We start from the raw sequence: 134900 nt of genomic DNA, 5'->3' as shown, positions 1-134900 counted from the left end.
TGTCCCCCAGGTCCTGCAGGGGTGAGGAGGGTCCCTCTGGCTGTGTGCCAGAGCAGCAGCTGGGCACAGCCCTGGTGGCAGAGCTCTCCTGCTCTCTCATGGCAGAGCAGCAGCGAGCAGACACTTCTCCTCAGCAACACCCCAAAACAATGGCTGCATGCATTTCCTTCACTCACCTGGAAAATCTCATTCCCCTGCTAGACATCTGCCATAATGCAGTCCTGCCTGCACTGTCAGCCACACGTGGGGTTTTACAGCACTCTGAATACCAATTATTTCAGTAATCTCTGCCCCAAAGGATGCAATAAGGGAATTGGATCTAAACTGAGACCGAGTTTGGGGATTGCTACAGGTCTGGTTTTATCATAAACTGTTTGGTCAGTGTGCCACTTGGTCCTCAGTGCTCTGCTTTGGACTGACACACTCTGCAATCCTTTCACTCAAGGCCAGGTGCCTGGGACCAAGAAAACATCTGCCAAGGTCAGGGCTGCGAGCAGCAGCTCAGGTTTTGATCTGACTGCAGTGCTTGGGGAAGCCCCCAGAGCTGCAGCATGGTCCTGCCCACGCCTCATCAAAGGTGGGATGTTGGGATGTGCAGGGCTTGGAGCAGCCTGCTGACCAGCTGGGGGAGGAAAGGCGGATGGAGAGCTGCAGGAAGCTCTGGATTTCCTGGGTGGGAGCCTGGGTGGGAGCTCTCCGGGCCACCCCTGCTCCTCTGTGACCCCCTCACCTGGAGCCAAACACCAGCAGCACCCCTGGGAAGGGCAGGGAATAAAAGGGGACGGGAAATGGACGTGCCCAAGGCTGAGCTGTGGCCAGGCTGATGCAACCAGGTCAATTAAGCTGCTGCCACACAGCCCCACAGGGCACACTGAGTGCCAATTTTCTGCACTGCTGAAGAGGTAAAGAATGAAAGTGAGAGCCAACAGGAAGTCCCAGCTGAAAAGAAAGAGGCACTTGGGAGGTGGGAGCTGAAGGCCAGGCTGGGCTGGGGATGAGATGAGCGGGTGAGCACCACTGCTGCAGGAACCTCTGGGGCTGCAGCGGCTGGGGATGCTCTGCTGCCCCAAACCCCGGCGAGAGCAGGGTCTGGGGTGTCTGTCTGGGTCCGGGGGTGTCTGTCTATCTGGGTTCTGGGGTGTCTGTCTGGGTTCTGGGTCCTGGGGTGTCTGTCTGGGTCCGGGGGGTCTGTCTGGGTCCGGGGGTGTCTGTCTGGGTTCTGGGTCCTGGTGTGTCTGTCTGGTTCCTGGGGTGTCTGTCTGGGTCCTGGTGTGTCTGTCTGGGTTCTGGGGTGTTTGGCTGGGTCCTGGGGTGTCTGTCTGTCTGTCTGTCTGTCTGGGTCCTGGTGTGTTTGTCTGGGTTCTGGGGTGTCTGTCTGGGTCCTGGGGTGTCTGTTTGGGTTCTGGGTTCTGGGGTGTCTGTCTGGGTCCTGGGGTGTCTGTCTGGGTTCTGGTGTGTTTGTCTGGGTTCTGGGGTGTCTGTCTGGGTCCTGGGGTGTCTGTTTGGGTTCTGGGTTCTGGGGTGTCTGTCTGGGTCCTGGGGTGTCTGTCTGGGTTCTGGGGTGTCTGTCTGGGTTCTGGGGTGTGTGTCTGTCTGGGTTCTGGGTCCTGGTGTGTTTGTCTGGGTTCTGGGGTGTCTGTCTGTCTGGGTTCTGGGTTCTGGGGTGTCTGTCTGGGTCCGGGGTGTCTGTCTGGGTCCGGGGGGTCTGTCTGGGTCCGGGGGTGTCTGTCTGGGTCCTGGGGTGTCTGTCTGGGTCCTGGTGTGTCTGTCTGGGTTCTGGGTCCTGGGGTGTCTGTCTGGGTCCTGGGGTGTCTGTTTGGGTTCTGGGTCCTGGTGTGTCTGTCTGGGTTCTGGGTTCTGGGTCCTGGTGTGTCTGTCTGGGTCCTGGGGTGTCTGTCTGGGTTCTGGGGTGTCTGTTTGGGTTCTGGGTCCTGGTGTGTCTGTCTGGGTTCTGGGTTCTGGGTCCTGGTGTGTCTGTCTGGGTCCTGGGATGTCTGTCTGGGCCCTGGTGTGTCTGTCTGGGTCCTGGGATGTCTGTCTGGGTTCTGGGGTGTGTGTCTGTCTGGGTTCTGGGTTCTGGGGTGTCTGTCTGGGTTCTGGGGTGTCTGTCTGTTTGGGTTCTGGGTTCTGGGGTCTCTCTCTGGGTCCTGGGTTGGGCAGAGATGTCACCTCTAAGCGGGCACAAGAGCGAGGGGTGGCTGTCACCACGGACAGTGTTTCTCAGGTTATCCAGGACTGTGAGACGTGCGCTGCCATCAAGCAAGCCAAGCGGGTGAAGCCCCTCTAGTATGGGGGGCGTTGGTTCCTCGAGTTCTTCCTGAAATCCCCCCCAAAAAATCCAGAAATCCCCCATAAAATCGCTCCTGAATCCTCTTTTAAATCCCCCGGAAAATCCCCCAAATCTCCCCAAAAATCACTTTGAAATCCCCAAAAAACTGCCATAAATCACCCAAAAATCGCCCTTAAACCTCCTTTAAACCCCAAAAAAATCCCCCAAAATCCACAAAATGTCCCCCTTAAATTTCCTTTAAATCACCCCCAAAAATCCAAAATTCACCCAAAAATCTTCTTTGAATTCTAAATCCCCCCAAAAGCTCTCCCAAGTTCACCCGAAATCTTGGCTAAAATCCCTCTGGAATTCCAGGGAGACCCCTCCTCAAATTCCCAAAAAAGCCCAAAAATATCACAAAATGCCCCAAAAAATTCCAAAAAAAAGTAACCCAGAAAATCCCCAAAGTCTCCCAAAATAGCAGAAAAGAAAAAAAAAAAAAAAAAAAAGGAAAAAAAGAAAAAAAAAAAAAAAAGCCCCGCCTCACCATCCACGTGACAATCGATGACGTCACGCATCCCACCTCCCCGGCCGCGTGACCTGATGACGTCACGCCCCCGGGCAGTTTTGGGGCTTTTTTTGGGCGAATTTTTGGGGGATTTTGGGTCCATTGAGGCGGATTTTGGGCTTTTTTTCCACGGGAATTTTTCGGAGATTTTGGGGAGAATTTTGGGGCTTTCCCGGAGGAATTTTAGGGGGATTTGTGGCCGTTCTGGGGGCTCGGTGGGGGGATTTAGGGACATTTTTGGCGTGATTTTGGGGACATTTAAGGGGAATTTGGGACCATTTTTTGTGGGATTTTGGTGCCGTTTTTGGTGGAATTTTAGGGGGATTTGGGGAGGAATTTTAGGGCCATTTTTTGTCCATTTTTGGGGCATTTTCGAGTTGAATTTGAAACCCTTTTAGTGCTGATTTTTGGGCCATGTTGGGGCTGATTTTGGGGCTTTCTTTAGGAAATTTCAGGGCCATTTTGGGGGCATTTTGGGGAGAATTTGGTGGTTTTTCTGGAGAATTTTAGGGAGATTTGGCACTGCTGGCACGAACCCTTCGGGGTGAGGCTGGGGGATCGAACTGAGCGGCTTGAGCCGAGCTCCGTGCGCGAGTTGTGAGCTGTGCCCTGCCCGGAGGGACACTCGGGGACCAGGCTGAGGTTTGGGGTCAGGCAAACCGGGGGTGATGGCCTCAGGGCCCCAGGAAAGGGGGGACAGGGGGAACCTGCCCCAGTGGGAACAGGAGCTGGATGGGGACGAAGGAGAAGCTGCGAGGTGCTCACCAGAGCATCACAGTGCGGGCTGTGAGAGCCCCAGAGCAACACCTTGGAACCCTCACAGCTCCTCTGCTCCAAAATGTGTCCCCAGATAACGCTCCTGCTGTCCCCACTGCCCCGGGGCTGGCACCCTGTGCTCTGGGCGCTGCCACCTCCTGCCCTGCCACTCTGGGAGCTCTGAGACTCTGTCTGTGCCTGTCACATCTCACACGGGGCAAAGCGGCATCCCTGAACATCCCTGGGCATCTCTGGCCATCCCTGGGCATCCCTGGCCATCTCTGGGCATCCCTGGGCATCCCTGGGCATCCCTGGGCATCCCTGGGCATCCCTGAACATCCCTGGGCATCCCTGGGCATCCCTGGCCATCCCTGGACATCCCTGGGCATCCCTGGGCATCCCTGGACATCCGTGGGCATTCCTGGGCATCCCTGGGCATCCCTGAGCATCCCTGGGCATCCCTGGGCATCCCTGGGCATCCCTGAACATCCCTGGGCATCCCTGGGCATCCCTGAACATCCCTGGGCATCCCTGGGCATCCCTGAACATCCCTGGGCATTCCTTGGCATCCCTGGGCATCCCTGAGCATCCCTGGGCATCCCTGGCCATCTCTGGACATCCCTGAGCATCCCTGGACACTCCTTGACCTCCCTGGGCATCCCTGAGCATCCCTGGGCATCCCTGAGCATCCCTGGACATTCCTTGGCATCCCTGGGTATCCCTGGCCATCCCTGAGCATCCCTGGCCATCCCTGGCCATCCCTGGCATCATCCCACTGCTCCTAGTGCTCACTCCCAGCCTCGCACAGCTCAGGAGCGGTTCCCCATCACCGCAGCTCCCGCTCCCGCTGTAAGCGGAGAGGTTTCCTCCTCGGCAGGGCTCGGCTGCCAAATTCCAGTCGAGAGCACATTTTTACGGCATGACAGCAGTGGGGCCCCGGCAGGAGCCGGCACCAGGTCCGGGCTCACGGCGAGGCGCCGGTACCGGCCCGGACGGGTCCCGCAGCGCCCGCTGCTTCCCTCTCCCCTGCCTGCTCGCCAAATATCACAGAACCTCCTCCTTCCTTCCCCGGCTCCAGGGTGCAGACACCCGCCTGGCCCTCCCCGCCCGTCCGTCCCCTTCCTTCCTCCCCGCTCCTTTCCAGGCTGCCGCTCGCGCTGCGGCTTTCCAAGGAGCCCGGGACAGGTAGCGGGGAGTGACAGAGCTTGGGACGAGCCTGCAGCTGCCAAGGTAGGGAGGAGAAGGGAGCTGAGGGCTGGGACGCTCACCCAGAACGTGCCAGCATCAGGCAGGAGGGAGGAGGAGAGCAGGGACCGAGGGCTCCTGGGCTGCGCAGGGCGCAGAGCTGTCCCCAGCTCCAGCAGCCCCTGCACGGCAGGCCTGGAAGGCACCTTGGAGCAGCACAGCCCCTGCCCTTTGCCCTGCAGGGAGATCGATCCCACGGTGCTTTCCCCGGGCAGAGCAGGGCACCGGCACCGGCACCGGCACCGGCACCGGCACCGGCACCGGCACCGACACCGGCACCGGCACCGGCACCGGCACCTGCCGGGCGGGCCGCGCCTCGCTCCGGGCTCTGCTCCCGAGCGTGGAGCTGCCCGGGATGCGATCTGCTGCCAGGCCCGTGTTGTGGCTCTGTTTGGGTTGCTAAGGAGGAGCTGCCAGGGCCGGCCGGGCTGATGTGTGCTGGCACGCTGCCCCTCGGGAACGGGAGATGCCACCGGAGCTCCGGGCGAGCGCGGCTGCGGGCGGGCTCAGGGCAGCGCTGTCCCCCCGAGGCGCTGTGCTGAGCTGTGCCAGCTCCGGTGGGCAGAGCTGAGCTGTGCCAGCTCCGGTGGGCAGAGCTGAGCTGTGCCAGCTCCGGTGGGCAGAGCTGAGCTGTGCCAGGTACGCCTCGCAGCCTGCTGGTGCCAGCTCCGGGCGGGTTGGGAGCTGGTGGAGTTTAGAGGAGGCATTTAAACACCGTCCATGTGATGGAGCGGGCTCTCAGTCACAGTCCTGAAAACTCTGCAAACCTCTGTGTCCCAAACCTCTGCCCCGGGCAGCGCAAGGGCTTGGCTGCCGCTTTCCCAGGCACATGGAAATTTCCATGGAATTAGCGCAAGGACAATTTTTTCCATCTGTCCCCTTGCAGAGCAGAGTCCTGCCGGCCAGTCCAGGGCTCCGGGGGGTGCAGGGTGAGCCCAGTGCTGGAATCCCACCCTCCCGAGCTGAGCTCTGCCGGCACGGAGCAGGACCTCACAGCTGGGGCACATCTGGCTGCTCTGCTATGGGACTGGCACCAGCCCTGTGGGCACTGCCTGCTGTCACTGCACTGATTGTTGTGGTTGTGACACTCGGACAGCCGGAAAACAAAACCTCCCGTGCAGCTCTGCTCACCTCCAGACCCCCAGGTGGGACTGGGGGCTGCTCTGGGACTCCTAGGGGGCTGAACAGCACCCAGCACTGCTCTGAGGCTGTGGTCACAGATGGTGACACTGATCCTTGTCTTGTCCTGTGGGGCTGGGAAAAGCTTAATCAGTTGGTTTTTTTTTTTTTTTTTTTCTAGTTTGTCAGGTTGAGGGAACTCTGGGGAGTGTGGTGAAGGACGTCACCCTGTGCCCTCAGGGTTCTTGGGTTTGGAAACTGGTTTTCTCGGCTGGTGTGCTACATGATAGTAATTTAATTTTGGTGCTTTCCCCCTCCTGAGTTTCCCTGCAGTGTCTGCCCGGAAATCCAGCAGTTTCCCAGCAATCTGTGTGTGTTTACTCCTCACAGGGTGGGACCCTGCCAAAATTGCGGAGCGTGGAGCCACAGTGCTGGCATGTCACCCGCTGCCTGTCCCCGGCTCGCTTGGCATCCACGGGCCCTGCCCAGAGTTTTTAATGCTGGTTTCTGATGTGTGTGTGTGCTGGAACCTGGCTCCTGCTCAGGTTCACCCCTCCAGTTTAGGTTCCTGCTCCCACAGGGTGGATTTTCGTAGGAAATGCTGAATTCCTGCCGCTGGGGAGCGATCCTGGGCTCAGCAAAGCCTCGTGCAGAGCTCTGGGCTGAGCTGCTGAAGCCTGGACACAGCATCCTCCAGTGCAGGCAGGTCCTGGCAGCTCCGTACAGCACGCAGATGTGTGTGCCCCAGCTTTGCCCAGCCGGGCAGGGCAGCATTTCCAGACTTCCACCCAGAGGTGGCTGCAGGAAATTCCTTCTAAAGGCACAGGAATGAAAGGGCCAAGCCCTGGGAACTCTGCCCAGCCAGAGCCTGGCCCTGGGCACACTGCCTGCACAGAAGGATGCTGTGCAGGGACTGCACACCCAGTCCCAGAGCTCACTCCTGCCCCGTCCCACCAGCAGGGATGAGCAGAGCTTGTCCTCAGCTGTGAGGGAGGGGCAGACAGCCACACCTGGCACAGCCATTAATATGCAGAGTTTGGCCTTTATAATGCATGCAGGATACCAGAGCACTCCTGAACCCCTCCAAGGGCTGCATCTTGGGCCTGGGAACCCTAAAGTCATCTCCTCACCTTCTTCCCTTGCTGCCACCATCCATTGGAGCCTGGAGCTTCTGACTCCAGCCTGAGACCCGCTGGAACTCCCCTCTGGCACGGCCAGGGTCCCAGCAGTGTTCCCTGGAACTCCCCTCTGACATGGCCAGGGTCCCAGCAGTGTTCCCTGGAACTCCCCTCTGGCATGGCCAGGTTCCCAGGAGTGCCCAGCAGGGAAAGCAGAGGAGTCAGAGAAGGGCCCAGTGGGAGCTGCCAGGCTGTGGCAGGGGTTTGGAGCAGACCTGTCCCTGAGCCATGCTCAGGTTTGCAGCAGTCCTGTCCCCAGGCCATGCTCAGGTTTTCAGCAGTCCTGTCCCTGAGCCATGCTCAGGTTTTCAGCAGTCCTGTCCCTGAGCCATGCTCAGGTTTTCAGCAGTCCTGTCCCTGGGCCATGCTGGGTTTGGAGCAGTCCTGTCCCTGAGCCATGCTGGGTTTGGAGCAGACCTGTCCCTGGGCCATGCTCAGGTTTGCAGCAGTCCTGTCCCTGAGCCATGCTCAGGTTTGCAGCAGTCCTGTCCCCAGGCCATGCTGGGTTTGCAGCAGTCCTGTCCCTGGGCCATGCTGGGTTTGGAGCAGTCCTGTCCCTGAGCCATGCTCAGGTTTGGAGCAGTCCTGTCCCTGGGCCATGCTGGGTTTGGAGCAGTCCTGTCCCTGGGCCATGCTCAGGTTTGCAGCAGTCCTGTCCCTGAGCCATGCTCAGGTTTGCAGCAGTCCTGTCCCTGGGCCATGCTCAGGTTTGCAGCAGTCCTGTCCCTGAGCCATGCTCAGGTTTTCAGCAGTCCTGTCCCTGAGCCATGCTCAGGTTTGCAGCAGTCCTGTCCCTGAGCCATGCTCAGGTTTGCAGCAGTCCTGTCCCTGGGCCATGCTCAGGTTTGCAGCAGACCTGTCCCTGAGCCATACTCAGGTTTGGAGCAGTCCTGTCCCTGAGCCATGCTCAGGTTTTCAGCAGTCCTGTCCCTGGGCCATGCTCAGGTTTGCAGCAGTCCTGTCCCCAGGCCATGCTCAGGTTTTCAGCAGTCCTGTCCCTGGGCCATGCTGGGTTTGGAGCAGTCCTGTCCCTGGGCCATGCTCAGGTTTGCAGCAGTCCTGTCCCTGGGCCATGCTGGGTTTTCAGCAGTCCTGTCCCTGGGCCATGCTCAGGTTTTCAGCAGTCCTGTCCCCAGACCATGCTCAGAGCTGTCTCCTGACAGCTTTTCCTGCAGCCCCGTGCCCGTGGTGCAGTGCCAGGCTGCACATGCCAGGATTGATGTCCCCAGGGGTGCAGGGGGTGCCAGCAGTGCCCAGGCTGCTCAGTGGGGCTCAGGGCACTGCCCAGCCCCTGCCTGCCTCGCTGGCAGTGATTTTCTGGCCCCGTGCACAGGCAGGGCACTGTGCCCGTTGTCACCTGACCCAGCCCTGGTGACAGACCGCGGTGACCATGGTGGCCGCAGGCTCCGACTGCTCCCCTGGCACAGAGGTAACACTGGCCCCAGCAGGGGCAGGTCGGGGCTCTGGGGTGGTTCTGGGAGCCCCTGTGCCCACAGAGGGGTCCCCATGGGTGTGCACAGCCGAGGGCACGCTGGGCACGGCCGCAGGCACGAGAGCAGTTGAGCCTGGCCGGACATTTTTTCACCCAAGGAAAAGTTTGGTGGCTTTTTTGTGGGTTTTTTGTTTGTTTGTTTGTTTTTTAGGAAGGTGAGAGCTTTGAAGGGCATTGACACTTTTCTTGCCAAAAACCACTGCAACTCCAGCCAGAATATCCTGACTGAGAAAAAAAAAGAGATTAATATTCCAGTTTTCTGTTTCTCAAAAGTAAAAGGCCCAGATATTGTCAGAAATGGATATGTTCTCAGACACTTTAATTAAAAGAACTCTAACCAAGACGTTTCCTCAGCAGGGTCACCTCTGAGCTTTTAAAGTGTGACTTTAAATCTTCCTCCCGTGGAGGGGTCTGGCTGCTCCTGACATCAGGATCGGCTCTTTGGCTTCCCCTGCAAGGCACGGTTTGGGAGAGCCTGTTCTCAGGGGGGGAATTACACCAGCACTTTACCAGGGCTTCTCGGCAGAGATCAGTGCCCTAGACAGGGGGCTCAGACCCCAAATTCTCCTTGAATGTGCGGTATGAGGTGCAGTGACACCTGGTGAATGAGCAGGTTTAGTTTGGCGAGCAGAGAACATTTTCTTCATGGGAGAAGTTGTGCAGCTGAGGTGAAGCCGCGGTTTTTGGAGGGATTTCCCAGCCCGGCCGATGCGGCACCGGGGGCGCGGGGCAGCGCTGGGCTCACTCCGGGCTCGGCGGTTCCAGGGCGCTTTTCCCAGCCCGAGCGATCCCGCGGATCTCTCATTCCCACTGTCCCCGCACCGGGCACCCAAGCCCCGCATGTCCCCGGTGGGAGGGGCCGGGGGCTGCCCCCGCACCGGGCACCCAAAGCCCCCCCGGCCGGGCCGAGCCCCCGCCCCGCTCCCGCCCGCGGGGAGGGACGCGCCGGGACCGGGGAGCGGCGGCGGCGAGCGCGGCCATGGGGGCGGCGCAGAGCCGGGACCCCCGGGCCCCCCGAGCCCCGCGGGATCCCCGGGACCCCCGAGCCCCGCGGGACCCCCGGGACCCCCGAGCCCCGCGGGACCCCCGGGACACCCCAGCCCCGCGGGACGCCCGGGCCCCGCCGCGCCGGTGAGTGGGGAGCGGGGTGCGGGTCGCGCTCCTGGGGGGTCCGGGAGCCCTCGGTGGGACCGGCCCGGGCTCGCTGCGGTGAAGGGGGAAAGCGGAGAGTGGCATTTGGTTTGCGGGGAGAAAGTTCCTTCCCCTTTCCCCTTTCCCCTTCTTTCCCCTGTCCCCTTTCCTTCTCCCCACCCAGGGGTGCCGGAGCTCCCGTCGCTGCTGTCAGCGCCCGGAGCTCCCAGCTGCGCTCAGCCCGGAGGGAGCTGGGGTGCTCCGTCCCCCCGGATTGGGGTGTGGGGTGGGGGTCTGCAGCTGGGCTGGGAGAGCTGCTCCCCACAGCTGCTCGGGCACTGGGGTCTGAGGGATCTCACTGCGATCAGAAGGAAAAGAAGAAACATCTTATCTATAAATCAACCTACAGATTGTTGAGAACAGACGTATTTTCTCCAAGTGGGGACCCTGTAATGCTGTTTGTTTGCAAACAGTGGGCTCAGACAAGGAAAACAAATGCGTCCTACCCTTGTAATTCCTCTGTCCTGCCTTTATTTCCCTGCAGTCGTCTCCTATGTAGACATTAGAGGTGTTCCCAGGTGAAAATCCATCCCGGTGTTCCCTACGTGGCTGCAGCTGCTCCTTTCTGCCCCGTTGGACTCAGCTCTTTCTCCTTCCCACCTGTTTGCTCCACCTTGAGCAAACTTTGTTTTGTTCCTGCTGCCCTTTATCACCCTCCTGGTCGCCGTCCCTGTCCTGGCTGTTGTCCTCACTCTTTGCTGTCCCAGTTCCTGCTGGCCCCCCAGGTTATGGGTTAAGGTGCTGCCTGCATTTCCCAAAACGGCTGAGTCTGGAGTAAACTCAGGGATCTAAGGCCTGACAAACACCTGATAAAAGCATTCCTGCCACATAGCACAGATATTTTTAGCAAACGGAGCAAAGCAGTTGAAGGGGGAGTCAATAAGCGGCACAGTGAAGGCAGCTGCTCGTTCATCCGGCATCAGTGTGGAGATGGGGCTGGAGCCTGCTCCTTTTGAAATGAGCTTGCACCCACATGAGTGCAGCAGCGAGATTAAGCTGTGGTTGGCATTTTTAAAATGCAGGAATAGCAGAGCATTCATTATCCCATCGGTCCTTTTCAGTGCAACCACAAATGTCTGTATTTATCCATTTGCTGGCAGTCTGCTGGGGAAAGGCAGCTGGAGCCCGGGGCTGGCTGCTGGTGTCCAGGCTCGTGTGTGACACTTGTGTCCTTTATTTCTATTTCTGTAGAGATGTTTTGATGGAATGTGCAGCGATGGGAGCTGTCACACCCCAGGCCGTGCAGGGTCCCGGGGAGCTGAGCTGCTCGGCAGCCCTGTCCCACTCTGGGAACTGCTCTGTCCCACTCTGGGCACTGCTCTGTCCCACCCTGGGCACTGCTCTGTCCCACTCTGGGCACTGCTCTGTCCCACTCTGGGCAGCTCTGTCCCACCCTGGGCAGCTCTGTCCCACTCTGGGCACTGCTCTGTCCCACTCTGGGCAGCCCTGTCCCACTCTGGGCAGCTCTGTCCCACGCTGGGCAGCCCTGTCCCACTCTGGGCAGCTCTGTCCCACGCTGGGCACTGCTCTGTCCCACCCTGGGCAGCTCTGTCCCACTCTGGGCACTGCTCTGTCCCACTCTGGGCAGCTCTGTCCCACTCTGGGCACTGCTCTGTCCCACCCTGGGCAGCTCTGTCCCACCCTGGGCAGTCCTGTCCCACCCTGGGCAGCTCTGTCCCACCCTGGGCAGTCCTGTCCCACCCTGGGCAGCTCTGTCCCACGCTGGGCACTGCTCTGTCCCACTCCGGGCAGCTCTGTCCCACTCTGGGCACTGCTCTGTCCCACTCTGGGCACTGCTCTGTCCCACTCTGGGCACTGCTCTGTCCCACCCTGGGCAGCTCTGTCCCACTCCGGGCAGTCCTGTCCCACGCTGGGCAGTCCTGTCCCACGCTGGGCACTGCTCTGTCCCACTCTGGGCAGCTCTGTCCCACTCTGGGCAGCTCTGTCCCACCCTGGGCAGCTCTGTCCCACTCTGGGCACTGCTCTGTCCCACGCTGGGCAGTCCTGTCCCACGCTGGGCAGCTCTGTCCCACTCTGGGCACTGCTCTGTCCCACTCTGGGCAGCTCTGTCCCACGCTGGGCAGCCCTGTCCCACTCTGGGCAGCTCTGTCCCACTCTGGGCACTGCTCTGTCCCACTCTGGGCAGCCCTGTCCCACGCTGGGCAGCCCTGTCCCACCCTGGCAGCTCTGTCCCACTCTGGGCACTGCTCTGTCCCACTCTGGGCACTGCTCTGTCCCACTCTGGGCAGCTCTGTCCCACTCTGGGCAGCTCTGTCCCACCCTGGGCAGCCCTGTCCCACGCTGGGCAGCTCTGTCCCACCCTGGGCAGCTCTGTCCCACCCCGGGCACTGCTCTGTCCCACCCCGGGCAGCTCTGTCCCACCCTGGGCAGTCCTGTCCCACTCTGGACAGCTCTGTCCCACCCTGGGCACTGCTCTGTCCCACGCTGGGCAGTCCTGTCCCACCCTGGGCACTGCTCTGTCCCACCCTGGGCAGCCCTGTCCCACGCTGGGCACTGCTCTGGAGCTCCGGGGATGTGACAGCCTGGCTCCTGCTGTGCCTGAGCAGAGGGCAGAGCCCTGGGCTGGTTTTGTCTGCCTTGAATTCCAGGGCACTCAGCGCCGTTCTGCTCGGTCCGGGCTGTGCCCAGAGGTGTCCAGGCTGAAACAAACGGAACCCTGAGCTCCAGGGCAGCCACAGAGCCCCAGCCCTGCGCTCCCGAGGGCGGAGGGTTCAGAGCCCTCAGAAACCCATCCCGGGGAGGGAAACCCAGCCTGGGGAACTCTTGGAAACCCATCCTGGGAGCCCTGGGAAACCCATCCTGGGGAGCCCTGACAAACCCATCCTGGGAGCCCGGAGAGACCCATCCTGGGGAGCCCTGACAAACCCATCCTGGGGAGGGAAACCCAGCCTGGAGAGGGAAACCCATCCTGGGAGCCCTCAGAAACCCATCCTGGGGAACTCTTGGAAACCCATCCTGGGGAGCCCTGAGAGACCCATCCTGGGGAATCCTGACAAATCCATCCTATGGAATCCTGACAGACCCATCCTGGGGAATCCTGACAAACCCATCCTATGGAATCCTGACAAACCCATCCTGGGGAATCCTGAGAGACCCATCCTGGGGAATCCTGACAAACCCATCCTATGGAATCCTGACAGACCCATCCTATGGAATCCTGACAAACCCATCCTGGGGAATCCTGAGAGACCCATCCTGGGGAATCCTGAGAGACCCATCCTGGGGAATCCTGACAAACCCATCCTGGGGAATCCTGACAGACCCAACCTGGGGAATCCTGACAAATCCATCCTATGGAATCCTGACAAATCCATCCTGGGGAATCCTGACAAACCCATCCTATGGAATCCCGACAAACCCATCCTGCAGAGCCCTCGGAAACCCATCCTGCAGAGCCCTCTAGCGAGAGCAGCGCCCGCCTGAGATGCTCGGTGGGGCTGTCACCCCTAGGGGATGCTCTGGGATGCTCCAGATGCTGCCACACGCAGGGGATGCTGATCCCTGATGAACAGAACAGATTGGGAATAAAAGGCAGCGACAGAAAAACGCTCCTGAAACACCTCGGACCTTTCCTGGAGGAGATAAATGCTATGTGGATATAAAGTGCTTATTACAGGCTGCGGGGGAGATTTGCACAGCAGTGGAATATGGATTAATGTTTTTTCCCCTGTGTGATCTCTGGGTTGTTGCCACCATCCCCTGCTGTCCCTGTGTCCCATCCTGGCCCTGCCTGCAGGGGCTGGACCCAGGTCCTGGCAGGGAAGGGGAAGGCTCCAGTGCAGAGCAGCAGAGAGCAGGAGTGCAGGAGAGAAATGAAACCCCTCGGAGGATCTGAGGTAGAAATGTCATTTCTGAGCTAGAAATGTCAGCGCTGGCTGCTGTGCCGTGCCCAGAAAAGCTTCACAGCCAGAAATAGATGTTCTCCTGCTAATGAAAGGGCTGAGGAGGGGAATTCCAGGTGCACGCCTTCCTCTGGCCTGGGCACTGCACTTTGGGGTGGAATTTGGGGCTAAATTCGGGGGTTTGGGTGAAATTGGGGTGTCTCAGGTAGATTTTTGGGGTGAATCCCCAAATTCGGGGAGATTTTGGGGCCAAATCCTCGATTTTGGGTAAAACCGCCTCATCCCATGTGGATTTTTGGGGTGAAAAACCCAAAAAAACTTTTAAAAACCCGAAAAAAAATCCTAAAAATACCCTCAAGCCACAGATGTGGTTCCTGTTCTGCAGTGTTATTCTCTGTGCCCTGCCTGGGCACGGAGGTGCAGGGACACTGTGGAGTTGTGCACTCTGTGATTTTGGGGTCAGGCAGGAGGAATTTCATCCCCAGTGCGAAGGGAAGGCACATCTGGATGAGAGCTGGATGCAGCTGGCTTCCTGCAAGGATAAACAAGAAAAGCTAAGCAAGGCTTTGCTTCTTTTTGCAGCTTCTGTGACGACAGGGCTCTTCCATTTCCAAAATGTTTGGGGCTCTGTGCAGCAGGGGCCGCTGCTCTCCCCTCCTGGAAATCCAGGCAGTGAGTGAACCGTGGGTGGGGTTTCTGATCAGCCAGAAACATCCACGGGCTGTGCATCCCCTGTCCCTGGGCTGAGCACAGCGAGTCCTGTGCCAGCAGTGAGGGAGGTGACAGCGGTGCCAAGGACAGCCCGGCCAGCTGTGCCTGCGTGGGCAGCACCTCTGTCACGGTGTGCACCTCACTCACCTGCTGGCAGCGCTTTTGGACAGCTCAGCACCCTCCCTGCTCTGCAGAGATGTGTTTGCTGACTGTGCCGAGCGGCGTTTGGCAGGCAGAGCTCGGTGTGCTGACAAAGTCAGGTTATCTCCTCGGTGGGGATCTGCAGCCAGCGCTGGGTCAGGTGCCAAGCTGGAAAATGCCACTCGAGGCATTTTCTTAATTGCTCATCGGGAGCAGCGAGTGGAAGCAGCTCTGCCCCTGCACTGCTCTGGTGTCTTCCTGCCCCAGGGCCCTGCAGCCAGCGAGGTTCAGTCCTGCTGATGCTGCTCCTGCACTCGGCTCCCTCTGTCCCCTGTGCGGTTCCCGTGTCCCCTGTGCGGTTCCCGTGTCCCCTGTGAGATTCCTCTGTCCCCGGTGCGGTTCCTCTGTCCCCTGTGAGGTTCCTGTGTCCCCTGTGCGGTTCCTCTGTCCCCGGTGCGGTTCCTCTGTCCCCTGTGCGGTTTCTCTGTCCCCTGTGCGGCTCCTCTGTCCCCTGTGCGGTTCCTGTGTCCCCTGTGCTGTTCCTGTGTCCCCTGTGCGGTTCCTGTGTCCCCTCTGCGGTTCCTCTGTCCCCTGTGAGGTTCCTCTGTCCCCTGTGAGGTTCCTCTGTCCCCTGTGCGGTTTCTCTGTCCCCTGTGCGGTTTCTCTGTCCCCTGTGCAGTTCCTCTGTCCCTGTGCGGTTCCTCTGTCCCTGTGCATTTCTCTGTCCCCTCTGCGGTTCCTGTGTCCCCTCTGCGGTTCCTCTGTCCCCTGTGCGGTTCCTCTGTCCCCTGTGCGGTTCCTCTGTCCCCTGTGCTGTTCCCGTGTCCCCGGTGCGGTTCCCGTGTCCCCTGTGCGGTTCCTGTGTCCCCTGTGCGGTTCCTCTGTCCCTGTGCGGTTCCTCTGTCCCCTGTGAGGTTCCTCTGCCCCTGGTGCGGTTCCTCTGTCCCTGTAATATTTCTCTGTCCCCTGTGAGGTTCCTGTCTCCCTGGCAGGGCTCCTCAGCTGTTCACAGCGTGGCGATGCCGTCACTGCTGCTTGGGTTCAGTGGGAGGTGGGAAGGGGAAGCAGGAGCAGCAGGAGGAGGAGGAGGAGGATGAGGTCAGGCTGCTGCAGCGCGGCTCCCGCTGAGGATCTTATGTAAAATTCATCTGCAGAAATCAGCTTTGGAGCGCGGATGTGGGCTGTGCTCTGCTCACGGCAGCCATGGGCAACAGGATGTTGAGCTTCTGCTTTTGCTTCAGACTCAGGGCTTTTGGCTAAGCTTCAGTGGGAGTCACACAGTCCCCTCTTGCTCGGTGTGCTCTCCACGGCAGCAGGGCGGTGTGCTGGCCTTGTCCCCCAGGCCCTGGGGACGTGGGGGCCAGCACGGTGCAGGGGTGTTCCCTGGGGCCCGTGTGCTTCTCCTGCCACTGAGCTGTGGGGGGAACCGGCAGCTCCTCACCCAGGTTCACCCACAGAAATCTTTGGGGAAGTTTAGAACTATTGCGGAAGGGGGTAAGAGATTTTCTTTTCAAGAGGATGGGCAGTGAAAGCACTCAGGACTGACACAAATATCTGATAAGGACACCAAGAGAGGGAAGCTTGGGGAAAGGATCCCTGCAGGGAGATTTGAGATGCTCAGCGGTGAGGAATGAGCCCTTTGAAGCTTCCGACAGAGGCTGGTGTCAGAGGCAGCCAGACCAGATGGACGGGTCTGCTGTGGCCCAGGGGCCTCTCTGTCCGTGCAGAGGCATTCCCAGCTCCCAGAGCTGGCCGATGATTCACAGGGAAGCGCCGGGCTCAGCCTGCCACGGCAGCTCTCGGTGCGGCCAGCGAGGGCCAGCAGCTCTTCTGTGCAGCGGGCCGGGCTCGTCTCCCAGCAGGACAGCTGGGACATCCCTGGGACTGCTCCTGGCACTGGGATAAACCGGTCCGGGTTCCAGGGAGCTGCCCACTGCCCAGAGCCGGCAGTGCCCGGGACAGATCTGCTGCCAGAGCCCTGGACATTCCTCACGGGGCTGCCGGGTGTCAGTAACCTTATCCTCCTCTCTCTAGCAAGCGTGTGGGAGGGGATGAATTTGGGAGTGGGAGCCTTGTTAGGGGAAAAGTTCCTGAGGGAAAGCTCCTGAGGGAGGCCAGCAAGGTTGATTTCTATGGGAACTACTGGCTGTTATTTTTAAACAACAATAGTTTATTAAATAAATAAACTTGCTGCCACGGAAGGATATAGCATCAGCCAGGGCTGTTGAGGCCGGTATTTCCTTGGAAAAGGAAAGGACAGGTGTTTCCCTCCCCTCTGCCCCCGCGTTTGGCCCCTCAGCTCTGGGAAATCCCTTCCCTGGAAAAGGCTCCCCGAGGGGTGAGTGAGCCTTCCCGGGGGGACGGAGCCTTCCCAGGGGGACCGAGATTTCCTGGGATCAGTGAGCATTCCCGGGGGGACCGAGCCTTCCCGGGGAAACCGAGCCTTGCCAGGGGGATCGAGCCTTGCCGGGGGGACCGAGCCTTCCCGGGATCAGTGAACATTCCCGGGGGGACTGGGCCTTCCCGGGATCAGTGATGATTCCCGGGATCAGTGAGCATTCCCGGGGGGACCGAGCTTTCCCGGGATCAGTGAGGATTCCCGGGATCAGTGAGCATTCCCGGGAACCGCCGGTCCCCAGGGCAGCTCCCCGCCCGCCTGGGCTCTTCTCTGGCACGTCCAGAGTGGAAAGAATCTGTGTCCTGCCGGCTCTGTGACAGCACAGGTGCAACCAAATCACTGCGGGACAAACCGGGGGGATCTGGTTTCACTGTCCCCTCCCGTGGGGGCTCCTGTGGCGGGGGGGAAGGCAGGGCGCCGCGAGGGGTGGCAGCGATGTGCCCCGGCCCCGCCTTTGGGCAGAAATAGGGGAATTTGGGAGTTCGCACAGCGGAGAGCGGCGGCTGTCAGCTCCGGCCGGGAGGGGCGGCGAGCGGGGAGCCCCGCGGCCATCCCCGCATCCATCCCCGCGTCCATCCCCGTGTCCATCCCACATCTATCCCCGTGTCCATCCTGCATCCATCCCCGTGTCCATCCCGCGTCCATCCCGCATCCATCCCCGCATCCATCCCCGCATCCATCCCCGTGTCCATCCCCGTGTCCATCCCCGCGTCCATCCCCGTGTCCATCCCGCATTTATCTCGCATCCATCCCTGCGTCCATCCCCGCGTTCTTCCCCGTGTCCATCCCCGTGTCCATCCTCGTGTCCATCCCGCATCCATCCCCGCGTCCATCCCGCGCCCATCCCGCATCCATCCCCGTGTCCATCCCACATCCATCCCCTGTCCATCCCCCATCCATCCCCGTGTCCATCCCGCATCCATCCCACATCCATCCCGCATCCATCCCGCATCCATCCCGTGTCCATCCAGCATCCATCCCCGCGGCCGGGCTCGGGGGGGCTGGGGCCGGCCCCTCCCGGCGGGCGGTGCCGGGGGCGGGCGCTCCCCGCCGGCAGCGGCGGAGCGGGGGCGGCCCGGGCGGAGCGGGCGCGATGCGGGCGGCGGGGCCGCAGTGAGCGCGGCGGGGAGCGGCGGGGCCGAGCCGGGCCGAGCCGGGCCGGGCCGTGCCGATGGCGTTCAGCGCCTGGCAGATCCTCTCGCCGGTGCAGTGGGCCCGCTGGACCTGGTCGGCGGTGCGGGGCGGGGGCAGCCCCGAGGACGGGGACGGCGGCGCCGCTGCTGCCGAGGAGGATGATGAGGAGGACGACCGGGACCCGCGGGCGGGGGGCTCGGCCCTCGGCTTCAGGCAAGTCCCCTTCCCCTGGCCGCCCCCGTCCCCCCGCCGCTGCCGCCCCGCTCCGCTCCGCTCCGCTCGCTGCCTGCCGGGGATCCCGCACCGCTCGGGGCTGGGGCCGGGCGCTGCTCCGGAGGGTGCTGGGCAGCGCAGGGCCGGGCAGCCGGGCTGGCTGCCCGCGTGGGGGATGCTGCACGTCCTTGGAGGCCCGTGCTGCGTGCCCAGCTCGGGAGCGAGCAGGCAGAGCCTCCCGCAGGGCTGCGGCTGCACAGGGCGCTGCTCGCCGCGGTGTTTCACCTGCTCTCCCTTCTCCGTTTGCCAGCCTGTCCCGCTGGACAGCAGCGAGCAGCCGCTCGGATGCCCACGGCCAGCCCCGGGGCCTGGCTGGACGTGTAGGCGTTGTGGAGATTGCAGAGGTAGCCTTGAAAGCGGTAATTCCTCACTCTTTTCCCCCCCCTCGGCAGCTCGGACTCCACTGATAATTTTGAGACCCCTGAAGCAGAAACACCAACCTGCTCGCCACTCAAGGAGTTCTGCGAGCCACCAGGATCGTCTGAGCCCGGGACCCAAGGTAAAGAGTGGTGTGCACCTTCTGCTCTTGGTGCTCTGCTCCTTTGGCAGGGTGGGGTCAGCGAGTAAAATTCTCTGGCTTTGAGTAATGCCTGGCACACTTTCGGTGGTTAATGGCCTGGACAGTTCAAATGCCAGGGCTGGGCTGGGCGCTCCACAAAGAGCTGTGAGGGGTTGATGGAGAGGAACACGAAGATGCTGTTGAATTACTTTATCAGTTAAACGTTCCTCTGACCCCCAGCCTGGGGGCTGCCCTGACTGCTGCTGGGACCTTTCTCACGTGTCACTCACCCCTGCTCTTGCTCAGGAGTGGCAGGATGCCAGGTTTGTGTCCCCCAGGCTGGTCAGTGCTAGGGGTGTCGTTGCCCAGGCCATTTTTCCTTGGAGTTAGGTGCCAGATGTCCTCACCGTGTAACTGCTGCAAAAGCTCAGTGCTGCTGGACCCCATTTTTGGAGAAATTCCAGGGATCTGCTCTAAGTGCATGGGGTTTCCTCTGCTGGTGGGCCCTGCACTGTTCTGCAGGTTTATCCTGCTCCCCACTATCTCCATCCCCTCCTGTCCAGGGGTTTGTGCTGGTGTGTGTGGCTGATCTTAGTGTTTATCTGGTTTTTTGAGTGCTGGGAGGAAGCTTTGAAGCTCTGGCACTGCTGCCACAACCCACGCGAGGTTATGGGGCAGGGCAGGGAGGAGACCTGCCCTTCCATCGGGGCAGGGCAGGGTGGCTGGGCAGTTCCAGGGGGCTGTGAGCTCTGGGTTCCTGCAGGAGAGCAGGGCCCAAGGCACAGGGCAGTGTGTGGTGGGTCCTGAGCATTCCCTGCCCTCTCCTGCCCTCCCTGCTGCAGGTCCTGTGTGTGATGTGCAATGTTGTGCTTCCCTTGCACGCTCTGGGAACTTTTTGCAGGGCTGGTTTCAGAGCACATGGGCTCCATCCAGACCGTGGGAGAAGCCCAGGCAGTGCAGATCATGTCACAGACAGGGTGCTGTGGCTCTCCATCTCCTGTGGTGTTCTCTGCTGTTGGGGTGGGTCTGGGTGCTCACCCATCCCTGTGGAAAACTCTGTGATGGAGAGAGTGCTCTGCTCCTGCTTCCAGTAATCACAGCTCTTGGAATAATCCTTTTTAGAAGGGGTGAGAGACACATCTTTACTTTGGGCATAATGCCTGGGGAGTGGGGCAGGAAAAGGGGCTAGGAAAAGGCTTTCCCAGCAGGTAGGAGGATCATTTCTGGCCCAGCTTAGGGAAGTGCATTGCTTCAGACTCCAGGCTGTCACCGTTCCCGTGTGTGCCTGTGCCCCTTGTCCTGGGATGAGCAGCTCCTGCTCAGCAGCGAGGGAGTTGCTGCTCCTGCACACAAAGCTCTCAGTGTTCTGCAGACGAGGGCATGATCTCCAGCAAAAGCTGTTTTTCTGTGCTGGCTGGCAGGGAGTGGGATGTTGGAGCTGGCAGAGCCAAACTGCAGTGCCACCACACTTGGCTCCAGCCCTCCCCTGCCATGTCTCTGTGTCCTTTCAGTTTGTCTGGAATGGTGGAGAGGAAGGGTTGTGTGGCTGGGGGTGGGTTTGCAGTGTGCAGGATGGGTGCAGAGGCACTCTGGGCTGTCACACCCCTGTACCAATGTCATCCCTGTGTCAAGGCCTCATCTTTGCATCCGTGGGTCTGGCTGCAGCTGGAGCAGCAGTGGGATGGATTGTTTGGTATGCTGCATCACCTGTGCAGTGTCTGCTGCCCTGAGTCCCTGGGGAATTGCTGCTGGGCTGTGTGGGGGCAGTGCCAGAGCAGGGACAGCACCCCTGGCCCTGGGGACAGCAGCCCTGGCCCTGGGGACAGCGGGCAGCAGGCACTGTCTGCAGGCACTGTCTGCTGTGGAGCTGCAGTCTCATCCTGGGGTGCGGAATGACAGCAGCTCTGACTCCAGGCACAGCCAAGAGGTGACCTGGGTGTGTTAAACCCTGTCCTTGGGGACAAAACCTCAGCCCTGCAGGGGACTGCAGTGAGGATTTATGACCACTCAGGATCACTCAGTTTCCTCGTGCTGCCTCGGATGGTGGGATTAATTCTGCCCCATTCTTGCTCGAGTTATCTCCAGTCATCTGCCAGCAGGTATTTTGCACACGGAAATGAGCAGAAGCAGCAGATCTGGAGCCATCAGTGCTGGGAGCAGGCTGAGGCAGGACACGTGTTTTCCGGTGCGTTAGCAGCATCGTTTGCCGGGATGCTAATTCTTAACAGAATAGATTTAAAAATAGATCAACGGCTGTTAAACACCAGCGGAAAGCCAAAAGAGGAAAAGAGTCGTTGGTGGAGGACTGAGCTGGGTGTGTGGGGCAGATATCCTGTGAGAGTCACAGGAGCACTGCCCTGGGCTGAGGGGCTGCTCTGCTTGTGCTGGGCACGGGGGCCAGGCAGGGATTGGGATCGGGATTGGGATCGGGATTGGGATTGGGATCGGGATTGGGATCCCTGCTGCTGCTCCTGGCGCTGCCTGGGGGATGGAAGGGGCTCCGAGCTCTGCCTTGCAGCCCTGCCAAGAGCTCCTGCTTGGTTTGAGGGATGGCATGTTGGAAAGCTGTTTAAGTCGGTGTTTGTGTTTAATTTCAGCCCGAGAAGACAAGCAAAGCAATTACAATGCAGAGGCACAAAGTGTCTATTACTGTGGTGCCAGACTGTCCTGTCTGTTTTTCTTTAGAAAGTAAAAAATCCCTGTTTTCACTTTGTAGCTTCCCCTCCAGGTACTGAGCTGGATGTGGAGCAGGTTTGCAGCCTGAGCGGGTGTTCTGAGATCCTGCACGCCCTGTGCTGGCGCGTTTGGGACTGGCAGTGTCCCTTTTCCTGCTGGGACTGAGCTGTCCCCTCTGCAGGGCGCTGAGCCAGAGGTGGAACGGGGAGCTCGGGGTCACCTTTCCGGGATGCTGCAGTGCTTCACCTCACCTGTGCGATGCCTGCGGGAAGGGCTGGGCTGGGGCAGAGCTGCGTGTGGCCCGTGGCTACCAGCCCGCCTTCTCCTGGCGTGTTCTGCACAGATTTGGCCCAGGAGGAGGATTTGAGCAGGGAGGGGGCTGGGGCACAGCTGCAGAAGCGGCCACAGGCTGGTTTCCCTGGCAGGAGCCGAGTACGTGCGGAGCCAGCAGTGCTGCTCACAGCGTGACTGCCTGGGGCTGCAGGGCTGGGGGTGCTGGAGCAGCACAGGAGAGCTGCAGGGCTGGGGGTGCTGGAGCAGCACAGGGGAGCTGCAGGGCTGGGGATGCAGGAGCAGCACAGGGGAGCTGCAGGGCTGGGGATGCAGGAGCAGCACAGGGGAGCTGCAGGGCTGGGGATGCAGGAGCAGCACAGGAGAGCTGCAGGCAGCTGCAGGGCTGGGGATGCTGGAGCAGCACAGGGGAGCTGCAGGCAGCTGCAGGGCTGGGGGTGCTGGAGCAGCACAGGGGAGCTGCAGGGCTGGGGATGCTGGAGCAGCACAGGGAGAGCTGCAGGGCTGGGGATGCAGGAGCAGCACAGGGAGAGCTGCAGGGCTGGGGATGCAGGAGCAGCACAGGAGAGCTGCAGGGCTGGGGATGCAGGAGCAGCACAGGAGAGCTGCAGGCAGCTGCAGGGCTGGGGATGCAGGAGCAGCACAGGGGAGCTGCAGGGCTGGGGATGCTGGAGCAGCACAGGGGAGCTGCAGGGCTGGGGATGCAGGAGCAGCACAGGGGAGCTGCAGGGCTGGGGATGCTGGAGCAGCACAGGGGAGCTGCAGGGCTGGGGATGCAGGAGCAGCACAGGAGAGCTGCAGGCAGCTGCAGGGCTGGGGATGCAGGAGCAGCACAGGAGAGCTGCAGGCAGCTGCAGGGCTGGGGATGCAGGAGCAGCACAGGGGAGCTGCAGGGCTGGGGATGCAGGAGCAGCACAGGGGAGCTGCAGGGCTGGGGATGCAGGAGCAGCACAGGGGAGCTGCAGGGCTGGGGATGCAGGAGCAGCACAGGGGAGCTGCAGGGCTGGGGGTGCTGGAGCAGCACAGGGGAGCTGCAGGGCTGGGGATGCAGGAGCAGCACAGGGGAGCTGCAGGCAGCTGCAGGGCTGGGGATGCAGGAGCAGCACAGGGGAGCTGCAGGGCTGGGGATGCTGGAGCAGCACAGGGGAGCTGCAGGCAGCTGCAGGGCTGGGGAGGGCTCGGGGGCACAGCCAGGGCTGCAGGGCTTGGGGCAGAGAGCTCGGCTGTGTCTGTGCTCCCTCCAGGACACTGCTCTCTGTGTCCTGTGCCATTGTTCCTGCAGGAACGCTCCTGTCACGCTGCGTTGGAGGCAGAAGAAGTGCAGAGGGGGAGGAACTAGGGGAAACCCCCCGTGAGCTTGCAGGAGAGGCATTTCTGCTGCAAAAGAGCTCCAAAACCATGGGCGAGCACCTGAGCTGCCTGTCACCTGTGCCTCCTGCCTCCCAGTATAGCCCAGTACAGCCCAGTATAGCCCAGTATAGCCCAGTATATCCCAGTGTGTCCTTAGCTCTCAGACTGGCGGGGGGTTGGGCTCAGTAGCTGAGCACTCTTGCAGAAAATGAGGGAATCACAGAATTGGAGAACCTGGGTGGGTTGTTCTTCTGATTTTTGTGGGAAATGATTCTGAGCTGCGGCCACCGCTCCTTCCCTCCCCACCCTGTAGCCACCACAGCATGGAGAGGTGGTTTGTGTGCAGACTGCTTGTTATTCAAGAAGTAATTACTCATGGCTTGGGTTAGAAACCAGGATGGGCTCATGTCTGTGAGAACAGCGGCTGCCAAACCTTCCGCTGGGAACGCAGAATGCACTTAAACAGTGCTTTTGCCCTGACTTTGAAGTCTGTTCTTCTATTCAGGGCTGTCTCAGGAAGGCTTCAAACAGCTGAGCAACACAGCAAGTGTAATAAAGTTTTCTTTGGGGTCTGTTAAGGAGGTTTTCCTGGTTCCTAATGATGGGGAGGCCTGCCAGGCGCTGCCTCAGACTGTTTCCTGGCTGCACTCCAAGTACTCATCCACTGGATTTGTGTTTACTGATGCATTTTCTGGGGCATCAAGGCAACGTCTACTTGGAGGGAACTTTTTTTTTGCAGTCAGAGGAAGCATTTTTGCAGTCTCAGGGAGGACACAGACCCTCATGATTCATTTTCATGGCTTGTAGCATCCTGGGGATCAATTATGCTAACCACGAGCCATCAACTGAGTCAGGATTGTTGGCTCCACGTCCTGGATTAGTCCTGGGACCAGATCTTTGCCTGATTCCCTTTTCCTCTGCCAGCCTGTGACTCGCTCTGTGACCAGCACACATGACTCAGTTGCAGATGCCTGGTGATAGCAAAGACCTCTGCTGGGGATGGGGGTGTGTGGGAGCAGGGGGCTGGTGTCCCCCTGCTTGAGGTGACTCCCCTCTGCAGCTGTCACCTCTGCTCCAGGGCAGGGCTGGGCCAGGGACAGGCAGATTTCCCTGGCACAAGCTCTTCCTCACCCAGGCTGCTTTCCCAGCCAGGTTTTCAAACCAGTTTGGTCCTCGGGAGAGCACTGGTTCTGTTCTGCACAGCCTGGCTGGGCTGTGTCTCCCCAGGAGGGTTCCTATGAGGGCTGCAGGTGCCATGGGTTCCCTGATGGGTGCTGGGCGCCCCAGAATCCTGTTTGGCCTTCTCTCCAGTCTGCAATTGTCCCTGGCCGAGGTGCAGGAGGAGCAGCAGGTGTTTTCCTCTTGTGCCTTGGCACACCTGCCCCACCAGCCTGGCTCTGGGTGCTCAGAGGGTGCAGCTTGCAGGGTGCTCAGTAGATGAAGGATCTTCTCCATCCCCTGATTTCAAAGAAAAGATTAAAGAGTAAAAGGATTGAGGGGAAAGGATTGAAGTAATGGTGATTAAGTCATGGATCAGGATTTGTCATTAGAAGATGCTGGCAGCAGTGTGGAGAGCCTGGTGTGGCTGCAGCAGGGTTTGTGCAGGTGGAGAATCTGTCTTGGGCAGCTCCTCCTGCCTGGTGCATGTCCAGCTCTGCAGCCCCAGCAGAGCTGGGTCACTGTGTGACCCCCAGGTCCCTGTGCAGCCTGTTTCTGCTCCTGCACTGAGCACACCCTCCCATTCCCATTCCCCTTCCCCCTGCTTGTTCCCATTCCGTGGGGCTGTCTCGTGTCGTGTGTCCCTGAACTCCTGTCACTAATTTGAGCTCTGCCCGGGTCAGCAGCGGCTCCCTGTCCTCTGTCAGGGGAGCTGAGTTGTGAGTCAGTGGATCCCCCATAAAACCCAACCCTGGAGCAGCTGTGAGGAGGGAGCAGAAAGCCCTGTGGCAGGGAGGGCACTGCAGCTCAGGGTTTAACCATCAAAGCCCTGTGGCAGGGAGGGCACTGCAGCTCAGGGTTTAACCCTCTCCTCTTATCTTTCCAGAGCCAGGTGGCCGTGGTGACCTGCTGGTAGGGGAGCCCCACTGGGACAGCTCGCCAGGGAAGCACCCCAAAGATGAGGCTCAGCCAGAGACTGGAGCCCCCACAGCCAGTTTGGATGCTAAAGGGGAATCTGACCCCGAGCACTCGGCCCTGATGCAGCCCCTGGCCGGGCTGGGCTGTAGGGCTGAGCCCACCGTGGAGCCAGCCCCCGAGCCCCATGCAGGGGCCATGTCAGCAGGGGACACACAGGACACTGCCACGGGGCTGGTGGAGCTGGGTGCTGATGGCCTGGCCCAGGAACAGCTCGGGAAAGGGAAAACGCCTTCACCGGGGAGGAGAACAGCTGAAAACACAGAGGAGACCCAAGCGTCCTGCCAGCCTGACCCTGAGCAGCACGAGAGGAGTGTGAACCCCTTTGTGGCAGGGGCCTGCCAGCTGCAGAGCCTTCCCCAACACCTTCCCCATCCTGCTGAGCTGGGGGGGGACCCAGCTCTGGGGGCCCCAGGGCAGGTCCCAAAACCTGGGGCTGATTTTACAGAGGCTAGAGAGAGCGTGGAGGCCAAGCCAGCTTCACCCAGGAGGGGCAGCAGGATCCCAGCCAGCAAGCTGACACCGAAGAGACACAGAGAGTCCCCCAAGAAGGCAGCTGAGGATGTGGACAGGGGTCCCACGGAGCCTCGGGGCCCCTCCCAGCAGGGACCCCCGAGCTGGGACAGCCCTGGCCTCAGCTCCCGCAGTGGCAGCTCAGCCATGCAGAATTCACCAGTTCTCCCCAAGGGCTCTTACCAGTTTGACCCCGATAACTTTGACTCCATGGATCCATTCAAGCCCACCAAGACCCTTGCCAGCACCGACGCTGACTCCTGCTCCACTGCAGACAACAGCCTCAATGAAATCCTGGAGTCCCAGACACTGGAGATGCAGGAGGACGCCCTGAAGGGCAGAGACTCCCCCAGGAAGCCCAAGTCACGGCTGATAACGTGAGTGTGTGTGAGTGCCAGTGCGTGCAGAGCGGGGCTGCAGCCCCTGTGTTCTCCCTGCGGGCAGGCAGGGCTGCTGCTGCTGCTGGAGGTGGTGATGGTGGTGATAGTGGTGATGGTGATGATGATGGTGGTGATGATCATGGTGATGATCATGGTGATAGTGATGATGATAGCCATGGTGAAGATGATGGTGATGATGGTGATGATGATGGTAGTGGTGGGAGTTCTCCTGCCCTGGCGCCTCCTGAGCGAGCCCTCAGGTCCTGCTGGTGCCCCAGCTCTCTCTGCCTCTTGTCCCAGCTGTTGGCAGCTCCCCTGTGCCCGGCAGTGATGGCAGGGGAGGGACGGCTGTTCTGGCCAGTGCCACTGTCCTGAGTGCAGGCAGAGCAGGGAGGGCTGCTCTGGGACTCACTTGCAGTGTCACCCCTGTGAAACCCCTCGGGGGTCCGGTTGGTGGGTCAGGGTGTGGTGTCACAGGAAACCCGGAGTGGAGGCTGGAGCAGAGGTTTGCTGGACTCGTGCAGGGATGTGCAGGAGCTGGTGGATGCAGGAGTGGTTGGTCAAATGCAGCTGAGACATTTTCTGAGCTGCCACTGCTCTGTTTTATGTCAGAGAGAGAGAACAGGTTGGACAGGTAAACTCTCACTCTGCTGTCTGATTCTCCAGTGAGAAAATTAGATAGTGGGTTTTTACAGAGAAAGAGGAAACCTCACAGGCAAAATTCAGGCTGTGTTGGATGTTTTTGTCCAGGAAATACTTTACAGAGAGTAAATACACATTTTTTAAGAGCTGGTGTTCCCATGTGTGGCTGTGGGTGAGCAATGCAATGGGGAGGCAGCAGGAATCTCTGCTTGCTCTCTGTCACCTGTGGGAGCAGCACAGGGAGCAGGATGCTGCCCTGGCAGTGAGGGCTGTGTTTGGATCTCACCCCGCTGCTGTGGGTACCAAATTCAGGATCAGAGCATCCCGTGTGTTTGTGCCTCCCCAAAGGCCAGGCTAGGCAGCTCACCAGCTTCTCCAGAGCTCAGTCAGCACCCAGGTCTTTTCACACTCTTCTTCTCTCCATCTGTCTGTCTCTCTCCCTGTCTGTGCTTTGGTGCATCAGGACTACTGAGCAAGTGAAATTTCTCTGTTTTCTGTTGTAAGTACTCTCTCTGTACTCCTTTTCTTTCCTGTGCTGTTTTTGTCCTCTCTCTGGGTGTGTGCTGCCCCACTGGTCTCCATGGCATGCTGGCTCCTTCTGCCCTTTGACTTGTGCTCTCTGCTGTCCGGTTTGTGTCCCGCAGCCCTTGGCAGGGTCCCCAGGGTGGCCTGGCCTGGTGAGTGCCTGGGAGTGAGGGAGAGGAGAGCTGGGCTGGGCTGAGCTGGGCTGGGCTGAGCTGGGCTGGGCTGAGCTGAGCTGGGCTGAGCTGGGCTGGCTGGGCTGGGCTGAGCTGGGCTGAGCTGAGCTGGGCTGGGCTGAGCTGGGCTGGGCTGAGCTGGGCTGAGCTGGGCTGGGCTGAGCTGAGCTGGGCTGAGCTGAGCTGGGCTGAGCTGGGCTGGCTGGGCTGAGCTGGGCTGGCTGGGCTGGGCTGAGCTGGAGGCACACTCCTGTGCTTGCCCTCGCAGCATGCCGCCTGCAGCACCTGCTGATGGTGGACAAGTGCTCAGAACCTTCAGCTAACAGGGTAGCGGGTTTTTGTGCAGCCCAGAGCTGTCATCTTGGTGTTGGGGAGCTCAGACCAGCTGCCAGGTACGGGAGAGTCCTGGCACAGGAGAGGGTGAGGACATGACAAGTTGTTTGACATGAGGGAGGAGAGGAGAGCAGAGCGATTTTTCGGTGTGAGCGAGGCGAGGCGTGCATGGCAGCGTGCAGAGACAGCTCCGTGTCCGTGCTCGCTGTGCTCTGCTGTGCATGGATGGGATGGGATGGGATTTTGGGATGGGATGGGAATTTGGGATGGGATGGGATTTTGGGATGGGATGGGGCTGCAGGAGCAGTGGCTGGGCAGTCCCATAACCCTGGGAGCAGCTCGCTGCAGTCCTGCTCCAGCCTTGCCTGTGTCCCTGCGGTGGGCAGTGCTGTGTCTGGGGGCTGGGATCCCTCCCCAGCCCCTCAAGGGCTGTTCCAGCTCAGCAAGCATCTCCTGGTGGTCAGGAGAGCCTGGGAGAGCCCTGAGTGTGGAGTGTAAGGGATGAGATCAGGAGGAAGGCCGATGCTGTCCCACCCAGTGTCCCATTCCCGCTGGGACCGTGCCTGCTGCTGTCCCTGTGCTGGTGTGCAGGGTGTGGCTGTGCTGCAGTCCTGCACTGATGGCCTCTGGTGGGTCTTCAGGAACGTGGGATGAAGGTCCAGGGACAGCCTCCTCACTGGGGACCACCTGCAAGACCTGCTTGGGCTAAACTTGCCCCCTGAGTGGCCCTTCCCCTCGGGCCAGCGTTTGGGCAGAGTTTGTTGGAGGCTCAGCACCTTGTCCTGGGTCTGACTCACATGGGAGATGTGGATGCTGTGGAGCAGTCCCAAACCAACTTCCAGCTGCAGGGACAGGCTGTGGGACAGCCTGGACGTGGTTCTTCCTGCAGAAAGTCGACATGCACTGCCTGGAGCTCGGGTGCCTTGGCTGGACACGCAGGGCGAGGGCGCAGCGAGGGCGATCCTCCTTTGGCAGCTCCTTGGCACTGCCTCTCTCACCATCATCCTCTTGGGGCCCTTGCTCTGCTCCTTACCTCCCTCAGGAATAAACACCTCACACACAAACCCAACTGCTGTGTAGTCGTGTCTTTTGTTTGTCCCTTCTGTTCCTTCCAGAACTCGCTGTGCCTCGGTGTTCTCTGGTGAGTGGGGTCTGGCACGCTGCGGGTGCAACGCTGCTGCTGGGGCTGCCTCCCCTGCTTGGGCTGCCTGGCACGCACCCCTGCATTCCCTGCACTGCCCTGACACCCCCCTCAGTGCTGCTTCTCTCTCCTGCAGGAGCGGCTGCAAGGTGAAGCCTCCCGAGGCGCAGCCCCTGGTCCTGGATGTCAGTGCCCAGGTACGGGGGTCCCAGCCCCGGGGCCGTGGGGATGCTGGGGCGGTGCTGGGGAGAGCTGAGCTCAGGCTGGCACCTCCCCTGTGGGCAGCTCCTGGTGGGAGGGAGGGAGGGAGGAGGGCTGGTGGGGAGCAGCACAGCCGGTTTGGGGTACCCAGCAGCTCACCTGTGCCTGATCCCTGCGTGCTCTGACCCTGCAGGATGAAGGAGTGCTGATCTCAGAAATCCCAGACATCACAAGCCGGGATGGACGTGCTACTGATGAGGAGAAGTTGGCCTCCACCAGCTCCACACAGAAACCAGCTGGGCTGGAGAAGAAGGCTGAGCCAGAGGATGACCTGGAGTACTTTGAGTGCTCGAACGTCCCCGTGCCCGCAGGGAAGCACAGGCCAGAGGCAGGTGAGGAAATCCTGGCTGCCTTCAGCTCTGGGGAGCCTCTGCAGCCTCCAGCAGGGAGCTGGTGCTGCTGGGGCAGTGCAGCCTCAGCAGAGTTTATTCACACTGACAGGGCTAAAGGCTGCTGCAGGTTCTGATGGAACCTGCCACTGCTTTCCTGCACTATTTCCAGATGGAAAATGACGGTCCAGGCTGTGTTTATTTAGGCTTTGGGTACAGAGCAGTCTCCCTCCAGTGCTGCAGTGGGATGTGGCTCAGGCACGAGGTTCCCTGCCCTGGTGCTCAGTGCTGAGCAGAGCCATTCTGCACCCTGCAGAGCATCCTGGGCTGCAGCTCCCTGCTCAGAGCCTGTGCCTGGAGCAGAGCTGCCAGGCTGTGGTGTCCCAGCACCGGGGCTGTGGCTGATGGAGATCTCAGTAATGCCTGCAGAGATCCCAATTATTGCTCCTGGTGGAGTTCTGCTGTCACTTTCCCACGTAATTAGACTCTCTGACCAAGCCATTACAAAATAATTAAAAGCCAAGCAACATGACATTTAATCAATAGCCGAGTCCTAGGTGCAGGCAGGAGAGATCACCACGGGGGGGTCAGCCCTCCCCTCTGCAGGGACCCATTAATCATTCCTCCAGGCTGCCAGCTCCATGGAGAAAGGTCCTTTGTCCTCAGGGGAGGAAAGCCCACAGCCAGGGCAGAGGCTGGCAGGGTTTGTTTCGTGCTGCTGGTCCCAGGCAGGTGCTCAGGTCGGGGCTCTGCAGTTTTGGGTGGGAGCTGAGGGTGCAGTGGAGGCACTGGGTAAATGGGAAATCTGCTGTCACCAGTGTTCCATTAACTCCTTCCTCCCCAAGCTGAGCTCTCTAAATGCTCTGTTCTCTGCCTGCTTAGCACATGGATCATGCCTGCAGTGGTGTGAGTGCAGCCCATAGATCACCCCTCGTGTGAGGCAGCAGAGTGTCCCACAGGTCAGGGTGTCCCACAGGTCAGGGTGTCCCACAGGTCAAGGTGTCCTGGGGTGTCCCTCCCACAGGTCAGGGTGTCCTGGAGTGTCCCTTCCACAGGTCAGGGTGTCCCTCCTGCAGGTCAGGATATCCTGGGGTATCCTGCAGGTCAGAGTGTCCCACAGGTCAGGGTGTCCCTCCCACAGGTCAGGGTGTCCTGAGTGTCCCACAGGTCAGGCTGTCCCTCTCACAGGTCAGGGTGTCCTGGAGTGTCCCACAGGTCAGGCTGTCTCTCCCACAGGTCAGGGTGTCCTTGGTGCAGGTCAGGGTGTCCTGGGGTGTCCCTTCCACAGGTCAGGGTGTCCCACAGGTCAAGGTGTCCTGGGGTGTCCCTCCTGCAGGTCAGGGTGTCCCTCCCGCAGGTCAGGGTGTCCCTGATGCAGGTCAGGGTGTCCCTCCCGCAGGTCAGGGTGTCCCTCCTGCAGGTCAGGGTGTCCCACACCTTGCAGATGGGGACAGATGGTTTTTGTCTCCCCTCTGCTGCTCTGTTCCAGCATCCTGCAGTGCCCTGGGCACCGTCCTGTGCTGCCAGCCCTGGGGACACAGGCAGGGCTGAGCTGCCACCAGAGGGGAGTGTTGGCCTCCAGTGCCAGGCTGGAGCTGGCAGAGTGCCTGCTGTGGCACCTGGGGACGGGGTTTGATGGTCACCTCAGCAGTGCTGGGGACTGAGAGCTTTTCCAGCCAAAATGATTCCATGCAAGGGCAAGAGCCGGGGGCAAAGACGCCCTTGTGAGCTCAGGGGATGGAGAGGCTCAGAGGTGCCCTCCTGTGTCTCAGAAAATCTGCATGTGCTGTTTCCAAATCAATAAAAGCTTGTGTTTCATTGTCTTCAGGTTTTGAAAAGGAGATCTGCACGCAGATGGAGAAGGGAGGGCCTGGCATCTTCCCTGTGAGTGCCTCTCGCTTCTTCCTTTCTGAAACGAGTTTCTTGGGGAGGTAAAATTCCTGACAAGCCCACGCAGGGACTTGATAAAAATAGCAGAGATTTCCCAGCAGGCTGGAGGAGCCTGGCAGAGGCTGATCCCTCCTGGGTGGGCTGTGGGGAGGGAGGGGGACACAGAGCAGGAGCCGTGGGCTGCTCTGGAAAGGGGCTGCAGGACAGGGAGAGAGCAAGGGGACCCTGGGGAGGGGACCCTGGGGAGGGGACAAGCTGCTGGGCACGGGTTGTGTCTCATGTGGCTGGTCTGATGGCCCAAGGCATCCCCTGCCCTGGGGGAGCAGTAAAGCAGCCCTGGCTCTGCAGCCACACCGACCCTGGCAGCCCAGCAGCAGCTCCCCTGTGCTGGGGCACCCTGGCATGCCCCAGGAGCCCCAAAACCCCTGTGCTGTGGGGGCACCCTGGCATGCCCCAGGAGCCCCAAAACCCCTGTGCTGGGACACCCCTGGCATGCCCCAGGAGCCCCAAAACTCCTGTGCTGTGGGGGCACCCTTGGCATGCCCCAGGAGCTCCAAAACCCCTGGGACACCCTGGCATGCCCCAGGAGCCCCAAAACCCCTGTGCTGTGACGCCGTGGCGTGCCCCAGGAGCCCCAAAACCTCTCTGCCGTGGGGACACCCCGTGCCAGCTTTGCAGCCAAAGCTGCTTGAGTTGACAAGCTGATGACAATGGGATTAACAACATCAGCAAAACCAGCTGCTCTGAGAGGTTTAACTGTGCTGAGCCCCACAAGGACGTGGGGCAAAGGGAAGCTTTATTTTGGTGCCTGGGCAGCTCTGCAGGTACCTGCAGTGCTCAGGTGTGCACCTGCCCTGGGGGATGCTGTGTGAGGCCGCTGCCACAGCACACAGGGCTGAACCTCCCCAGGGCTGGGGTGCCCAAACCTGCCCTGGGGGAGCTCCCACCTCAGCCACTGCTGTGAGAGCCACGCAGGGCTCAGGGAGCTGGAGCTGAGCAGCAGCTGAAGCTCTGGGGAGGAGGGGAGGGGAGAAGTGCTCCAGTGCTCTCATTTCCACAGCGAGGGGAGCAGGCTGCCTCCTTCCTCCCAGCACTTCTCTGTTTGTGGGCTGGGAGCCGCTCTCAGCGATGCTGCCTGCTCTGGGTGATGGGAGGGGGAACAGGCAGTGCCAGCTCACCGGGCTGTGTCTGTGCTGCAGCTCTGCTGCACAGGAGCTGCGCTTTGGGAAGGGAAACGTGAACCATGCACAACCCCCCAGTGCCTGTAGACACCCAAAATGACAACAGGAGGTGCCAGGTCTCTGTTTCAGAGCTCTACTGGACACCTGGAGCACCAGGGAGGAGTGGGGCTGTGCCTTGGACCCCTGCTCTGCAGAGGGGTGAACTCTGCTTCCCCCACAGCTTCCTTGGGCATTTGGGTGGCCAGCAAGGCCCTGGAGATGTCCCTGCAGCTGCCAGCAGCGATTTGAGCACAGCAGCTGCAGAGCTGTCCTGCTGGAGACGGGCAGACCCTGCAGAGCAGCCCACCTGCTCAGAGTCAGCAGAGACCCTCTGGGCCGGGGATATTTTTAAACCAGCCATGGGATAAGGGAAGTTGGATGTGAGCACATCTCTGTTTCGGGATATTGGGGATTTCCCTGGGGCAGCTCATGTCCTGTTGCATGCTCAAGGGAAGGCTCAAGGGAAGGCTCAAACCCCACACAGGTGTCAGGTGCAGGCTCTGGGCTCTGTGTGTGCAGAAAGGGAAATTCAGGACGTGAGCAGATGCTGATAAAATAGGGGAGAGCATCCCAAACGGGAGGTGGGTGAAAACAACATCCCCCAACATCCCAGCTGGGTAATTCCCCCAGGACAACCCCGGGCTGTGCTCCATGGACAAGTGCCCCAGCGTGGGCAGGAGTGAGAGTCCCCTGGCTGGAATCTGCCTCAGCGAGTCCGAGAAGGCAGCGGTGCTCACGCTCATCAGGGAGGAGGTAACAGCCCTGTCCCTGTCCCTGTCCCTGTCCCTGTCCCTGAGCTTGGCCCTGTCCCCTGGGCTGGCCCTCCTCATCAGAGAGAGGTGACAGCCCTGTCCCTGTCCCTGAGCTTGGCCCTGTCCCCTGGGCTGCCCCTCCTCATCAGAGAGAGGTGACAGCCCTGTCCCTGTCCCTGTCCCTGTCCCTGTCCCTGTCCCTGGGGCTGGCCCTCCTCACCAGAAAGAGGTGACAGCCCTGTCCCTGTCCCTGTCCCTGGCCCTGTCCCTGTCCCTGTCCCCTGGGCTGTCCCTGTCCCTGGGGCTGGCCCTCCTCACCAGAAAGAGGTGACAGCCCTGTCCCTGTCCCTGGCCCTGTCCCTGTCCCTGTCCCCTGGGCTGTCCCTGTCCCTGGGGCTGGCCCTCGCTCCAGGGCACCTCTGCTCTGCCTGGGAGGGGGGATCAGATCCCTTCATGGGACAGGGAGGGGAAACCCCTCAGAGCACGTCCCAAGGGTCCCTTGTGTGTCTGTGCAACCCAGATAATCACCAAGGAGATCGAGGCCAACGAGTGGAAGAAGAAATACGAGGAGAGCCGGCAGGAAGTGCTGGAGATGAGGTAGGAGCTGTGGCCTGGCAGGAGGAGGCTGAGCAGGGTCTGAGGGGTGGCCCAGGCTGGGGTGTCTTGGCAGAGATGCTCTCTCAGTGCTGGTGCTGTGTCAAACCTTCCTTGGCTGCACAAATGAGATCCCATGAGCTGTGCCAGCCCCAGTGGCAGAGGCCACTGAAGCTGTGCAGCCCCAACATCTGGGGTGCAGCCCCAACATCTGGGGTGCAGCCCCCACATCTGGGCCCTGTGGCCGTGCTCCTGTGGGGCAGATTGCTGCCAGCACAGCTGGAGCTGCATGTCCCCACAATCAGTGGCCTCTCACCTGTTTTTTCTCTCTCCCTTCTAGGAAAATCGTGGCTGAGTATGAAAAGACCATTGCCCAGATGATAGGTGAGTGCTGTCACCTGGCCAGCTGTGCAGGGCAGGGAGCAGCTGCCACAGCTGTCCCCACTCAGTCACCTCGTCCCTGTTGTTTGTTCTCCATCCCAGAGGATGAGCAGAGGACAAACATGACGTCTCAGAAGAACCTGCAGCAGCTCACGATGGAAAAGGACCAGGCTCTGGCAGACCTGAACTCAGTGGAGAGGTCCCTGTCAGATCTGTTCAGGAGATATGAGAACCTGAAGGGCGTCCTGGAAGGATTTAAGAAGGTGCTTGCCTTGTTTTTCCCTGTCTCCCTGCAACTCTGGTCCCTGTGCAGTCACGCTCTGTGTTCTGTGCTGCTGAGCTGGGGCTCCAGCATAAAACAGGAGTTGTTTTTTTAAAAACCCTTTTTTCTTACACTCAGAGCAGTATCTATCATCCTGTCAGAGCGATCTCTTTGTGCCCAGTCCCAATGCAGATGGATGTTCTTTCTTTTCCAGAATGAAGAGGCTCTGAAGAAATGTGCTCAAGATTATCTAACCCGTGTCAAGCAGGAAGAGCAGCGGTATCAGGCCCTGAAAGTCCATGCAGAAGAAAAATTAGACAAGTAAGGACATGCATGAGATTGCTGGGTGCTTCAAGACCTTGTAGGGAAGCGGCTTCATTTACTTTCCAGAGGCTGGAAGGCAGGAGCTGAATGATGTGAAAAGCTGCATTTTACAACCTCGGGCTCAAGTGTCTCTAAGCAAGGCAGAGCAAATCCCTGAATGCATCCTCTGATCTCTGCTTATTTATTTTCTAATGGAGGATCTGAGATTCACGGTCTATTTATGGTCACTTACCGAGTTCCCATCTTCCAGAGTGCTCCTGTGTGTGGAGCTGTGCAGCCCTGGGGCTCAGCTGATGAGCAGGAGCTCACCAGCACATCTAACCCCGAGGGAAGTGGGTGGTGAACGGGTTCAGCCTGGCACTGAAAGAGCAGAGTTCTGTCCAGGGGCTCAGAGCAGCTGAATTAACCCAATTTCATCCCATTTCTGTATGGGCAAAGCCCTCTGTTGTACCCAGGGCGCAGAGCACAGCCTCAGGCTGTGCCCTGAGCTGGCCCTGCCTGCCCTGAGCTGGCCCCTGGCCCTGTTGGTGCCCCCAGAGCCAACGAGGAGATCGCCCAGGTGCGCACCAAGGCCAAGGCGGAGAGCGCGGCGCTGCACGCGGGGCTGCGCAAGGAGCAGATGAAGGTGGAGTCCCTGGAGAGAACCCTGCAGCAGAAGGTAACACACTGCCCCTGCCAGCAGCTCCTCCTGCTGCCCTCAGCATCCTGCTGGTGCCAGAGGTGTCCTCCAGATTTTTGGTGCAGAAGGGTTTTGTGGGTTTGGGTTATTTTTGCTTTATTGGGTTTTTTGGTGTGTTTTGTAGGGTTGGTTTGGATGTTTTGGGCAGAATGGGCATTGCTGGCTTACCTGTGCCTGTTTGCAGGGATGTGGGCTGGGGATGGGTTGCTGCAGCTCTCTGCAGGTCTGGCTGGGATAGGGAGGGGTGAGCTGCACACAGTGCCTGGGGGCACAGAGGAGCTGCTGCGGGGCCAGGTGCAGGAGCTGGCTGCTCTGTCCCACCCGTGCTTGATGGCAGATGGGCCCAGGTGTTAGCCCCCATTCTGCCACCACAGAGGTCTCCAAAATCTGCTTTTCTTCCAGAACCAGGAGATTGAGGAGCTGACCAAGATCTGCGACGAGCTGATAGCCAAGCTGGGGAAGTCAGACTGAGCCTGAGCGCCCCTCGCCCTGCACTCTGCACTTGGCTGCTTTTCCCGTGACGTTGAGCACCTTGCCTTACCCCGGAGTCCCTGCAGAAAGCTCTCGTGGCCAGCTCGGCTGCTGGAGCTTGGCTTCTGAGCAGAGCCCTCCCCTCCCTCTGCCTCCTGCTCCCAGAGCTCTGGGATCCCTGCACAGCCGGGGGATGCTGTGCTCAGCCTGCTCCCTGTGTCCCTCCCAGGGCCTGCCACACTGTCCCTCTGCCCCCTCTCAGCGGGGAGGTGACACCCTGGGCTCTGTCCCCGTGCTTGGGCTGGGTCTGGCTGTGTCCCCACCACTCTGTGTCAATTCTTGTCCTCACGTGCTCAGCAGAACAGCTCCAGCCTCGTGGTAGGTCCTGCCCTGGGACATGGTGATGGCAGGGGACCTCTGGCTCTTGGGAAGGGGAACTGGCACTGGAGTGTCTGGTTTGTGGGTGAAGCACAGCACAGCATCTCCCTGTCCCTGGCTGTGCCAGCCTCCGGGGAAGGGAGCTGACATCTCTGCATTCGTGCACTTTATGAGCATTTGTGGGCACTTGGGCTCTCTGCTCACTCCTTCCAGCCAGGCACGGTGCTGACCCCGGCCCCTGTTCCCCCCAGAACTGACACAGTCACATCAGCTCTGGGGGACCTGGTGTGGGCTCGTGCAAAGCCAGGGCCGGTGCTGTTCCCTCCCTGTGCCATGCTGAGATCAGGGCCCCATTTCAGAGGCTGCAGGAGGAAGGAAATGAACCCTGAGCTGCCTCGTGGGCTCTGCAGCAGCTGCAGTGGTGAAGGATTCTCTGCCTTGAATGGATAGGTGTGAAAAAGGGAAATATTTGCAGTTTGGACTGTTCCCTGCCCAGCCTGTTGAACACTTTCACAAACCTTTTTGCTGCTACCTTTTTGTAAGAGAATTGAGCTCTTTTCCTTCTATTTTCTAATTCCCTGTGTTGAGCATGCACAGCAAACACCTGTTTAAGCCAGAGCCATACACTTGATTATATTTTATTAGTTAAATAATATAGAGAGTTTATTCTAGACTTAAGCAAAGTGTCAGGAGGCTGCCCCAGCACACAGCTGCCCAGGTTATCCCAGGATCTCCACACCCCAGGTTATCCCAGTGACAGGCTGGTCATGGAAGCCAGTGACATCACTCATAGCAGTGCACCTGTTGCTTCTGCTGGATATTCACCCTTTGCTCAGTTGACAGAAAAGAAAAACCCTTTTTTCCCCTCTCTTTTTAACCCCCTTGACCTCCCCCAATGTCCCCCTCCTGGTGAAAAAGCTTCAATCTTATGATCAGCAAAGACAATTTCTGTTCCCCTTTGGGAGTCTGTGCAGGTGAAGCAAACCCCTGAGACCCAGAGATCTCTTGTGCAGTTGGCTTTTTCTCTTGAGGAAGCAGAGTGCAGCGTTGCACAGCCTCTCAGAGGTGGTGGCAGGCTGGTTCAGGGCTGGTTTCTGGTTTGGGGCACTGCCCTGCCCGCAGCACACCCACGGTGCTGAGGCTGGTGGTGCCCAGGTGTGGGAGGCAGGTGCCAGGTGGGGACTGTGGAGCTCTCCCTTTGTGCTCTGCTCAGGGCTGTGTTGCTTGTGCTGTCTTGGCTCCAGGTGAGGCAGCCTGACCTCAGTCTCTGCTTGGGGCATTGCCCTGGCCCTTGGAGCTGATGGATAATTGCAGAAGTTTGGGCACTTCCCCAGAGCCCTGAGCAGTCACTGCTGCCCCTTTTCCCCGTGGGCTGTCTGCAAAGCCTGGCTGCACTGTGATAACAGGGGCACAGCCCTGCACCCCTGCTGTCCCTGCTCCCGGTGTCACCGGTCCTGCTGTGCCACCTCTCACCCGGTCCTGCTGTGCCATCTCCCCTCACCTGTCCTGCCCTGTCACCTCCCCTCACCTGTCCTGCTGTGCCATCTCCCCTCACCTGTCCTGCCCTGTCACCTCCCCTCACTGGTCCTGCTGTGCCATCTCCCCTCACCTGTCCTGTGTCACCTCCCCTCACCTGTCCTGCCCTGTCACCTCCCCTCACCTGTCCTGCCCTGTCACCTCCCCTCACGCACCCCAGCCTGGGCAAAGACGATTCCTACGGAATGGTTTATGAACTCTGATATGGTTATAGTTACATATCTATAAATGCACAGTGGCTGTAGTTGTATCAAACAGAAGGCGTGTGTTTGCACCTCGTGTGCTGGTGCTGGTGTCCCTGTCACTGGACAGGAGTGGCAGCTCCCTGTCACAGCTGGCTGTGTTTGATGTCCTCCCTGACTTTAATGCCCTTTCTGCAGCAGCAGGCCCTGCCCCTGCTGCTGTGTTGCTGTTTGCAGTGTGTGTTTGCCAGCAGATCTGTCTGTAACCAAGTGCCAACCAGTAACCCCCAACTACTGATCCCTGTGCCTCCAGTGTGGCCAGGCAGGAATTCCTCTGCATTGACTCCTGCCCCTCTGCTTCCAGCCATGTGTGTGACTGCCATCGCCATCGGTTTTATATGTACCATAATGTCCCTTTTATATGTCAGGTAAATATTTGTAAGAGTTATACTCACACAAATGAGATTATTATAATGATTACTAATATATTTTTTCCATGTTTCATTGCCTGAGTAAAAACTGTGTTTATCACTCTTGAAAGCTTTCTTGGTGTTTGTGAGGTTGGTGAGGAGTTTTTGGAGAAGTTGGCTTTACCTTTCAGAATGAACTGTGTTCTACCTTGTCTTTATTAATGTGGTTTTCATGGCAGTTGGTTTCAAGTCAGTACAGTTATAATCTGTTCCTGAAATCTGCATTTCTGAGCTCTGAAGTTCAGACCTGGGATGACTTTTCTGGCCCCGTGACTCCCACCGCTCCCACCACACCGGGATGGTGCTGGGCCATGGTGGTGAGCTGAGGCAGCAGCAAGAGCTGAGGCAGCAGAGGGGTGTCAGGCAGGACAATCCTTGGCCTAATCCCTGCACTGACCCTGGCAGCCCTCTGTGAACTTGGGAAAATCCTTCTGGGAGTGTGGAGCCCTGGGGGGTGCAGAATGGTTCCACTGGGCTCCCAGCCCTGTCAGGGATTTCACTTGTTCTCGTGCACTTCTCTTTTGGTGGGTTGGAAAATCTGGAGGGGTTTTCTCCAACTTGGCTGCTACTCATGACGAGAAAGGGGTTTTTCTTTGGATGGAGCAGGTGGGCTTGATCAACATCTTTGAAAGCCACCACAAGGCTCCGTGCCCAGAGATGGTTTCCACAGCAGGACACGGAGCAGAGCCCAGCCTGTCCCCGCTGTGCCCCACTCCCATTGCCCAGCCCATGTCCTTGGGGAGCTGTGTCCTGTCCCCCCAGCTAAGATGGCATTATCCCAGCCCCCGATGCAGCCACCCAAGCAGATTAGCTGTAAGACCTTAAGACAAAACAGCAGCTACACACCCCGCGCTGCACACTGCTGAGAATGCCTGCCCTGAAGACCCTGCTGGCCCTGGCCATCGTCACGTCCCTGGCTGGAGAAAGTAAGTGTCCCTTGGCCCCCGGCAGCACAATTGGGTAAATCGCTGTAGCTGCTCCTGCTCCTGCTGCTGCCCCATCCCTGGCACTGCCTGTGGGCTGGCATGTGCCCACCGTGCCCACCGTGCCCACCGTGCCCACCGTGCCCCTGCCCTGTGCCCACCGTGCCCACCGCTCCCCTGCCCCGTGCTGCTCCCACCCCTGCAGGAAAAGGATCTTTTGGGGGGAAGGTGGCTTTCTCCTTTGAGTACCACCAAGAGAAGCCCCCTGTGCAGTGCCCAGCAGGGACCACAGAGTCGCCAGCTCTGGTGGAGGCTCCGGAGCCAAACCCTGCAGCCTCTCGTGGCTGGAGCTGTGTTTCCCTGCTAAAACTCGGTTCCTCCAAGGCATAACCACAAAAAGCCGCTGTAAAAGCTAGGGGCTGGATGCGCTGCTCACAGCAATGGCACGGAGTGGGGGCAGCTCTGGACAGCTTCAGGATCCCTGGACCAAGGCACGGTGAGCGTGGCTGTGGTTTTAGCTCAGGATGGAAGGCTGTCCCACGCTGTACAGCACAGCCCAGCAGCGGCAGCCGGGTCGCTGTGGGTTAAGGGAAGGCGCTTCCCGGCTTCTGAGCCCGTGAAATCCCGGGTTTCCCCATTCCCGGGTTTTCTCTCGCTGGGGTGAAGGTGGAAGCTCCGGGCAGGAGCCACGAGAGGGCTCTGCTCGTCAGCAAAGCGGGGACGAGCTTCGCTTCCAGCACCAGCGCTGGCTTATCCAGCCCCATCGAAATCACGGAATTCGCATTTCAGGCAGCAGCAGGATCTTCAGGTTTGGGTTTTTCTGGGGTGTGTGTGTGCTTGGAGGGGTCACACAGCTCTTGCACCTATCGGCTCTGACGCTCAGGAGAGAAGGGCCGGAGCCCCACCGGCTGTCGGGGCTCTGGGACAGTCACGGTCACTGTCACTGTCACTCCTCCTCCTCATCCTCACCCAGGTAAAGCACTGAAATGCTACAAATGCGTCGCATCCAACGAGAACGACTGCAACCAGCAGGGATCCCACAGCTGCCCGCAGTACGCCGACGCCTGCTCCACGATCACCGCACCCAGTGAGCGCCTCGGCCGGGGCTCCGGGGGCACTGGGGGCACTGGGGGAACTGGAGGCACTGGGGGCTCCGGGGGCACTGGAGGCACTGGGGGCTCTGGGGGCACTGGGGGAACTGGAGGCACTGGGGGCTCCGGGAGCTCTGGGGGCACTGGGGGCACTGGGGGCACTGGGGGCACTGGGGGCTCCGGGGGCTCCGGGGGCACTGGGGGCACTGGGCGCTCCGGGGGAAGGGGGGTAGGACCGTAGCGCCTTGGAGGGGACCGGAGGGCGAGGGGACCTGCCGGGGCGGAGCGGGAGGTGGTTTCTCCTCGTGAGAGATCCTTTTATTGGCCCCCGCACCGCGCTGTGCTGGGACTGAGGAGCTCCTTCTCCTCTGCCGGTGAATCCCCGGGTCCTGGGGGTGCCTGACCCCGTGTCGCGGGTCCCGGGGGTGCCTGACCCCCGTGTCCCCCTTTCCTTGCAGACAGCGTCATTAAATCCTGCTCCTACAAGTCCTTCTGTGACCAGGCGCGCCGCGGCGGCTCCGGCGGGGCCACCGTGCGCTGCTGCTTCGGCGACGAGTGCAACGGGCCGGCCCGGGGCTACCGGAACGGCGGCGGGAGCAGCCCGCCGGCCCTGGCCCTGCTGGCCACCGCGCTGGCCGGGACGCTGCTGCTGGGCTGGCTCTGAGGGCTCGCTCGGCGTGGCCGGGCCGGGGTAGCTGCTCTAGCCTAGGGACACGGGCGGGGGGCTCTGCCGGACCCATCGCCGCCGGTCCAATAAACGCTGCCGTTCAGAACCGCGCTCGCAGCCTCTCATTGCCGGGGAAACCAAAACCGCGGGAGAACGAATGGAGCGGGTTTGGCTTCTGGTGCCAAACCCCGCAGGGCTTTGCCAGGCAGAGCCCGGGACCCCAGCGCAGGTTCGCCCCCTCCCCTTTGGCCCAACAGAGACGCTTTGGGGCTGCTTTCTGCAGCCTGAGGCTCGGCTCAGAGCGGTTTCTGTGGCTGCGAAGGCGTGGGGGAGATCTGGGGCTGCAGGTGGACCCGCAGCTCAAAGCTCTGCTAGAAAGGCCCCCAAGAGTGGTCGGTAAGGCTTGGTTTTGTGAGGGAGAATGGTAAAACTGAGTAAACAGAGTGAGAACAGAAAGGGGAATGATGAAGGGAGTGAAGGATGGCTGGGACCATGAGAACTTGAGGATTTGACCGCAAGAACTGTAATGAGCAGCAAACAGCAGCCGTGTGCTGGAGTCTGCCCCAGTCAGCACATGAGGAAAAGGGGAACAGGAGCTGAAACCGAAAAGAGCAAGTTTGAACAGAAGAAAAGAAGAAATTCAGCACGTGCGGATCCCGCCGCGGCACTCGCAGCTGGAGGATGCTGCTGGAGCAGAGCACTCGGTGAGTGCTGGAGGGTGACGGGGTCAGAAGCGCTGCAGAACACGGACATGGTCGTGTGGAGGTTCACCAGCCTGGAGGGACGCCGGGCTGCTGCCGCCGGAGGGGAGCATCCGGAAAGCAGATTATTCCCTGTCTGCTGTGGATCCTGCTCCTTCCCCGGGCACACAAACGCTGTTCTCCTGCGGGGGGCTCTGGCTGCTGGCGAAATCCCCAAAGGTCCTGGGGCAGAGACGGATTTCCCGGGATTTCCCTCGTGCCCCTTCATCTGCTAATGGGGTGTCTCGGTGAGTTCAGGGGCCGTACCCCCACACAGGTTACAGCAGAAAAACGCGTTGGGAAATCCAGGAGAGCTGCCAGGCTCTGGGAATGAGGGGAGAGCAGCGCTGAGTCGCTGCCGTGTGACCCCGCACAGAGCCCAGCTCTCGGTAAAATCCCCCGTGGAACAGTTTAGTTTGCACGGGCAGGGACCGGGAGAGGGGGAGGCAGCGGTGGCGGGGCAGGGCTCCAGACCTCCGGGATGCCGGGAGCAGGCAGCCAGGCGTGGGAAGGAGCGGACGAGCGTGGGTCGGACACGGCTTCGGGTGTCCGTGAGCCATAACCCTGCGCACCCTCGGCAGCAGCAGCGCCGGGATCGGTTTCACCCGCGCCGGGAGAAAGTGCTCCGGGGCCAGATGGAGTTTCGGAGAGAACGTGGGGCTTCCCCTGGGCGGCACGGGGGAGGCAGCAGATGTCACCTGCTCCCAAATCCACCCTGAGCTCACTCCAGCAGCAGCTTTCCCAAGGGATGCCCTTGCAGGAGCCGCGACCCGAACCGGGCGGCTCATTTCCATCATCATCATCCTCAAGCACAGACTTTTGTGTCGGGTCTGGGGGGGTTCACCCAGAATGGGAGGGCCCCGAGCCTGGGACTGGGCAGCCCTGGGGGACGCAGAGGACCCGCATCAGGCTGGCCCTGGCCCCGCACCGGGCTCCCCTCCCCTGCAGCCCCCGCGGCGGCGGCCCGGGCCCGCGGCAGGTGCGCGGGACGGACACGCACGGACGGACGGACGGCGATGGGACGGAGGGACGGACACCGACCCCCCGCCCCGCGGAGCCGCCCCGCGCCCCGCACTCACATCCGGGGCCGGGTTTGCTAATGACAGACGTAATTAACCCGGAAAGAAGCGACGGCGGAGCCAGGGGCACACCCCCTCCGCCGCCCGCCCGCCCGTCCGTCCGTCCGTCCGTCTGTCCGTCCGTCCTCCTCCCAGCGCTGCCCGGCGTGCGCAGCGCCCGCAGCCCCGGCTCGGCCCGGCCCCCCCGCCATGAGCCCAGGGACAGCGCGGGGTAAGTGCGGGGGACACGGGGACACGGGGACACGCGGGCAGCGCTGCCTCTCGAGAGACCCCGCGGGCCGGGCTGCGAGCCCTCGCTGTCCCATCCCCATCCTCCCTTCCGTGCCGGCATCGTCCGAGCCCCACGGCTCCGGGGCCGGCGGGGAGGCGGCCCCAGAGCTGTTCCCGTCCCTGGCGGAGGCTCCGGTTCCTGCAGCTGCACCGGGGGCAGCGGGGCTGCAGCGGAGCCCCCGCCGTGCGAGCGGCTCCTGCCCGACGGCTCCTGCAGCCGAGAGCCGCGGACGGGGCAGCGGGGACAGCCAGGGGGGCTCTGCCGGAGCCGAGGGGTCCCCGTGGGAGCTCCGGAAATGCTGCAGGCACCGTCCTCCCCGAAAGTCTGGGGTTTTGGAGGCACGCGTGTGCGGGGATCAGGGTTTGCCGCTGTTCTGCGTGGTCTCCGACTCTCTGTGGCAGATGAAGAGCTGCACCCAGCTCCCCTCGACAGCTTGGTGGTTTCATTAATATCGGGAATTGGTAGGAGGGGGTCCCGGGGCGCTGCCTACCCCGTGTGTGTGTCTGTGGGTCGGGACAGAGGCGGCGGGGTGAGCTCGGAGCTGCTCTGCAGTGGCAGGTGAGAGGAAGCGGTGCTGCGGCTCGGCTCAGCCCTCCCGGCACGGGGGGGTCACGCTGCACCCCGGGGGCACCGGGACAGCTCGGGCGGGCGGCTGGCAGCGAGGAGGATGAGGAGGATGCTGTGGGTGCCCGCAGGTGCGATGGGCGCTGTGCAGGAGGTGCCGGAGATGCTCCCGGCAGCGCTGCCCTGATGCTCTGGTGCCCCATTGACTCGGGTTTTATTGCTGCAGTGCTCCTGGGCTGCTCTGGGACAGAGCAGGGCACAGGCAGCTGTGACCGTGCAGTGGCATCCTGAGGTGCTTCCTGGAAAGTCTGGCTGTGTGGCTGCACACGAGGCCTCTGAGCCACCCGCGGCTGCAGAGGGGACTTGGGTGCTGCCTGGACAGTGCCCTGCAGCTCCTGCCTCTCCCTGGGGAGCACTTCCCTTTAGGCAGGGGTGGTTTTGCTGTAAATCTTCTTCTGTAGCCCAATTGCTTGCCATGTCATTCACCGAGTCAGGAAAGGGGTGTCTCTTCTGGTGGGATATGGTGACTGAAAAAGTGGCAAGTGAGTTACTTCAGAGGTAGGAAAGAGTCCTGGAAGTCTCTGATATGCTTCACTAGAAAACTGAGAATTTCCTGGCCCTCCTGGATTTCCTGAGCAGGGTACCCCACATGTTAGCACAGCTGGAGATGCTACTTTTATAATTTTCTTATGGAAAAGTGCAGTTCTTGGTGGCTCCAAAGAGAGATCATTTATGTCCTGGGGGCAGTGGGATGTGAGGGACAGGAACCTGGCTGACTTGGTGCAGAGTGTGGGGCAATCCCAATCTCCTCTGCCCAGAGGTTTGTGCAGCCTGAGGTCGGTGTGCACAGAAGGGCTGAGCTGGTTTGTGATGAGCCTGTGGTAAGGAGGGATGGTGGTGCTGGGACATGGAGACTCCCAAGAGGTGTCCATGGGGCTGGGGCTCTTCTCTGTGCTGCCTGTGGCACACTCTGCCTCTTCCTCATCCACCTCCTAAGCAGAAATCTCTAGACCTCTGCTGTCAGCAGAAGGAAGGGTTTAAGAGGTTTTGTCTGAAGGTGTTGGCATGGTTGAAAGGACCTGGGGATTGGTTTCCATGTGCTTCCTCACCACCAAAATAACCTCACAAAAAAGCAGTGAGACATGAAACAGGAACCCTTGTGCCAGGGCACTGTCATGGTCTGAAAGAACCTCTCCCCTTGCAGCATGGTCCCCATGAGCCAAGCCCCGCCACCCATCTCTGAAATGTTGGTGATAAACTGAGATCCTGACAGCAGGTTGACTCCTTTTCTGCCTCCTCTACCTTTGCAGCTGCACCCCAGCTCTTGCACAACCCTGCCTCCCCGGGCCCCACTCCACTGCAGCTCAAAAATAGTATTTCCTCCTTTTCTGCATGAGTTCTTTTATTTGTGTAGCTCTGCTTCTGGCACCTGCGCGATCACCACTCTCCTGCCAGACAAACCACACGGCCTCACTCACATCCTTTGGGTAACGGCTGCTCTCATCCCTGCCCTGCTGCCCTGCGCCGTGCCATGGGGACAGGGCTGTGCTGGCTCTGGATGTGTCCTGCCCGCGGTGCTGTGCCTGCTCCCCGCGGGCTGGCAATGCTGACAGCGCTCCCAGGACACTCCTGGAGGGGACAGTGCTGTGGGGAGGGTGCCTGTGGCAGACCTGGGCACACAGCGTGGCCCTGCTGTGATGGGTCATTGTTTTCCCTGCTGACTCCACATCCCGGCTGCACGGATTTTCTGCTGGAGTTGCAGATTGTTCCCCGTTTCCTGGGAGTGTGCTCAGGCTCTCTCTAGCACGCTGCTCTGGGATTATTTTTCACCACAGTTCTCAGGGGTCTGGTGTCTCGTGTCAGATCCTTTGTGGCTACTTTGTCCTGTCTCCTGGGGCCTGGTGGCTCCTGGGGCTGGCAGGGGTGGGTTGCTGAGCTGTCCCTTCCACGTCCCTCTGGAGAGCTCGGCTCTGGCTGGGTGGCTGTGCTGGACTCCTGGAACACCTGGCTGGGATGGGATGGGCTGGGGGGCTGCAGGAGCAGCTCCTTGGGGCGCAGAGCACCCACCATGCCTGCCCCACCCCGCAGGGTGATGCCAGAAGGAGCCCGGCATGCCGTACCTGGATCGGCAGAACCGTATCTGCGGCTTCCTGGACATCGAGGAAAATGAGACCTGTGGCAAGTTCCTGCGGAGGTATTTCATCCTGGACACCCAGGCCAACCACCTGCTGTGGTACATGGACAATCCTCAGGTAGGCACAGGAGCCAGGTGTGTCTGTAAAGCTGTCAGGGAGGCTGTAGGCACAGCCCAGCCTCCCCGGAGCTGGGCTCCTCCAGTCTCCCCAGGTCCTGTCTGCTGTGTCAGAGAATCCCATGGCGTGGCCACAACCAGGCTCCAGCCCTGCTGGGACCTCTGTGCTCTCCAGGACTGTCCCAAGGAGCACAGCAGGGCTGAGGGGTGTGAGCTGAGCCAGGTGCAGCAGAGGGAAGTGGCTGAGCGTGGCAGCTGCAGCCTGACCCCAAGGGCACAAAGGACAGGCTGGATTGCCCCCGCCACCTTCTCCCTGTCATTTACCTCCCGCTGCTCATTCTGTGTGTTGCAGAACCTGGCCATTGGAGCAGGTGCTGTGGGATCCCTGCAGCTGACCTACATCTCCAAGGTAATGCTGGGGTGGGGCAGAGGGAAGCTGGGTGCTCCCTGTGTTCCCCTTGTCCCTGTGGCATTCCCGGGAGAGGCGATGGCTCCTCCTGGGAGCACCCCAGGCCAGCTCCTGCTCCTGCCTGAGCTCGTGACCTTCTCCTGGGATGAAGCCTGGGTGGGGCTGTGGGGAGCAGGGAGGGACCCAGGATGGGGTGCAAGGTTGGGGTGCAGGAGGAAGAGGAGCTGCTCTGCTGTGAGGAAGGGCACGGGGTGGCCAGGACTGAATGGGGACAGGAGCGTGGTGCTGGTGTGAGCTGGGCACAGAGCTGGCACTGAGCTGAGCATTGAACAGGAGCTGTCCCTGTGCTCAGAGGGCAGTGCCCTGGAGGATGAGACCTCCTGGAATCTCCACTGTGTGTCCTGAGGCTGTTACCATTCTCCTTGGGAGGGCAGGAGCAGGGCAAGGAGCAGCAAGGGTTGCAGGGCAGAGGCAGTGGAGCTGAGGCTGAGACTGGAGAGTGGAGCTGGCACCACTGGTCTCCTCCTGCAAGCGGCCCCTCAGCTGCCCTGGGGGACTGGGGGGCTTGTGGCTGCCACGCCAGGCACAGCTCAGCTTTATCCTGGAGCTGGATTTAGCATTGGACAGATCTTTCTGTTCCTGCTGAATCATGATTTATAAATTAAGCGCAGATGAAGCAATGCTGGGAGGCTGAGCCTTCCCCATTTTGGAAAGAGCCTCACAAATTATATAGGTTTTAGTTTAAATGGAAATTGCTGCAGGACAGCATTTGGTCACAAACTGCGGGGTTGGGTTCTGTCGGTGGCTGGAACTACCAACAGTAAATATACCAGAAAAATGGAGGTTTGCTTGAGAAAACATATTTAAAGCATTATGGACTGGCTTTGAAGGAGGAGGACTGTCAGAATAAATACTCCATGAATGCTGTTTGTGGAGCCTCAAGGAATATTATTCTTATATAAATGATTCCTACTCTTCAGGGAAAAACCACCACTATTTTCCCTCAATTCTCTTAATTGCTGATGAGAGTGACTGTGTTAATCCAGAAGAATGGATGTTTTCAGGTCCTTTGAAAGCTTTCTGCCCCTGCTGCAGCTCAGCCAGTGCCCGAGGGGATGCAGGGGATGGAAGTCCTGGCTGTGCTGACCTTCCCCTGGGACCCTCTGCTGCACTGGTCCGTGTTGTTGTGACACGGGCCAGCTCCCCTCAGCTGCCACAGCTGGGCTGTAGCTCAGTTCTCCTGATCAGTGGGGTCCTGCTCAGGGTCGTGTCTGGGGTGGCAGAGCCCAGCAGGGAGCAGGGTGGGTGGGTGGGAACTTGCAGCTCTTGTGCCCACCATGGCATGTGCTGTTATCTCTGATTTTTCCCTGATTTGCTCTGTCGCAGGTTAGCATTGCCACCCCCAAACAGAAGCCTAAAACTCCGTTCTGCTTTGGTGAGTGGGTGGGGTGGTGGGGGGCTCTGTGGGGACCCTGCCCCACAAATCCTGGCTGCTGCCAACTCTCCTTGTCCTTCCCTCCCCTGGCAGTTATCAACGCTCTGTCCCAGCGCTATTTCTTGCAAGCCAGTGACCAAAAGGACCTGCAGGACTGGGTGGAGGCGCTGAACAGGGCCAGTAAGATCACGGTAGGTTATTAATGCTCCTCTCAATTGTTCCTTCCACCGTCCCCAGGGATCCTTATGGCTGGTCCACATCCCCTCCTGCTCCAGGCACTCCTCCTCCTATTGCTCCTGGCCCAGCCACCTCCTCACTGTGGCTGTCAAAGGGTGCCTTCATTGTGCTTCAGTAACTAATTTATTCAGTTTTTATTCTCCCTGGAACGCCGGCTCCTGTGCTGAGGCCAGCGAGTGCCCCGCACTGTGAGCAGGCTGCATCCAGAGGGGCTCATCTGCCATCTCCAGCCTGTGCTGTGTGCTCACAGAGCCGTGAGCTGATGCTCACTGACCCAGCCCCAGCAGCGTCTGTGCTCTGCAGCTGCCCCAGGGATGAGCTGTGCTCCCAGCCTGGGGTGAACTCAGCTGGCAGCGCCTGCACCGGGGGCTCGGGAGCTCCAGGAGCTCCTGCCTGGATGTGGGGGTCCCTGAAAGGGCTGGGGGCTTCTGCTGAGCTGCACTGAGCAGTGGGGCCAGTGCACAACGTGAGCAGAGTTTTACTGGGTCATGCACTGATGCGTGTTGTTTATGGTATGTAAACTGAATGTAAGGAAAAATCATGTAAGCAGTTTGATTGGAGCCTATCCATGAGTTTTTTCTTTAAAATCCCTGGGGTGCCACGTTGTTGTCTCTGTGGGAAACTCATCTGCAAGAGCAGACCTAGCTTGTGTTCTTTCTTTCTCTGTAAATGCAGTAATTGTGACAACCTTTGCACTTGCAGCTGCCAGACTGCGCTGGCTTGTGCCTTCTCCTTCTGGGTCCAGCTGATATTGGCCACAGATTCACCTCCAGAGACTGGCAGAGCTGTGGCAGAGCCTGCCTGCCTGTGCTGGGTGTGCTGGCAGCAGTTTCCTGCAGGGTCGCTGCCTCTGGGCAGGCTGTGGGGCAGGGGGATCGTGCCAGGCTGGCAGAGGGGGAGCTGGGCTGGCAGCAGCGCGAGAGGCAGCTTGTGCTCCTGCAAGGAGCCGTGGTGATTTCCATGCCCTGATTCTGGGCAGCCCTTCCCGACTCTGGCTGTGTCCCAGCTGGACCGGCTCATCCAGCCCTTCAGGGAGGAGCTGTCCTGGGCTGGCTGGGAATCCCAGGGCTGAGGGATGGGGGAGATGCTGGGAAACCCAGGGCTGTGGGATGGGGGAGATGCTGTGAATCCCAGGGCTGAGGGATGGGGGAGATGCTGTGAATCCCAGGGCTGAGGGATGGGGGAGATGCTGTGAATCCCAGGGCTGTGGGGTGGGGGAGATGCTGTGAATCCCAGGGCTGAGGGATGGGGGAGATGCTGTGGATCCGAGGGATGGGGGAGATGCTGGGAAGCCCAGGGCTGTGGGATGGGGGAGATGCTGTGAATCCCAGGGCTGAGGGGTGGGGGAGATGCTGGGAATCCCAGGGCTGAGGGATGGGGGAGATGCTGTGAATCCCAGGGCTGAGGGATGGGGGAGATGCTGTGAATCCCAGGGCTGAGGGATGGGGGAGATGCTGGAAAACCCAGGGCTGTGGGATGGGGGAGATGCTGTGGAAGCCAGGGCTGTGGGATGGGGGAGATGCTGTGAATCCCAGGGCTGTGGGGTGGGGGAGATGCTGCCACTCTGCCCTGCTCTGTGGGGTTGGCTTTAGGGGAGCTGAAGTGCAGGGCTGGGAAGGGAAACTTTGGAATTCCCCTTTCTGTCCAGAGCCAGGTGGCAGAGGGAAGGAGCTGGGAAGGGAAGGGGAGGATGCCCGTGCTGGGATTTGTGGTGCTGCAGCCCAGCCTCTGCCCAGGGGTGTGGGGTGCTCACGGGGGACGTGGCCAGCGCTGGGGTCACGGCAGAGCCCGGCTGCCCCGCCTCGTTAGCCAGACCCTGCTGCTCATTAAGCCTGGCTGTAAGTGGAGCGGGGACAATTGAAAGAGCAAGTGTCCCACAAACTCACTGAGCTGCAGAGGGAAATCACAGCCTGTGAAGGGATGTTTAATCACTGAGCTGCTCTCATCTCTTCGGGTGTCTCCTGTCACCTGGGGGTTCCACACCCTCCCTAACTGAGGTGCTTGGTTTTTGAAGGGATGTTGCTGCATTAGACAGGATGGATGCCCAGAGCAGGTGTGGGGATGCCCAGCATGGTCACGCTGTGCCCCTCATCCCTTCCTGTCTCCCACAGGTGCCAAAGGGTGGCAGCGTCCCACCAGCCACTGAAATCACCAAGCCTCCAGTGGTGGCCCAGGCCCAGGACAGGAAGCCCCAGGTGGCTTACAAAACTGAGATCGTTGGTGGGGTGGTGGTCCACACACCCATCTCCATCAACCAGGTGAGCTGGGCTGCACTGTCAGTTCTGGAAGCAGAAATTTGCAGTTTGCAGCGTGCCTGCAAACCCTTCCCCTGCAGGTATAAAGGGCTGCTTGGGCACCCTCAACAACCCTGCTCTGCTCACTCTGAGGTGTGAGGAGGAGGTCATGAATCTGCTTGGTTTCCTGCCCGTGGCCATCCACCCACGTGTCCTGGGTGCAAACCCCCTCTTTAGGTACCAGGGCAAAGGAACCTGAGTCTGGTGCCCCACAGCAGCCACAGGGACTGTCCCAGGGCCCTGGCTGGCACTTGCTGTGGCTCTGTGTCCCCTTCCCTGGCACGCAGCTGGGTGTGCACGTGGCCATCAGCGTCTCCCACGTTTGGGCTCTTGTCCAGCTCTGGGTCTCACTTCAGCTCTTATCGGTGGCAGCACTAAAAATAGAGAATTAGATCATTGCAGCAGTTTCTGCTGGCAGATGTTTTTAACACTTCCCTGGCCACAGGGTTTGGCAGGATGCAGAGGTGTGCAGAGGGTTGTGTGGTGCAGAGGGGTTTTTTGGAGGTGGTGCATCAGCTGCCAGAATATTTCCGTGCTGTTGCAGTTTCCCCCGTGTGAAATGGCCATTCCCCTGCTGCAGCTTCCTGGGCGGGTCCGTGGTTTCCTGGCTGTGCCCCAGCCGGTGCTGCTCCACAACTGCAGTGGGGAGTCCCACGCTCTGGCTGCACCCCAGACCGGCCAGGAGCATCACCCCAGACCGGCCAGGAGCATCACCCCAGCTCCTGGGCATGGGACACTGCCAGGGGTGTCCCCACCTCTGGCTCTGGACACCACATCTGTAGTGCCTGGCACAGCTCTGGGTGTGGGTGGCATCCCCATGGGATGCAGGGGATTACCTTCAGCCCTCAGACTGCTCTTCTGCAGCCCTTCTGATTTCTTGTTTTTAACACATGGTTGCCAAAAGGGTGAATAAGTACCAGGGCAGCAGCCCAGAAAGCTGCACACAGTGAGAGAACATCAGCTCTGGGCTCTGGCTCGTTCCCTGCCCTGCTCAGCCTTTCACACACTTCACTCGGGGCTTGTGTCAGGGGCTGTTCCCTGCAGCAGGGATGGCATGTCCTGCAGCTGGGACGGGATTTCCTGCAGCAGGGATGCCCTGGGTGCTCACACTGGCTCTGTTCTCCCGCCCGCAGGACGCTGGGGAGGGCAGTGAGGTGGCTGCACACCCTCTGCTGCGGCGCTCGCAGAGCTACATCCCCCCCTCGGCCACCAAGCCACCTGCAGGGCCCCCCGTGCTCAAGAGCGGCTTCTGTGTCAAGCAGGGCAACGTGGTGAGTGCAGGGATGTGGTGAGTGAGTGCAGGGATCATGGTGAGTGAGTGCAGGAATCATGGTGAGTGAGTGCAGGGATGTGGTGAGTGCAGGAATCATGGTGAGTGAGTGCAGGAATCATGGTGAGTGAGTGCAGGGATGTGGTGAGTGCAGGAATCATGGTGAGTGAGTGCAGGATTATGGTGAGTGAGTGCAGGAATCATGGTGAGTGAGTGCAGGGATGTGGTGAGTGCAGGGATCGTGGTGAGTGAGTGCAGGATTATCGTGAGTGAGTGGAGGGATCGTGGTGAGTGCAGGATCATGGTGAGTGCAGGAATCGTGGTGAGTGAGTGCAGGGATGTGGTGAGTGCAGGATCATGGTCAGTGCAGGATCATGGTGAGTGAGTGCAGGATTATTGTGAGTGAGTGCAGAATCATGGTGAGTGTAGGGATGTGGTGAGTGCAGGGATCGTGGTCAGTGCAGGATCATGGTGAGTGAGTGCAGGAATTGTGGTCAGTGCAGGGATGTGGTGAGTGGAGGGATCATGGTGAGTGCAGGAATTGTGGTGAGTGAGTGCAGGATTATTGTGAGTGAGTGCAGAATCATGGTGAGTGTAGGGATGTGGTGAGTGCAGGATCATGGTGAGTGCAGGAATCGTGGTGAGTGAGTGCAGGAATCATGGTGATTGAGTGCAGGGATCGTGGTGAGTGAGTGCAGGGATCGTGGTGAGTGAGTGCAGGGATCGTGGTGAGTGAGTGCAGGATCATGGTGAGTGAGTGCAGGGATCATGGTGAGTGCAGGGATGTGGTGAGTGCAGGATCATGGTCAGTGCAGGATCATGGTGAGTGAGTGCAGGGATCATGGTGAGTGCAGGATCATGGTGAGTGCAGGGATTGTGGTGAGTCAGTGCAGGATCACGGTGAGTGCACCACTGTGGGGGTGCTCTGGATGCAGCACCTGGACAGAGAGCATCGGGGCTGAGCACTGAGCAATCTCCTCCTCCTTTGCAGAGGAAGAGCTGGAAGCGGCGGTTCTTCGTCCTGGATGAGTTTTCCATCAGTTACTACAAGTGTGAGCAGGTGAGCAGCTCCCCCAGGACCTGAGCACTGCTGCTGTGCTGCACAGGGGCCTCGGGGGAGGCACATCCCAGTCCTGGGGCCACCAAGCCCACCACTGTCTCCTGTCCCTCTGCAGGACAAGGAGCCTCTGCGTTCCATTCTCCTGAAGGATGTTTGCAAGACCCACGAGTGCCTGGTCAAGTCTGGGTAATGCTCCTACCCGTGTTTCCCTGCCCTGCCTGGCTCGGGCCAGAGCTGCCAGCAGGAGCTTGGGCTGCTCCAGCTGCTCGTGGGAAGTGGCTCTCGAGGTGTTTGCCTCAAACTAGCCCAGGCGGCTGCAGAGTCTCGGGAACAAGTTATTGCAGCAAACACTGATAAAATCAGAGTAACCTAAAGACTTGCAATGAAAAATAACCTAGGAAAACAAACCTCTTCAGCTAAAGTAAAAGTATAATGTTTTAATGTGTTTCTGAACAGTTTATTCCTAATAAGTAACAGCAAGCTGATATTTAACATGAGCAGGGAATGCAGTGGATTGTGGTGGGGAGGGCAGGGGTTTGCTGGCTGATGGTAGAGCTGGGGTTTGCTGGCTGAAGTTCTCTGGGGATCTGGACCCTTCTCAGAATCCCAATGAGATCCAAGGTTTGCCTCCGATACATTCCTCCCCAGCACGCTCCAGAGATGATGATAAATTCGGGTTTTTCTGTCCTCGATGGCTGCTGGGATGTGACTGTCTCTTCCTCACTGTTTCTAGTGACCTCCTGATGCGAGACAACCTCTTTGAAATCATAACGAGCTCCAGGACCTTCTACATCCAGGTGAGCAGCTGAGGCCAGGATCGTTTTTGGGGCAGAAGGGTCAGCCCTTGAGAAGAGGACTGTTCCCCAGAGCCCTTCAGCAGTGGACACGAGCAGAGCGGCTGTCACACCTGGGTGTGAGGCAGAGCTGGGGGGATTCTTCTCCCTTGGGATGGTTTGGGATAGGGGCTGTTTGTGGGAGCAGGAGGAGGCAGAGTGAGCCTGGGGGATGCCAGGACAGCTGAGGCTCAGCGTGGCTGCCGTGTTTGCAGGCAGACAGCCCCGAGGACATGCACAGCTGGATCCGGGCCATCACCGGGGCCGTGCAGGCCCTGAAAACGCGCCCCAGGGTAGGTCACGAACTTTCAGTGTCACATTTAGTGTCGAGTGGAGATGATGCCCATGCACAAGACGTGTGTTCAGTGCATTATCTGCCCTGTCCTTGCAGGAGATGTCCTTTGTGCGATGCAGCTCCGTGGCCAGGCCCGGGGCCTCCTCGGTCCCTTCGCAGCCGCGGCCGCCGGCGGAGGAGCGGCGAGCCTTGGGCAAGGCGCCCTCCACGTCCTCCTGGCAGCCCTGGACGCCGGTGCCGCGGGCCGAGGGGCAGCGGGCGGCGCTGGGGGAGCTGCCAGCCCCGCTCGGGGACCCGCCGGCAGTGCCCGCGGAGCGCCAGGGCCGCGCCGTGCCAGGGCCGCGCCTGCGGCACCGCTCCGAGCCCCAGCAGCTCAAGGAGAAGCCCTTCGCCTTCGACCTGGACGATGAAAGCATCCGCACCTCGGACGTGTGACCGGGCACCGAGCCACCCCCGGCCCCGCCGGCCGCCTCCCAGCCTGCCGGGGTGCCTGGGGGTGGTTTGGGGTGCGAGGGGTCCCTTCCCTGCAGCACAGCCCTTCCCTGCGCTGCAGGATCCGTCTGGAGCCAGAGCTGCTGCCCTGCCCTGCAGGGAGCGGGTCCCTGCCTGCTCCTGCCCAGGCCTGGCCCCCGTGGTTCCGTGTCCTGGGAGCTGCTCACGGTGCAGGGCAGGAGGTGCTGGGGACCTGGCTGAGAGTCTTCTGCAATTGCACCCTTTCCCCACAGGTCTGGAGGAAGAGGCAGGAGGTCTTGGAGGGATGAGAGGGACTGTGGCCTTTCTTGTGTTTGGAAAATGTTTCTGTCCCCTTTGATGCTGCTCAGATTCCCCGGGGCAGAGCTGGGAGACACCAGCCTGCAGCTGCCCACTCAGGGGACTCACTGCAGCTTCCCCTTACAGTGACTTATTCCCTCCTGCCCACACAAGGGTGTATCAGCAATCTGCTGGGTTTTAATTATGTTTTTTTTTTATACCTGTGGCTCCTGTTGAACCCCAGCCTGGGGGGGTGCTCAGCCCCTCCAAAGGCTTTTGGTACCTCCTGAGCATGAGCCAGGGCAGGCAGTGGCAGTGACTCCCAGGTGGGAGCATCCTCAGGTGTGCTGTTGGTTGGTTTTGCAATGCACGCACAGACAGCCGTGCCAGGTGGGGAAGGGCCTTTAGTAAAAAGCAAAGAGCACCTGATGGAACTGGGCAGACTTGTCCGGCCAACTCCCCCGCTGCTGCCCGAGATGGAAACCAGCAGGAGTTTCTAGAGCAATGTGAATCGTCATTTCCATAACCAAATGAGCTCCTGTAGGTGTGATAAATAGTGTGTAGAAAATCCAGGTGTTCCCTGGCAGAGAGATCTCCTGATACCTTCACCCCACACGTGTGTGCAATCCCCGGGTGCCGAGCGAGACCTCGGCTTCCCTTGCTCTTCCCTGGCCGTGACTCGTCCTCCGCTCTGCCCAGCCCAGTGTGTTCCCCAGGAGCAGAACATCTGGTTTGTCCCAGCCCTTCTGGGGCCTCCAGCTGTTGACAGCTGTGCCTCAGCCTGAGCCTGAGCTTTGATTAGCCTGACCGACCTTAATGTGATTCCTTGTACCTTCCTGCACAGCAGAGGTACCTTCGTGCAGCTGGGGGAGCAGGAATGGGGTCCCCCAAGTTCAGGGGGAAGAGGGTCTCAAAGGGGATTGTGTGGAGGTGCTGGAGAGCACAGAGACCACGAAAATGAGTGGGAATCGTTGCAAACGGTACAGGACGAGTGTTAATGTTATTTAATTGTAGTTACCTAGATCCTGCTGTTGTTCCTTTTTCTGCTCCTTTTTGCTTTATTTGCACTAGAGTTTGAAACTTTCATTGTTTTAGGCTGACTTGCTGTTTGGCTCCTAACACTGTTTTGGAATGTTTTAGTAGTTTGGTAAGCCCATCCATCAGAGTCAGACTGTTCAGTAACAGCGTTCTGATCTCAGTTTTGAGAGCAGGGAATGCAGAGGGGTGATGGTTCTTGTGTGCAAGGCCTTGGAACCACAGACTCCCGAGTATTCCTGGTGGATAATTGCACAGTTTCCTCAGGCCTGGGAAGGTAAAGCAGAGGCTTGTTGCACAATTAAGTTTAATTATCCGGGAGCAGAAACTACCAGTGGCTCCAGCACAATTGCAACATTGCTCTTGCTCGTTCCCACCCTCCTGCATCCCCAGGACAGCAGGAAGGCTGAAGGTGAGGTTCAAACAAGTGAGGAGCTCAGCTCCAGAGCCGTCCATAGCCCAGGTGGGGCTGGCAGGGAGGGATTTCCCTCCCGTTCCAAAGGGCTGGGTGGATGCAGCCAGACCTTGCTGGAGCTTTGGGGTTATTTTAAAGCAAACTGGTTTCCCCTCACCCCTCTCACTCCTGGCTCAGGTGTGGGATGGACACGTCCCCCCAGCTGCTCCCTCCTGAAGCGTGTGCTGTGGGGCTGTGCTGGGTTTGGGGTGCCTTGTGGGGGCAGAGTGGTGGGACAGAGGGGTTTGCTGTTCCCACAGGGTTCCAGATGTTTCTGGAAGTGCTGGCTGGGGATTTCAAGTGCTCTTAGGGCTGGGCCCTCGCGTGGGCAGTGCTCTGTGGCTCCTGGGGTGGGAGCTGCCTGCCTCCCTCCTTCTGCCTGTAAATGCTGCAATGCCCTTTCCCCCTGTGTTTTTAAATAAAGAAGGAAATCCCAATTACTTTTTCTGCACTGTGTGCTTTGGGGTTGAACGCTGTCCCCAGCAGCGTGGGGGACACAGAGCAGCAGTTGGGGAGGTCCCAGTGGGTGCTCCCCATGCTCACCATGCTGCTGCCATGCACAGGGGAGGCGTTTTGGGTGGGGGGACCAGTGCAAGGTGAGGGCAGGGACATCACAACTCTTTCTGGCCCAAGGTCCCAGATGTTCCCTGGGGAGGAGGGAAGCTGCTGGACCAAGGTCCTGCTGGGAGCTGGCACTGGGGGCTGGGGACACAGGAGCTGTTAATGACAGCACATGGGATTTCTTTTCTTTTTTTCTTTCTGGGTCACTGCAGAATTTTTTCCCCTCCATGGACTTTGCAGCCCTGTTGTTCTGCTGAGGAATGGCATTTCCAGGACAAAGCTGCCCCCCGCCCCCCAGTCGAAGCTGCCAAACTGGGACCGTGTGTTTGCTGTTGTATCTCAAATGTGACTGGACATTTGCATACACAGATTTTGTGTCTGGCTCTGGCTGGGACTTGTTGCAGCTTCCTTTTCCCATTTTATTCAGCTTGGTAAGTTTTTAACCTGCAGCTGCTGGGGCTTCCTCTTTCGGGTGTGAGGTTCTCGCACCCTTTGGGTGCTGCAGGTGTCCTGTGCTGGGGCTGGAGCCAGAGGGGTGCCTGGCACACAGACAGGAGCTGCCCCTTGGCAGCTCTGGCCTTTCCCAGCTCCCTGACTGCTCCCAGATCCCAGGTCGCCCATGACCCCAAGGCAACCAGGGCTCAGGACTCTGGATTAATGGGATGGCTGGGGGGCCTCAAGGCTAGACCACGACCCTATTGGCCTTCATCTCTGTGTGGCTGTGATTCTACTAATCCTCAAAGTACATGGAGTCAGCTTCTTCCAGATTTTATTATTTTTTTGTCTGACCCTCTGTGTCTGCAAGCTCTGATTTCTTAAGCTGCTGCTATTTGCAGTGGGAAGCCAGATTATTTTAAACAAGCAAAATATACACTTGACACCTTTGTGTCCAAGGTTGGTAGAGAGCCATTGTCAAGAGTAACAGCTGTGCACCCTGAGTTACAGTTCTGTAAGTCCAGGTTGTGCCAGGCAGAGCCTGAGCTGGTGCTGGCAGCGAGCAGAGGCACCAGGGGCTGCAGCTGGGGCCAGCCCTGCCCCTCCTCAGTACACGGTGCACCAGTTGCTGCCATCACTGGGCATCAGCCCGCCGGTGATGAGCAGAATCAGATCCACAAACCACCAGATGCCCAGGCCCCCCAGGGTCAGCAGCTTCCCCACGGCCGTGCCGGTGTGGCCCAGGCAGAACCGATCCACGCCGAAGCAGCCCAGGAAGAAGGAGTAGAGCAGGGTGGTGATGAAGTAGTGTCCCGTGTACCTGCGAGAGAGGACGCGGCGGGGTCAGGGGGTGTCAGCGCTGCCCGCCGGACCAGCCCCGCTCCGGTCCGGTCCGGAGGGTGTGCGGGGGACAGGGACTCTCCTACTTGACGCAGGGCCGGCTGCCCCGCAGGAAGCTCCGCGGCTCGGCGCACTCGATGCCGTCCAGCGCCCGGCACTGCACACGCGTGTGATCCACCTCGCCGTGGGCCTGCCCGCCGAACTGCGCCGGGGGCAGCGCTCAGCGCTCGGCGGGGCCGGGGGGCGCCGCCGCTGGGGCCGCCCCCCGCCCCGCCCTCACCTTCACGCAGCCGTGGCCCAGCTCCTGCTGTGCCGTGGCGTTCCCGCCGTGGTCCACCGGCTCCTCGCACTCCACGAACTCATCGGGGCTGCGGGGAAGGAGCGGGCGGTGAGAACGGCCGGGCGGCCGCGCTCCCCCCGCGCCCCGGCCCGGCGCTCACAGGTAGGTGCACAGGACGAGCGGCGCCCGCGGATCGCTGTAAGCCCAGGCGGTGGCGGGCGGCCCCGGCGGCAGATCCCGGGGCTCGGTGTCGTTGTCCGGGAGGCCGCGGCCGTGCAGCAGCAGCAGGTTCCCGAGCAGGAGCGCGGCCTGCCCGCACAGCAGCGCGTACCCCACGGGCGGCGCCATGGCGGCACCGCCGCCCCGCTCGGCCTCGGGCCGCGCCGCGCGCAGCCAATGGGCGCCCGCCGCCGCCTCGGCCCCTCCGCGCGCAGCCAATGGGCGCCCGCCGCCGCGCCGCCCGCAGCCAATGGGCGCCCGCCGCCCTTCGCCGGTCAGAGCGAAGGAGGAAGACGCTGCGGAAGCGGCAGCGGAGGGCGCGGTGGGGGGGAGTGCGCGGCGGACCGGGAGCTGATTGGCTGTCGGGGACGGCTGGCGGCCAATCGGCGGAGGCGGGGCGGGGCGCTCGTGCAGCGCGCGAGCTCTGCGGGTGCGCCGCCCTCCGGGCGCTCGCCGGGCCCGAATCCCGGGGCCGAATCCCGGGGCCGAATCCCGGGGCCGAATCCCGGGGCCCAGCCGGGGCTCGGGAACCCTCCGGGGTTCGGGAACCCCTCCCTCTCCCGAAGAGCAGCCACCCTTAGCACCGGAGAAGGGCTCTCAAGGGTCTGTGTGGCCGGTAACAGGCAGGGGTCGGCTCAGCGGCCGCACCAGCGATTGATTCCGTCCCAGCTGCCCAGTTCCGTCCCAGTTCTGTGCGCGGCTCCCACCAGTGTCACCCCGCCCCGTAGGAATGGGAGGCAGCCTAGGGTCGGGTGCATTTGTGCTCTTTTCCACAGTAAATTGACTCCACTGAGCCGTTTTCCTTCGTGTCGATTTAACGGAGAATCGCTCCTGTCTCAGCCATGGGAGGGACAAAACGTCTGTGCTTGGATGTCAGGAAATCTCAGTGCAATGGGTTTTCTCACTGTGCTTTATTCTAGTTACAAAGTCCATGCTGGAGCCAGCGAACAGCTCTAATCCAGTGCTCTGTTCTGTGGCTTCAGACATTGCAGACCTCCAGGATTTATTGGTTGGTTTTACCTGGCTCTTCTCGCAGAGCAGCTCGCACTGTGCCTGCTGACGAGGGTGTCCAGTTGTGCTCCCCCTGGCCGAGCAGATGAGCAGGAATTAGGTTTGACCCGAGCCGTGTGCTCAGAGCTGTCCCAGCCGTGTGCTCAGAGCTGTCCCAGCAGTGCGTGTCCGGAGCCTTGAGGTGTGTTTGCCGTTCCTTGTGTCGCAGGGCTGCAGCACTGGTGCTGAGTGACCAAAGGGAGATGGATGTGGCTCTGTTTGAACCTGGGAATGTCATGCCCCTCAGGCAGGAACCCCAGGATGATTCACGTTTGTGCGTTATTACATACAGTGCACAGAGGTGTGCAGTGCGGTTTTTTGGCAGCTAAGGCCAAGCAGAGCCGTGCTGGCCGCAGTCCGTGCTCACACCAGCTCCCTTTGCGGGCCTTAACTTCGGGACCGCAGCGCTTCTGGGACCTGGGAGTGTTTAGTCCGAAAAAAAGCACTGGAAAGGTTGAGGCTCTTCCCATCCCCGTCCGGGCCGTGCCCAGGTCCATGATGATGCCGGGCCGTGTCGGGCCATGCCCGGTGCCGTGCGGGCGGTCGGGCCCGGTCCGTGTCCGGTGCCGCTGCCCCTGTCCGTGCCCGGTGCCGGTGCCGTGCGGGCGGTCGGGCCCCGGCAGTGCCCGGTGCTGGTGTCCCGGTCCGTGCCCGGTGCCGGTGCCGTGCGGGCGGTCGGGCCCGGGCAGTGCTCGGTGCCGGTGCCCCGGTCCGGGCCCGGTGCCGGTGCCGTGCGGGCAGTCGGGCCCGGGCAGTGCCCGGTGCCGCTGCCCCGGTCCGTGCTCGGTGCCGCTGCCCCGGTCCGTGCCCGGTGCCGGTGCCGTGCGGGCGGTCGGGCCCCGGCAGTGCTGGTGACCCGGTCCGTGCCCGGTGCCGGTGCCGTGCGGGCGGTCGGGCCCGGGCAGTGCTCGGTGCCGCTGTCCCGTCCGTGCCCGGTGCCGGTGCCGTGCGGGCGGTCGGGCCCGGCGGGCGGGCGGGCGGGCGGATGGCGGCTCCGCCCCGGGGCGGCGCAGCGCAGGCCCCGGCCCGGCTCCATAAGGCCGCGGGGCCGCCGGCCGGACCCAGCGCCCCACGGCAGGGGCGACGTGGGCAGGGGGTGTCATGGCCCGGGCCTGGAGCTGCCTCTGTCGCCTCCTCCTCTTCCTCATCTTCCTCCTGCCGCCGCCGGCCGCGCCCGGGCAGCCCGCGGGTGAGTGCGCGGGGCCGGGCCGGGCCTGCCGCCCGCACCCCCTCCGCCCCGTTCCCTTTCCCGGACAGCGCCGCTCTCCCTTCCCCGTCCCCTCCGGAGGGTCGGGCCCCCCTTGTCAGCGCTCCCCGGGGCCGTCCGGGGGGCTCTGTCAGCCACTGCCCCTCCCTCGCAGGGTGGCCGTGGGGCAGAGCCCCCGTGGCTCGGCCGGAGCGGGGCCGGGCCCGCTGGCCCCGTGTGCCCCGCGGGGGTCCCGGGGGCCGCCGGTGCCAGCAGGAGAGGCCGAGGGTGCAGCACCACCTGTGCCCTGGCCAGCACCGTCAGTGCCCGCGGGCTCCCGGCCAGGGCGGCTGCGGGGGCCCCGCTCTGCCCCACGGGGCTCCGGACACGGAGCGGGTCCGGGCAGTGTCCCCCCCCCCGGGGTGCCGGGCAGTGTCCCCCCCCCGGGGTCCCGGGCAGTGTCCCCCCCCCGGGGTCCCGGGCAGTGTCCCCCCCCCGGGGTGCCGGGCAGTGTCCCCCCCCCCCCGGGGTGCCGGGCAGTGTCCCCCCCCCCCGGGGTGCCGGGCAGTGTCCCCCCCCCCCGGGGTGCCGGGCAGTGTCCCCCCCCCCCGGGGTGCCGGGCAGTGTCCCCCCCCCCCCGGGGTCCCGGGCAGTGTCCCCCCCCCCCGGGTCCCGGGCAGTGTCCCCCCCGGGGTCCCTACAGTGTCCCCCTCGGGTCCCGGCAGTGTCCCCCCGGTCCCGGGCTCAGGTGTCCCGCGAGCCCCGGCTCTGTGCTCCTCCATCCTCCCGTGCCCTAACCCTAACCGGGGCCCGGCCGGATTCAGGACACAAATCAAAGCCCCTGGAGGAGGAGCAGGGCTGCCTGGGCAGTGCAGGTGTCCTTGGCCATCGAGGAGCTCGGCTGTGGGGCAGAACCGCACAGGTTGCTGTCCCCAGGGAGGGCAGCGCCCTGTGCCAGCGTTCTGCGGGGCTTTTAAGGAGCTGGTCCCGTGCTGTCCTTAGGGACTGTTGGTGAATTGAGATGGTTCTGTTCACGGGCTCTTACAGTGCTGATTCAAGGCTGTACATGACAGGCAGAAATGTCTCCTCTGTCATTGTTACCCCTCCTGAAGGGACACGTGTACTGTGTGAAACTTCTGTGTTTGTCATTAGTGCATTTTTTTGTAGTCAGGTCTTCCAATAGAGGAATATACAGCTTGATACTGGTGCTTCGTGCTGAGGACAGTGCTTATGTGGTGTGAGGATCCTGTCCTGGAATCTCTTCCCTCTCTTGGCACCTTTGCTGGAGGGTGTGTGAGCTGTTGAGGTGAACGCTCTGAGAGGTGGCTGGTGATGGAGGAGGCACAGGACACTGGGAACTGCCTGACTGCAGGCTGAGGAGTGATGTCTGAAATTCTGCATCTCTGAGATACCAGGTGCCTGTGCTTCCAGTGAGGTGCTTGGTGTTCTGAGGAATAAGATTTTAGTACCTGCCTGTAGGAAAGGAACGCTGGGGCCAGTTCCTGTGGTGGATGGTAGTGTTCCTCCCTGCCTTTGGAACTCCCTGTCCCAGCTATTAATACCAAACCTGCCATGAAATACAGTGAACCTCCCTTGCCTGAGGTGTGAGCATGAAGGAGAGGGTAGAAACCTCCAATCCTGGGTTATAATGTGAGTGCTTTTGGCACACACAGGGATGTAAAGCAGAAATGGAGTGTTACCAGAAACTATTATTTGAAAATTCCTGAATGACCATAACCACATAGTGATGTGTAGTCTTAAGTGATCCGTGTGTGTGGCTTTTCCTCTTCTGTTTGTGTTCAGAGGAGCCTTCAAGATTTGACTGTATGAATTAAAAAAAATTCACAGGCAGCAACTGTTCTTCCTACTCCATTTCTTTCTTGATACTTGGTGTCATTCACACACCAGGATGCTCCAGCCAGGCTTGGCCACAATTCTCAAAGTGTCTAAATGCTTGGGTTTAAATTTCTGGGGAGATTGGATGTTTGGTTAAGATAATTCTTTTGTTCATATCACAGAAAACACAGCCCTGCCTCACCCATATTGCAACAAATCTGGGACCATCATTCAGCAAAGAGTGGGTGTGTGGTTATTTCCTCCATGTGAAAAGGAAAGAGAGGAAAGATATTTCAGTGTAGTGCTTTGCTTTTGGAAAAAGGAAGTTTGAACCATGACTTTAGAGCTTCTGCACGTCTTGATCATTATTATTTCCCAAGCTAAAATTAAAAAAATAATGTAAGAATGTGCATTTCACAGTTCCCTTTGGTGGCCAAATGCAAAGGCAGCGATGTCCCCAAAGAGGAGGTTCCCACGGGCTCAGCTGGGAAAGCAGAGCTGACGCTCACAGCTGGTGGGATGGGCAGGAAGTGAGGGGGCTCAGCTGCTCGGCTCCTGGCCCTGGGCACGCTGTCCTGGCTGCAGGGGAGGGACTGCAGTGACCACAGGAGGCTGCACCTTGCTGCAGAGGAGAGCCTGGCTTCACCCTGCTGCTCCTTGTGACACACCAGGGGACACGTGTGACTGTCCTGTCTGTGGAACAAGGGGAGCTGTTGTCTTGCAGACAAACTAGGCTTTAGGAAGGGCAGGAGGAATGGGGAGAGTCTAGACAGGAAACACTTACAGCATAGGTCTGGATTTCAGCAAGGGGTGTAAGAATTTTCTAGGAAATATTTCTGTGGAAGAGCTCCGTAACCTGATCAACGTCCAGCATCCCCTAGGAAATACCAAAATAGACTTCATGAACTCTCTGGCCAGGTTTAATGTTATACAAATATTCCAGGTGAGCAGTGCATACAGATAATGTGCTTCTCTTGCCATGGTAGTTGGTCATCTCTTCCTGCCTTCTGAGAGGCCCTGGCACAGCAGGAGAGGGAGAGATGGAAAGAAAAATCCCAAGGAGTGATGCCCATAGAAGAACAGCTGACCAGATGTTCCCAGGTGTTTTGAAGATGAAGCACCACTGAGGCACTCTTTAATCTTTGAGGTGTGGGAGGAGCTGGAACTGCTGGCTCCACAGAAAACATTCCTACATTTAGAAGAAGACTTGTTATCTTTGTGTTTTATACAAACCTCTAAACATTCATAAGTGGACTTGGATAATATTTGCATAGTGAAAGTGAAGGAGGTTTTTGCTTGCAGTAGTCCAAACAGTAAATCCTACTTCAGCTGTGATCTTAGTGCACCAAAAAAATGCTTTTCCTGGTGTGTCATTGCCTGGAGAAATCCAGCAGTGGTTCTGTTGCTTTGAAGGACATACATAAGTAAGCCAGGTCGTGGAAGTTTCTCCTCAGGCACTGCTTGGCAAACTCCTGTATGATTCTGAAAATAGGATGTGGAGAATGCAGACTGAGCTGGCAGCTGGTTCCTCCCAGTCAGGCTCCATACAGACTGGGGTAGCAATCCCAGAGATCTGAGCACAAGAGAAGTATCTGTCATAAATAAATGGCTTTGAAAGGATGGTGCAGAGTGTTCTGCTGAGGTGGAAGGTGAACTGTCTGTACAGGTATGAGAGGGTGGAAAATGGGGAGCAGAAGCATGTTGGCAGGAAAGGAAATGAGTGTCAGAGTGGCTAAAATGACAGGTGAATGAGACATGTGCTGTTTTGAAGGTGAGATTAACCTGTGGAGATCCATACACACACACAGCACATGCCTTGGGGTGTGAGGCCTCACTGGGCTGCTGTGCGCTCCCTGTCTTGGTGATTTTTTGGGATAGGTGTATCTGACTGGAGAGTGGGGCCAGAACAGCCTGCTGTGGACAGGCAGAGCTGTAAGGAAATACTGAACATTGATGCTCCTGAGTTGCAGGAGAGGAGAGGCAAGTGTGACAGCACGCTGGAGCTGTAAAGGCTTGGAGCTAGAGAGAATGGAGTGGGTGGTTGCCCTGCTCTGGGGTCAGAGTGCAGCTGGAAGCACCATGAGCTGGTCCATGGAGATCAGGGATGCTTGGAGGAGATGCTGGTTGGAGCTGGCCCTGCCTGGGCCCTGGGGGCTGGATGGCTGGGTAATGCTTTTGGCACCTCTGGTGACAATCCCCTGCAAAAGTGTGGAATGCCTCGTGCAGCTGACCTCAGCTATTAATTGTAATCAATTGATGATAGCCACAGTGAATGAGTTTTGGTATTGGCTGCTGACCTGCTCACATGCTCATGAGCTGGTTTTATGAAATTAGCTTGTTCTGTGGTATAACAGGCCACAGTCTGAACTTTCCTCTTTTTAATTTTTTTTTCTTCCTCTGAAGAGCATATCTCTGACCTTCCGTTACAGGCTTGGGAAGGAGTCACAGCTCAGGAAGGATGGTGATTGAGGGGAAGTGTGAGTGTGGGTGGGTGTAGCTGTGTGCTGAGATTCTGTCACTGAGCCAGTGACCCACGGGCATGCCAGGGTCTGGCAGGACAGGGGATGCAGTCTGAGCTGTGCTGAGTACAGATCTTACCTGTCAGGCACCCCTGAACTCTTACCTGAGCCCCCAGAGCATCCTCGTGGCTGTGATGTGTTCTGTGGCTCTCAAGCTCCCACATGCCATGGAGCATGCATGGAATTCCTGCCGTGGATTTGGGGTGGGGAGGGGAAGATGATTCACATCTTCCTAGCTGTCTCCAGTGCTTGGTAATTAATGGCAGCCTTTAATGAGATGAGATAAGTGTGGTCATGGATGGGGTTGTGTTTTTGTGATCGGAAGCAGAATCTCAGCCCGGACATGGGTCATGAGTGTGTCACGTTCTGAGAGTGACGTGGTGCAGCCCCAGGAGCTGCCAGTGGCAGAAAGCCCCTGAGGATTAGAACTCCTGCACCTTGCTGAAAAACATATTCCAAACTGTACCTGGCCTTTGTAGGAGGGAGATGTGTGAGCAGGGCTGGCTTTCTGCTGGGCTGCATTGTCCCTTGGGTTGGATTTTTGTTGGATTGCTCTGTGCCCTCTGCGGGGGCTGCTGGTGGTGTGTGAAATGCTGCACAGGGCAGAAAGTGGGGACACAACTGCCAGAGCATTCAGGAATGGGAAATTGGCCTCTTTCAGCACTGTTGCTCTAAGAGGATCCTCTTGGAGTTGTACTCTTCCCAGAAATCCCTCCCAGTTCTGCTTCATGTGATGATTCACCGATTTGTTTTCTGCTTCCAGGCTTCTCTGGGGCAAACGTGTCGTGCTGCGAGCAGTGCCAGGGCTGGCTGTGTCCTCTGTTTGTGGAACCTGTGCCTCGAGAGCTCCAGAGCCTGGCCAGTGTCCCCTCCTGCCTGTGCCTGGGGATGAGTGCGCTGGGCAGGGAGCAGGGGCAGAGCAGGGACCTGCAGGAGCTCGGGGCTGGGCACGAGCGTGTGCTTGGAAAGGACAAATGCAGACCAGGGATTGCTGCAGTGTGTGCTTTTGGTGGCTCGTTCCAGGGAAGGAAGCAGCCCTTCCCTCCCTTGTTTTCAGGCCATTGACACTGTTCTGTAGCTGGTCAATGTAAGGGGCTGTGTTCAGGAACTTTATCTCTGCCTTGCTCATACCTTTTGCCTACAAACATTTTAATAATGAAAGTTCTGCTGCAGTATGTGCCCTGTGGGATTTCCTGAGGAGCAGTGGGGCTGTGCCTGTGCTCGGGTGACAGAAATGTCCTGCTCCTGTGACAGCCCAGGACATCTGAGGGCTCCTCCAAGGGCACTGTGCTGGGATGGAAGCTGGAAGTGACTGAGGGCTTGTTCCTTGGGGACAGTGCTGGGAAGGGACTTGCTTTTCCTTTGGAAGTGCTGACCCAAGGTGGTGCTGATGTGTGTCAGCTCGCCAGGGATGGGCAGAGGAGGAGGAAATGTCTGAAGGAGCCTCAGTGTCACTGCAGCCTGGTGCTTTTGGGGAGCCCCTGGCATCTAAAACCTGTCTGGGGCCTCATTTTCCAAAGGGTGGAGCAGGCCTCTCGTGGAGGCTTTGAGCTCACAGTGCTGTCCTGAAACTCAGAAGCCAAAGGCCCTTTGGAGATGGAGTGTGAGTTTGGGGGTGCTCAGAGGGGCTGGTTTTAACTGGAGGCAGCATCTCAGTCCCACTTGGAGAGGTTTTGGAGGACCTTGGGCACCAAGCACTTGCTCACCTGCCCCAGATGTGTGGTGATTTCTGGAGACAGACAGTGAGGATAGCTGTTCCCTTCCCCCTGCCTTTGCTGGGAAACTCAGGCTCTGTGATGAGCTCATTGATTGCCTTGCCAGGAAAGCTGGATACAGGATATTGCCTGTGATCTGGGCTGGGCAGCCTCTGCCTCCTGGGTGAGCAGCTCAGCCGGGCACCAGCAGATGCCACCACTGATGGGAAGAGTCATTTTCATGCACAATTTATTGTTGTTTACATAGTTAATATAGAACAGTTGCAAAAGCTGATAAAGAGAACTTGGACTGTGGACTTGTTTGGTTCAGGGGATGTGCCTGATGTTGCTTATGCAAATACTGCATGAAGGGATCTGTGATGGCTGCTTTGTTGCAGGGATTTGTCTCACCTCAGTTGTTTGATGAGGCCCTCGAGGCTCTCTAATGAGCAGTAGCAGCAGCCTCAGGCCAGGAGTGTGGCTTTGCTGTGCAGGCTGAGGGGCTGAGCTGTGCCATGGGGAGCACAGGAGCTGCTGGAGCTCTCGGGGAGGCTGCACGGGGCAGTTGTGCAGCTCTGCACACAGAACACTTGGTTTGACACTGGGCATCCTTGAGGGAGTCCTGGCTGTGCTGACCTGCTTTAAATGCTGATTGCTGCTGATGGAGAGGGTGGTGTATGAGATGGACACTGCTAAGACAGTGTTTGGAATGTGAAGATTTCAGTTTGAAATTGGTGTCTTCTCTGCTGTTTGGTTTTGTTTTCTCTGCCCCCTTGCAAGGCAATCCAAACGTGCTCTGAGGTTTGCTCTGTGCTCTTCTGTGTGTGGAACAGCACAGTGTTTTCTTCCTTGTGCCTCATCCTCTTGTTTGCACTGTTCCCTTAGCCAGTGCTTCTGTTCTTTCCAGGTTTCCAGGAGATTTCCCTGCTCACTTCCTACGAAATTGTAACTCCACAGAGACTGGGAAGGGAACGACGAGAGGCTTCCAACAGCTCCTCAGTGCAGGTACTGGGCACTCTCAGACATCAGTGTAGTGTCTGCTTCAAATCAAGTCCACCCAAAACTGACCTGAAATGCCCCTGGGATGCTGCTGGGTTCACTTGGCAGCAGGGCAGTGTCTGTCCTTGCAGAGAACATCACCTCTGTCACTGCTGGCAGCTGAGGTGCCCAAGAACCTCCCTCCTCCAGGGGTCACGAGCTGCTGCAGTGGATTTTTGATCAGGGTGTAAAACTTGCATCATGTTCAGTAAAAAAACCTCTGCTGTCCTTGTCTGCCTCTGACTTGCAACTTTTCTGTGGAAGTATTACAAGGAAAGAATAACAAAACCACAGTTCTATTTTGAAACCATTTCCTTCATGTGATTTTTCCCCAGTCACACAGGAAGGGATGCTAGGTTCTGGAACAGGGACAATTGTGAAATAAATTTCAGGCTCATCCACCTTTATCGATTTCAAAGACTGTTTTTATTCATTAACTTGAGTAAAATGCACCTTTCTTTATATTCAGGACAAGGTGTCATATGCTGTTGAGATTGAGGGGAAAGAATACACCATTCATCTAGAAAAGAACAAGTAAGTGATGAATTCCTTTAAATGATGAAATTATTCAAACTGTTGTGTCCAGGTGACAAGCTGGCAGGTAGCACACCAGTTTTTTATGCTGGGGTTCTGTGGGAAGTGCAGGTACATCCCAGCTCTGCAAAACGGGAAGAGATTGAGCCCAGAGATGTTTTTCAATTCCTGCAGCCCTGGGGAACCCCTTCAGGGCAGGAAGCTGCAGATTACTCCAAGGAGACCCAGGGAACCTATGACTCTTTCTATTCACAGCTAAAAATAAACAAGCTGAAGTGTATTTCAAGTAAATATTTTCACTTTTGTCTGGGTCTTGTTTATTGCTTTAGTTCTGTGTTTTTTCCCATCTCAGTAGCACAAGGACACTAATAAATGAGGAAACTGATTTTCTCTCCAGGGTCTGAGCACTGACACCTCACAGCTGATGCAGATGCTGTCTGCCTGCAGCTTTGGGGCCACTTGCAGCACCAGCACAAGGGCATTTACCAGGTCACTGTGCTCCAAAGTGCCCTTGTGATGGAGACACAACCGTGCAAGCCCTGGGGGAGCCTCAGGAATGTGGGAATTGGGCTGCAGCTCATCAGTGGAATGGCCAGCATGGGGCAGCAGCCTTGGCCATGGGAGACTTTCCCACTGCACTTCCTCCTTAAACTGAGGAGGAGGAGGCATGTGCAGCAGACTGAGGGCTAGAACTTTTTCCTGCTTGGAGACAGGCTTTTAGCACAATTTAATGGATTTTGCTCTCTAGGGTGAGGTAGTTTGATTTCATTATCAGTTCTACCATTCTGGTCTCTCGAAGTTTTGCTGTGAAAATATACAATTTCTTTGTTAATTTTAGAGGGTTTTTCCTTTTTAATGTTCCCTTATGTAATTGCAATTTATTTATTTGTCACTTTTAGGGCTGTCTTCCTGCTTTGCTCCAATGTCACAGTCATTTAATGAAATTACCCTTATTCCTTCTCCCCTTTCATTGCAGAGAACTGCTGCCCAAAGATTTCACAGTTTATACCTATGACAAGGAGGGGAAGTTGCAATTGCAATATCCAGATGTCCAGGTAGGATTTCCTTCTATTCATCCCTCTCTGAGGCTGAGTGGAACAGAACACCTGGGGATTACCGAAGGACAGTTGTATTTTCTGCTGGGCCACCTTCAGTACCCACTGCCCTCTTGCTGGAGAGAATCCTTAATTTGGGATGAGGATTTAGCCTGTCAAGACCTGAATTTTGTGATGTGGAAATGGGGACCAACAGCTTCTGTTAGTCCTGATGGAGGGAACTGCTGGGAGGGAAGGATGGGGTCAGGTCTGAAGGACCTTTGGGAGGGTTGTAGTCTGTACAGTGTTGGAGTTATTCCACAGAAAGCAGCCCTGTTTGCAGCCCTGCTCTGTACAAGCAGCTGCCTTACATGTTGCCCTTGGAAAGTGGAGCTAAAAGCATTTGTGTGATGCAAAATGCATGAGAGCTTTTCTGATGGCTTCACTCTGAGGGATCAGTGTTGTTCCTTGTAAAGGGAAGTGTTAGTCATTCATGATTCATGGGATCTTGTTCCTCTGAATAGAGCACCTGAGTCAAATGACTGTTTGCTTCCTAGTTAAAAGGGATTGGTTAGAGGAGAAATGCTTTTTCAGCATTAGGTCACAGAAGTCATGCTGCCCTGAACAATTAGCACCAGCCCTCTGTGCTTTCTGCATTCCTTGCTGAGAAACAGGTGACAGAGCCTGTGTTATAACCTGTGTTATAACCTGTGTTATAACCTGTGTTATAACCTGTGTTATAACCTGTGTTATACCTGTGTTATACCTTTGTTATAGACCCTGTATCCATGGCTAGGAATGCCCTTGCCAGAGCCAGTGGAGTGTGTTTGCCCCCCTTGTGCAGTTCCAGAGGATGTGCAGAGCACACAGTGGAGTTCTCCCCTCTGCCAGGGCTGCTCAGGGCTGGGCTGTGCAGCTCCAGCTGGCCTGGACAGCAGGGGTTGTCCCTCCTCCTCCTCAGAGGTGACAGACAAGCCAGGACTTCCTGCCAGAAGACTGAAGAGTAATTTGGCCCAAATCTGGAGGGAGGGGCTGGCCTTGAAATATTTGAGGCAGGGTGGAGGACAGAACAGGAGAGGGGTAGCCTAGGTCAAGTTAAGAAATCCAGCTGTGGTGAATTTAATTTAATACATTTTGTGTTCTTGAGCTGTAACCACTGCTGCTCAGTGGCAGATCAGAGATAGCCCTGGGTGTGCAGGCATGGCTGATGTGTGTGTAATGCACCCTTGTTTTCCTGTGCAGGATCACTGCCATTATCAGGGGGTCGTGGAGGGGAGCCTGGATTCCCTGGTGGCTGTCAGCACCTGCTCGGGGCTCAGGTAGCACAGCTCCTCCTTTGTCCTGTCACGTTGTGGCTGCTGAACCCAAACCCTTCTGCAGGTTTTGTCTGGGAGTCCCTGCACTGAGCTGCCCTGGTGCTCCTGTCCTGTGCCATCTTTTATTCAAGGAGTTCAGATATTTGAAGGACCATCAAATAAGTTATTAATGCAGTTTGTTACCAGAGGGCAGTCAGTTGGTTTCAACACCTATTTGGCTTATTTTTAACTTGCACAGATGGTCATGACAAGTGTACCTATTGCAGAAATGGAATGTTGAGCACCAGTCTCCAAATATCACAGAATTGGCCCTAAACCTTATGCACCTCAAATTCAGTGGAATTATTTTCTACTTTGGGCTAATGGCCATGTGTTCTGTGCCAGTGTTTTTTTTGCAGGGCCATGCCAGGCACCAGAGTGGCAATAGTGTTTTTGAACTAAAGCATTTCTGCTTAAAGCTGTGATGTGATTCCTGGGGCACTGCAGAGCCTTGCAGAGGTTTAATTTAGTGCACTTGTAAGGCCCTGCTCAGTGAAAGGCTGAAAGGTGAAGTGTGCTGGCTCACAAGAGCTGAGGTGTAGGAATTACTGTTCCTTTGCTGAGCTGTAGAAATTCTGGGTAGCTCAGTGCTGGATTTCTCACACACTGCCATGTTTCAGGGGCTTGGTGACAATAGGGAATGTCACCTATGGGATTGAGCCCATGGATCCCTCTTCTGGCTCTGAACACATTTTATACCGACTGGATAACGTGAAGAGAGAACCCTCAGAGTGTGCAGTGAGTGCTGAAGGCCAGGACAGGGAACCTGCTGAGGGAGATCTCCATCCCAGTATGACCCAGCTGCTGCGGGTAAGTCCTGCCCAGGCCCACATGAGGGCTTTTCAGAGTTCATTTAAGAGTGTGGAAGCAGCTTATCAGATTTCCTGGGACTTAGCACATAGCTAAAGGTTTTTAATTTGGGGGGTTTCTGCACTGCTGGACAACTCAATTTCTTCCCCAAAGCAGCCACAGTCTCCTCCTGCTTCTGCACAGGCAGTGAGAGTGGGGCATTTATAATATTAGAATATTCCTGGGCTTTTTGGAGGGACTTTTAAGGGCAGGAACGTGACCCTCATGGAGAGACTTGTTAACCAAGTACTGCATCAGGAGCCAGGAGAGTTTTGTTATGTTTATTCCATCCTCCTCACCATCACAGTAGCAGTTTGGTGTTGAAGTCCCCCTTGTCCTTCAAGGACTGCCTGTGCAGGAACAAGATTGAAATGAAAGCAGGAGAATTAAAATTTTGTTTCACTTCAAGATCATTGGCATTTGCTTGCAGAATCTTGCTGCCCCTTTATGGAAGTGTGTGCTGACTTTCCAAAGCAACCTGTGCCTTGCTTTTGAAACAAGGGAAGTCTTTGTGCAGCTGAGTTTTAGTGCAGAGCAGACAGAGGCTGTCATTGCATTGGATTACTCTGCTTGGGTTTGGCACCGTGTGCTTTGGGTGTGTCTCCAACCACTGGTGGTATCAAGTGAAATATGACAATGTCATGATGGGTTTTTTTGTTTACACTTGAATTAATAAATCTGAAGTTGTCTAAAACATCTTTTTTTTTTTTTGTCCCCAGAGAAAGAGGGCAGTCCTGCACCAGACAAGATATGTGGAACTGTTCATAGTTGTGGACAAAGAAAAGGTGGGAGTTGTGCAGCTTTGCATTTTCCTTCTCCTCAGGAGAGGGCTTGGAAAGCCCTCAGGCTTCATTACTCCCAAATGGGTTGTTGAAAAATACTTGACAATTTACCCAGAAGAGGAGTCAGCCATCAGACAGGGAGAGGTTCTGTTAGCAAGGAAAGCACGTGGTAAAAAGCTGCCTTTGCTGTTGTCTTTGGAGTATTGAGCTGCTGAGCAGTAGCAGTGAAGATGTTGCTGTCTTGGTTGGCATCTTGGAGATTTGGAGCCAGGCAAAAATGTTCTGTTCCTTTTTCTTACTGTTTCTCTGTGTCTTCTCTTCATGAGACTAAGTTTCTTTGTCTTGCAGTTTGAAGATTTTGGGAAGAGTGAAACAGAAGTAAGAGAACATATGGTGCAGCTGGCAAACTTCCTTGACAGTGTGAGTAGGAGGGGTGCTGTGTGCTCAGCCCTGCTGCCTTTTGTGAGCATCCACCTTGGGGTCTGTTCTGTCACCACTCTGGGAATGCAGCCCCATGGAAGCTTTTCCACCTCTGAATTAATCTGCACTCATTCACCTTGAGAATTAGTTTAGGAAACTCTTCCAACCTATGCTACATCCAGTGAGTGACAGGACAAATTGCAATTATTGTAATTCGTGTGTCTGTGTAAAGGTCAGAGAAAAAGCATGTCTGTAGCTCCACTATTTCACATGATATTTGTCAGAACTGAGACTTCTTTTTATTTCTGTTGGGTATTGTCTTAAAATGCAGCCAGTGTGGCATTTAGCATTGATCCTGTAGCTAATGAAGGTCTAAATCACAGAGAAAATGCATCTGGTGGTTCCAGCTGTGAAAAAAAAATCGAACCCAGAAAAGATGGAGACTTGCAATAAGATCTGAATATTGACAGATATTTCTGCTGCTTCTCCTGCCCAGATGTACGTTATGCTGAACATCCGCATCGTGCTGGTTGGGCTGGAGATCTGGAAGCACGAGAACCTCATCAGCACGGACGGGGGGGCCGGGGACGTGCTGGCCAACTTCGTGCAGTGGCGAGAGAAGAACCTGGTTCTGCGGCGGAGACACGACAGCGCCCAGCTCGTCCTGTGAGCTCAGCTCCTTCCTCTTGAACCCAGAGCTCAGCTCGTCCTGTGAGCTCAGCTCCTTCTCCTTGTCCCCAGAGCTCACCTTGTCCTGTGAGCTCAGCTCCTTCCTCTTGAACCCAGAGCTCAGCTTGTCCTGTGAGCTCAGCTCCTTCCCCTTGTCCTGTGAGCTCAGCTCCTTCCCCTTGTCCCCAGAGCTCAGCTTGTCCTGTGAGCTCAGCTCCTTCCCCTTGTCCTGTGAGCTCAGCTTGTCCCCAGAGCTCAGCTCCTTCCCCTTGTCCCCAGAGCTCACCTTGTCCTGTGAGCTCAGCTCCTTCCCCTTGAACCCAGAGCTCAGCTCGTCCTGTGAGCTCAGCTCCTTCCCCTTGTCCCCAGAGCTCACCTTGTCCTGTGAGCTCAGCTCCTTCCCCTTGTCCCCAGAGCTCACCTTGTCCTGTGAGCACAGCTCCTTCCCCTTGTCCCCAGAGCTCAGCTCCTTCCCCTTGTCCCCAGAGCTCACCTTGTCCTGTGAGCTCAGCTCCTTCCCCTTGTCCCCAGAGCTCACCTTGTCCTGTGAGCTCAGCTCCTTCCTCTTGAACCCAGAGCTCAGCTCCTTTCCCCTTGTCCCCAGAGCTCACCTTGTCCTGTGAGCACAGCTCCTTTCCCTTTTCCCCAGAGCTCAGCTCCTTCCCCTTGTCCCCAGAGCTCAGCTTGTCCTGTGAGCTCAGCTCCCTCCCCTTGTCCCCAGAGCTCAGCTTGTCCTGTGAGCACAGCTCCTTCCCCTTGTCCCCAGAGCTCAGCTCGTCCTGTGAGCTCAGCTTGTCCTGTGAGCTCAGCTCCTTCCCCTTGTCCCCAGAGCTCAGCTCCTTCCCCTTGTCCCCAGAGCTCACCTTGTCCCCAGAGCTCAGCTCCCTCCCCTTGTCCCCAGAGGTCACGCTGCTCATTCTGCTCAGCTGCAGTGCCTGGGCTCTTCATTTGCACAGGGGTGATGTGGAAGAGGCTGACTTCCTCTGTAAACACTGCTCTTAAATGAACAGGGTAAAGGAATCTTGAGCAGACAGCTTTAGTGGTGCCCCTCGTGCTTGCAGTCAGTAGCAGTGCTGCTGTGGCAGCTTTGGAAAGCTGGAGCAGCAGGATTTGTGCCCCACAGGCAGGAGTGGTGTGCTGACAGGGGCTCTGTGTGTCTGCACAGACAGGTGATGGCCTTTCCTTTCTCTTCATCACTGCAGGAAGAAGGGTTTTGGTGGCACAGCTGGAATGGCCTATGTGGGAACAGTGTGCTCCAAGAGCCATGCAGGAGGCATTAACGTGGTGAGATTTCTTCAGTGATCTCTGGATGTGATTGAGGTCAGAGTTTGCACTCTGAAAGTCTTCCTGGAAGCACAGAGTCTTTCATAACAAAGCTGAAGTGGCTTAGTGGGGCTCTTGTGTTATCCCCAACAATTTCTGACACTTCCAGGATATCTGGATCACAACTTCTCTGTAGTCTTCTGCTCAGTGTGCATACTCATGCTAAAGGATTTCTCAGAGGATTTCTGTGTTGTTTTAAGCATCTCTACCTCGAAAGTCTGTGGGAGTTCTGGGTGTTCTCAGATGTGTCCTGTGCTGTCTGACCTGCAGCTGTGACCTCCCTGAGCAGTGCAGGTTCACTGTGTGTTTTACATGGAACTGCAGAGCCTTAATGAACCAAGCTGCTGCTCTCAGATAACTGGCAATCCCAGAAATCTGGTTTCTTTGGACCAGTGACAGAAGTGCTGGAATTTGCACATTTCAAGAGAGTTGGGCTGGTGTGGAGAGCTCTGGTTTTTGTGTTAATGTTGCAGTTGCTCTGGAAGGTGCAGGCTGTTGGGTAGTGTCCCAGAGAGGTTTTTCTGAGGGCTCTTACTGCTGAGAAAATTCCATGCACTTGGTTGGAAATCCAGCACCGTTGGTTTGAGAATCTGATAATGCAAAGACAATGCCAAAGAGTTTCTTTGCACATCAGTAAACATTGACTCTGTCAGTATTAGCTCTGTGCTGACTGCCTTCTGTCTCACTCCTGTGCAGTTTGGAAGGATCAGCATCCAGATGTTTGCATCCATCATGGCTCACGAGCTGGGCCATAACCTGGGGATGAACCACGATGATGAACGGGTCTGTCACTGTGGGGCAAGCAGCTGCATCATGAGCTCTGGAGCATCGTGAGTATCTGACCAAGGGAAGGCAAAGAGGGCTCAAAATGCCCCATCCCTGTGCTTTGTTTTTATGGATTACTTCTGCCTTCAAACTCCCCTTGCAGAGTCCTGTTGTGCTTGTAATGGGGAGAGCAAACATCCCCCTTGTTTCTGCAAACACAGGGGATGCTGGCTTGGCTTAGTGTGGAGCTCAGCTCATTTTCTCCATTGCAGGGGATCGAGGAACTTCAGCAGCTGCAGCGCAGAGGACTTTGAGAAGCTGACCCTGAACAAAGGGGGGAGCTGCCTGCTGAACGTGCCCAGGCCGGACGAGACGTACAGCGTGCCCTACTGCGGGAACAGGCTGGTGGACGCTGGCGAGGAGTGTGACTGTGGCTCACCAAAGGTCTGTGGCTGTGCCTTCCCAGGAGTGCCAGGGCATTTTGTGCCCTTGGCTCTGTTTGTGGCAGTGGGGGACATTGACAGCCCTTGTGTCCTCAGGAGTGCGAGAGCGACCCGTGCTGCGAGCCAGGAACGTGCAGGCTGCGGTCTGGTGCTGAATGTGCTTATGGTGACTGCTGCAAAAACTGCCAGGTAGGAGACTGGTGGTGGGAGGAACTGGAGAAAAGGAGAGTGCATCTGTGAGAGGCAGCTGTCCTGTGTGTCCACGAGGGCTCCAGATCAGTCCCTTGTTTGGGGCATGGCGTGGGTCAGGAGCAGTGCCCATCCCTGCTGGGAACCTCTGTTTCCTGATGCAGTTTTCCCTCCCCTCAGCTCCTTCCTGGAGGCACCGAGTGCCGAGCGAGCACCAACGAGTGTGACCTGCCAGAGTACTGCAACGGCAGCTCGCAGTTCTGCCAGCCAGACTTCACGGTGCAGAACGGGCACCCGTGCCACAGCCAGCAGGCGTACTGCTACAACGGCGTGTGCCAGTACTACGATGCTCAGTGCCAGGATATCTTCGGCTCCAGTAAGGAACTGCTGCAGTCTGTCTAAGAGATGTGACTAAAGAATACGTTAAGTTTATTTAAAATATATTTATTTGCTCTGTAACAAAGGCCAGCTGGCTTTGGCAGAGGATTTGTGGCAATGCCATGTGTCCTTCCTGTGGTACACTTAGTTCTGTGCTGGGGATTCCAGTAATAATTTTGTTACACCTGTCATTTCTGGTACAGGGGGGTTTCTGCTCCATAGGGCTGTAAAAAGAATATCTAATGCTAGGATTGATCTAGGTTAAGTAACTGTTTTGTAACCTCTTTAGTGTTTGATGGAGTGTAGCAGGGCAGTTGCTCTGGCTACAGGAGCTCTGTGTGAGCTGTTTCTGTGCCTGGGTAACGTGGCTCCTCTCTCTGGGGATGGGCTGTTGTTTGCAGAAGCCAAAGCAGCCCCCGACATTTGCTTTGCTGAAGTGAATTCCAAGGGGGACAGATTTGGCAACTGTGGTTTCCATGGCCATGACTACAAGAAATGTTCCAGCTGGTGAGTTGAGCCTGGTGCACTGAGAAGTTCTGAAATACACGGCTGGGAATCAATCCGTATTTGGGTGCTGTAGTGTCAGTTTGGGATGTTGTGCAAGGGGAGGGATGCAGGGCTGTGGTGAGGAGGGTGTTCCACATCTCCTGTCAAGGATTGTGCTTTTCCTAAGTGTTCACATATGGAAGCAAATCATCACGTTTTCCTTAATGCAGAGATTCCAACAGCTTACAGAAGGAAGGGATACACTACTCTTGCAGCACTGGAATGAAGCCTAGTTCAGTTTTATTTGTCAAGTTGCCTCAATTTTGTTTTCAAGTAGCATCTTCCAGTAGAAAGGAAAGATCACATCAAACACATGGTGGTTTTGTTCTCAGAATAAATCCAAGTGTCACTACAGTGTGCCTGTGTTGCTGTTGTAGGAATGCCATGTGTGGGAAGCTGCAGTGTGAAAATGTGAAAGCCATGCCTGTGTTTGGAATCAAGCCTGCTATTATCCAGACTCCCATCCGAGGCACCACGTGCTGGGGGGTGGATTTCCAGCTGGGCTCTGATGTCCCGGATCCAGGCATGGTGAACGAAGGCACCAAGTGTGGTAATGGAAAGGTAATTAAAAATATAAAAATCATGTCCTAATGTAATAATTTGGGGTATTCATGGGAATAAAATTTTCAGCTGCATTGTTTCATGGATAGTTATGACCATTATTTTTTTATGCCTTAGTTGATGTAAAGCTAAATGAGTCCATTGATTCCCCCACTGCCCAGTGCTGCACTGAGTGTGCATCAAACATTTAATGAGCCTCTCATTTGTAGGTGAAGCGAAAGAAATTGAGGTTGTTGAGAGCCAGAATCTTTGCTCTGTCAATGAGCAGGAAGAGCCAGGCCCACACAAATGCCTTGAGGACAACTTTCAATTAAAATCCAACTAAACCAGAGAGTGCAGAAGCTTAGTCCTAGCAGAGGAATGTGCATTCCACATGTCCTTACTGGGCACAATTTAATTGCTGTTCCTTTACATTCAGACTGGAGACAAAAGGCTCCAGTGCCAGCTCAGCCCCATGCTGAGAGGCCTTTTGTGGAGCAGAGTATCTGCAGAGTGTGGAATTATCAGTGAGAGTGTGTGAAGCTTTGTGGCAGCAAGCACAGCTTGTGGCTGTGGAGCCCTGAGCTGGGAGCAGGGATCTGGGCAGGCAAGGGGGCACTGAAATGCCACCATCCCTCATCTGTGTGCATCTCTGTCCCCAGATCTGCAGGCACTTCCAGTGTGTGAGTGCCTCTGTCCTGAACTACGACTGTGACGTGGAGAAGCAGTGCCACGGCCATGGGGTAAGCAGGGAGGAGAGGCAGCAAGTTTCAAAATGGTGACTAGTAACGTTATTTTTCTGTTTTGTCAAACTGTAAAACTCTCTATAAAATGTCTCTTGCCTAGAGAACCTGTAGCAGTGTGAAAAAAGTCTTTGACAAAACTCTGCCAGACAAGAATTCCCAGTTCCAGTATTGCTAATGAAATTTGACTCTGCATCTCACAAAAAAAAAAAAACAAACCACCAAGCAAAAGCCATGGTGTGTAAGCTGCTGGGATAGCTAATCCTTGGAAGCTCTTCCTGAGCAGTGCTGTGTGTGCTCAGTCATGTGAGATCTTGGGATGCCTGGCCAAGGCCTGTTTGGAATTGGCTGGGGAGTTCCTGGGTGAAACTCTCCAGGCTGAGCAAGGGGCAGAACAGGTCGTGGCTGCTGCACGTGGATTTAAATGCACAGAAATGGAAGTTACTGAGTACTTGTGCTTTGGAATACAGGTGTGCAACAACAACAGGAACTGCCACTGTGAAGCAGGCTGGGCCCCCCCGTTCTGTGAGTCCAAAGGCTACGGGGGCAGCGTGGACAGTGGCCCTCCCTACAATGGCAAGTGGCTGTGAGGGCTGGGCTGGGCTGGGCTGGGCTGGGCTGGGCTGGCTGCTCCAGAGCAGCCCTGTGCTGCTGAGCTTTGGTGGATGGCTCTGCACTGGGGTTCACTGCAAAGGTTTTCTGCTCAAGGTGTTGCCCTTCACTCTCAGGATGCTGGGGTCAGGATCTGTAAGGATCTGGACTGGTTTAGTTCAGGTGGTTTCTGCCACCTTGGAACAAAAATCCCTTTTGGGCTTCTCTGTATCCAGGCTGGGAAGGGAAGCATGTATCCTGCAGAAGCAGCAGCAAACTGCCAGAGCTTGCTTTGCTCACTGAGGGTTTGAAGGTGAAATAGAAGCCAGAGCTAAGCTCTGATTTGGACAAGAACTTACGCTATGTCCATGTGGAGTACATAAAGATGGGATCGGTGTAACTTCTGTGGGCTGCAAGAACGATTTTCAAGACTGTTTTTCATAAGCTGGTGTGGGTTTGGGAAAGCTATAAGCACTGTGATGCAGTAACAGGCTGGAGAAACCACTGGAGCTCAGGCAGATCCCTCAAATCATCAGACAGAAAAAGGGAAAGGCTGTTTTAGTACAGCCTGCACGGGAGGAATTGCTGCATATAAAAATGTCAAGATTAAGAACCCAAGTTCTTTGTCTGCAGCAAACAGTGACTGGAGAAGAGGCAGATTTAACATCAGACCACAAAGCAGCAGCTCTGTTTTCCTCTCTTGTAAGATCTTTAGTAATGAAACAATACAGTCATGAAAAACGAGATTGATCTCCTAATTTAATGTGCTGCAGCCCAGGGTATCAGCTCTAAAAGATAAACAGAAAGGACATGGGCATGTATCTTACTGGATTCCTTTGGGCTTTTTCTGTGAAAAATGGCAGACAGTACAGAGCCATTCCTACCAAATCCTCACTGCTATTGAGAGTCAGGGGGTGGTGGCACCATGTCAGAGTCACTTTTCTGTGCTCTTGTCCCCTCAGACAAGGACACCTCCCTGCGCAATGGGCTTCTCGTGTTCTTCTTCCTGGTGCTGCCCCTGCTCGTGGCTGCTGCCCTGGCCTTTGCCAAGAGGGACAGGCTGAAGAGAGGCTGCAGGAGGCTGATGTCCCGCTGCCACTCGTGAGTGCCCCCTCCTTCCTGCCCTCCCTGCCCCGAGAGTCCCTGGCTGTTGGTGCCAGGCCAGTGCCAAAGTGTGCAGCCACGTCCAGCCCCAGGATGTCAGGGGAAGGCACGTGCAGCTTGCCTCCAGCAATGACAGGACAGAGAAATTCATCCCAAATCAAGAGAGCAGAGAGTTTCCTCTTTATGTTATGTTTGTTCGTGTACATTGGTGATAGGGGTTTGTATTTGTGGGTTCCATCTTTTTATAGAGGGGCAAAGGGAAGCTACCAGTCTTGAACAGAAGAAGGGTTATTGTTTATTAGATTTGTGGTAAATATTACCTTTCTCACACTGATACCTGCTAAGGTAGTGTAAATCCAGCTGCCAGGTCACAGTGCCTGGGTCCATGGCCTGCCCAGTCTCTGTGTCTGGCTGTGTGCTCACTGTCCATCCCCATCCCCTTTCAGGTCCCTTCAGTCACCTCCTCCTCGAACAGACACCGAAGCCAGGGACTGCCAGCAGAGAGGCTTCTCCCGTGGCATGCCTTATGCTCCAAGACCTGTACCCATGGTAGGAATCATGCTTTCCTTCACTCTGTTTCTGCTTCTTCATTTCTGGGAATTGTGTTTCTCCTTGATGAGAAGCAGAGAGAATGTTTGTTTCCTGAGGGTTGTGTGGGGGGCTCCTCAGCTCCCCAGTCTAAGCATTGTCCAGGCTGTGCTCAGTTTAGCTGCTTTGCTGCTCCCTTTGCTCATGACAGAGCACCCACCCCAGGTGAGAGCCCCTCTCCTTGTCAGAGTAGTTGTTCTCTGAAAGCCACAGCCAGCCAGAGCACACTCCCAGAGCAAACCAAGGGCTGTGATCAGCCTTCCTGGGCTTTTCAAAATCCAGCAGTTCCCAGGCTGCTGTTGCTTCTTCCTGCTGAGTTCCCAGAGGAAAGAGCAACCCTGACATTGCCAGGCTGGTTTGCAAGTGCTCTTGAGCATCACTTTTATAGTGACACAAATACCTTAATCCCTGTGTGCAATTTGTCAACGTTTCCTTTATCTTCTCTTTGCAGGACATGCATCCAAACACCTTTCCTGTGCCAGCTTACCCAGTTAACCAGCACCCTCAGCAGGCTTTCCAGCAGCCCTACTACTCCCCAGCGCAGTACCCGGGGCAGCAGCCACAGAGGGTGCCCAGCAGGTCAGTGCGTCCCTGCAGGTGCCCCTGGCAGTGGCACTGGGGGGGATTTCTTCTCCTGGGAGCCCTGGGGTGTTCCATCAGGTGTTGTGTGCAAGCTGGGCTGACTTCTCACTGGGAGGTTTCTCCTTCACCTCACCCTGCAGGCAGAGCATTCATCTGCAGTGTCAGGGCTGTGTGGTGATGGACGAGCCCCAGAGCGCTGCTGTGGGGGCACGTTAGCCCAGCAGGTGGATGAAAGACCTGGTAAAATAGTCAGTTTAAAAGCAAATTACTCAAAAAACTGTCATTGTGCTGCTGATTTGTGAATGTTACGGCCAAGTGCAAAACCATTTCTCTGAACAGAAAGTTTTCCTTTTATTTTTCATCTTATTTTTAAATGGTGCTTGTGAGATGCAGTGCTGTGCTGTGGCTCAGCAGTGCAGTCACTGGGTGGGAACATCCTCGTGTAGCTCCTGTTGGGGGGCACTAGGGCTGGGGATCCTCACAGAATTTAGGGAGAAAAGGTGAGTTTTAACAAAAGGGGGTTCCCAGAGGATTTCACGCCATGGAAGGCACGGTCTGAGCAGGGCAGGGTCAGAAGGAGCTTGGTGTGGAGGCCAAGGGTGGGAGCAGTGGGGTGGTGGCTGGGGCACGGTGTGGGGCCGTGGGTGGTGGGCACTGTGGGACTGACCCCTGTGGGACTGACCCCTGTGGGTGGTGGGCACAGTGGGACTGACCCCATGGACTGACCCATGGACTGACCCCTGTGGGTGGTGGGCACAGTGGGACTGACCCTATGGGACTGACCCCATGGACTGACCCCTGTGGGTGGTGGGCACTGTGGGACTGACCCCATGGACTGACCCTGTGGGTGGTGGGCACTGTGGGACTGACCCCATGGATTGACCCCATGGACTGACCCATGGACTGACCCCTGTGGGTGGTGGGCACTGTGGGACTGACCCTGTGGGACTGACCCCCATGGACTGACCCCTGTGGGTGGTGGGCACTGTGGGACTGACCCTGTGGGACTGACCCCCATGGACTGACCCCTGTGGGTGGTGGGCACTGTGGGACTGACCCCATGGACTGACCCCTGTGGGTGGTGGGCACTGTAGGACTGACCCTGTGGGACTGACCCCCATGGACTGACCCCTGTGGGTGGTGGGCACTGTGGGACTGACCCCTGTGGGTGGTGGGCACTGTGGGACTGACCCCTGTGGGACTGACCCCCATGGACTGACCCCTGTGGGTGATGGGCACTGTGGGACTGACCCCTGTGGGACTGACCCCATGGACTGACCCCCATGGACTGACCCTGTGGGTGGTGGGCACTGTGGGACTGACCCCATGGACTGACCCCATGGACTGACCCCATGGACTGACCCCTGTGGGTGGTGGGCACTGTGGGACTGACCCTGTGGGACTGACCCCTGGACTGACCCCTGGACTGACCCCTGCTCTGTCCCCTGCAGGCCCCCGCCCCCGCAGCAGAAGCTCCTACCTCAGGGAGTGCCAGCACAGCAGAAGTGTTTACCTCAGGGACAGTACTTCCCTTCCCGACCGGCTCCTCTGCCTCCCAAGTAGCTTCTGCCTTCCTCGGGCCGTGTGAGCTCACTGCTGGCTGCACAGCTGCACTGCAGTTCCCCTTCTGGCACCCCGTGGCAGTGCCAGCAGCTCCCTGCTGCAGCCTGGGACAGGGCAAACGAGAGATCCAAACCAGGAATGTAGAACTGTACACTCAAATACCTCGACCAAAGCTGCAGGGACTGAGACACCCAGCCCCTCCCTTGCTCTGTCCAAGCTTTGCTGCTGCAGCCAGGCTGGCAGCAGGAGTGCAGCAGCCTGCAGGGAAATAGTCCTGAAATCCAGCACGTGGGTTTGGGTTTCCCCATTTCTGCCATGAGCCCTGGTAAGGAAATTGTCTGATTTGTTGTTGTCTCTCTGGCTGTGCAGTGAGGAGTTGGACTTTGCAAAGCAAGGAGATCTGGTCAGTTAATTTACAGTTACTCTGCATGGACTGGAAAGTGTTTCCCATGTACACCTTAATGGCAAAAGTGGAATGAGGTCTCAGAGGACTTTTTCAGGAAGAGAGATATATTTTAAACATGTTTATGCATGTATATATGTTTATAGATGCATAATAATGCACTTAAATTCTTAACTCCATGCTGACTGACACTAGGCTGTGCTATAGGAGCACTGAGTCTAATGCTTTTTAATTAGAGAGTGGCTAAATGAGACTCCTGTACTAATTCCCACTAATACATGGATGGGCAGTGAAGACAAAGGTACGAGATGACACGGCCATAATCTGGTTTTAAAAAATGGGGTGCTGTTAGGTTCGAATTCAGGTCTAAAGGCAGCAGCAGTCCCTGCAGAACACTGGGGAAGTGTCTCTGCCTGGAGCACCAGAGCTTCTCTGAGCACTTTAAATGGGAGCCTGGTGCCTGGTGCAGCCCCTCCTTTAACACCAAACCCGTGAGTGTCAGTCAGGATGCTTCTGGGCTGTGTGTCAGACTGGACTGCCCTGCTCCTCACCACGGGCTGGGCTGCATTTTGGAGCTCCTGAGCAGAGGAGCATCCACTGTGCTAGGAGAGGGAGCTGTAGATCCTGATCCTGTGTGCTGTGGGTAGGAGCTGGATGTCATGGTCACAAATAGGAATCTATTGCACAACTTGCTAAAAGTGAGGTTCTGTTGCACAAACTTGCTAAAAGAGAGATAATGCTGAAGAGTGTGCTGGGCTGTTTTACTCTGTGCTCGCCACAAGCACAGCTCAATCTGTAAAATCCCCCTAATATTGCCAAAAAATAATCTTTTCCTCTGTATATACATACATAAATATATATATAGTGTGTGCAGTAATAAAATACTTGAACTCCTGTGGTGTCCCATAAACTTAGATTTATAACACTATTAAAATCTGTAAAGTGTCACCTAGAATTTTACCAGCTGTACTCTAGGGGGTCTCCTTTTTGTTCCAAGATAATCGATTTCTTCCTGTTTGCATTGCTGTGTCCCGCTCTGCCTGAGCAGGCTCTCTGTCTGTCTGTCTGTCTGTCACAATGAGCTCTGCAGCTGGATGCAGCCCATCTCCAGCCCTGGTCAGAGGGTGGGGAAAGGAGGGGATGCAGGCAGTGAAGCCATCCAGAGAGATGCACGGTGTGCCACGCTGTGTGTGAGCTGAACTATGCTGAAAACGGTGCCTTTACAAGACCAAGAGATTTTTACTCCTGGCGTGCCCGCTGGAAGGAGGGCAGGGACCTGTGGTTCTACAGCGATCCCAGGGACAGGAAACAGCTGATTTTTGGTGTGGGATGCTGAAGATGACTACTGGACTACTGATTTTTGTGAAGCGTACGGATAGCTGTCCTGTCAGGGCTGGGGCTGGCGGGGCCGTGCTCCACAGCCACGTTCACCTCTGGCCAAAGGGCTGTTCCCAACCCCTTTGTACAGACCCAAGAAGCAATAAAGATCCCACTTTTGTACAAGTCTGTGCCTCAGCCTGTGCTTGGAGGGAGGGGGGGCTGTTACTGGGGGCTGTTACTGGGGCAGTTACTGTGGGGCTGTTAGAGCTGCGCCGTTACCGGCCCTGGGGCCACTCTGTGCCATGCCCCCGCTGCTGCTGCTGCTGCTCCTGGAGCTGCTGCACGAGGCTGGGCAGGGCCCCCCCGTGCCCCCCACCCCACGGGGCTGGGCTCAGCCATGGGGGGCTCTGTCCCCTGCACGGGGACGGGTTTGGTCCCAGGTCACCATCCCACAGCAGCTGGGGGCAAAGGCGAAGGGAGCGCAGCAGGCACGGTGCTGGGGGTCTCTGGGGGTGCTGGGGGGCTCTGGGGGTGCTGGGGAGCTGGGGGGTGCTGGGATGGAGGGCACCGTGAGCTCTGCAGCTCCGAGAGCGCTGGGGCACTGCAGGTGTGGTGGCAGCTGGAGCGGTGTCACCACAGCAGAGCTGCCAGCACCCCGAGGGCTGCACCCACCCTGTGCTCCCCCTGTGCTGTTCACAGCAGGCCTGGGATCGTGCTGTTTCCAACTCCCTGTTCCCAATTCCCCCTTGTCTGTGTGCACAAGGATGCAGTGTCCTACAGGCTGAGGATTGAGGGGAGGCTGTACACCATCCACCTGCAGCAGCAGTGAGTTGGCCCTGACACTGCCCTCACTGACAGTGGCTGCAGGACCTGCAAGAGGCTCCAGAAGTTCTGGGTGATGGATGCTGCTCCAAGGACCTCCCTTTGCACCTCTCTCTTGTAGTGCCTTTTTATCTGATGATTTCCAGACTTACATGTCCAGCAAGAAGGGATCCTCGCACTCTGGTTCTGCCCCCATTGAGGTAACCTGGCCTTGCTTGGGGCTATTTGTGCTCCCAGTGTCCCTGCCCGAGGCAGCTGCTCCAGCTGTGTGGGTAAGGAATCACCTTCCCAGCCATGGAAGGGCTCCCTGTCCTCTGTCCTGTCACAGGGAGGCTGTCACTACCGGGGCTACATCGACGGCTTCCCCAGCTCAGCAGTGTCCCTCAGCACCTGCTCGGGGCTCAGGTCAGTGCCAGCCCTGTCCCTGTGCTGCCATTCCCTTGCCAGGCCTTTGCCCCGGTCCCAGGGCTGCCCTGGCCTGGGGACAGCTGGTGCTGGTGCCCTGGCAGGGGTTTGCTGCAGTTTGAGAACGTGAGCTACGGGATCCAGCCCCTGGGCAATGCCCCAGCGTTCCAGCACGTGCTGTACCGAGTGAGGGAGGGGCACAGGGCAGCGGCCCCCCCTGCCCACAGCCCCCCCGAGGCTGGGCTGGCTGGGCTGGCAGCCTGGGACGTGCTGGACAAAGCCCAAGAGGATGATGAGGTGAGCAGGGCTTGTCCCCCAGTGCTGCTGCTGTCCCTGGGCTGTAGGAGGGGTCTGGCTCCCCAGGGAGCTTTGGCCACACACTGGACACAAACTCTGCAGGGACCCTGGGGAACACAGCCAGGAGCAGCAGTGAGAGCAGGGAATGCAGACTCTCTGCTTTGAAGGCCATTTTCTCTTTCAGCCCCTCTCGGCTGCTGCACAATCTCCCAAATACCTCACAGTGTACGTGGTGTTGGACAAGGCTTTGGTGAGTCTATGGCAGCCACTGTTCTCCTTGTCTTTGCCTGACTTCTGTGAGCATGGACATGGTGACATTTCCCAGCTTTTGCATGGGTTTGTTTTCCATTTTGAAGTACTGTGGATTTTGTAGGAAAGAAGGAACATGAATTTGTAGCTCATGTCTCCATGGCTCGCTGTTGGGACTCATTTCAGTGTTCCCCCACCGTCATGCTGCCCCCTGGTAAGCACCTTGCCTGCCCTTGTGTCCTCTTGGGTTGTTTTCCAGTACAGCTACATGGGATCCAGCCCGAATGCTGCGACACAGAAGATAATTCAGGCCTTCAATTTAATCAACAACGTGAGTTCCTAAGTCTGGTTTGTACTGCAGTGAGATGGGGGAGAGAGGGATGATGATGAAGAGTGGGCACCTCTTTTCTAGCTGCTTTTAGGTTTAGGAGGATGTTATGCAAAAAATGCCATGTTTCCTGAGAAGGCTTTTCCTCTGGACACATCAGTCTGCCACAAAAGAACACCTTTCCCTGCATGATGGCCATGTCTTACTCTCAGGTGCTTGGAACCAACTTCCAGTGCTTTCCTTACTCCACTGGTGGTCTCAGGATTCACCTGTGTAATGAGAGGTTATTCCCAAAACCCCCAACACTTCTTATGAAGTCACTGGACTTTGGCTCAGGCCTCTTGCTGTATCTCTTTATTCTTTAAGTGTTCATTCTTTTTGCCTACAGATGTCATTGAGGCACTGACAGCAGCAATTTACCTTTCCCATGTGTTTACTGTGGGCAGAGTAGTGACTCTGCATGAAGGGAAGGTGTGAGAGCAGATATTTCCTCTCTTGTACTTTTAGATGTTTAATCCCCTTAATGTCACCATTGTGCTGTCCTCCCTGGAGCTGTGGGCAGAGGGGGATAAAATATCGACAGCAGGGGACACAGATGATCTTCTACAGCGATTTTTACAGTGGAAACAGTCGTCTCTGGAGCCACAGGCATACAACATTGCTTCTCTCTTAGGGTAAGATAAAAGGTTCATTGGTGTTAGTGGTTATGTGGCAGCAATCAGTCAAACCAACGTAAATTGAAATATAAAGGACAAAAAATCTGTATTTCCTAAATCCTTAATTTTCCTAAAGTATTTCTTCCAAGACAGCAATGCAGCAGCTGCAGTGGTGCCATCCATCCCCTGCCACCCACCCAGGCTGGGGAGATGGGAATGGTGGCAGCCCCCAGTCCCTGCCCAGCCCCAGGCACCAGCCCCCCACCACACAGACCCTGCCCCAGCTCCCCTGGGGACAGCAGGACACCGGGGAGACACCACAGTGAGAGGTCCTTGTCCCCACCATGGCCACGCCTGTGTTCCAGGTACAGGCACCAAGGAGCGTTCATGGGCGCAGCGGCTCCAGGAGGGGCATGCCAGAGGGATGCTGCTGCCACAGTGGCCCTGGTAGGGTCCCTGCTGTCCCCTGCCTGTCCCTCACCTGCCCCACGTGGCTGTGAACCCAGCCCTGGGCAGCAGCAGCACAGGACACAGATCAGGGATCTCTGTAGGGAACGCTCAGCTCTGCCAACCCATCTCTGTCCCTCCAGTACCACGGGAATGTCACCCTGGAGTCCTTCTCCGTCCTCCTGGCACAGGTGCTGGGCCACAGCCTGGGTATGAGCTCGGACAGCCCCCGAGGCTGCAGCTGCCCCGGGCGGGTGTGCATCATGAGCCCCGAGGCGCTGTGAGTGCGTGGGGCTGCAGGGCTGGGGACACGAATGGGGACAGGGACAGGGACAGGGATGGGGACAGGAATGGGGACAGGAATGGGGACAGGGACAGGGACAGGGATGGGGACAGGAATGGGGACAGGGATGGGGACAGGGACAGGGCTGGGGACAGGGAAAGGGACAGGGATGGGACAGGGACAGGGAAAGGGACAGGGATGGGACAGGGACAGGGCTGGGGACAGGGACAGGACTGGGGACAGGAATGGGGACAGGGACAGGAATGGGGACAGGGCTGGGGACAGGAATGGGGACAGGGACAGGGACAGGGACAGGGACAGGGACAGGGACAGGAACAGGGATGGGACAGGGACAGGGATGGGGACAGGGACAGGGACAGGGACAGGGACAGGGCTGGGGACAGGAATGGGGACAGGGACAGGGCTGGGGACAGGGCTGGGGGCAGGAATGGAGACAGGGACAGGGCTGGGGACAGGGCTGGGGGCAGGAATGGGGACAGGGACAGGGACAGGGACAGAGAAAGGGCTGGGGACAGGGATGGAGACAGGAATGGGGACAGGGCTGGGGACAGGGACAGGGCTTGACTTGCACAGAGCTTTGGGGAGCGAGGGGAGGTGGATGTGTAACACACTTGTGTGTGTGTGTAACACACACCAGCTATACAACTGATAATTGCTTTGTTTCAGGCATTTCCGTGGGGCAAAAGCCTTTAGCAACTGCAGCATCAGGGCCTTCGAGACCTTCCTGAAGCGGGGCAGGGGTGCGTGCCTGTTCCAGAGCCCGCGCCTGGCGCGCCTGGCCCGGAACGGCGCCGTCTGCGGCAACGGCGTGGTGGAGCCGGGCGAGCAGTGCGACTGTGGCACGGCCAAGGTGGGCCTGGGCCACCCCACGAACCCCAGGGCCACCCCACAAACCCCAGGACTACCCCACAAACCCCAGGGCCACCCCACAAACCCCAGGACTACCCCACAAACCCCAGGGCCACCCCACAAACCCCGGGCTGGGCTGCCAGTGTGAGGGGAGGAACCAGTGCTGGAGAACGGGAGTCCCAGCGCAGGGGGAGCAGGGAGGGTTACCTTGGCTCTGACACTGTTTGTGTGGCACCCATCTGGTGGCAGCTTTGCCCATTTGTTCTGCTGGATGTTGCCCAAATAATATGTGGAGAGGAGGAGGAGAAGCTCGGGAGTACAACAGAATGAAATAACATGGGTTTGCCATGTGTCCCCAGGAATGCCTGCAGGACAAGTGCTGCACTAACAGGTGCAGACTGAAGCCAAAAGCAAAATGTGCCTCTGGATTATGCTGTAAAAATTGTCAGGTAAGGCACATTTTTATAATTTATCACAAACTCATTATTCATTTTTGGACAGATAGCATGTTCCAGTGCTGGGGGATCCCTGGGGGGAATGTCGGTGTCCCAGGCAGTGTCACACAGGTGTGGCCACCCGAGGCCTCCAGGGGACCCTGAGGCCGTGGCCAGCCGGGCTGTGTGGCTCGGGCTGCGTGGCTGGGGCTGGCAGGGGAGGCTGCAGAGCTGCTGCTGCTCTCCAGTTCAGGTGGAGGAACTCGCTGTGCCGCCCGGCCGCCGATGCCACCTGCGACCTGCCCGAGTTCTGCAGCGGCTCCTCCGCCGCCTGCCCCCCGGACGTGTACCTGCAGGATGGGCACGACTGCGGCCAGGGCACGGGCTACTGCTACCAGGGACGCTGCCAGTCCCCAGACCTGCTGTGCAAGAAGTTCTACGGGAGAGGTACCAGGCTGTGCTGGTGGCACTGGCACTGCTCGGGGCAGGGGTGGCCTCAGCATCAGGACGCTCGGTTTGTACCTGCACCCTCCAGTGCCCCAGTCTTGGGTGGCAGGGGGACACCTGGAGAGAAGGCACAGCTTTAGGAAAGCATTTCAAGCTCTGTTCTGGCTCTGGTTAACAGAATGCCCCAGTGCTTCACAGGTAACAGTGGAAAGAACAAAAAGCAAATTAGTTTCTGTGGGCAAACTCAATCAGAGAACTTCCCCATTTGCTGCTCCCCTGCTGATTTATGAGGTTAGGGACTGCTGGGGGTTTGGGCAGGGATAGGTATGTTTTCTTTAATTAAATCATGAAAAATGAAGTTATTAGATACCATAATGTGTTCCTCTGTGTTCCTTGTAACTGTAACAGATATTATTGCTGAACTTGTAGATTCAAAGAATGCTCCTGTGGCCTGTTACGAGGAGATCAATGCCCAGCGGGACAGGTTTGGGCACTGCGGGTTCAAGGATAGACACCACTACCGGACCTGTGCTTGGAGGTACGCTGGGCAGGGGCACTGCCTCTGCTAAAATGCATCTTTGGTTGGGATTGGACAGTCGAGAGAAGCGTCAAGACTGCACTTTATGGTGAGATTTGTGAAGCACTGAATACCTCTGTGTGTGTTCTCCTTGTGAGGGTGTCTCTCCTCAGGTCACAGATCCTCCCTTGGACCTCCCAGCCCTGCTGATGTTTTCTCACCAGGCTGTGCTGTTCAATGCTCCAGTGTCTGTGTGTGGATGTTTGATACACATCCTGTGCCAATTGGCTTTCCAGGGATCTCAGGTGTGGGAAGTTGATCTGCACGTACCCATCCAACAAGCTCTTCTCCTCAGCTGCTGCTGCTGTGATTTACGCCCAAGTGCGGGAGCATTTGTGTGTGTCTCTCGACTACCTGAACGTACCGGCATGGCAGGACCCGCTCCTGGTTCCTCCAGGGACAAAGTGTGGCTCTGGAAGGGTAAGGAAGTATTTTGTAATCATCTGAAATGACTAATAGAAGCTGTGAATATTAACAAGATCATAGAAACACTTGTTCCTTGCAGCAGTGTGCTTGATATTTAAAAACACTGCAAAAACTTGCAAATGCTGCATTAAAGGTTTGGTGGGGTGTGAGCACTTAAACATGACCTGGCCCCAGGGCAGAACTCTGGCTTCTTCGTCTTTTTTTTTCCTTTTCTTTTTTGTTTTTTGTGCTGGGCTGGAGCTGCCATGGTTTTTCCCAGGTGTGTATAAACAGCACATGTCACCCTCTGTCGGTGCTGGGATCCACCTGTGACAGCAAAACAAACTGCCACGGCCGCGGCGTGAGTCCTGTGGGGTGCTGGGGCTGGGGGGGCACAACGCATACCCTGCACACCTGTCTGTGCACACCTGTACCTGTCTGTGCACACCTGTACCTCCCTGGGCACACCTGTACCTGTCTGTGCACACCTGTACCTGTCTGTGCACACCTGTACCTCCCTGGGCACATCTGTACCTCCCTGGGTACTTCTCCCTGGACCCACTTGTACCTCCCTGGGTACATCTGTACCTGTCTGTGCACACCTGTATCTCCCTGGGCCCACCTGTACCTCCCTGGGCACACCTGTACCTCCCTGCCCCTTGCAGGTGTGCAACAACAAGGGCAGCTGCCACTGCCAGGCGGGCTGGCGGCCCCCTGACTGCCAGAGGAGGGGGTCACGCCAGAGGGGCAGAATGGCCAGCGGCCTGCGGGGAGGTGAGTGCGGGCAGCCCTGGGGCCGGCCAGGGCAGGGCTGGCAGAGCCGTGCCCAGCGGGGCTGTGTCCTGGCAGGGCTGGCAGAGCTGTGTCCAGCGGGGCTGTGTCCTGGCAGTGCAGACAGAGCCATGCCCAGCTGGGCTGTGTACTGGCAGTGCACCCAGAGCCGTGTCCAGCTGGGCTGTGTCCTGGCAGGGCTGGCAGAGCCGTGTCCAGCGGGGCTGTGTCCTGGCAGGGCTGGCAGAGCCGTGTCCAGCGGAGCTGTGTCCTGGCAGGGCTGGCAGAGCCGTGCCCAGCGGGGCTGTGTCCTGGCAGGGCTGCAGCCAGAGCCGTGTCCAGCTGGGCTGTGTCCTGGCAGGGCTGCACCCAGAGCCATGCCCAGCGGGGCTGTGTCCTGGCAGGGCTGCAGCCAGAGCTGTGTCCAGCTGGGCTGTGTCCTGGCAGGGCTGGCAGAGCTGTGCCCAGCTGGGCTGTGTCCTGGCAGGGCTGCACCCAGAGCCGTGCCCAGCGGGGCTGTGTCCTGGCAGGGCAGCCAGAGCCATGTCCAGCTGGGCTGTGTCCTGGCAGGGCTGGCAGAGCTGTGCCCAGCTGGGCTGTGTCCTGGCAGGGCTGGCAGAGCCATGTGCAGCTGGGCTGTGTCCTGGCAGGGCTGGCAGAGCTGTGCCCAGCTGGGCTGTGTCCTGGCAGGCCTGCAGCCAGAGCCATGTCCAGCTGGGCTGTGTCCTGGCAGGGCTGGCAGAGCCGTGTCCAGCTGGGCTGTGTCCTGGCAGGGCTGCAGCCAGAGCCATGTCCAGCTGGGCTGTGTCCTGGCTGCAGTCAGAGCCATGCCCAGCTGGGCTGTGTCCTGGCAGGGCTGGCAGAGCCGTGCCCAGCTGTCCTGTGTCCTGGCTGCACCCAGAGCCATGTCCAGCTGGGCTGTGTCCTGGCAGGGCTGGCAGAGCCATGTCCAGCGGGGCTGTGTCCTGGCTGCAGCCAGAGCCATGTCCAGCTGTCCTGTGTCCTGCAGGTCTGCAGCGAGCGCTGGAGCACGGCGACACGGCCTGGCTGGTGCTGGGCTCCAGCCTGGTGCTGCTCGTCCTCACGGCGGCCCTGGGGCTCGGCCTGTGGCGGCAGCAGCTGCTGGGCCTGTGCGGCGCGGACGGGTGAGCGGGGCTGGGTGCCACAGGGCTGCCGGATCCCCGGGAGGGCTGAGGGGAGCCTGCAGGGGAGGGGACGGGACAAGGGGATGGCCATGGGGGCATGAGGGCCTGCCCAGGGCTGAGGCGGCCTCAGGACAAGGCGCTCCCCGAGGCAGGGCCATGGCACCACTGCGGTTCCCCCACAGCAGCAGCCGGGACGTGGACAGGGAATCAGGGCCAGACCTGGAGCTCAGCCTGGAGGCAGACCCAGAGCCAGCACCGGAGCTGCAGATAGACCCAGAGCCAAAACCGGAGACGAAGACAAACAAGAACTCAACACCAGAGCCAAAACCGGAGACGAAGACAAACACGGACCCAACACCAGCGCTGGGGCAGCACCATGGGCACTAATTAAAAGTGTTGGGCAAAGCTGGTGTCACAGCCAGTGCCCTGTGGCTTTATGCTTATGTAGTTTGTGTTTTTTGTCAGAGTTAACCCTGCTCTTGGGGCCCAGGCTCTGCAGCTGCTGAGGTTGTGCCCTTTTCTCTGTGGGCACATGGTGGTGGTTGGGATTTGCCCATCCCTGAGGGCTGTGATGGTGCTGGGGAGCTCAGACCTGCACCCCACGGAGATGTCACTCCGCTGTTTGTACCCCTAGCCCTTCCCTTTCCATGCACTCCCAGCCCCGGCCTGTCTGCACAGGCAGCACTCAGGGCTGATTTTCCCCAGGAAGCTCCTGTTTGGGGAGCCCTGCTCAGAGCACCCTGCTGACCTCCCACCAACAGCCCCAGGGACCCCCAGCACCATGGGGAAAGCAGCAGCATCCATCCACTGTGTCTCCTGCGTCTCTGGCCAGGTGCCAGCATGAGCCTGCAGCATGGACCAGCCCCAGGCTGGGAGGCTGGCTCCTGCCTGCCACAACTGGGCCAGCAGCCCACTGCACACAAGTCTGGCATTGCCGGGGTGGTGGGGACCGCCAGGCACAGCAGCAGTGTCCCTGGGTTCCTGCCCAGGAGCCTGGCAGCCCCTCAGGGCTCACAGCCCCTGCATCCCCAGACACAGGTCCCCCGAGGCTTTCCCATGGGGGACAGAGTTTGATGTTTGCCCCAGACAAAGCCTTATCAGCAACCTTTAGCCGTGTTTGCTCAGCCCCTGTGGCCATTGGGCAGCCAGGCCCGACCCCCCAGCCCAAGGCACGGGCAGTGCTGGCTCAGCACACAGGGCCAGAGGGGCGGCCAGGCCGGAGCACAGCCAGTGTCCAGCAATGGAGAGCAGCGATGACACCGAGGAGCCCCCACTGCCCCTGGCCCTGAGCAGCTTCCAGGTCTCCGAGGAGTTTGGCTTCCTGCTTCCCGACCCTCTGGTAGGAGCTGGCTGTGCCTCCCCACCCGCGTGAAAATAGAGGGGTGGTGAGCAGCAGTCTGGGGGAGCTTGGATTCAGCGTTTTGCTCTAATGCTTTATGAAGAGCAATGAGGAAGGCAGGAGCTGTTTGGGCACAGTCTGTTTCATAGGACAAACCCCTAACGATGAAAGCAGCTGCAGCAAGCAGCACAGGGAGAGGCGAAGGAGCTCTGCCTTGGCTCTCTCGGTTTTGGGGAGCACAGGACGGGCAGGGCTCCTGTGCCCAAAGTGGAGCTATTTATTACTGGCCTGGCTTCCCAGTGGGAGTGGGTGGGGACAGACAGCTCGTGTTCATTCACTGATTTGTGACCACACAGGCTCATCATCAGGAGGGGGAACCAGCCACCAGCCACCAGCAGTGGTGTGCGAGGCTGGGAGGGTGCTGGGAGCCCGGGCACGTTCACAGCCCTCCCTCCCTCTGCCTCTCTCACCCAGACAGAGCTGCCTGCACCCTACGGCCCCTGGATGGACCTGGCCCACGAGCTGCCCCAGCTCATCACCAGCCATCAGCTCCGCTCACGCGTTCACCAGGTATGGAGCTCTCCTTCCCGCCCCAGGGCTCTCAAACCTTGGTCTGGCACAGCAGCGCCTGTAAAACCTGCAAAAGCACAGATGTGTGCTGAGCCAGGACTGACACCAGGCGACAGCAAAGCCTTAGCATTGGCAGGGAAATAGCTCCTGCACCAGATCCAAGCGCTCAGCAGCCAGCAAGGGCTGGAGCAGGGCTCCTCTAGGTGTCACAAGAACCATGTCTCATCCCAGCCATCAGCTCCAGTCAGGCACACAGGGATCAGCTGCTCCCATGGGCATCCCAGCAGCAGGAGGAGGGATTCCTTTGTGAGGAAAATCCCATGGATTACTGTCCCTGCTCACAAAGCAATAACACTGCAGGAGGGGCAAATCCTGCAGAGCAGGTGGGAAGGGAGGCATAAAGGCAGGGGAGAAGCACTAGGAGGGATCCCCCCGTGTGGGGCAGCCCCTCTGCCACAGGGGCCTTGGCATTGCTGGCTCTGCTCCTTGCTCCCAAGGGTTTCCCTGGCAGATGCCGCAGCTGAGCACCCAGCACCTGCAGGGACGTGAGGAGCTGCACTTGGCACACCTGGTGCTCAGCTTCATCACCATGGGCTACGTCTGGCAGGAGGGCGAGGAGGGCACCGTGCAGGTAAAGGCAAGGTAAAGCAGGTTCACCTGCTCCTTGGCTCTGGGAGCTGATGCTGCTCCCGTAGAGCTTCTCCCACGGGAGCAAAGCCCCTTTCCTGTGGCTGTGCCCCTCCTGCCTGGCTGCTGCCTGCAGACAGGCACCTTCCCACAGCCTGACAACATCCCCATCTCCCCTGTGCTTTGTGCCACTCAGGTCCTGCCCCGAAATCTCGCTGTCCCCTACTGGGAGGTGTCCCAGGCCCTGGGCCTCCCGCCCATCCTCAGCCACGCAGACTTTGTGTTGGCCAACTGGAGGAGGAAGGACCCCAACGGGTAAATGGGCAAAAGCCAGCGGGCAAAGCGCGGTTCTTCTGTGCTTGGGCAGCAGTGATGAGCAGGTGTTGGGGAGAGAACTGTTCCCACGCTGCTCCTGTCCTGCCAAAACCCCCTGAATGTCACCTTTACTGGGGTCAGCCTCGTGGGTGTGGACACAGGAACCCTGTGGGGACGTGGGTGTCTCTGTGAGCAGCCCTGGGGACAGCTCCTCTATTCCCTGAAGAGCACAGACCACCACTAGAACAATTTGTAATCTCTCTCTCTCTCTCCTTTTCTTGTGCACTTGTTGGCCGTAACTGAAATGCCTTCAGGCCTTTGGAAATTGAGTAAGTAGTTAATACTCATTTATTTTCTAACGGTGTGGGTTTTGTTTGGATTGGCTCAGCTGTCAAGCGCTGCTTGGACTGAACCTCTCAGATGTGTGCACACAAGAACAGTGCTTGTCACACAAGGACAGTGCTTGTCACCCAAGTGCCACTGCAATGACAGCAAAGGGACTGGCAGAGCCTGTCTGCTCTGGCTGCACAGGCCCAGTGGCCATGGACCATGGGGAGGGCACAGGGAGGATGGCAGGGCCCCCTAAACCAGAGCCTGTTCCCCTCTGTGCCAGCTCCTCTCTGCACAGGGTGCAGGTAAGAGGCTCTGGAGTCTGGGGTGGTTTTGTTCCAAGGGCTCAGTGGGTCCCACAGTGTAGGGAAATCCTGAGCCACCACCCCCCAATCCCTCTCCTCGACCCCTTTGTGCAGGAACCTGGACACGATAATCACACTGCCTGGGGGAGAGAGCCTGCGGGGCTTCATCCTTGTCACCCTGCTTGTAGAGAAGGCAGCTGTGCCTGGCATTAAGGTGGGTACTGCTCTGTGCTGGGGCTCTTTCTTCCCTGCACTGTAAAGCACCTGAGGTGCAGCCACCAGGAGTTCCTGTGCCCTGAACCTGGCTGGGGAGGGGGCAGAGCTGGCATGGGTGGCAGCAATGTCCAGAGCCACGGCACACAGCCCCCCTGCCCCTGTGTGACCCGTGCCCTCCCTCCTCCTCTGGCAGGCCATCGTGCAGGCCCTGGGTGCCATCCTGCAGAGGGACGAGGAGTCCCTGCACAGAGCCCTGCAGGAGCTGGCCGGGGCCATCGGGGCCATGAGTGAGGCGCTGAGGAGGATGCACGGTGAGAGCAGCTGGTGCTGCATGCTGCAGCTCATCTCACTGTGCTGGGACTGCCCAGCACCTCTGACCTCACTCACCTCTTCCTCCTAGACTATGTGGATCCAGAAGTCTTCTACTCTGTGATCCGGATCTTTCTCTCTGGGTAAGAGCAGCCTGTTTCCTTCAGAGCTCCCAGGGCTGGGGGCAGCTGGGCACGTGCAGGGAAGGGGCAGCCCAGGTGGGCTCTGGAATTCCCCAGGGCAGGGTAGGGACCAGCATTGTGCCTGGCTGTGACGCTCCCTAGAGCACCGTGATCCTGTCCCTCAGGAATTCCTATCATGGATCACTTGGGCATGGACTGTGGGGTCCGTGGGGCTGGGGTCTGCCCTCCTCCAGCTTGTCTCCATCCCACAGCTCAGCCCTGGCAGCCCCAGCAGCCAGAATTGTGCACAAATTAATCTCTCCTGCTCTTGGCTGAGCAGTTTTGACAGGAGAAGAAGAATTTCTCTTTATTTCAACACTGTGTAGACTAAGCTGCAAAACTAAGCAGAGGCTCTTCCCACTGCGTGTTAAGGAAACATCCATAACAATCCTCCTGCTGCTGCTCTGTTACAATTATGTCAGTGGAAAAAAAAAAAGAAAATCGCCCCAAATACTGAAAAAGCCGTCTGGGCAAGGCGGAACCAGGGCCCCAAGAGCCCAGCACGGCGTGTTCACCCTCCCCCAGCACCCCTGAGGGGCTGCAGCATCTGCAGGCGCCAGGTCCCAGCCTTCTCAGGGGGGTTCTATTTTTATTTCTCTCCATTATATCTCAGCATTCCCAAGTAAAAGGCTCCACGCATTGTGATTAAGTTTCTCTCATTTTTTATCCAAGCTGACCTTGTCTCGATGGTCATCAGCTTGGGAAAACATGCCTTTTAAATTCCCTTCTGCTTATAAGAACTTCCCACTAGTAGAGGTTACTATAAATACAATCCTGGGAGAACTAAAAATACTCTGGTATTTGATAATGAATCTGTTTTCTCTGCAGAAAATAGATTTTTGTGTAAAATCTGTTCCTGTAGCCCAACAGACTCTGCAGGCAGCCCCGAAAGCCTCATGGAATGGTGCATTCTGTTAAAGGTCAACAGATATTTTTGTACCAGGCACTTTACCTCCCTGAAACCGCAACTTCTGTCTCCATTTGGATGTGAGCACTTCTCCATTTCGGCACAAGGGGGGCTGGCAGGCTCTGAGCTCGGGGTGTGTGTGGGAGGCATCAGCACTGCTGGCTCCCGACCTGCCCAGGCAGCAGCTTCAGAGGAGGAAATCCCATCCTTGCCTTGTTATCTGCAGAGATAAAGAGAGCAGGCTGGCCTGGCCTCTATTTATCTTTTAAATGCCTTTTAAAAAGACATCACCTTGAGTAACAAGAACAAAGGAAACTCCAAACTGCAGGGGCTCAGGGGAGGGTTTGGGCGACCACCTGCTTCTCCAAGCAGCCACTGACATTGAAGGAATTGATGTAAGTGCCACTATTGCCCAGACAAGTGCCCCCTCCCCTCCTGCACACCGAAGGCAGCTCTGCTGGCAGAAACCTTCCTGAGGAGCAGCAGGAGGTGCAGCCAGGCAGGGCAGTGTGTCCCAGCACCGTGCCACAGGGTGCTCACCAGGGCATGGAGATCCCAGAGAACACTCTTGTGGCAAAGGAAAATCAAGGATTTCTCCTTCCACCCACGGCCTCATTGCGTGCTTTGGCACAGTACTTGATTTCCAAGTTTATCTCCTGTTTGAGGAAGGCTGACAGGGCCGAGTTGGAGCAGGAGATCCATCGCCAGGAACGTTTTGCTCAATCTTGCCAGCCCAAGGTCCCTTCTCACAGGCCCCTGTCCCCAGCCCCATGGCCTGACTGCCGTGTCTCCTGCCCAGCTGGAAGGACAACCCTGCCATGCCTCACGGGCTCATCTACGAGGGGGTGTCCCCGGAGCCCCTGGCGTTCTCGGGGGGCAGCGCGGCACAGAGCACGGTCCTGCACGCCTTCGACGAGCTCCTGGGCATCTGCCACCGCCAGGACACAGGTGAGCCACCAGCCCTTCCCTCTGCAAGGCCAGAGAGGGCAGGGAAGAGATGAGCCAGAGCCACTCCCGTGACTGTGCCAGCTCTGTCAGGCAGGAGGGCGTGTGCCCATCTCATCCTGGCTCGGAGCAGGCTCTGCCCCCATCCACGGAGGAAGGTTATAAATGTGCCTCTGGCAGGTGCTTCCCCACCACGATAAATTCACAAAAGCATGCATTTGGCTTCTTGCATGTCAGCTTTTTGCTGAGGCTCTCTATGGGCCCAGACATGAGGGAGCAGAGCGTGCAGGCATCCTGCCAGTGAGAGGCCATTCATAAAGCTCCATGTTAGTCCAGCCCACAACGGAAATATTTACCAGAAATTAGCAAAACCACGTTACTATCAAAAAAAACACCCAAACAAAAGGCTGGGAGCAGGGCTAAACCTTGCCTTTTAGGGTTAGCACCAGCCCTTATGGAGCACTGACCTAATATGGGTTTTGTTTCTCACTGAATCGGAGGCAGAGCAGAGGAGGCTGTGCAGGGTCCCTGCCAGCACCGCAGCTCCAGGCCAGCTTCCCTCCTAGGGGGTCAGGGCCTTTAATCCACTCACCCACCACTCATCCCTTCCTCTGCCGTGTCCTGCAGCTGCCTTCCTGCACAGGATGAGGGACTACATGCCGCGGCCCCACCGAGCCTTCGTGCAGGAGCTGCGTGGCGCGGTGTCCCTGAGGCAGCACGTGCTGTCCTCGGGGGACGCGCGCCTCCGCGCCGCCTTCAACCGCTGCGTGGGCGCGCTCACGGACTTCAGGTCCCTGCACATCGCCATCGTCACCAAGTACATCGCCATCGCGGCGGCCAGGGCCAGGGCCAGGCGGGCACAGCCCAGCGCCAGGGCCGGCCCCTCTGCGGGCAAGCCCCCGGCCGCCCTGGAGGGCAAAGGCACCGGCGGGTCCCACATCTTCAGCTTCCTGAAGAGCATCAGGGACACCACCAGGGAGGGCATGATAAGTGCCTGACCCACCCCGAGGGCTGCCCAGAGCGGGGGCAGGAGGCCGAGGGGCTTGGGTGTCTGTGAGCAAGGCACAAGCCAAGATCCAGAACCTTCCACCAGCTGCAGCTTCCCAGCCCTGCACGTGTGGGACACGAGGAACGCGCTCGGGGCTGTTGGGAGAGAACAGCGCTGCTGCTGCTGCTGCTGCTGCTGCTGCTGCTGCCTCCCCCAGCAGCACAGAGCGAGCTCAGCATCCTCCCCTGGTACTGACACAGGCTCAGCATCCTCCCCTGGCACCGACACAGGCTCAGCATCCTCCCCTGGCACCGACGGCAGCGCATCACCCCGGGCCCAGGCAAGGGCTGTGTCCCTCCCAGCCCCGCTCCTGCCCCGCTGCCCCGGGCGGGGGGCGCAGCTCGGACACACACACGGGGGGTTACAGGACCAATAAAGCAGCGATTCCCGACCCAGCCGGGGCCGGGCCCTGTGTCCATCCCGACCTCGCAGCGCTTCTCCGGCACCAGAGGGCGGCAGAAACCGCGCTGGGCTCCGGAGCAGCCGCTCCCCGAGCCGGGAACGGGGGAGCGGGATGGGGAGATGGGAATGGGGGAGAACAGAGAGGAGAGGGGATGGGGAGAGGGGATGGGGAGATGGGAACGGGGGGAGAACAGAGGGGAGCGGGGATGGGGAGATGGGAACGGGGGGAACAGAGGGGAGAGGGGATGGGGAGATGGGAACGGGGGGAACAGAGAGGAGAGGGGATGGGGAGATGGGAATGGGGAGAGAACAGAGGGGAGAGGGGATGGGGAGATGGGAACGGGGTGGGATTGAGGGGGGAATTAAGGGCAGAGGGGTTCAGGGGACAGCGAAGGGTAAGAAGGAGATCCCCGCTGTGACCCCCAGCCTCTGGACACAGCTCCTGTCCCCCCACACCTGCAAAGGGACCAGGATCACTCCGCAGGGGAAGCCCAGCAAACACCACCTCTCCTGTCATGGGAGGGATGCTGAAACCACTCAAACCCAGCGGCGAGAGGAGTGTGGATGGGAGAAGGGAGCCGAGCTGTGGGGTAAATTCGGGCTGTCCTGGAGGCTGGCCAGAGGCATCGGGGTTGCTCTCCACGGCCAACTCCATCGCCCCTGCTGGCTCCTCAAGGGATCAGGATGTCACAGGGGCAAAGCTGCAACACCTGGGGGGGTCACACGGGCCCCAGTTCAAGTCTCAGTGATAATGCAGAGCTGTAGTCGGGGACACGGGGACACCTGGCTTCCCCAAGGGCCAGCATGGGAAAAAGACTCCTGACAAACCCCTGATCATCACTAGGCACTGCAGCAGGCTGACACCAGCCTGGTGCCAGGCTCAGCCCAGTCTGGAGGCTCCTCTGACACAGCAAGCTGACACCAGCCTGGTGCCGGGCTCAGCCCAGTCTGGAGGCTCCTCTGACACGGACAGACCCTCTGCAGGTGAGGTGAGCCCCACCCCAGCCCCTGTGCTGGGCACTGCTGCTCCCCAGGGGCACAGCCTGCCCCAGGCTGCAGGAACGGGCTCCCCTCGCACCCCCCAGCTGGGCTGAGTGGGCAGAGCCTTGTGCCAAGAACGGCGCTAAAGCTTTTTTTATGATGCCAGGTGCCCATGTTGCCCTTTTCTAACAAGTCAGCACGCCCAGACTCCTTGGAATTTGCATCTTTAGGGAAATCGGGCCATATGGCTCTGTTTTGCTTGCCCAGGTTTTGCTGGCACAGCCACCAGAGGCAGGATTCACACCCAATCAGTGTCTTGGTGCAAAAATAGCCCTGGCAGCACCCCTTCTGCACTACCAGGAGAGAGTCAAGGTCCTTGGAAATGAGATGTTGTTCCCATAAGGGCAAAACCAAGCTCAGCACACTGTAGCTTGAATTATTAAACTCTTGCTAAATTGTATTTTGAGCTCTTTTTTTGAACATAGCCCTAAAACTGGGGCTTCAGAGATGACTTTAGTAAACAACCCACGGGAACATGTCGGCACCTTTAAATCTTTGCCTGGCAGCACTCCTTCCACTTGATCTTCATTTCTGAATAGCTGCTGCATATTTCATGTAGGAAATATTTCATCCTGATGATTGTCTTGGTCTATTACATTTCAAACCATTTCAGGAAAACAGCAAACTTGGACCAGGGGAAAAATCACTCCATCTAAACGAGAAACACAGCCAGGACTGGAGGGAGCTGGGGCAGGCTGGCCCTGCGGGGGACAGGGGCTGTGCAAGGGCTGAAAATGCCCAAACCCCGCTGGGCAGCAGCAATGCCATGGCAGGAGGGGCCAGGGACTCCCAGCAGGTGGGTTTTTCTTCCTTCTAAAACTCCCTTCCTGAACAGGCTGCCCTGTGCACCGGGGTCTGGAGCAGGTCCTTAGGAGCAAGGATGGGTTTGTGTCACCTCAAAAAAGAAAAGGGAGAGGGAGATCAGAGAGGTGGCAGAGGGCTCTGGAGAGCCAAGGGAGGGCTCACTCCCCTTCTGGTGGACAAGGAAGGTGCCTAAGAACCTGCAGAGGAGGAGCCCATGGTGTTCCCAGGCCAGCAAACCACACAGCCTGAGCTCACGTTACCAAATCCCTGTCACTGCCAGCTCCCAATCAACCTGCTGCAGCTCCTGTAGAAGTGAATTCAGTCAGGATCCTGCCACTCTGGAAGCAGCAGGCAGTGAGGCAAGGCCTTCCCTTCCCTTCCCTTCCCTTCCCTTCCCTTCCCTTCCCTTCCCTTCCCTTCCCTTCCCTTCCCTTCCCTTCCCTTCCCTTCCCTTCCCTTCCCTTCCCTTCCCTTCCCTTCCCTTCCCTTCCCTTCCCTTCCCTTCCCTTCCCTTCCCTTCCCTTCCCTTCCCTTCCCTTCCCTTCCCTTCCCTTCCCTTCCCTTCCCTTCCCTTCCCTTCCCTTCCCTTCCCTTCCCTTCCCTTCCCTTCCCTTCCCTTCCCTTCCCTGGGTGCTCTCCTGGCAGGCTGGGACAGCTGCTCCAAGACAGCTTTGATTTCTCTCTGTTTTCAAACCCTGGCTGTCTAACATTGATCACAAGACACAGACATCTAAGGTCTCAGGTGCATTCTGACTGGAAGCACGTGGAATTTTAAATAATTTATGCCTGTGCCTAAAAATGGCACAATGTGTTTGAGGATAACCATGTGCTCGGCATCCATGCCAGTGGGAGCTGTGCTGCCACAGCTGCCAGCCCGAGGCCCTGCTCTGTCCCAGGGGTTTGTTTGGCAGGCACTGGGGGAGCCCAGAATGTGTGGGGAGAGCCCAGCCACAGCCACCCATCACCTCTCCTGGGCAGCAATGTCCAGGCTCTGTGTCAGACCCCAGCTGGGACACCCTGAGCACTGGAACTGGGTTAAGACCATTCCTGCAGCTCTGTAATAGAATTAATGTTATTTCAGCAAAGGAAAAGCAGCAGAAGAGCAGACTGCCCTCCCTCTTTCAGAGGTGCTGCCCCCAGACCTCAGTTCCCAGAGTAAATCTCCACAGTGAGGCTGGGATGCTCTGCCCATATGACTGAGAACGGGATTTTGCACCAACTCCCTGAGCCCAGCAGTATCTGCTGGGTCAGCTGGGACCGAGCTTGCCAGGGAGGGATGGAAAAACAGGAGAGGTGTCACAGCCCTTGTCCACATGCAGAGCAGCGGCTCCAGCCCCAAACTGGTGCCACCCACACAGAAATCTCCCTTATCTCTGGACCAGGCCCTGTCCTGCAGCACTGAGGCACAAGTTTCCATTGAGGAGCTGCCACCCAGAGCTGTCCAGCAGCCCAACCTCTTCCAGCCCCCTTTTGGAGTGTCCACCTGACTCCTTGCTTTTGTTAAGCAGAGATTTCCCCATGATGTCTGATGGTCAGACTGTGATGGAGCAGGAAGCCTGGCTCACACCCAAGGTGGCAGGAGGAGATCTCACCTGGGCACACCTTTGATACAAAAGCCTCACAGAGGCTCAGCACCTGCAGGAGGTGCCCAGCCCTGCCTGCCAGGCACCCTCCACTCCCTGGGCCGTGCCCAGCTCGTCATCCCAGCCAGCTTGGCTCAGACTTTCCATCCTTCTCAATCTCTTTGGTCTCTGGGTCCCTCCTTGCCGTGCCTGGGTCTCACCCATCCACTGAGACAAATCTGTGCAAAAGTTCCTGAGCTGCCCCTGGGCTCTGGCAGCCCTTTGCTGGTGCTGGGCTGGGCTGCTGCCCCTCCACAGGAATTCCCACAGCCCCAGCACACTCAGCCAAGGGCTCTGCTGCTTTTGTCCCCGTGAATATTTGAAATCGAACAGGAATACAAACATTTGGATTCTAGACACTTCCCAATTCCAGCCTTATTTATCATACTTGGCTCTGCTCCTGGAGCTGGGGCCAGAAGAGGCTCTGAATGATTTAAGTGATTTAACATGCTGTGCATAGATCAATCTCACTCTCCCTCCAGCCATAGGTTTCCCTTTGTGGTTTGCTGCACACTTATTATATCCATCAATATCTAAGTAATTAAAATCCCCCATTATCTGGGGCCTGGCTCCCTTACAAGCTCCTCATAAGCCATAAACTCGTTCATGATCAACCTCCCTAAAGTGTCTGGGAGTTTGCAGCCCCGTCTCAGGGTCCCCAGGCTGTTGTTCCATCGTGAAGGTCCCACTGGAGCCGTGGCCAATTCTATCTGAGCCACGGCTGCTCCTCCTCTCCCTGTGCTCCTGCTCCGTGCCAGGACTGCTCATCCCATCCCCATCTTTCTCCACTCACTGAGTTCCTCTCTCCTGGAGCAGAGCTTTGGACTGCTGGGAGCTTCCAGGGCCTCATCCCAATGTCCTGCTGCAGAACAGCTGCTGCCCCTCGGAAAGTGCCCAAAGCTGTCACCCCCAAATGTCCCTGCCCTGTGACCAGGGACCACCCCAGGGCTCTTCTGGGGGGACACTTCCTTGTCCCCTGCTCGGGCTCCTCTCCTTCACACCTCGGCCACGGATCTCTGAGGAATTAATTAATAACAACCAAGATTGCCTTCTAATTGCCCATGGGGGGGATGTGAGAGCACAGAGAAGAATTGCCTTCACCTTTTTCTGGTGCTGCCGCTTGCCCCAGCCTGTGCCTGGAGCACCGTGGCACCAGCAGAGCCTTATCTGTACCTGGGGAAGGGCTCTGCAGGGTGGCTGCAGCCAGATATGATTACAGGCCATGACTCAAGACAAAAAGTGCTAATTACAGCATGGGGGAGGAGAGGAGCTGCTAATTTACACCTAATATGGAGAGGGATTGGGGAACAGATTGAGAAGCCACCACTGCAAAGAGGGTGACACAGGGCTGGGAGGTGGTAAAGTCTTCATTATCGAATAAAGGAACCTTTGGAAAGGGGTTTTATTTCCCTAAAATCCTTGCTGCCTGGCCAGTATTTGTAAAACATTGCACTGTTGGTAAATAAAGAAACCAGAGACCCAAAGATTGGCACTAAAATAAAAACAGCTTAGTGTGGGGTGGGAACAAGACACAGGCAGGTCCTGGCGAGGTCTCCTCATTTCTGTGCTGCCCAGGGTGCCCAGCCAGGCTGGAGCAAGGTTTAACCAGCGGTGGCACGTCACTGGTGCCACTGGAGGATGTGCCACGGGCTCCCTGTTTGCCAAGTTAGTCACCACAGCCGCAGCTGCCAGCCCTGGCAAACAAGGGCAAACCCAGACACACACGGAGAGCCTGAGGCATCGCTGCCCGGCATCCTGGGAGCTCCACTCAACCCCATTTCTTAGAAAAGAGAAAAAAAAGGGAAAAACAAGGCGCTGCTATTATTGCAGTAAGAGGCTGTGTCATGCTGGGCTCTGCAGCTAAATATATTCCGTGTTTACTGTAAGCAAGGACAGTGGGAAGCCTTCCCAAAGGCACGGGGGCTGCTCCCATTTTTCTCAGCTATCAATCTTGCCTTGAGCCATTTTTATCCTGACACAAATGGAAAATATTTTCCTGGTTTAATTTCTACCGATCAAAGATACTTCCTCAACGGAGAGGAGCCCCACAGCCCCAGGGAAGGGCGGGGGGAAGAAATCTCTGAGGAAACTGAGGGGACGTGGGGCACAGCTGGGGCACATCAGGACAGCATCCCTGAGAGCCAGGACAGTCCCACTGGCCAGGACACCAACCCTGAGAGCCAGGACACCAACCCTGAGAGCCAGGACACCAACCCTGAGAGCCAGGACAGTCCCACTGGCCAGGACACCATCCCTACGAGCCAGGACACCACCCCTGAGAGCCAGGACAGTCCCACTAGCCAGACACTATCCCTGAGAGCCAGGACACCATCCCTGAGAGCCAGGACAGTCCCACTGGCCAGGACACCATCCCTGAGAGCCAGGACACCATCCCTGAGAGCCAGGACACCACCCCTGAGAGCCAGGACACCAACCCTGAGAGCCAGGACAGTCCCACTGGCCAGGACACCATCCCTGAGAGCCAGGACAGTCCCACTGGCCAGGACACCAACCCTGAGAGCCAGGACACCAACCCTGAGAGCCAGGACAGTCCCACTAGCCAGGACACCAACCCTGAGAGCCAGGACAGTCTCACTGGCCAGGACACCAAACCTGAGAGCCAGGACACCAAACCTGAGAGCCAGGACAGTCCCACTGGCCAGGACACCATCCCTGAGAGCCAGGACAGTTCCACTGGCCAGGACACCATCCCTGAGAGCCAGGACAGTTCCACTGGCCAGGACACCAACCCTGAGAGCCAGGACACCAACCCTGAGAGCCAGGACACCAACCCTGAGAGCCAGGACACCATCCCACCAGCCCAGGGGCAGCTGGCCAGGCTATAATCCCTTTCTCTTGCCCAATTATTTTGCCAAACAGGACATTTGGTGTTCACCACATGCCTGGCCCTGCCCCAGGTGTGCAGATGTGCTGTGCTGCTCCAGCATCCTCTTCCCCAGCTGGTGCTGTGAGGAGAGAGGCCTGCAGAGGGACAGGGTTTGGGGTCAGGTATCTGTTTACTTTCTGCATAAAATTTCCCTAAACAGCGTTGGAAACGCTCCCTGCACAGAGCTGGGCTGGCCGGAACTGACTCAGCTCTCTGCACAGAGGGTCCTGGCCATGAGCTCACTGCCCTCGGCCACCCCACGTCACACTCAGCCCTGTTTACTGGCAGCTCTGTTTCTGTTTGTGCCCACAGTGGTGACAGCAGGGCTCCCCATGTGTCCCCTGACCCTGCAGCCCCCGGCTCGCTCACAGCCCCTGTCACGGGCAGATCCTCTGCTCAAGGCAGACACAAAGTCAAATCAGGCTGACTTCTCCCAGGGAGCTGCCAACAGCTCCAGAGCTGTCTGGGCTGTGGCTCAAGGCTGGCTCAGAGGGCTCAGAGCCCTGGAGCAGCTCCCTGGAGTCGCTGGGAGCTGTCAGAGCCCAGGCTCACCATCAGCACATTGCTGCCCAGCCAGACCTGCCAGAGGGAGTGCAAAGCACTGCTTGATTCACACAGCACCCCCCTCTCCCCTTCCCTCCTCTCCCACACAGAACTAAAATCTACTGGCAGCTCTAAACTGGTTATTTTTTGTCTGCAGTGTGCATAAATAACCCAACAGACAGCCTGAAGCCCCCGCACGCTGACACCTGCCAGCGAGCCAAGGGCAGACCTGGAGAACAAAGACAAGGCTCCCATGTAAACAAGGCATCAGTCAGTGGGGCTGGCTGTGGGAAACATCCAGAAGGAATTTCTGGGGAGTTCAGTACCTCTGGGAGCAGGGGCTGTCAGTGGGCAGCCTCTCAGTGTGGAGGTCACAGCACCTGGGCTGGTGGCCAGGACCCAGGGGAAGCTCTGTGCCCCACAGGTGACCCAGGGCTCGCAGGAGCCTCCCTGCTCCAGCTCTGCCCAGCTCAGACCGGCGGCAGGCGGCACTGCTCTGGGTCTGGAGCTGCCAGCCCTGTCCCAGAGATAGGCTTTACAGCCCTGCTGCTGCTCTTTGAGCGGGGCTGACGTGTGCAGCTGATGCAGTTTTCTGGGGAAAACAACCCCTGGCAAAAGTTCAGTTACCTGCCGTGACCCACAGGCAGTGGCCTTGGGGACAGCCAGAGCCCAGGCACAAAGCTGTGACACCCAGGGGGCAGCTGCCATCCCCCTGGAGCAGCAGGGCACAGCCTCCCCAAACACCTGGATGAGCCAGCAGCCCCCGTGGCTCAGGCACGGACACAGGGATGGGAAGGGGATCACAGAAATTGCTTTTCTAGCAGCTACAAAGTGAAGTTGCTGGGCCACCAGAGACAGTGGTAGGAGCCAAACACCATCTGTTCTCTCCCAGGAACTCTTTTGTTAGTGGAGAAATGAGCTACAAGGCTGATAGCTCTGCAGTGCCAAGCTCATCTCCCAAACAGCCAACGTGGCAGTGACTCCCTGATAAATCTCCACGGACGCAGCTTTGCTGTTTCCCTCCTTCCCTTCCCGGTTTTCTACTCCCAGTGTAACTCAGCTACACATCCCCAAATCTCAGCTATTCCACTCCAAAACACAGCCGGGCCAGGAGCTCCCTCTGCCACACCCCACTTTGCTTTGCCACAGAATTAAGGAACTGAAAACTAAATTCTCAAGAAGTCTCTGACCTTGGACCTGGCTCAGCTCTTTCCACATGAAGCCAGAGCTCCCCAGGCTGGGCTGCTTGCGGGTTTCCAAACATTGCACAGAGGTCACCCAGGCTCTGCCTTGTGCCTGGCCCTGACAGACCCATGAGCCTGAGCCTTTGGTGTCCCCTGCCTAGCCCAGATCTCTGCAGCACCACAGCCCTCCCCAGGAACCACAGGCTGCCCCAGCGCTCGTGTTGCCAGCACCCCCAGCACCTTCATCACCCTCATCATCCTCAGCATCCTCAGCAACCTCAGCACCCCCAGCACCCTCTGCACCCTCAGCACCCTCATCACCCCCAGCACCCTCAGCATCCTCATCACCCCCAGCACCCCCAGCACCCTCTGCACCCTCAACACCCTCAGCACCCTCAGCACCCCCATCACCCTCAGCATCCTCAGCACCATCAGCATCCTCATCACCCCCAGCACCCTCAGCACCCTCAGCATCCTCAGCACCCTCATCATCCTCAGCACCCTCATCACCCTCATCACCCTCAGCACCCTCAGCACCCTCAGCACCCTCATCACCCTCAGCACCCTCAGCATCCTCATCACCCTCAGCACCCCCAGCACCCTCAGCACCCCCATCACCCTCATCATCCTCAGCACCCTCTGCACCCTCAACACCCCCAGCACCCCCAGCACCCCCAGCACCCCCAGCACCCTCAGCACCCCCAGCATCCTCATCATCCTCAGCACCCTCAGCACCCTCAGCATCCTCAGCACCCTCATCATCCTCAGCACCCTCAGCACCCTCAGCATCCTCAGCACCCTCATCACCTTCATCACCCTCATCACCCTCAGCACCCCCAGCACCCCCAGCACCCTCTGCACCCTCTGCACCCTCATCACCCTCAGCACCCCCATCACCCTCATCATCCTCAGCACCCTCTGCACCCTCAACACCCCCAGCACCCCCAGCACCCCCAGCACCCCCAGCACCCTCAGCACCCCCAGCATCCTCATCATCCTCAGCACCCTCAGCACCCTCAGCATCCTCAGCACCCTCATCACCCTCAGCACCCTCAGCACCCTCAGCACCCTCAGCACCCTCAGCACCCTCATCACCCTCATCACCCTCAGCATCCTCAGCACCCTCATCACCCTCAGCACCCTCATCACCCTCAGCACCCTCATCACCCTCAGCACCCGCTCCCATCCTGTTCTCGCTGCTCCCCATCCAGCCCCAGCCCTGGGGCGGCTTTGGGAGCCGTGGGGGCTCAGCAGAGCCCCAGGAGCCAGAGCAGCACAAAGGCACATCCTGTCTGCCAGCTGTCCTGCAGCAGAGGAAGCGGCTGCAGGGAGATTAGAGCGGGGCACTGGGGCGCCTGTACGTGTGCTGGGTACTGTCCCTGCGAGCCAGGCTGTGACAATGACCCAGCCCAGCCCCGGGCCCAGCCCCACAGCAGGATTTCCGTGAGCCTGGCCCATCAGCAGCACACAATGAGCTGTCTGACAGCTGCAGACGGCTCTGCCTTGGCCCTGCCCGAGACGGGTCCTCGGCACCTTCCGCAGCATCAAACAGGAAATCGGGCAGGGAAACAAAAAGGTTGTTCGTGCTCCAAAGTCCAAACTTTCATTCCTGACCTGGGAGGAAGATGCTGAAGTCAGGGTATTCAAAGACTTTCTCTGGCTCCCATGGGAGTGGCAGGACATGGTGGTGCCATCTCAGGGTCCTGCTGCCACCTGAGGGAGTGACCCCACTGAGACCCTGCCCTGCCCCAAACCCAGCATTGTTCTCCTGCATCCCCTTGGACGTGGCTCCTCTTTTTGTGACCTTCTCTGGCTGGCATCCTGCCACTGTATTTCAGGGGTGATCTCCCATGACACGTGGGGAGCACCACAGCCAGAGCTGCTCTTTGCAGGACGGATTTTGGAGCACCCAGAGACTGCACCTGTGGCCTCCTTACACAGTGAGCCCTTGCCTCCAGAGCTGGCAGCCCCCTGTGGCAGCATCCACACCAGCTGTGTCCTCAGCTCTGCTTTGCTGTTTGCAGGGCTTTTCCAAGGAGCTCTGCCTGGCAAAACTGGCAGAAGTTTCTCTTTCTCTTCTGATTCTTGCAGACGTGATTTACTTACTGTAACTGGCTATCCGTCATGCCCTGCACTGCATTATTAACTTGGTGATCGTACATTTAGCAGAGAATTTATGAGAAATGAGGAGGCATTCATTATCAGTAACACCACAGGCTTTACTCTTATATGGTCTCTGTGCACAGAGCGATGCTTGGCTCAGCCAGAGCTCACCCAGCTCCAGCCATTCCCTGGGCCACAGCAGGACAGGGTTGCTCTGCACAGTCCTGGGGCTGCATTCCCCACACTTAGGCAGGTCCTCATTTTTTCCCCTGTTAAAATATTTTCTGATGGAATTTAACTGGCTTAATTGTGCAGTCATGCCTTCTGTTGTCTGAAAACCAGCATGTTTTCCCTGTTTTCAGGCAGGGAGCTGTGTGAGGCTTGTCTGAGACAGATCTGTGCTTCCCAGAAACTGAACTTCAACAGAAATGCCCTTAAAATACCCTCCTTATCCTGAACATCTGACCTGGGGACAAATGCCCCCTCCTTCCTGTCCCTCTGACCTGCCTGCCCTGTATCTCTGACATGGGGACCACAGGAGGAGTCACAGGGAGTGCAGACGGCCAAGTTAAGGTCTTGGGGTTTTTGTGAGCAAAGGGTACAGCATCCTGCCGTGAGATTTGGACAAGTGTTCCCAGATGTTCTATTAAAGAAACAACAACCACAGAAAAACCCAAGCAACAGCCAAACAAATAGAAATCTCAGGTGGAGCCCAGAGGCACACAAGTCCCAGTGGAGAGAGGCTGTAGGCAGGTTGGAGCCAGGGCAGGCACTGCCATTCGCACGACCTGGATGTCTGGAAACCTCCCAGGAATCTGGATCCCAAGAGCAGGACAATGAACCGGTTCCTCCTTGACCTTAGAGCCATGCCACAGCTGTCTCTGCAGAGCACTCCATCTCTCTCAGAAACCTTTCCCAGCAGACAGTGGCATTTCTGGTTCCTGAGAAGGGCTGAGGCTCTCCAGCTGCAGGCTGGTGGCAGCTGTGAAGGCTGTGAGGAGCCAGAGCCCCACAGCATGTGAGCCAGGGGAAGGATGGGGAGAGCAGAGAGGGCTGGAGGCTTCTGGACATGCCCCATTCTTAGGTTTTCAGTGAATCACCTGAAGACAAAGCAACTATCTATCTATCTATCTATGTATCTATCTATGTATCTATGTATGTATCTATGTATCTATGTATGTATGTGTCTATCTATGTATCTATGTATGTATCTATGTATGTATCTATCTATGTATCTATGTATCTATGTATCTATCTATCTATATATCTATGTATCTATCTATCTATCTATCTATGTATGTGTCTATCTATGTATCTATCTATGTATCTATGTGTCTATCTATGTATCTATGTATGTATCTATGTATCTATCTATGTATCTATGTATCTATCTATGTATTCTATGTATGTATCTATGTATCTATCTATCTGTGTATCTATCTATATATCTATGTATCTATCTATATATCTATGTATCTATCTATATATCTATGTATCTATTTATATATCTATGTATTTATGTATCTATCTATCTATCTATACCTATTTCTTCTATATCATCTACATCTATCTGTTGTATCTCACAGGTATCACGGGATATTCTGAGCCTCACTTTCTCACTGTCCCATGCCTGGTCTGGGCACCGATGCTCCACGGGGCGGCTGCATCCTCCGATCCCAAACGGGTGTTCGAGGCAGCGCAGGCTTTGGCAGCAGGAGTGGAGGAAAGCTATGCAAAACATGCCCCGGGGAACTGCCAGGCTTCCCGGATTGCCTTCTTTGGAGCCGTTCTGGAGGTTACATTAAGGCAAAGCGAGTTCTCTGTGAGTTTGTGGTGCCCCCGCATCCAGGGCAGCCCCATCTCCCTGGGGCTATCCTGGCAGCAGAGCCCCGAGCTCCGAGCCCCGAGCCCCCCGAGCCCCCCGATCCCCAGGAGCCCCCCGAGCCCCCTGAGCCCCTCGAGCCCCCTGAGCCCCCCGAGCCCCCCGAGCCCTAGGACCCCCCTGAGACCCCCGAGCCCCAGGATCCCCCCGAGCCCCAGGAGCCCCCCGAGCCCCCTGAGCCCCTCGAGCCCCCTGAGCCCCCCGAGCCCCCCGAGCCCTAGGAGCCCCCTGAGCCCCCCGAGCCCCCCGAGCCCCCTGAGCCCCCTGAGCCCCCCGAGCCCCCGAGACCCCCGGGCACCAGGATCCCCCCACAGCCCCCCGAGCCCCCCAAGCCCTCCAAGCCCCCTGAGCCCCCCAAGCCCCCCAAGCCCCCTGAGCCCCCCGAGCCCCAGGAGCTCCAGGAGCCCCCCGAGCCCCCCGAGCCCCAGGATACCCCTGAGCCCCCCGAGCTCCCCGAGCCCCCCGAGCCCCCCGAGCCCCCTGATCCCCCTGATCCCCCTGCGTCCCCCGAGCCCCCTGAGCCCCCCGAGCCCCCTGAACTCCCCAAGCCCCCCGAGGCCCCCAAGCCCCCTGAGCCCCCCGAGCCCCCCGAGCCCTCTGAGCCCCAGGAGCCCCCTGAGCCCCCCGAGCCCCCTGAGCCTCCCGAGCCCCCCGATCCCCAGGAGCCCCCTGAGCCCCCCGAGCCCCCCAAGCCCCCCGAGCCCCCCGAGCCCCCCGAGCCCCCGGGCCCGTCTCCCCAGGAGAAGCAGAGCACAGTCAGAGATGTGGCTGCGCCTCTCTGCAGACGGTGGGGATGGGAATTAATCCTCCCATTAACGGGTGAAATGGAGCGTTTGCGTCTCACAAAGCAATTACACAATAATAGCAGGAGAACGATGATAGAAATCACATCTTCTCTGAAGTTGCTCTCCAATCCAACACATGAATAATTCCTCCTAGGCATTACTGGGAAAGCAGTATTAAAAGACCCAAATAAACAAAAATTACTGGAAAAAAACAGACAAGGCATGCTTCATCGCTCTGTCAGAGCCAAGCACAACTAAATTTATACAAAGTGGGCCGAGAAGCTTGAAGGGGCAAAGACATTTGTTACTGCTCTGTGCGAGATGAGCTCACAAGGAACGCGTGCTTGATCTTGGCAGCTTTCTGATGTCTTACTCCTAAAGCATCAGCTTTAGTCTCGGTTTCCATGGCAGATACTTTTCTGAGCTTGTATCTTCCACGGATATTGTTAATTTATGCTGTCAGCCCCATCTCTGCAAATACCTGCAGAGTGATTCCATGTGCAGTGGGAGTGGTGAAAACAAAGCACACGTGGACCTGCCTCAGCTCTTGTTTTTGACCAGGGCACACAAACGAGGTTGTTTTCTTCAGCCACAAGACCTTGGCTGATCTAGCACTGAATTTTGCCCCAGGTACCCGGACACTGTTATCTGTCCTGTGAAGGAAAGCACTTTGAGCATTTCATCCAGACACGTTCTGGCTCGGGGCAGCTCTGACAGGAAGGGTTGGGCAGCACGTACAGCCTTGCCTCCTTCTGCTCCCCATCACTTTCATGTTAGCAGAGTCTATAAACCTTGAGCTCTTCCCCAGGCAGAGATCCAGCCACACCAAAGCTGTCCTGTTCTCAGGGTGGATTCATCAGCCCTGCAAATGGTGAACAAGCAGCTGACGAATTGGTCTCACCAATTTGGCAAGGCCACGGCAAGGCAAGAGGCTGCATGTCTGGCTGGAGCAAGAAGAATCCCCGGGATTTGCAAAGCTGTTGTTTATACACTGAAGCATGGAACATCCAGCACATCCCAAAGAAATTGTGAAAAACTTGTAAAAAGTAACTCACACAGGGACAGAACCACAGGAAGCAATGGCACGTACAGAGAGAGCTCATGCTGGAGGAAAGTCCTGGCAGCAGTGGGGAAACCCAGGTCCTGGCAGGATATGGTGACTGCAGGGTTCAGGGCTGGTTCAGGACGTGCCCAGCAGCACAACAGGTCAGTCCCTACCTTTTCCAGGTAGGAAAGTGGCCAGACACTGAAATGAGACCACTCCCTCCCCTAAGGAGAGAAGCCTGGCAGGTCCTGGCCAGCTGAAAGTTGATCTGAGCCCAGAGGGAGCTTGCCACTCATCCTGGGGCCCAGGCAGCATCTGCCCTGCTCACACTTCACCTGGTGAACTCACAGGTAGCCCCCTCCTCCGTTCTGAGCCAGCACAAACACACACACACGGCCCTCAGGTGTGTCCACCTCGGCACTGGCTCCCACTGACCGCTGCAGAGGGTGTAGGGCACAGACACATCCCCTCCCTCTGCCAAACAAACTGAAGCTTTACAGGGAATGTGGAATAAAGAGCATCTGGGTGATGTTTCTTTGAGTCCGTTCTTCAGTGTGGTCAGAGGTAATTTCCACAGCTGTCTGGTAAATAAGGGAAACCCCTGGTCCAAGTGGGATGGCAACAGAGCTGTTCCTAGACTCTGTCAGCAAGGGTGAGTAACAGGGTCAGCAACAACAGTAAACAAGTAGAAGCTTGTTTTCCAAACAGAGCCTCGGCGGCATCCGGCTGCTTTAAAACATTAACCAAAATACACTTATCTCTGGCTCCTGGCCTTGAGTGACTTTTGAACCGCAGCTATTCTGGGCCAGGTTTGATTGTGCCCAGGAACACCAGGTGTCCAAGCCCAGCAGGAGCCCCTCGCTGGAGCTGTGCCCTTCCCACAGGGTACCTCGAGTGAGAAGGGACCCACAGGAGCCATCAAGTCCAGCTCCTGCTCCTTACAGGAGCCAAAACTAACCCATGACTAAGACAGAGTCCTCCCAGCCCAAGGGCTTGTCATTGGCCAAGGGTGGTGTGGAGAGCAGAGGTTTTGGAGCAGAGGTGAGTTTTCTTTTCAGCACTAATGAGAAATGTAAGCACAAGGATGCTGGAGGCAGGAGCAGGGCAGCAAACCAAGTTTCGTGCTCCCCCCGAGACCATTGCCATGTGCAGCTGAGGGTGTAACACCCAGAGAAATCACCTCAGAGGATGTTATGGATGTTCTGCCTTTGGGACTTGTCAGAAACTGCAGCTCTGTGTGCGCTGGGTGAGCTGCATCTGCAGAAAGGAACCCAGACAGGAGCAGGTTTGCAGCGTCTGCAGTGCAGACAGAGCCAAGCTCTCGGCTGTTTGCACAGGCTCAATGCAGCAGCTCTCACCTGGAGTTTTAGGTGTTTGCGATCTGACCCTGTGCAGCGCTTTCCACACGCAGCAAGGGCAGGACGGAGCTGGGGCTGCGCTGGCTCAGCCCCACCGCGATGGTTGAAGTTCTGTGGTGGGTCAAAAAAAAAAAAAAAACACCCAAAAAACAAAAAACCATTTCCGTTGCAGAAGCCGAGAGAACTTTTCATCTCGTCCGCACGACAGGAAAGTTGGCAACTTAAATGTTAAACTGGCCTGTTACTGCTGGATGTTGACATCACCGTGATCTCACCAGTGTAACCGGAGCCCTCCAGCTTTTCCTCCGGCCTGCCTTTAAATAGCAGTCGTGGAGGCAGCACAGCACCCATCCCGGCCGGAGCAGGGCAGAGCCGGCAGTGCCCTCGATGAGAGCCAAGCCCAGCGCCAGCCCCGCAGCCATGTCCTCGTCCCTGCGGGTGAGCCCCTCGGTGCACGGCTGCCGCTTCGACACCGCCCTGCGCAAGAAAGCCACGGCCAACATCTTCGAGAGCATCAACGAGGCCGCCCTGCAGAAACTCTTCAGGAACTCCGGCGACAAGAAGGCGGAGGAGAGAGCCAAGATAATCCTCGCCACCGACCAGGACATGGAGGAAAAAACGAGAGCGCTGATGGCGCTAAAGCAGAGGAGAAAAGACAAACTGCTCCAGTTTCTGACCTTTCGGAAATACTCCATCAAAGTTCACTGAGCTGGCGGAGGGGGCAGGAATGGAGAACATTTTGTGACGGGACTTTGTGAGCTCATGCTCCGCTGCCCCGTGGGGACCTGAGAGTGCCCGTGCGGGCACAGCCCGGCACGGCACAGCCCGGAACGGGACAGCCCGGCACGGCACAGCCCGGCACGGCACAGCCCCGAACGGGCACAGCCCGGCACGGCACAGCCCCGAACGGCACAGCCCGGCACGGCACAGCCCGGAACGGGACAGCCCGGCACGGCACAGCCCCGAACGGGCACAGCCCGGCACGGCACAGCCCCGAACGGGCACAGCCCGGCACGGCACAGCCCGGCATGGCACAGCCCGGCACGGCACAGCCCGGCACGGCACAACCCGGCACGGCACAGCCGCCCCGCAAACTGCGAGCTGCAGCGGCACCGAGCCCACGGCACACCGGTGTGGCCAGCAGGGTCAGTGGCCAGCAGGGTCAGTGGCCAGCAGGGTCAGTGGCCAGCAGGGTCAGTGCCCACGGCACATCGGTACCCATGGCACATGGGTGAGGACACCAGGACAATGCCCATGGCACACCGGTGTGGTCAGCAGGGTCAGTGCCCACGGCACAGTCCGGTGCCCATGGCACACTGGTGTTTCCAGCAGTCCGGTGCCCATGGCACACCGGTGTGGCCAGCAGGGTCAGTGCCCATGGCACACAGGTGTGGTCAGCAGGGTCAGTGCCCATGGCACACCGGTGTTTCCAGCAATCCGGTGCCCAGACGCTGGCAGAGATTCATCAGCTCCCAGCAGAGGCAGAGCTCCTCCGTGGGACCCAGCTGGGGGATCCCCCACGCCTGGGTGTGACTCGGGACCCTGTGATGGACTCGGTGCTCTCGGACCCGACCCTTTGGGTGCTTTGCCTTTTCAGCCTGGTTTCCTTAAACCTGAGCCCCGGTGCTGTGGTTGGGGGCCTCTGGAGACCCCTCAGCTGCTGGTCAGGGTCACTTTGTGTTTGTTGAATGCGCCCAGACACTCGTGGGGTGCAGGAAGTTCAGCATTTGCTCCAGGGACACTCTGCACAACTGTGCCTCTCCTTCCCGAGCTGTATGTGTGCAGAAAAAGTCGTTTGCACAGAAGCAATAATAATGAGATTTCCTTGAATTTACTGTGAAGTTCCCTAATGTTGTGTTCACTTACCACTAACACTAATAATCTAAATATAATAACTCCAGTTCTTCTCTGTGTAGGTTACAATCACTATTAGATGAGTGCTTACTTCATGGCAATATTCTATGACAATGTTATTATTATGTCGACAGTAATTTATTGCATACAGTGATGTGAAAACTAATAAATTATGAAGTAAATATAAATTATCTTGTCTGAAATGCTTAGTTGTCCTGGAGTGGTGGGGTTAGACATTTTTTGTCATTTCATAAGACAAGGAGCAGACTGCCTGCACCTCTCCTTCACACCCCAGGTACAGCTTTGGCAGCCCATTGTCAGGACAGCCCCACTGTCCCACCAGGCTGCACCACATCCTTCCCCAGAAAGGCCTCACCAAATTTATTGTTAACCATCTCCAGTGCCAGTTTCCCCTCTGCAATAAAGGCGAATAACATCTTCTGCCATGAGGAAGGAAAGGTGGAGAAAAGGATGGTTTGGGGCCAGGGTGGGCAGCATGGCTCTTCAACCTCTGACATTCCTGCAGAGCAGAGAGGGAGCCTGGGCTTGGCTCCTCATCACCCACAGAAACAGAAGTAAGTTATGAAGCTTTGGCAGCAGAATTGGGCTGTTTTTCTGCAGGTTGTGCTGTACTATCATGATAGATGATGCTGAAAGTACTTAAAAATAGCAAAGACTGGTTATTTATAAGTCTGTCCTCTAATAACCTGATGGCTTAGATAAAAACATTCCCACGACCCTGCTTAGAGCAACAAAGATAGAGCAGCTTGGAAGAATGATAGCCCAGCTACAGTTTTTTTGCCTACAGTAAGAAATCCAAATTGCCAATAAGTCAAGGAGACTGGAAATAATCTTTTAAGTCACCTAATAGAATGGGCAATTATAATTATTTATAGCTGGAGTGGGATGCACGGTGATTTCCCCTCCCAGGGAGACCAGAGAGTAAACTGTTTTGGGATGAACCTGATGAAAGAGCTTCCAAAGGCTTTTCAGAACTGCCCTTGCTCAGAAAAATCTGTCTCAGAGAGGTTTGCTCCGGAGGAAGTTGCCAGTTTTCCAGCATGCAGCCTCTGGAGTGGTGTCCCACACACTCTGCAGCTGCTGCACCCATTCCTGACACATCCCAAAAACCCCACAGACCCTCCACAGTGACAAAAGCTGCCTCAGAAAAAGGCCAGACAGGGTCACTCAGTGCCTGCCACAGCCCAGCCCTGCTCCCTGCAGCCGCTCGGGGTCCTGGGGATCCCACACAGCCCCCCCTGCCCTGCTGGGTGCTCCCCAGAGGACCCGTGACCTGCCAGGACCTGCCAGCCCCTGTTGAGGCTGCTCTGAGAACACCCTGCAGGGACCAGATCAGCTCCCCACCGCCCTGCTGGGGCTTTGCTCCCCGCTCCCCTGCCCTGAGCACTGCACAGTGCACCCCTGTGCCAGGGCCACGGCTGCATTTGGCAGAGCTCTGTCACTCTCTGGTCCCCAAACCCAAACCAGCTCCCCTGGGCAGCTCGGGCTATCATTTGCCAACAGCCTTTCCTTGGAAGAACAAAGCAAATCTGGCAGAAGCCATGCTTGTGGCAGGCTGAAATCAACACTCACTGCAGTGCTTGCTGCTGGCCTGTCCCAGGGTTGCCCAGACAAATGTTCACAACATTTGCATAACATGACTGATAACATCCGCTGACTCGGGGATTTTACAGTCCCTCTTGTCTCCTTTCACTGCAATCATTAGCCCAAGTGCTATCCCTGATGAATAAAGGCCACTTACTAAGAAGTTATGTGATTATTGGATATTTGCAGTGAGAAAAGGCAATTTTCCTTGGCTGTAGCCTGCCTGCTGTGGCAGGTTTGTGCTCCAGAATTTCTTACAGTGGGCTCAACAAAAACTGCAACGAACGCTCATGGAACACGGGCCAAAGAGAGTCTGATGCACAAATGTCCAACCATCCATCCCCTGCACACGCCGTGCTGCTGCTCTGCTCATCCCCAGGGCTGCACCTGGACCCAGAGCTGGTGTTTGTGCAGCCCTTGTGTCAGGGAGGGCACGGCCGGGAAGGGGCCCAGGCTGTGCTGGGCAGAGAGGGGTGGGAGGGCAGGTCATGCAGCTGTGCTGTCACCCAGCTGTGCTGTCACCTGTCTGTGCTGTGACCTGTCTGTGCTGTGATCCAGCTGTGATGTGATCCAGCTGTGCTGTCACCTGTCTGTGCTGTCACCCAGCTGTGCTGTGACCTGTCTGTGCTGTCACCTGTCTGTGCTGTGATCCAGCTGTGCAGTGACCCACCTTTGCCATCACCCAGCTGTGCTGTGACCTGTCTGTGCTGTCACCTGTCTGTGCTGTCACCTGCCTGTGCTGTGATCCAGCTGTGCTGTCACCCAGCTGTGCTGTCACCCATCTTTGCCATCACCCCTCACCACTGTCACCCCTCACCGCTGTCACCAGCTGTTCTGTCACCAGCTGTTCTGTCACCAGCTGTTCTGTCACCCAGCTGTTCTGTCACCCCTCACCGCTGTCACCCCTCACCGCTGTCACCCCTCACTGCTGTCACCCCTCACTGCTGTCACCCCTCAGCATTGTCACCCATCACTGTCACCCCTCACTGCTGTCACCCCTCACCGCTGTCACCCCTCAGCACTGTCACCAACTGTTCTTTCACCCCTCACCGCTGTCACCCATCACTGTCACCCCTCACTGCTGTCGCCAGCTGTTCTGTCACCCCTCACCACTGTCACCCCTCAGCACTGTCACCCCTCAGCACTGTCACCCGTCACCGCTGTCACCCCTCACTGCTGTCACCCCTCAGCACTGTCACCCATCACTGTCACCCCTCACCGCTGTCACCCCTCAGCACTGTCACCAACTGTTCTTTCACCCCTCACCGCTGTCACCCATCACTGTCACCCCTCACTGCTGTCGCCAGCTGTTCTGTCACCCCTCACCACTGTCACCCCTCAGCACTGTCACCCCTCAGCACTGTCACCCGTCACCGCTGTCACCCCTCACTGCTGTCACCCCTCAGCACTGTCACCCATCACTGTCACCCCTCACTGCTGTCACCCCTCAGCACTGTCACCCATCACTGTCACCCCTCACCGCTGTCACCCCTCAGCACTGTCACCCCTCAGCACTGTCACCCCTCAGCACTGTCACCCGTCACCGCTGTCACCCCAGGGCGGTGCTGGCCCTTCCTGAGCCCCCGCTGTCGCAGACCCGGCGCCTGTGGCCGGCGCTCGCCGCACTCGGGGCCAGCCCGGCGCTCTCCGGGGCCATTGTCAGCGTCCCACACAACAAACAGAGGAAAAGGCTGTTGGAGGGATTTCCTCCCTCCAGGAGCCGGGCGTTTCCATTAATTCTTCTCCGTGAGTCAGGCTGGCTGTACTGGGTGTCCCCTGTCCCATCCTGAGGAACACGCCTCTAAAAGCTAATTTTACCCAGCTTGTCTAACGCCCTGCTCAGCAGCCTGGGCTGTGCTGGGGGTCCCCACTGCCACAGAAAGGGGAGAGAAAATAAGAACACTTGGCAGAAGATCTGGCCTAACAGAGTGGGGAAGATGGGGAGCGACTCACAAGGTGCTGGAAAGAGAAACCCAGAGCAAGGGGGTGTCAGTGACAGCAGAGCACACTCAGGTCCCATCGAACACCCATCCCCACCTCTCCAAAAACTGGAGGGTTGCTTTTGCAACCATCCTGTCCATGAAAACATGAGGTTGGAACAAGTCAACAGCCCGGCTCAGCCTGATCACAATGTTCAGGAGCAGATGAGGATTGCCCCAGTGTCGGAACAGCCAGTGCCGTGACCTTCAGTTCTGCTGAAATCCAGCACACGGGGCATGAGCAGAGTCCAAAGCAGAGCCGGGCCAGCCCTCGCCCGTGTTTGTGTGTGGGGAGACTCCAGTCAGCAGCAACACCTCCCTGGCAGCCTCCCTTCCACACCATGGAGCAACAGCGCGTTAAAAATTAACCACGGAGCCGAGTTTCTGCTCGGCCCCACCCGCAGGGACAGACACAGCCTGGGCGCCCCCGGCTCGGGAAAACAGGCACGGATAAAGCATATTTCATCTGCAGCTGCCGAGGGAAACCTCTGCTCTAAAGCAGGTTAAATGTGAGTGACAAGCAGAGAGATTTGTGGATGTGTTGGTGTGGTTTTCACAGGGAAGAGCTGCTCTGGGGTTTCAAAGCCTCCCATGCAGCACAGTGATGCTCCAGCGTCACTTTGAAGGGACAGACAAGGCTATTTATGGGAAGAAAAGCCTCTAAAACACTGCAGGCAACAGGAGGTGGCACAGTTACCATTTATCTTTGCTAAAAACCAAAAGTCGGGCCGTGCCCAGAATCCTAACACACAGCGCTGAGAAAACCCCTTCTCGCCGCCGAATCGGTGGCACGGCTGGAGCATCCCCTGCCGCGGGGAGCGGTGACATTTGGAGCTCGGGGCTCCCAGCCGGGGCCCGGGCAGTGAATCAGAGCTCAGGCAGCGGCAGCTCCCGGCTGCGGCTCCCCCGAGCCCCCGCAGAGCATCAGAGAGCATCAGAGAGAGCATCAGAGAGAGCATCACCGGGACACTCATCGGGACACTCATCGGGACACTCATCCCGGCGAGCGCCCCCGCGGAAAACCCGCTCCAAACCCGCTCCTTCCCAGGCTCAGCACTGCCCCAGCCCGGCTGGCACTGACTCATTCCAAGCCTCATTTCCCAGCCCTGGAACAGCCCAGCCCTCCTGCAGCATCCTTCGGAGCTCCCCTGGGGCCGGGACCCCTCGCTCCGGGACAAGGAATTCCCCCGGGAAACAGGCAGCTGTGAAAGCTGCTGCTCTGCCCCCTCATCAGAAAATTCCGCTTTCAAAATACCCCTGCACATGAAAAAGTGGATTTCCATTGTCTTTGCAAAGTAGAGATGCTTTAATGCCTCAAGGAATTAGGGAAAATCTGACTAAAAGTACTTTCTCCACCTGCTGTTGTTTCTCTTGGACCATAATGGGAAGGGAAGAGAAATCTGTCATACTGTGCTTCCCAGACTGGTTGTATTCCAGCTGGGCTCTGTTTAAAATTCACCTGCCGTCCCAAACGCTGAAAATATTCCAATCCAGACATGGTGCTTTCTCCCCTCTTCCTGAATGGTAAAGTACAAGACACAATTTTTCATACAGAAATCTGCTTGGGAGCCATCAGACCCTTTCCTCCCACCAGACTTTCTGGGAGGTTCTGATTTGTACCCTCGCCCTGGTACCATTTTCTGAGCCAGTTTGCAGGATGGCAGCCAGAGAAGACAAGGACAAATGAACAACTCTAAGGCAAATTGAAACCTTGAGCAGAGTGCAGTCCATGGAAAAATTCCAGGTGACTTGAAGGATTTTATACAGTAAAAACCTTTAATATATTATGCAGCAAGTGCTGCCAAACACATGCTGGTTTTATCCTGATGCAAACAATAAACTTCTTCCTAAACACTGAATGTTTCAGCCACAATAGAAGTATGCAAAAGCATGTTATGAGGCTGGAGAGCCATTTTCCAAAGGCAGGGAGCAGGCACAGCTGAGCCCACGCCGAGGGTCTCCCCAGGGCTCCAGAGGTCAATCCCTGCCTGGGTGCCCTGGAGGCTCAGCAGCCCCCAAGCACTGCCAGGCACGTCCCCTGGCTCCAGGAGAGCCTGTGACAGAGCCCTCACACACTTGGTTGCAGAGCTTACAGCGTGCCATAAGCAAATAAATTAGGTATAATTTAATATTTGATTGTAAGATTTACTGCGCTACCCTTTGCAGTTTCACAGGTGGATACCCGGTAATTGAGCACAAGGAAGAGCCCCATTAATTCTCAGCAGTGTGGACAGGCTGGGGAAACCTTCCCCCCCTCCAGCCTGAGCCCAGGCCCTGCTGGGGAGATGAGGAAGCTCCTCCTGCCCTTAGGGGGGCAATTATTGCTCTTTTCCTGCAGCCACACACCCATCACGGGGCAGGGCAGAGTTCAGAGTCTCCTCACAGAACCTGCCTTGCTCCGGCACAAAACTCAGTGAAATTCAGCGTTGCTGTGGCTTCGAAACCCTTTCATTTTGAATAATGTAACCTAGTTTTTGTAAGATATTAAAGCTCAGTCGGAACCTGAAGTAGTGCCCCGATATATTTTAGCAATGCTAGATTGCATCACACCCTTGCAGAATCTGGAGGTTTTCCCTGCTATAACATTGTAAAAAATCATCCTTTTTTAGACCGAGTGCTCCTCAAAGGTCTCTAATCATGTTGAGTGTTGCAGCACTGACCTCTGCAATTGTTTGGTCAGCACGTTTGGGTCCTGCTCCAGCACGGCCCCAGACACTCGGATTCCTCAAAGTCCCACGCTGTGGGAATTACATTTGTAGTGTGAGCTCCTCCCACACAGCTGCAGACAAAACCCTGCATGTGTCAGTGCCAGGGAAAAGCCAATAAAAGAATTCCATTTGGGCTCTTTTTTGGGTTTGGCTAGTTCAGGTATCGAGTCCCAAATGTTGTCCCTTGTCACTTTGATCAACCTTGAGCGGTTGCAGGGATCTTTCCCAGAAACATCTCGTTTCCACCAACCAAACAAGACTTTTTGGGAGGCAATGCCCTTACCCTGCTGCAGCCTGAGCTGTGACTGAGCAATGCTCTTCATCTGCAGCAAACATCCCCGAGCTGGCCTGGCCTTAGCCCCACACACCCCCCAGACAGACAAATCCCATTCTCCTGAGCAGGACTCCAGGTTAAACATCAGCCCAGTGCTGAGAGCTGCAGAGCACGGCAGAGTATTGCCAGCAATGCCACATTTCAACATCATTTATTTAACTCTTCCCTCATCTAGTAAAGCAGGAGATTGAGCAGATTTAAGCCCACCCCTGGGGCTTCTCTGTGGCCCCAGGCACCCCTGACCCCACAAATCTGTACCCAGACAGATCCACTGCTGAGACATGAGTCACTCACACCCTGGGACCTCAGCACCCACCCTCCACTCATTTTCTCTTTTAATTATTTTTCCAAGCCACTGTAAACACAATCAGAACAGCCGCCAAATTAAACATTTACCCTTTAAAATGAGATACTTGAAACGGTGAATGATTTGTGAATGAATAGTGCATTATGTCGCTGTCCGAGTCTGTTGCAGCACATTTAGACCATGGAAAGGTGCCAGAAGAGTCCTGCTGGCTTTCTAGCCCCACCAGCTCTGAGAGGGTGTCAGCAACTTTTCATTCTTTGTCCATATATAAGCCGCACCTGATTATAAGCCGCAGGTTACAATACAGAGTGTAATAAAAGGTTTCTATTCTATCACCATCTGCCGAGGGTGGGGCAGTGATCCTGATCTCAACAGCAGATATTCTGCTAATGGGCCATCCATTGAAACCAGGCAGGGCAGTGTTCTTTATCTTTTCACACCCCATCCTTCCTCCAGCCAGTCATTTTCTGCTCATGGCCATTGAGTCCCACTGTGGCACTGATAAAATTACTGCATCCCATTGGGAGTTGCTCCAGCCAGGGGGAAGAGCCCAACATTTCTTACCAAGATAAAAACAGAGGTTTTGGGACACTAAGGGAGCCCCTTTCTCCACTGGACTCCAGAGGAAAACCGGATTTCTCCACATCACCACTGGAGCTCCGGAGGGAAACTGCACCTTGTCCAGGAGCACTGCTCCAGCTGAGCCACATCTGTCACTGCAGGAGGATGCAGCCACCATGGGATGGGACTGCTGCCAACACCCTGCCTGACAGGTGTCAGGTTGTACTCTGACTGTGTCAGGGTTTGGGGTTTGTTCTTTGTAATTCTGTATTTCTATTTTAATTTCTCTAGTAAAGAACTGTTATTCCTATTCCCATATCTTTCCCTGAAAGCCCCTTGATTTCAGAATTATAATAATTTGGAGGGAGGGGGTTTACATTCTCCATTTCAAAGAGAAGCTCCTGCCTTTCTCAGCAGACACCTGTCCTCCAAACTAAAACAGCAACTTTTCATTCTTTGTCCATATATAAGCCACACCTGATTATAAGCCGCACTTTGGATTCAGACAAAAATTTTTGTTAAAATGGTGCGGCTTATAATGGTGAAATTGCTGTAAATACTATTTCCACCTGGATTCACACAAGGGCTCAGCAGGGCTGGGCAATGCTGGAGGCACCCCCTTCCTTCCTGTTAAACACTTTTATCTTTTCTTTCGTAATAGACACATATGTATATGCCAATATATTTCTTTTATTTTTTTAACAAAACCAAGCTGTAACCAGCACTCTGGCAGCTTGTGCTGGTGCCGCCCTCCTGTGGCTGGAGAACCACTCAAGCTGGAACAAAACCAGCTTAAAAATCTGATGAAATGTCACTGAGTCACCAAAGAGAGAACACCCGATAGCACCAGAGCAAGGTGGCCATGAACGGTCCAGACTCACAAACTGGTCCCAGTAACTCCCAGTAACTCCCAGTAACTCCCAGTAACTCCCACCAAGGGCTGCTGGCTCTGTAAAGTTCATCCATGCCAGAAGTTTTGGGTAAATGCTCCCCCCAGTGAGTCCCCAGCTCCCACCCCATGTCCCAGGTCTCCTCCAGGTGCAAATGCAGCACATTTTGGGGGGTGTTTCCTGTGCCATCCCCCTTTGCTGAAGGGACACTCAGGACACCAGGCACACCATGGAGAAGCATCAGCAGCGGATCCCAGGGGTGGGCAGAGACCCCCAGCCCTGGGCTGGCAGAGATGCACAGCCCCACAGAGCCCGGGCAGGGACAGCAGCGAGGGGCCAGAGCTGCTCCAGCAGGAGCCAGGAACCAGAGACAGCAGGGCCAGGGCAGGAGGAGGCTGGGGGAGCACCCTGGGCAGTGCTGCAGCCCAGCACCCCCTGCCCCTCCCCGTGCCAGGGCCCTGCAACCACTGCACCGCGTCTGTGCAGCAAAACACGTGTGACACAGGACCTGTGTGTGACACAGAACCTGTGTGTGTGACACAGAACCTGTGTGTGTGTGACACAGAACCCGTGTGTGTGTGTGACACAGAACCCCTGTGTGTGTGTGTGACACAGAACCTGTGTGTGTGTGTGTGACACAGAACCTGTGTGTGTGTGTGTGTGACACAGAACCTGTGTGTGTGTGACACAGAACCTGTGTGTGTGACACAGAACCCCTGTGCCTGTGTGTGTGTGAGACACAGAACCTGTGTGTGTGTGACACAGAACCTGTGTGTGACACAGAACATGTGTGTGACACAGAACCTGTGTGACACAGAACCTGTGTGTGACACAGAACCTGTGTGTGTGACACAGAACCTGTGTGTGACACAGAACCCATATGTGACACAGAACCTGTGTGTGTGTGACACAGAACCTGTGTGTGTGACACAGAACCTGTGTGTGTGACACAGAACCCGTGTGTGTGTGCCACAGAACCCGTGTGTGTGACACAGAACCCGTGTGTGTGACACAGAACCTGTGTGTGTGTGTGACACAGAACCTGTGTGTGTGTGCCACAGAACCTGTGTGTGACACAGAACCCGTGTGTGTGTGACACAGAACCTGTGTGTGACACAGAACCTGTGTGTGTGTGTGACACAGAACCCGTGTGTGTGTGCCACAGAACCCGTGTGTGTGACACAGAACCCGTGTGTGTGACACAGAACCTGTGTGTGTGTGTGACACAGAACCTGTGTGTGTGTGCCACAGAACCTGTGTGTGACACAGAACCCGTGTGTGTGTGACACAGAACCTGTGTGTGACACAGAACCCGTGTGTGTGTGACACAGAACCCGTGTGTGCCACAGAACCTGTGTGTGACACAGAACCCGTGTGTGTGTGACACAGAACCTGTGTGTGACACAGAACCCGTGTGTGTGTGACACAGAACCTGTGTGTGACACAGAACCCATGTGCCTGTGTGTGTGTGAGACACAGAACCTGTGTGTGACACAGAACCTGTGTGTGTGTGAGACACAGAACCTGTGTGTGACACAGAACCTGTGTGTGTGTGTGACACAGAACCTGTTTGTGACACAGAACCCGTGTGTGACACAGAACCTGTGTGTGTGCCACAGAACCTGTGTGTGACACAGAACCTGTGTGTGACACAGAACCCGTGTGTGTGTGTGACACAGAACCTGTGTGTGACACAGAACCCGTGTGTGTGTGTGACACAGAACCTGTGTGTGTGTGACACAGAACCCGTGTGTGTGTGTGACACAGAACCTGTGTGTGTGTGTGACACAGAACCTGTGTGTGCCACAGAGCCTGTGTGACACAGAACCCGTGTGTGTGTGCCACAGAACCCGTGTGACACAGAACCTGTGTGTGTGTGTGACACAGAACCTGTGTGTGTGTGTGACACAGAACCTGTGTGTGTGACACAGAACCTGTGTGACACAGAACCTGTGTGTGTGACACAGAACCCGTGTGTGACACAGAACCTGTGTGTGACACAGAACCTGTGTGTGTGACACAGAACCTGTGTGTGTGTGACACAGAACCCATGTGTGACACAGAACCCGTGTGTGCCACAGAACCTGTGTGTGACACAGAACCTGTGTGTGTGTGACACAGAACCCGTGTGTGACACAGAACCTGTGTGTGTGACACAGAACCTGTGTGTGACACAGAACCTGTGTGTGACACAGAACCTGTGTGTGTGTGACACAGAACCCGTGTGTGACACAGAACCTGTGTGTGTGACACAGAACCCATGTGTGACACAGAACCCGTGTGTGACACAGAACCCGTGTGTGACACAGAACCTGTGTGTGACACAGAACCCATATGTGACACAGAACCTGTGTGTGTGTGACACAGAACCTGTGTGTGTGACACAGAACCCGTGTGTGACACAGAACCCATGTGTGACACAGAACCCGTGTGTGACACAGAACCCGTGTGTGACACAGAACCCGTGTGTGACACAGAACCTGTGTGTGACACAGAACCCATATGTGACACAGAACCTGTCTGTGTGTGTGACACAGAACCCGTGTGTGCCACAGAACCTGTGTGTGTGACACAGAACCTGTGTGTGCCACAGAACCTGTGTGTGTGTCACACAGAACCTGTGTGTGTGTGACACAGAACCTGTGTGTGTGACACAGAACCTGTGTGTGTGTGTGACAGAACCTGTGTGTGACACAGAACCTGTGTGTGTGTGTGACACAGAACCCGTGTGTGTGACACAGAACCCGTGTGTGTGTGTGACACAGAACCTGTGTGTGTGTGTGACACAGAACCTGTGTGTGCCACAGAGCCTGTGTGACACAGAACCCGTGTGTGTGTGCCACAGAACCCGTGTGACACAGAACCTGTGTGTGTGACACAGAACCCGTGTGTGCCACAGAACCTGTGTGTGTGACACAGAACCCGTGTGTGCCACAGAACCTGTGTGTGTGACACAGAACCCGTGTGTGACACAGAACCTGTGTGTGACACAGAACCTGTTTGTGACACAGAACCCGTGTGTGACACAGAACCTGTGTGTGACACAGAACCTGTGTGTGACACAGAACCCGTGTGTGTGTGTGACACAGAACCTGTGTGTGTGTGACACAGAACCCGTGTGTGACACAGAACCTGTGTGTGTGTGTGACACAGAACCCGTGTGTGTGACACAGAACCCGTGTGTGTGTGTGACACAGAACCTGTGTGTGTGTGTGACACAGAACCTGTGTGTGCCACAGAGCCTGTGTGACACAGAACCCGTGTGTGTGTGCCACAGAACCCGTGTGACACAGAACCTGTGTGTGTGACACAGAACCTGTGTGTGACACAGAACCTGTGTGTGTGTGACACAGAACCTGTGTGTGTGACACAGAACCTGTGTGTGACACAGAACCTGTGTGTGCCACAGAACCCCTGTGCCACAGAACCTGTGTGTGTGTGTGACACAGAACCTGTGTGTGACACAGAACCTGTGTGTGACACAGAACCCGTGTGACACAGAACCTGTGTGTGACACAGAACCTGTGTGTGTGACACAGAACCCGTGTGTGTGTGCCACAGAACCTGTGTGTGACACAGAACCTGTGTGTGACACAGAACCTGTGTGTGTGACACAGAACCTGTGTGACACAGAACCCGTGTGTGCCACAGAACCTGTGTGTGACACAGAACCCGTGTGTGACACAGAACCTGTGTGTGACACAGAACCCATATGTGACACAGAACCTGTGTGTGTGTGACACAGAACCTGTGTGTGTGACACAGAACCCGTGTGTGCCACAGAACCTGTGTGTGTGACACAGAACCTGTGTGTGTGTGACACAGAACCCATGTGTGACACAGAACCCGTGTGTGCCACAGAACCTGTGTGTGTGTCACACAGAACCTGTGTGTGTGTGACACAGAACCTGTGTGTGTGACACACAACCTGTGTGTGTGTGACAGAACCTGTGTGTGACACAGAACCATTGCGTGTGTGTGTGACACAGAACCTCTGTGTAACACAGAACCCGTGTGTGACACAGAACCTGTGTGTGTGACACAGAACCTGTGTGTGACACAGAACCTGTGTGTGTGACACAGAACCTGTGTGTGTGACACAGAACCCGTGTGTGCCACAGAACCTGTGTGTGTGCCACAGAACCCGTGTGTGACACAGAACCCATGTGTGTGTGACACAGAACCCGTGTGTGACACAGAACCTGTGTGTGACACAGAACCTGTGTGTGTGTGTGACACAGAACCCGTGTGTGTGTGACACAGAACCCGTGTGTGTGTGACACAGAACCCGTGTGTGACACAGAACCTGTGTGTGACACAGAACCTGTGTGTGTGTGTGACACAGAACCCGTGTGTGTGTGACACAGAACCCGTGTGTGTGTGACACAGAACCTGTGTGTGACACAGAACCCATGTGTGTGTGACACAGAACCCGTGTGTGACACAGAACCTGTGTGTGACACAGAACCTGTGTGTGTGTGTGACACAGAACCTGTGTGTGTGTGCCACAGAACCTGTGTGTGACACAGAACCTGTGTGTGACACAGAACCCATGTGTGGTGTGACACACAATCCCTGTGCCAGGTTCTTTCCCCCGTCTCGTGTCACAGCCAGAGCTGGCGCAGCGGACAGCGCTCACTGACGAGGGCAGTGACGCAGGTGTATTGTGACTCTAAAACCCCAAACACAGGAAACTGCTCAATCAATCAGCACAAGAGTCCTGTCCCTGCATTCCTGAGGAATTCCAGAGCCAGCATTGTGACAATGAACCACTCGTTGTACACATGCTGCACCAACCTTGGCACCCGACTGCCAGGAGCAGCAAACCCACACCAACAGCTGCCCAAAACCGAGCACACTTCTGAGAGCTCCAGGCTGCAAGGGGCTGCTGCTGCTGCTGCACCGACAAAGCCCTGGGCCAATTCAGAATCAAAGCACCCTTAATTCACTTAAAGGGATATGTCAAAGCCTCCCTTAATTGTGATAAATCCCATCCCTTCATCTGAGAAGGTGACATTTCATGGCAAATAGTCCCAAGAAATTGAGTGGAATAAGGAAGAGTTTCCTGTTCTGTGATTTCCTGCGATGACAAAGCCCAGCATGGGAGCAGTTGGCTGCATGGCTGGTGCTCAGGTCTTTTAGGTCTTAGTTGTTCCCAGGCAGACAGATGGAATTTGTCACAAGAAACTAATCAGGGACACCGAGACCCAGCTGCATTTACAGGGATAAAATCTCAGTGTGAGGAGTCATGAGAAACCTGCCTCTCACAAGCACGGTGCCTGCTAAGTCACAGACTATTTCCCATTAACCATTTCCTTAGAGCCTGCAGAACGGCCGGGAGGGGACAGTGGCAGCCACCAGCCCTGCCTGTCCCTGTTCCCAGATCAGAGGGGCTCAGGGCAGCCACCAGCCCTGCCTGTCCCTGCTCTCAGAGCACAGAGGAGCTCACAGCAGTCACCAGCCCTGCCTGTCCCTGTTCTCACAGCACAGAGGGGCTCAGGGCAGCCACCAGCCCTGCCTGTCCCTGCTCTCAGATCAGAGGGGCTCAGGGCAGTCACCAGCCCTGCCCGTCCCTGCTCTCAGATCAGAGGGGCTCAGGGCAGCCACCAGCCCTGCCTGTCCCTGTTCCCAGATCAGAGGGGCTCAGGGCAGTCACCAGCCCTGCCTGTCCCTGCTCTCACAGCACAGAGGGGCTCAGGGCAGCCACCAGCCCTGCCTGTCCCTGTTCCCACAGCACAGAGGGGCTCAGGGCAGTCACCAGCCCTGCCTGTCCCTGTTCTCAGAGCACAGAGGGGCTCAGGGCAGTCACCAACCCTGCCTGTCCCTGCTGTCAGAGCACAGAGGGGCTCAGGGCAGCCACCAGCCCTGCGGAGCTGTCCCTGTTCTCAGATCAGAGGGGCTCAGGGCAGTCACCAGCCCTGCGGAGCAGTCACAGGGCTGTGGCACTTTGGAGGGGGCCAGAAGGAGCAGCCAAGCAGCCCGACCTTTAAACCATCCTGCTGGTGTCCCTGTGGTGCAGACACGTCCCCCAGCTCCCCCAGTTTGGAGGTCAGCTTGAAAATCTCCTTGGGAGGTTTTTTTTCGGCCTGGACAAAGCCTCCAGGAGCCCCTCAAGCAGCCAGCAGCCAAGATGAGCTCCCAGGGCAGCAGAGCCCGGTGGTGGCTGTGCTGCAGGGCTGCTCCTCTGGGGTGCACACTGTGTGTGCCACCGAGGGGCTGCCGGGCTCCAGGGGCTCTGAGGGGCTGCCAGCAGCACCCAGCTGCCTTCAGGAGCATCTTCTGAGCTCTGCTGGTGGAACTGCAAGCAGGAAAGTGCTGAGCCAGCTGGGAACAAGCTGTTCGCCTGCCCCTGAGTGTGTCTCTCCCAGCGATGTTTGAATTCCAGCTCAACCTGCCAAGAAAAGGAGCTCCTTAATCAGCAGAGCCCGAGGAAGGGCAGCTCCTGTTCCTGCCTGCCTGGCAGGGTGTCCCTGTGGCTGCACCTCTGGCCGCCTCCCTTCCTTCCCCTGCAGCCTCCTGCTTGTGGCCGTGCAAAAATCCCTTCCCATGCCCTCGCCAAGGGCAGCCCACCCCAAACCTGGCAGACCCTGCTGCAGCTCTTGGTGTCCCCAGAAAGGGGCTGCTTTTGCAGCAAATTTCCCTGAGTTCTGCTCTTCCACAGAACTTGGCCTTCATGCATTCCAGTGTGTTCCAGGGTTGAGCTCCCCCAGCTGTGCTTTGCCATTTCTCTGATTTTTCTATTATCCCCACCGCAGCACCCAGCAAATTCTGCCTTGTACCAAAAGCCATTTCTGTCAAATTGAGTTAAAAGGAAGTGGTGTAAAACTAAAAACTCTGTATCAAATCCTGCCACCTGGAAAATCAGCAGAGAAATATAATTTTGTGGTCTTTCAAATTAAATCAGATTCCGGGCACTCTTGTGTTTGGTTTGTCCAAAGCTGAGAGGAACAGCCCTGCTCAGCCATGGCTGGGTTCAGGCAGAGTGTTCAGTTCATGGCAAAGCTGGCCCAGTTCAGAGATGCTGCTTTTAATTGCTCACACTATTTTTTACAATTTTATAATTTGCCTCAGCCACTCTCCATTAATGAGGACTCGGTAGGAGGTGCCCTTTAGTGGCAGACAGAGAGTGCAGGGACCTGCAGTGTCTGTCTGTGCTCTGTGCAGCCTCTCCCTTCCCTGCAGCTGCCCAGGCTGAGCCTGGGTCCAGCACCAGCCTCCAGCCCTGCTCCCAGCCCTGCTCCCAGCCCTGCTCCCAGCCCTGCTCCCAGCCCTGCCCTCGCTGTTTTTGCTGGGCTCCCTGGTGCTCTGAGCTCTCTGCTGTGCTGCCCATGCCCTCTCACTCCCACCTGTCTCTGATGTTTGTTTAAAACTGACCTGCACATGATTTTGTGTCTCCCTATTCTCCTTCCAGCATATCAAGCACAACTGGGAGTCTCTCTGTACTTTGCTTTATTGCACTTTTCCCCTGATTGCTTTTCACAGCCAAGTGCTGAACGTCACATCTGATCTCCCCTCGTTTTCCTGCAGGTGTTCAGGGGCAGCCTGGAGTAACCACAGCAGTGTGACAGTGCTGAGCTGTCACCCAGGGCTCCCTGTCCCTGGGGCCTCAGGCTCTGGAGGCAGAGCAGCTTGGGAGCACAGCCAGGGACAGAAACTGTCACACCTGTCACCTGTGTGCCACCACACCTGTGTGCCACCACACCTGTGCTGCCAGCACCACCCCCCCTTTTGCATTTTCCCCTGTACCAGTTCCAAAGGGCAGACACCTGCAATTCCCTCCTTTCAGTGTCAGCCTGAGTGCTCTCCATGAACTGCTGCTGTTTCCTGAAGGAATCACAGCCTGGAATTCAGTAATTATGGGCTGCATTCATCCCTCCTTAACTGGCTTTCTCTGCACAGAAATAACAAAGCTGCTTGAAGAAAACTTACCTGTGGCTGCTGAGATTTCAGTGTGGGACTTTTCAAGTTTTGCATTTAAGAAGTTAAAGGATGGTTTAATGTTTCTGTTTTCCTGGCCTTGGAAGGAGCAGGGCTGCTCACATCCCACCAGGGCTCCAGCTCTGCTGAGCTCTGCAGGCAGAGCCAAGGCCACAGAGGTGACCTCAGTGACAACAGCTATTGCCACAGAGAAACAGAAATGACATCTTTGTCATTCCTTCAAATGAAAAACCCCAAACAAACAAGAGTAAACACGAACGAGGTGCTTCGTTCTGAGAAGCTTTTCTGGTATCAAGAGACATGATCTTACACAATATGGTGTTTTGGTTTGGTTTCTCTCTTGTTTTCCTAATTTACGACGTGTTTTAGCATCTCTGAAAAATATCCCTCAGGCTGCCAATGGCAACAGGACCAGAGTGGTGATTTAACATGACAGAATATGTTCTCTCACCCCATTTCCTCACACTCCTCCCTTCTGCTGTGATGTCATGAAATCACTTGAAGAGGTTTAGGAGGGAGAGGCTGGATCTGCATCCCGTCCCTCTGGCGGTGGCCCTGGAGCTGTCCTGGCACAGAGCAGTGCTGTCACAGCACCTGCCTCTGCTGGCACCTGCAGAGAGGATGAGGATGAGGAGGAGCAGGATGAGGAGGAGCAGGATGAGGAGGAGCAGGATGAGCAGGATGGGGAGGTTTGGGGAGCACAGGTCTGTGCTCACCTGGAGGCATTCTGCATTTGGGGACGGTGAGATTTGCTGATCAGGCTGCTCTGTCAGCACGCTGATTGCACCCCAGTGGGCACTCTCTGCTGCTCCAGAGATCCCACAGCCATCTTCAGAGCGAGCCTGAAGCCAAGGCTGTGCAAAAGGAACAATTCCAGCTCCTGCCAAGCAGCACAGCTGTAGGGGCACGAGGGAGCAGAGCTGCTGGGCTCACATGGATCATGGTGGGAGGGAAGGAGAAGCTGAAAACTGCTCCTTTGACCCAAATCTGGCACTTTTCCATGTGCAGGGAGGGCAGTTTGCGCTGCTGCTCCAGAAGGAGATTAATCTATTGCTCCTCTCTGGGCATGTGTTGATGGA

General features: G+C 57.3%; 7 protein-coding genes and 2 long non-coding RNA genes across 14 annotated transcripts; 7 read left to right on the top strand and 2 right to left on the bottom strand.

The window, feature by feature from the left end:
- Positions 1-18069: 18069 nt before the first annotated feature.
- TACC1 (transforming acidic coiled-coil containing protein 1) lies at positions 18070-38106 on the top strand. Of its 4 annotated transcripts, none has more exons than XM_033081366.1 (14): positions 18070-18278; positions 18731-18837; positions 25199-26177; positions 27467-27499; positions 29131-29191; positions 29389-29587; positions 31413-31468; positions 33325-33447; positions 33967-34043; positions 34381-34424; positions 34524-34684; positions 34898-35004; positions 35545-35665; positions 36089-38106. In XM_033081366.1, the coding sequence occupies exons 1-14, from the start codon at positions 18103-18105 to the stop codon at positions 36155-36157; spliced, it is 2313 nt and encodes a 770-aa protein (XP_032937257.1). In that variant the 5' UTR covers positions 18070-18102; the 3' UTR covers positions 36158-38106. The 4 variants fall into 4 exon arrangements, with proteins under 4 accessions (XP_032937257.1, XP_032937256.1, XP_032937258.1 ...); XM_033081365.1 differs by lacking the exon at positions 27467-27499 and adding an exon at positions 27286-27321; XM_033081367.1 differs by lacking the exon at positions 27467-27499.
- Positions 37503-39777, bottom strand: LOC117007951. The gene is made up of 2 exons (XR_004420226.2): positions 38145-39777; positions 37503-38063 (listed from the first exon to the last, which is right to left on the bottom strand). It is a non-coding gene; the product is annotated as an uncharacterized LOC117007951 (long non-coding RNA).
- Positions 39778-39808: 31 nt separating this feature from the next.
- Positions 39809-41303, top strand: LOC122149456. The gene is made up of 3 exons (XR_006163120.1): positions 39809-40454; positions 40620-40733; positions 41196-41303. It is a non-coding gene; the product is annotated as an uncharacterized LOC122149456 (long non-coding RNA).
- An 808-nt stretch (positions 41304-42111) lies between these two features.
- On the top strand, positions 42112-56818 carry PLEKHA2 (pleckstrin homology domain containing A2). 3 transcript variants are annotated; one of them, XM_033081393.2, is made up of 12 exons: positions 42112-42392; positions 46147-46310; positions 46662-46718; positions 48105-48153; positions 48247-48344; positions 50502-50648; positions 51818-51955; positions 52946-53014; positions 53130-53200; positions 53748-53811; positions 54063-54140; positions 54239-56818. In XM_033081393.2, the coding sequence occupies exons 2-12, from the start codon at positions 46170-46172 to the stop codon at positions 54575-54577; spliced, it is 1251 nt and encodes a 416-aa protein (XP_032937284.1). In that variant the 5' UTR covers positions 42112-42392; positions 46147-46169; the 3' UTR covers positions 54578-56818. The 3 variants fall into 3 exon arrangements, with proteins under 3 accessions (XP_032937284.1, XP_032937283.1, XP_032937285.1); XM_033081392.1 differs by lacking the exon at positions 42112-42392 and adding an exon at positions 43348-43434; XM_033081394.2 differs by lacking the exon at positions 42112-42392 and adding an exon at positions 45283-45545.
- Positions 56819-57694: 876 nt separating this feature from the next.
- TM2D2 (TM2 domain containing 2) lies at positions 57695-58886 on the bottom strand. Its single transcript, XM_033081422.1, has 4 exons — positions 58658-58886; positions 58498-58585; positions 58304-58419; positions 57695-58197 (listed from the first exon to the last, which is right to left on the bottom strand). Exons 1-4 carry the CDS (start codon positions 58843-58845, stop codon positions 57984-57986), a joined length of 606 nt encoding a protein of 201 aa, XP_032937313.1. The 5' UTR covers positions 58846-58886; the 3' UTR covers positions 57695-57983.
- Positions 58887-60795: 1909 nt separating this feature from the next.
- On the top strand, positions 60796-84943 carry ADAM9 (ADAM metallopeptidase domain 9). Its single transcript, XM_033081362.2, has 22 exons — positions 60796-60955; positions 67909-68006; positions 68509-68573; positions 69550-69628; positions 70850-70926; positions 71583-71772; positions 72531-72596; positions 72942-73013; positions 73510-73679; positions 74885-74966; positions 75702-75835; positions 76043-76214; positions 76310-76402; positions 76583-76778; positions 77182-77287; positions 77704-77887; positions 78529-78609; positions 79080-79185; positions 80163-80301; positions 80751-80853; positions 81344-81471; positions 82926-84943. Exons 1-22 carry the CDS (start codon positions 60868-60870, stop codon positions 83035-83037), a joined length of 2541 nt encoding a protein of 846 aa, XP_032937253.1. The 5' UTR covers positions 60796-60867; the 3' UTR covers positions 83038-84943.
- On the top strand, positions 84535-92900 carry LOC117007731 (disintegrin and metalloproteinase domain-containing protein 32-like). Its single transcript, XM_033081046.1, has 18 exons — positions 84535-84630; positions 85524-85585; positions 85704-85782; positions 85911-85987; positions 86092-86173; positions 86469-86534; positions 86793-86864; positions 87369-87535; positions 87883-87964; positions 88108-88244; positions 88935-89118; positions 89477-89566; positions 89800-89998; positions 90428-90536; positions 90812-90995; positions 91261-91341; positions 91646-91754; positions 92761-92900. Exons 1-18 carry the CDS (start codon positions 84535-84537, stop codon positions 92898-92900), a joined length of 2016 nt encoding a protein of 671 aa, XP_032936937.1.
- Positions 92901-94136: 1236 nt separating this feature from the next.
- On the top strand, positions 94137-100336 carry LOC117007925 (indoleamine 2,3-dioxygenase 2). Its single transcript, XM_033081395.1, has 10 exons — positions 94137-94235; positions 94710-94805; positions 95317-95436; positions 95629-95747; positions 96062-96076; positions 96497-96596; positions 96792-96909; positions 96999-97050; positions 98796-98944; positions 99569-100336. Exons 1-10 carry the CDS (start codon positions 94137-94139, stop codon positions 99937-99939), a joined length of 1239 nt encoding a protein of 412 aa, XP_032937286.1. The 3' UTR covers positions 99940-100336.
- Positions 100337-115860: 15524 nt separating this feature from the next.
- On the top strand, positions 115861-116562 carry TCIM (transcriptional and immune response regulator). Its single transcript, XM_033081287.2, has one exon. The coding sequence runs from the start codon at positions 116033-116035 to the stop codon at positions 116351-116353; it is 321 nt and encodes a 106-aa protein (XP_032937178.1). The 5' UTR covers positions 115861-116032; the 3' UTR covers positions 116354-116562.
- Positions 116563-134900: the final 18338 nt, after the last annotated feature.

Source organism: Catharus ustulatus, chromosome 27, assembly GCF_009819885.2.
Source record: "Catharus ustulatus isolate bCatUst1 chromosome 27, bCatUst1.pri.v2, whole genome shotgun sequence".
NCBI classification, from domain to species: Eukaryota; Metazoa; Chordata; class Aves; order Passeriformes; family Turdidae; genus Catharus; species Catharus ustulatus.
Note: the sequence above shows the minus strand (reverse complement) of the source record. Positions and strands in the feature narration are given on the sequence as shown.

What these genes read in the sequence shown, in the direction of transcription:
- TM2D2 (XM_033081422.1), bottom strand. Translation starts at nt 58,845, where the DNA reads ATGGCGCCGCCCGTGGGGTACGCGCTGCTGTGCGGGCAGGCCGCGCTC. An exon ending in CTCGTCCTGTGCACCTACCT is followed by an intron (nt 58,586 to 58,657) that starts GTGAGCGCCGGG and finishes CCTTCCCCGCAG; the next exon opens with CCCCGATGAGTTCGTGGAGT. An exon ending in GGCAGCCGGCCCTGCGTCAA is followed by an intron (nt 58,198 to 58,303) that starts GTAGGAGAGTCC and finishes CCTCTCTCGCAG; the next exon opens with GTACACGGGACACTACTTCA.
- PLEKHA2 (XM_033081393.2), top strand. Translation starts at nt 46,170, where the DNA reads ATGCCGTACCTGGATCGGCAGAACCGTATCTGCGGCTTCCTGGACATC. An exon ending in GTGTCAAGCAGGGCAACGTG is followed by an intron (nt 51,956 to 52,945) that starts GTGAGTGCAGGG and finishes CCTCCTTTGCAG; the next exon opens with AGGAAGAGCTGGAAGCGGCG. An exon ending in CCAGGACCTTCTACATCCAG is followed by an intron (nt 53,812 to 54,062) that starts GTGAGCAGCTGA and finishes CCGTGTTTGCAG; the next exon opens with GCAGACAGCCCCGAGGACAT.
- LOC117007925 (XM_033081395.1), top strand. Translation starts at nt 94,137, where the DNA reads ATGGAGAGCAGCGATGACACCGAGGAGCCCCCACTGCCCCTGGCCCTG. An exon ending in TCCTGCTTCCCGACCCTCTG is followed by an intron (nt 94,236 to 94,709) that starts GTAGGAGCTGGC and finishes TCTCTCACCCAG; the next exon opens with ACAGAGCTGCCTGCACCCTA. An exon ending in GCGAGGAGGGCACCGTGCAG is followed by an intron (nt 95,437 to 95,628) that starts GTAAAGGCAAGG and finishes TGTGCCACTCAG; the next exon opens with GTCCTGCCCCGAAATCTCGC.
- TCIM (XM_033081287.2), top strand. Translation starts at nt 116,033, where the DNA reads ATGAGAGCCAAGCCCAGCGCCAGCCCCGCAGCCATGTCCTCGTCCCTG.
- LOC117007731 (XM_033081046.1), top strand. Translation starts at nt 84,535, where the DNA reads ATGCAGCCCATCTCCAGCCCTGGTCAGAGGGTGGGGAAAGGAGGGGAT. An exon ending in ACCATCCACCTGCAGCAGCA is followed by an intron (nt 85,586 to 85,703) that starts GTGAGTTGGCCC and finishes TCTCTCTTGTAG; the next exon opens with TGCCTTTTTATCTGATGATT. An exon ending in CAAGAAGTTCTACGGGAGAG is followed by an intron (nt 89,999 to 90,427) that starts GTACCAGGCTGT and finishes CTGAACTTGTAG; the next exon opens with ATTCAAAGAATGCTCCTGTG.
- ADAM9 (XM_033081362.2), top strand. Translation starts at nt 60,868, where the DNA reads ATGGCCCGGGCCTGGAGCTGCCTCTGTCGCCTCCTCCTCTTCCTCATC. An exon ending in CCAACAGCTCCTCAGTGCAG is followed by an intron (nt 68,007 to 68,508) that starts GTACTGGGCACT and finishes CTTTATATTCAG; the next exon opens with GACAAGGTGTCATATGCTGT. An exon ending in CAGTGGCCCTCCCTACAATG is followed by an intron (nt 79,186 to 80,162) that starts GCAAGTGGCTGT and finishes TTGTCCCCTCAG; the next exon opens with ACAAGGACACCTCCCTGCGC.
- TACC1 (XM_033081365.1), top strand. Translation starts at nt 18,103, where the DNA reads ATGGCGTTCAGCGCCTGGCAGATCCTCTCGCCGGTGCAGTGGGCCCGC. An exon ending in CCCAAGTCACGGCTGATAAC is followed by an intron (nt 26,178 to 27,285) that starts GTGAGTGTGTGT and finishes TTGGTGCATCAG; the next exon opens with GACTACTGAGCAAGTGAAAT. An exon ending in TCCTGGAAGGATTTAAGAAG is followed by an intron (nt 34,685 to 34,897) that starts GTGCTTGCCTTG and finishes TTTCTTTTCCAG; the next exon opens with AATGAAGAGGCTCTGAAGAA.